This window comes from Nelumbo lutea, chromosome 2, assembly GCF_056320005.1.
Source record: "Nelumbo lutea isolate HS-2025 chromosome 2, American lotus-T2T, whole genome shotgun sequence".
Taxonomy (NCBI): Eukaryota; Viridiplantae; Streptophyta; class Magnoliopsida; order Proteales; family Nelumbonaceae; genus Nelumbo; species Nelumbo lutea.
Window position 1 is genome coordinate 55,036,892 of NC_142685.1, and position 121,896 is coordinate 55,158,787.

Genomic DNA, 121,896 nt, shown 5'->3' on the forward strand with positions numbered 1-121,896 from the left:
AGCACCCCCCTGTCCAGTGTCCACCAAAGAGTGTTCTCTTTGGAAAAATGTTGCCTGCAAAGTCTGAATGTTCAGATCATATCTGCATTTAAGATCATGAACATAAACATGGTTGAATGCATCCATCTTCTGTGACAAGCTCATCATAATGAAGGGGGACCATTAGCAGCAAATGTACAGTTCTCGATTCTTTCACCTCATTTCGTGTTTCCACTTAGTTATGAGCACAAAGTCAAGATAAAAACAGGAGCACATCTTGGCCTAAGATCAAGCTTAAAAGGGTTCTCTCTCTCTCTAAGATAAAGCTTAAAGGGGTATATCTCTCTATCTAAGATCAAGTTTAAAAGGGTCTCTCTTTCTATGATCAAGCTTAAAAGGGTGGGTCTCTCTCTCTAATATCAAGCTTAAAAAGGTCTCTCTCTCTAAGACCAAGCTTAAAAGGATCTCTAGCTCTCTAAGATCAAGCTTAAAAGGTTCTCTCTCTCTATATATATATGATCAAGCTTAAAAGGGTTTCTCTCTATGATCAAGCTTAAAAGGGTTTCTCTCTCTCTCTCTTAAGACCAAGCTTAAAAGGGTCTCTCTCTAAGACCAAGCTTAATTAAAAGGGTCTCTCTCTCCTACACACACCCACACACTTGCGTGCATGCCTTAGTCTTTTCTGTATGATCTTTAAGGGAAGTAAACTGAGACGAAGAAGCTTTTGCTTGTCCAAACTGCTTTCTGATGGGTAGAGTTGTAAGTGATGATAATAATGGGTGTATAAGGAAGCGGGACATATGCTAATAGCAATATAGTAATGCCACACAAATATTATTGAGATGACATAAAAGAATTGCTCTTCCAAATTGGGACGTGGCACATGTATCAGCAAAAGCTTTGAACGTGTCAATGTCGGGGATATGTCACCCAAAAGCGGGTAAGCGCTGGTCACTCGGTCGATCCAGGGGACAAACTCGAGTGGATTGAAAACCTCAAAAGCCCAAAGAGAGAAAGAAGAAAAGTGATCTCTGCACCCCAACCTCCACACTTCAGTTCACCAAACCCAACCCACATTGATGATACGTTTCCTTTTTTCCTTTCTTCTTTGGGTCATGATTTAAACCTTCGGTACGTGTATTATTATTAGAATTATTCTCAACTCACCAACTCACCCTCTCTCAACCAAAAAAGTTTTTGTGTTAGCAGTATGAATCTGTTATGAACACTCAGTGTTCCAAGATTCTGTATGTTTCAATTCACACGTGTAGTTTGGTGTGTAGGGCCCATTGTGCTTTTGGCGCATAATCATCACTAGCCAACACAATATACAAGATGTTACCTAGCAAGCTAATAAGTAGCAATATTGTTTCTGAAGAAGACTCATCTCGTCTACTAATTAATTAACTCAGTTAACTAGATGAATTTATGGGAATTAACATGAGAAAGGAGAAATAAGTAGAGAGAGGTCCGGACTCATGACATGCACTAATGGAATGAATATGTATATTGTGTTGAATTAATGGTTGTAGGTCACCCATGGATAGGAGTATTGTGGATAATGGCCTGGCCGTGACCCTAATAATAAGACTTTAAATTAGAGTGTTCATTGTACGGTTCAAATCACAAAGCTGAATCAAATAAAATCTAATTTGTAGTTTGATTCGATTTTCCTCTCTCTAAAGAAAACTTGGGAGGGTAAGGGTGTTATCTGGGCCTTTTAATTGGGTTAACACTAATAGAACAATGCAAGGCCCAAACCATGTTAGGAACTGTACCGAATTGCAATAAAATGGTTTTATCTGGTTTGATTTCCATATCAAAATTATTTGGTTTGATCTAAAAGTTTCTCAAACCATTACCAATTTGATCTGAGGTATTTTTCAAACCGCACCAAATCAGACCGTGAAAACTCCTACTTAAAATTTGTGAAATATAAGAAAGGAACCACAATTTCTTTAATTTCTCTCTCTCACTCTCAATTTCTTTGATTGGGTTGAACTTGCTGACCAATAGTCCTGAGGATTTGTGTTTGGTTGCATTGCTTGTAATCGTGCATGTGGTCTGGAGTCTGGACACAATCCACTTTATAGGATTTTCTTGTCTTTCCCTTTTTTTCCTTAGTACAGCCTAAGCTCTTCCTTTTTGTCTTGCAACTTGCAAGGTGTCTCTCCATTGTTATATCTTATTGGGAATTGTGGTCATGGAAACTTGGAGGTCTCTAAAGCATGTTTAAAAACATGGTCTTTAAAACGTTATTTGTTCATATTTAGTTTTATTAAGTTTGTTGTTGCGTTACAGGTAAATTTGTTTACAAGATACAATAGAGTCTTGAGCGAGAATATATAACCAACAAAATTGAAGAGTCTTTGAAGAGGCCTTTTGTGAGACAGTAGTAGATCAAACTAAGAGAGACAAGAATGAATTTCCGAAAAGCTTGTGTGTTCATTTGCTTGATTCACACTCATTAAATAATTTCTGAAGTCATGGAACAGAGGAAAGTGTTGATTCAAAAATGCTCCTTAAACAGTCATAATTGCAAATATTGTGATTGTTAAAAAAGTAATTAAGAGTTAATAATTATTAACTTTGAATAGTGTCTTTTAGTCACACCCAATCAAATCGTGGCTATTAAAACACCAATGGTCAGCCTCACATCAAAAGTTAAAGTCGCCTTAAGCGAAAAATGCAGGTGCAAGCAAAGTGTGCCTCTAAAGTGTCTTATTGTGTTGCAAACACACATGCACATGTGTTGCGCGTACAAGCCTCTATACTCTTATCTTATATTTCTAAGGGTTGTAAAAAAGCTATAACTACTATTTAAAAATTCAAAACAAATTCAGTAATTTTCTAATATGGGATAAATTGAATAAAAAAAATAAACTATTTTCCAAAATATGTACATATATATTTTTATATAATTGATCAATCAAACCCCATTAAATTTAATGTCTAATAAGATTAAAATGCAACACATCTTGCCAAATTTGAGGTTTTTATTCAATTACACTAATCATTCTCTAATCGACTGTGTTATCTCCTAAAAGAAAAGCATTAAACAAACCTTACTTAAATCTGTTCGGTGAAAGTGACATTATGGTAATATTAAAGCAAAAGCATATCCCTTATTACTTTTTAACTTTTGAATGGTACTGGATAAAGTATGTTGGTGTCCTATCGCTTGTGAAAAAGAGATATAGAGATGAAAATCTTGCAAAAATCACGTTGAATAAATTTTGGTTTCCATTCGATCAGAAGGCTGCATAGGCTTCTATTTATTTTCCCGGGAGACTGTGAGAGTATATATATCTGAAAAATAAGTAGAAACAAAAGATTGCAAGAATCACGTCGAAGAAATTTCGGTTTCTTTCGCAAGGTTGTCTGGCAATGCATTTAACCCGTTGTTGATTCGGTCGGTCAAACTGTTCGAATGTCGTCCAAGTCAGGATTCTGGGTTCGGTTTAGTCAAGACCTATTAAATAGTTAAATCCGTGACTTGGTTAAGAATTGTTTGACCTTGCCAATTCAACTGTTCTTATTCGACCAGGTGACTGAGTCGTGGGTTGCACACTTAATGAATGTAATATTTTTGGAGGCCATAACTTTACACTCCAATGTTTGATAGAGGTGATTTTTTTTTTATTATTTTAGGTAATTTTTCGAGATCTATGTGTACCAAGAAGCCATAGGTGCCTTGCCTCAGTATTTTCACAATAAAACCCCTTTTTGGTCTCAAATTGCAAATTTTAATATTTTTTATAAATACAAAATAAAAAACTGAATTAAAAAATATAAATTAACTGTAAAATAATACATATAACATATTTAAAACATTATTTATCACTAAGATGTATATATATTTATATGCACACACACACACACACACACACATATATATATATATTGCATACATGCAATGAGATGGCACAATATGAACCATTCGACCCAGCCGATTGAACCGATGACCGGCCCGTGACCTAGTGGCAAAAATGGTTTGACCTCTAGGTCAATTTTTAAAACATTGGTTTCTAGTATCCATCACAATTTGATGGTTAGAATCATCACATTGTATACTATACAAATATGTATAGTGTAAATACATACACAATATTACAAAATATAAGGTTTTGTACTCTATATATTTGAATTTATGTTTCTTCCAAATTGAGCCTAATCCTCTACATGGACAATTAAATGGGTTCGCATCTGCCCCCCAAAAACGTCCCACAAAACCGGAACACGATGCGTCACACGCACATTAATTGAGACGCATGCGGAACCCATTTCACGCCGTGAAATGCACCTCCGTTAATTTCTCTCTTGCCCAAAAGCGTTTCTTTTCCCATACTCGTCCATTCTACTTCGAACTGAAACTCTTGGCGCTGGCTCCCTTTTGTAACCCACTCACTGGAGAGTAACCCGGTCGAGTTCTGTCGGCCGACGCCGACGGCCATACCGATAGGAGGTAAGTACTCTGTAAGTTTTTCTCATTTCTTATATATTTTTTTTGGTTTTTTCTCATTCGTCTTCTAACGTTCACAGATCTGAACCCACCGGAGTGGGAGCTTCTTGACGCCATTTCAAACCCATGACACCCTTGGAATTCGAAAGCCCTCCAAAATTCGAAACTCTCCGGAATTTGAGTTTTGACTTGAGGCACTTGGCCACGGCTGGAATAGCCTGGGAGGCGGAGTGGGAGCTATGCAACAACGATGGCTTCGTTTACAAGAGAAAGAAAAGAAGACAAGATTATATTGCTATTGCTGCACCACCAGTACTAGCTTCCGATCCAGTGGTGGAGCAGAAGGAGAGGACGCTGCTGAACTGAGAGATCAATTGCGACAAATGAATTTGATCATAATTCCCTTTGTAATGATTGTCATGTATTTTCTCATGAAATATTAAAGGTTCTTTGTCAATATTCCGTTTCTCTTTATTAGTATCTACACTGTAATACCATCTCTCTCTCTCTCCCGGAAGAGGCAGTTGGTTTCAGCAATGGTAAAATTTTTCAAGTCTTAGGCTTCATTTGCCTTTCCTTATTTCAAGGACTTACCTCTTTTTGGCGTTGGGGGCATTTTAACCACAAAAATGAGTCCTTAAAACAAGGAATGCCAAATGCAGCCTTAGACCTGGAAGCCATATCTGCAGAGATCATGTAGCAGCAATTGAAAGCAAAGATTTAAAGGAGCATCAGTGCTGATGAGAGTATAAATCTACTGAGTACTTGCTACACAACACTATGACTCCTGCCACTACAGACATACAGATAAATATACATTGCCTTGCTACAATAGTAGAAATACTGCTGGTCTTTGGTTATTACCAAAATCCCTCTTCTAGACATAGCAGCTACCTAAATGCATACATGAGCAATAAACAAGGTGCTTCGAAGATATCATTGCATTTCTTTGGTACTTTTTCTGATAACGCGCTCAAGTTGCAGAGAGTTTTAGAAAATGGTTGATAGGACCAACTGCTGAAAGAACTCAGACCTCTGGCTTCTCTGTTTATAATCCTGCTCCCAAACTTCATTTGACATAGATTGCTCCATGCTGCATCAACACAAATTGTCAGCCATATCCTCTTACAGTCAAAGTGTTGAAACACACCAACAGTTCATAGCATGGCAGTTATGTTTCCTTCCAAACTACTGTTTACCATTATGAAGTTTAATTGTTTACCATTATGAATTTTAATTGCTTATGACCGGAGAGCTTCGAATTTTGGAGGGCTTTTGAATTCCAGAGATGTCAAGGGTTTCAAACGGCGTCAGGGGGCTCCCACTCCGGCAGGTTCAGATCTTTGAATGTTAGAAAACGAATGAGAAAAAAAAAAAGAAATGAGAAAAGCTTACAGAGTACTTACCTCTTGCCGGTATGGCCATCGGTGTCGGCCGGCGGAACACGACCGGATTAATCTCCGGTGAGTGGGTCACGAAAGGTGTCTGGCACCAATAGTTTCAGTTCGAAGTAGAATGGAGGAGTATGGGAGAAGAAATACTTTTGGGCAAGAGAGGAATTAACGGGGGTGCATTTCACGGCGTGGAATGGGTTCCGCACATTTGGTTTTGTGGGACGTTTTTGGGGGGCGAGTATGTGGTGGTGGTGGTGGGGGCAGATGCGCACCCCAATTAGATGGTATTAGGAAGGTGGGGTACCATCACCCATGTGGGCCATGTGTGTGAAACATTGGCATGTTCACTCGTGATAGGTTGCTTAGCCGATTTTGTTGTAGACTACGGGGATTCATTTCTTATAAGTGATTCTCACATTATGGTTAGAGCTGGATCTTTAATTTTGTAGCATACAAGGCTAGGCACATTACGGTTTTCTACCATCTTTCCTAGCACGTAAGAAACATGCACTTGTACATATTGCATCCGTTTGGCATTGATGCCATTGTTCAGAAAATGGTGATATATCAGTGCCACGTTGAAAAAACGGTATTCCAAGAAATGCTTATTTGTTTGAAATTGTTTTTTCATAAAAAATGGTACTCTAAGTAATGCCTTGAAAATCGGGAAAGTGTGGCTTAGAGCAATGTCAAATTTGGTGTTTCTTGGAGTTACAGCTCGTCGCTGCCAATAGAGACATGAAGTGGTAGTGACAAGGACATGATCTGGCACTGGATAATAGGTATCGGTGCTGAAAATGTTTCCTAAAGTATTGGTACCAAACATAAAATGTTGCTGTTGCTTTAGGATACGTCCTATCTAGCAGCAATGTTTCCAAACAAAAAAAAAAAGACGCCATTTTTTCAGAAAATGGTACTTCCAACTCACACATCAGCAGTACCATTTTCTGAGAAAAAGGTGTTGTATCTGCAGCATCAGTGCCAAGTATATACATTATTTTCTAAAAAAACTCCTCAATGTTAAAGGTCAGATGTCAGAAAACTGTAGTGTGCCTAGCGCTGTTTGCTACCTATTGTAGCCATGGATAAATCAAAAGCCACTAAGCCAGGTCCATCTTTTGGTTCTAAAAACTCGATAGTTACTTTTTCTCAAATATTTTTAAAGAAAATAGGCATTCTAAAATGTTTTTGACGAATCAGATGATGTGGGAGATTGGATGAGCAGAAATGGAAAAATATTTTCCTCTTATCAACATCATTGTCAAAAGAAGTCTCAAGGTCTCTTTGGTTCGTAGTTAGAATCAGAATTAGAATTAAAGTTCTTTGGAATTGGAATTGGAATGATCTGTTCTTATTGGTTCAGATATGAATGAAAATGAAAACTAAAATCAGCAAGAATGGAATTTCATTCCAAAAGAAGGGGCAGGGAATGGTCATTACCTCAAATAGGAGAATGCTATTCCAGAATGGAAATGAGATTCCAATTCTACCCAATTAAACAATTGAAACCCATTATAATTCCGGTTCTAGACCCTTATTCCTGCAAACCAAACGGGGCCTCAGTTCCTCTCCCCACCCTGAACTCATGAAAACAAAAAGTACAAGCCCAGAACACAACTATTTGTGCAAAGTAACTTCACTTTTGAACAAACTGTTCGATCTCATCCATGTGAATGAAGGAAATGGGTTTATGTAATGGCTAACTGAAGGGTGGCTCAGTTAGTACGTTAGCTGATTTTCGATCCTGTGGTGCTGCGCTATTCAACAGCCCCTTCGAGGATTTGGGAAATATCACCAAATACCAAAAAAAAAAAAAGGTTTATGTAATGAAGCTATCAATAAACATATCAATATTAAACATTTCGGCTCCTCTCGGTCATTTCATTCGGTGGTAAGTTATTTACCTGCATAAATGCTTGTATAAAAAAGGCCAAAAGTTTTTTCATTCTAATCCACCCCTTCCGGTAAGGGTTAACATTCAGTTTTATTTGATTAAAAACGAATCGAATAAATCAAAATTTTAAAAACTGAAATAAAAAAAAATGAAAACTAAACTAAAACCGTATTATAAGAAAACCGAATAATTGAAACCAAATTTTTTTATTTAATTTTCGGTTATTTTGGTTAAAAACAGAATTTAATTTTTAATATATAAAATATTATATATTAAATGATATATTGTATATTATATATTATATATTATATAATGAATTTTAGCTAATTCGGTATTTTTGGTTAATCGAATTCCTAACTCTGAAAACCGAAACCAAAAACTGAAATTCCTAAAAGCCGAACTAACCAAGCCAAATTATCCAAAAACCGAAAAAACCAAAACCAAAATTTTTGATTTGGTATTTCAGTTTTAACTGAATAATGCTCACCCCTACCTCCCAGACCCCAGGTAACTATGATCAAACGTTTTAAATTGATAAAAAATATATAATGTCACATCATATATAAGAATCACTTCAACTAGAAAAATGCATGTATTGGGAATTGCTAATTTTATAATTAAAGGTAGAAAGAACAATGGTACCAAATACAACCTAAGTCCTAAACTGTGCAAAATTGTGTAACATTGTGATGAGCAGCTAGCACATACCTTCTAAAGTTCGGTTTAATGTATGCTACTGTTCTCATCAGTGTCTATCAGAAAATTTGGAATTAAAAACTGCATTTTCATCTTTTTATTTTACTTGAATGATAGATTTTGCATTTCTAATCCTCACCTAATTATCAAATACATTCATCAGCTTCTATCAACTGAGGCTCTCCAACCTAACCAAGCTCCAATTTATTAATATACTCATACCCTTTAAGTACCTAGTTTTGCCAGTGGGGTCGATTGCTCAAGTTCTAATAGAAATAACCAATTGGTAAAGCACAAAAAGAAAGAAAAAAAATGTGGAAATCAGGGTTTAAAAGGTTGCAAGCAGATTGGACAAAAACAGGCATGTCGAGGCTCCTTCAAAAATCAACACAAGTTGGCCAATTTGAATGTAATTGGATGGATTTTTGAAAGAACTTTCCAACAAATTAAAACCAATGTTGTCAAGATTCAAGTGGCCAAATGTCAAGGCATATATCCATTTGAAAACATCCAATAAGGCTGGTTGGATTTATTACTCAAGTTACATGGGACAAATGTTCAATTAGTAGTCTTGCTTGAGATCAGTAAGCTATTTGAGAGAGAGAGAGAGAGAGAGAGAGAGAGAGTTCAAACATGTTAAACACTAAGTCACAATTCATTAATTATCAAGATCAATTTGATCCTCCTCCATTATTGAATCACTGGTTGCATCCTCCATGTGCCTTGCACTTGGAGGACCAGACAACCTATTTTGTTTTTGAATCAAAGTAGTTGTTAATTGAAGCTACCCACACTGTTTGCTATAGAAATAAAAGATCGATAAATGGAATATACTCACAAGAACATGAAAAGTTGAAAGCATCAAGTTGTGATAGCCTTCAATACCATCAAAGTATCATTTCTCTGTACAATTGATACCTTTAGATACCTGTTTATATACATTGAGCATGTAAGAGGAATGAATGTTGATCATGGAGCTATGTGTTCGTCGCTTTACAGTTGGACTCATTCAGTGAATTTCACTGGTGGCAATTATGAAGCATTCCACGTATATTAGCTACCTACTCTTATAATTAATTAGATGCCCTCATTGTGGTGTTGCTATATGTTAAAACAATGGAAAACCTAATTTTAAATAAGCAAATTAAGGGAACGATAAAGAGGAATAGCCTGTAGGCTCAATTTAATCCCGATCTGTCATAAAGCCCGAAAACATAGGGCTAGGGTCTCATATTTAACTACATGTTCTGGTTCAACCCTGGGTTGGTTTGGGTTAAATTGGGTCATGGGTCAACCTGTTGACCTGATTGTCAGGTCTGGTTAAAATCATCCTCTGGTCAATGTCATGCTTCTTCAACTCAATATAATCCCCAAACTCAATATGAAGTTGAATGGGCTTTAGGCCCTGTTTGTGTTTCGTTTGTAAAAGAAAAAAAGGAGAAACATAAAGTTGAATTGAATATCATTAGTGTTGCGACCTATTATGACCTCTTGTTGTACGTGGTGTAGGATGCTACTGTAACGTTTAGAAGGATAAGAAAATAAATGTAAGAAGGAAGAGCAATTTATCGGCTGAAGCGTTTGTTTGGAACATTGTTTTTAATTAGAATTTTGCTTCTGCTGGGTGAAATTTGGTGCAATACAAGTAAATTAACTTGAATTACACCAAACTCGCAACTCAGTAATACAAAATGCAAAGAATATATAATGGAGAGAGAGAGAGAGAGAGAGAGAGAGAGAGAGATTCATGTCGGTTTTCAGTGGGACATCGGAGAAGCTCTAAAACCACCAATTGTTCTATAAAGGAGAAAGCTCAGAGAAGAGTCCAGATTTTCTATTCTGCTTACACTGATTGCACTTCTTGCACTAAGCAATCAGTGTTGGCAAAGTGCTACATTATATGAAGACCGAAGACCTGTCACATTGTGATTGCTTAGTGTAGGATAAAAATGTTGGAAATCTAGAGCCGACGTAGGAATAGACTTGATGCATCTATCATTGGTAAAGGACAAAGCAATAAGTCATTCAATTTAGCCACTACAACACTATCATAAACCTATTTGATGTTATTGCGTTTAATTGGACTGTGGGAAACACAATCTCTTAGGTTATGTTTGGTTTAAAAGAAGAAAAGAAAAAAGGAAATTCGAATCTGCTGATCACAATACATTGTTGGTCATGCTCATTCAGCCATATATTATAAATATTGATGACCACAATACAACCAATATTATTTCACATATACAGTTGGGTGAATATGAATAGAAATATGGGGGCACCATTTCCCTTGTTTTCTTTCAAACCAAACACAGTCTTAGTAAACAACTTTGAGGCTGAAAATTCTCTTATTCACAGACTCACTCTCTCTCTCTCTCTCTTTCCAAAATCAGCCACAACCATCTCTGCTTGCATCTGTAGCTATTCTCCATGATCACTCCACAGTAGGATCAACCCCATGGAACTCCAGGCCCTGAGCCTCTGACCAACAGGGCCTCCTCACATGTGAGTCCAGATCTGCCACTAACAGTTAAACAACCCTAGACACAATCTGAACTGTTTCCACCCATCCAGTCCCTACTCACCAGTACTGACCCGATAATTGTATTACCTAAAAAACAAATGAGTTCAATGGATTATAGCAAAGAAGAATGAATGTAGCTTAACCCCGCCCGTACCAGACAAGAGCCTAGGATACTGGCTATATAATGAATGCCCTGCCCCAGCAAATATATCCAATGAATCCCTAACTTCAAAAATCTAAAATTCTCTGTTTTCTGCCTTAGCTAGAGCTAGGGCTGGATTATTATTTGGTTTCTAGGACAACATCAAGATCCACTTTTCTGGTGCATGATGGCATCCTGATAGCTAGAGCAGCTATCTAGGTTGGGATGACTTAGGTTGCCCTTTTATGCTTAAAAGGGTTGCATCACTGGAGGACTCTCACAACCCATGACTAAATACCATTCTACTGTAATCTTTTGTCTTCGCTTGTAGGGGCTACCATCACCTTATCGGTGGTGGCTGAAACCTCTAGAAATTGAAGTTTGAAAAATGAGGGAATTCGACAATATGGGAGCCTTTGGCATAATATCAACTTAGGTATCATCTCAAATCAATTTGAATAATATAAACTTATTGACTTTATGCAGATATTGCTATATGTTGAATTGTGATTTAAATTGATGTATATAGTAGATTTCAAAGAATCATCGCGGTAAAGATCGAATACTAAATCATTTGATCAAATAGGTCTTAAAAAATCTCAAAGAATCTTTCAACTTAAAAACTTCAGCTGTTTGGTAAGGTTTTTGAACTAGGCTTTTATTCTCTAACAGTATATTTTCTGCTCTTTCTCACTTGTGGGCAAATGCTAGAGGCTGAACTACGTTTAATCCCTAATTTCTCTTGAGTAACTCCATTTTTGTGTTTGTGTTTCTTCTATTTCTCTATTGTTTGCCACTACAGTATAAATATGGAATTACTTGAGAAATCTCCCCTCAAATTTATCATCTCTCTTATCTTCTGCCAAACCAAACAGCTAGCCTTCTTTGGATTGAATTCTAATATTGGCAAATGAACACCATTGACAGCCCAAAATGATCCCAACTACATATATTTGCTCAGAAGATTAAACTCTATCTAGTGTTAAAAAAGCTACTCGAGAATTTAGAAAAGAAACTAGAGAAAAAAAAAAGATGAATGAAACTTATACAGAGCTCCTCAATTGTAGCCTGAGTGAGCAAATAATCAATCTGGGTTCAGATGAAAGAGGACAATAATAATGTAAACGTCCCCTTGGTTTTGGTGGTTTCCCAAAGGGGGAAAGAGATAGGAGGAGGGGAGAGGGTCATTTCATCATCTGATTGTGGGTGTGTGTGTTAAGTAACTGTTAAATGAATGACAATAGCAGAGGCAGGCAGCAACTTGGACGTTGGACATGAAGAAAGAAGAGTGGTAGTGGCGTTGGAATGATATAATACAAGTTAGATAGAGGAAAGGAAGAGACAAAGACCCCACTCGGCCACTCGCAGTCAAGATTGTACGCAATCAATCAGATGTGTGAGAGAGAGAGAGAGAGAGAGAGAGAGAGGGGGGGGGGGGACCGGAAAGGGGAAGAGTCCGGGCCAAAATCCAAATGGAAGAAAGCGATGCCGCTGGGATGCAACCAAAAACGGGCCACGTCAGCGCATGTGAACGTCCTTGTGTCCGTACCCGGTACCCCCCCCCCCCCCCCGGCATCAGGCATCAGATCTCTCTCTCTGAGAAATAGAGGAGGAAGGAAGCTAGGTTGTACCTTTCCACCACAGTGCACACGTGTACATGAGCAGCAGAAACACATTGGGAGGTGGAGCAAGTCAAATCGTACCGCTGCGACAAACCACACAGTCGCACACGTGTGTATCAGACCTCGTGTCTCGGAGTGGACTACGAGATAGAGAGCGAGAGAACGAGACTCATTGTGTACCGTGCAAATCACTTTCACTCCACGCTACAAGCCTACAACCCCAATAACCTAATGATACATCACCAAACAGCCTCGGTTTGAATCTGCTACCCAAACAACGCTCCCAACTCCACCCCAACATGTCACTATAGTCCCAAATATCTCATTTATGATTAGAGGTTTGTGTTAGGGGTGATCATCAGAAATTAAAAAACTGAAAAATTATACCAATGTAATCAAACCGAAAAATCTGATTTCAATTTCGTGTTTTATATTTTCTATATATATTTCATGCCTATTATATATATTTTTCATATGTATTAAACATATATGGGAATATCTCAGGCGTATTTAACATACATTATAAATTCAAAAAAAAAAAAACAAAACAAAACAAAAAAGACTGTTGGTAGTAGATCTGAAGTCAAACACGGTGCATGTCTGACTCGTTTGGTTAGACGTTGAAAGTTGAATCCCAACCGTTGGATACTTAACCCAAGGATATACGCCTGGGATTGCAACAGCGCACTGCATTCTGGACAGCGGAGGCCCGATCCAACCAGAACTGAACCAGGCGTTTCAGCCCAAGGTGATGGTCCACAGGCCCAAATTAATATCCTGACAGACATTGACAGAGCAAGTGAGCAACTCACTGGACTAGTACCCAGCTGGATTGGAATAAGTGGCGAAAGAATATCACCTACCCACTCAACAATTTGCATGTGGTTATGGTTGTTACTTGTTTTGATTGTCGGTCGTCCTGCTCTGCTCTGAAGTCTGAAGTCTGATCCATACAGCAACATGGGCTGGGCCAGACCCATATCCAGGCCTGAAGCCTCCCGCTACTTTTTATAGTATTTGTTTCTTCATCGCTGGTCCAGCTCCAAGCCTCCAAGCAGAGTGAACACGCTTCGGGAGCCCCCATTCCATTGTACTCTTCATAATGCAATCGCCGCGGATCTCCAAGGGGCCCCATCCCATGAGAATGAGTGGGGGATACCTCGGTGGATTTGTTTACATAGGATACTTCATACTTGTTCGGTGGCCGGTGTGGGGACCATCTAGCCGAGTCAAATTGGGTCAAGTTCGACTAAAAAACTCGGAGATTGAAATTCAATTCACGTTCGATCGAGTTTTGTGTTTTATACTCTGAATTCTATTCGAGTCAATATTTACATGCTAGTAGAGCTCAATTCGATTCGATTCTTATGGGTTACTTGAATCAATTATAAATAAATTTCTATTAAAATTTATAAATTTAGCTTATAAGACGAATCGATTCGACTCAATAATCTTTGAGCTGAATTAGAGTATTTAGCGAGCCGAATCCAAATAGTTTGGGAGTTAGGCTTGGCTTGCTTACAGCCTTACACCCCTAGGACCGTTGTCCGTTGACGTTGTCGGATCTCCAGATCTGAATTCCGGATCTATCCGATTAGAGTAAGAGGGCACACAGGGATTACAATTCACAAATGTCCAGATCCCAGATCCGATACCCCAAAAGTAAAGAGAAACTCAGTCGAGCGACTGGTTGGGGGCTCGAGGAGGACACCCCCAAGGACACGAAAGAAAGAAAAGAGGAATGGTCGAGAGCACGACTAACATGTCAAAAAGATGAAATAGATTCTGTATTTCTTTTTCTACTACCGTAGACCTTATCTTATTTTATTCTTTCTTATCAAGGTGGAACCAGAATTACAACAGAGCATTATTTCTATATTCTAGAATTCCGATATTTTCCTTCCTATTCTATCTTCTCTTACATTTCACGTTTTTTCTCTTTTCTTCTTCTTCTTCTTCTTCTTCTTCTTCTTCATTTTTCGTCTTTTTCTTCTGTTCTTGCTGCAATTTTCCTTCTACGCTGAACGTTGATTGGATATCGCTTGAGAGTCCTGGTGGTCGGGAAGAAAACCAGTTTGTCTTCGTCGGCCGGATCCCAGCTACAATCAATCGTTTAGCAATTAACAAGTTAATTTGTGAAAACCCAGAAACAGAAAGGCAAAAAAATTTCTTTTTTCTTTTCCTGGTGCATGTATAAATCATACCTGAAGCGGGTGACAAGGTGGTGGAGGAAGACTGAGATCTCGACTCGAGCAAGCTCATACCCAGGACAAAGACGTGGGCCTCCGCCGAATGGCGTAAACAGATTCCCTGTCGCTGTTGCTGCTCCCCCCGTATTACTCTGTTTCAATTATATTTTTTAAGTTACAAAGTCTCTCTCATTGTTTCATTGAAAAAAATAAATGAATGAATTCAACAGAAAGGGAGAGAGGTGGGGACCTGCTGCCATCTCCAGGGATTAAAGGTTCGAGCGTCTTTATAGTGGCTTACGTCCAGATGCACAGCCCGAAATGATGCAAAAACTTTCCAACCCTTTGGTATGGTGTAGCCTGATAATAATTAAATAATATATTTTTAATTAATTTAAAAAGTTAAACAGTTAAATAAATAATAAATTAATGATAATAATAATTAGGCATTAATTAATAAGTAAGAATGTTAGAACAAACTGACCCTTGATATTGACATCCGTCATTGCTCGCCTAAATACACCACTAATGATGTTTGCCACACGTAAGGTCTCGTTAATCACCTAAATAATCAAATTGAAACACGTAAACATAATTAATTAATTAAGCAAATACAAAGTCAATAACTCATTAACCCCACGCCCCACGACGAAGAGCTTACGCATTGAGTGAAGGGCATGGACTTATAATCGTTCCACTGTAGGCTCTCTTCTTCTGAGTTTCGTTCCTTCCGTGCCCTGATCTGGTCGTGCTCCTCCTGCAAAATGCGAATCCCCCGGCACACGTAAGATGATGATGGCATTTGATTTCATTTCACGACCAGATGAAAAAGAGCATGGGAGAGAGAGACAGAGTAGAGGAGACTCTCTGTGATGGTTTTTGAGTAGAATCTTTTTCTTGGATTGAGAAAATTCTCCTTGGAACAAACAAACAAATTCCACGTATGGCGAAATGCTTAAAATACTAAAAAGGGACGAGACCACTTGGGATGAGAAGGGAGCAGGGAGGTCGATTCTCTCCATCCAATCAAAAGCGCAGCAGCGACAGAGAGAATCCTTCCCAAGGCAGCATGGGTCAACTATAACTTCCTTCTTATTTTCTTCAATTGGACAAAACATTTCTTTTTTTTTTTCTTTTTTTTTTTTTGATAAAACGGGATAATAACAGAGATTGGACAAAACACTTCTGCCTCTGCCTCTGCCTCTGCTTCCCTGGTTACCTGCCGGCTGCCGCATCCAGGAAACCCTGTAGGCTGAAGCAGCTCGAGCTGCTAAGAGAATTAATTACTCCGTTTAAAAGATTAAACCAAGTGAGAAATTCTGGTCCGGCTTAACTGGATGGACCACAGCCACAACCTCACTCGACGACAAAACCCCAGGAGAGGGGGAAGAAGAAGGAATATGGAACAGAAACAGAGTCCGCAGGCAGAAAAAACAGAACGCACCATGAGCTGAGCCAAGGCGGCAGGTGTCTCAGTGAGAAACTTCACCGCCAGTGTCATAATGGTGGAGGTGGTCTCGTAACCCGCCACGAGCAGAGCCAGCAGGAAGTCGACGATCTCCTCATCAGAGAACCCGCCTTCCCCACCTTCCAATAGTGCTGCTAGCATGTCTTTCTTCTTGACTTCTCCTCCTTCGCTCTCCCTTCTCCTCTTCCCCACGATCAACCGGAGAGCCTCTGCCACCTTCTTTCGGGCCTGCGAGAAATGGGGTATATGTCAAATTATCACAACAGTCCAAGGAATGGAATTAGAAGAGTGTCGTTCAGAGTTAATAATTACTTTGATAGCTCGGCCATAAGCGCTGAAGAAGAAAGGCAAGGGAACGGAGAAGAAGCCCTCGATGAGGAGAAGGTACTCCTTTCTCAAGCTCTCAGTCCATTCCCCTGGATCAAAGCTCATCAGCTGCTTCACTGCCAAATTGAATGTAATCTGCGAAATACAAATTATTTCAGTTAAAGAAACACTTGCCTTCAAAAGAAAAAGGGAGAAAAAAAGCAACAAAATTGGTCTCGTTGAGGGAAAAAATGATAAAGAAAAACAGCAAGGCAGACAAGACCCATGCACACATCTCTTCTTTTTCCTTTTCGGAAGACATTTCAGGGGGAGCAAGGAAAGTTTCTGCACTGAAAAAGTCGCTCCCTTTTCTTCTTCCTTTTACTAACTTGCGCCGGGATGTACCGGATCAGGAATACAAGCTCGCTTTAGATTTCTAGCTTGCACTAGAATTAGCAGAGACAGAGAACAGAACAATTCGAAAGTTTCTACGGTTTCGTTTCGGTAACATGCGCCGGAATCAGAAGTGACACGAGGAAAATATCGGGACGCAACAAAGATGCAGAGAGAAAGAGACAGAAACAGAGACAGAGAGAGAGGGAGGTGTATATTCTGCTAAGATGAGCCGTTAGCATAAAGCGCACCTTCTTCGCTTCCTCTTGAAGGAAAACATGGCCGGTCCAGGAGTCCAAGTTGAGCCGAACCAGCCGGTCGATGTCGACAAGAAGATTGTCCTTGATGATGGAGGAATTAGCGAAGCTCATGGTGAGGGAATGCATCCGCTTATGGAGGCTTCCTTTCATTAGCAATAGAGAATGCTTCCCGAGGAGGTTGGAGATGGAGGACGGGTAGCTGCACTCGAACAGCTTGCCTTCGTTCTGCAGTATGAACCGATTCGCCTCCGGGTCCGCTGAGAACACGGTCGGCTCGCCGAACACATGAGTCGTGAACAAGTTCCCGTACCGAGTCGCCCGCACGTCGATGAACGGTTCGGGGTTCTCGGTCTTGTAGGCCGCGATGAGTTGCAGGGTCTCGCCGATGAGTGGGAAACCAAGGTTCCCTGGCGGGAGGCCAAGTTTTCGATGTCTGAATCGGAAGTAACGGAGGAGGAGAAAGAGGAGATACAGAGAAGAAGAAGAGATGAGGAAACAGAGTAAGAGAAACTCCATGAAAAGAGAGAGAGAGAGAGAGAGAGAGAGAGAGAGAGACAGAGAGAAGGGGTTCAGAGTCTTCAGACTTCAGTGAGTCGCAGAGTGAAGATTTGAAAGCGCGCACGGGGGGTCTCTGCAAATATGCAGGGAAATCTAAAGAAGACGAGAACGCGTGGAAGGGAAATAAATGTCGGATATATTTTAACTCATTCGTTTTAGTATCTGATAACCCTTTTCGGTATCTGTTTGTGCTCTTCCAACTCAAATGTATGAAAATAAGGATTAAGGATAAGAGAAAGCTTTGATGTTTTCTTTTTTTTTTTCTTCTTTTTCTTTTTCCATTTATTAAAATATCCTTATAGTTTCATAAATTATCGAAACCTACCATATAATTCGTATTTTTTCATTTAATAAACTTTCCATCGGATGAAAATAACAATTTTAATCCTAACATCCATTTGAATAAATTTAATTAAAAGAAAAGAAAAACTTAAAATAAATCACGGGCTCATGTCCTTGAACATTTTGCATTCTGTTTAGAAGACCATGTTACTAATTTTAATTTTAGACGTCAAAACAAACACTTCTTAGTGAAAATTTGATTAATTAAGGTGATGCTTAGAATCAATGTTGTTTTCTAATAAACATTTTCTCAAAAAAAAAAAAGTTTTTCTCAAGTTTTCTATTTAATACCATTATTGTTATTGCGACATGTGTTTTTTCAATTGCTAGCACCATTAAAAAAACAGGAAAACATCAAAAAAGCATGTTTTCTTTTATCACATCTACCCTGATTTTTAAGGCTTTGTGTAAGAAAATGTTTTTCAAAAAATTGACCAACCCTTTTTTAATAAAATAAAAAGTAACTTGCAGGGTTATTTTAGTAAAATAAAATTTATATAATAAATTTAAATAAATCTATCAAAGTATAAGAGTATTCTAGTAAATAAACCTTTTTTCTTTTTTTTTTCTCACTCTATCACTACTAGACCTGGGCCGGGTAGCCCGACGGCCCGGCCCGCACCCCAGTTTGGCTTAGTCATATAATTAGGCCCGCAGGCCTGACCTCGGGCTTAACACAATATGCCCGACTGTGTTTTGGGCCAGGCTCGGGATTTGTCAAAAAAGCCCGGCCCGGCCTGTCTCAGTATTATATATTTTATAAAATATATAATATGTATTTTATATATTATATAAAATATATACATAAATATAATATTTATTAAAATATATATTTATAATTTAATATATATATTATTCTTTTCTTTATAATTTCAATCCATCTCTCTCTATTCAGCTGCTTCAACATTAATAATAATAATAGTATAGGCTAAATTTTGGGCCCGGGCCTAGGCTCGGACTTCGGGCTTTTTATGAGGGCTGGGCTCGGGCCCAAATTGTAGGCCCGATAGTCGGGCCGGGCTTGGGCTCAGGCTTTAAAAAAAAGAAGAAATTCACGTACCGCATAGTACATGACATATGTACCAAACAGAGAAGTTCGATGGACGGTCCAGGTTTGTGTGATCCCACCTCACGTTTGGGTCCCGCTCAAGAAATAATGCCAGCATGACAATTCACAGTAATTTAATTAATCCGATGATTAATCGGGTTGTTTTGGTCATCTGATCAGACGGTTTATGTTGCCATAGATCCTTTATTGGTAGAAGTCAAACCCACTTTGTAGAAGCAAGAAATTCCCCTAGAACTGGTCCAAGGCACTGTGACATAAAGCTGACATCTTAACCAAGGAGTAAGGACTTGAAGCTAAATTTTGAGTTTAATTCTTTAATAAATGGCTCGTTGATTTAGCTGAGCTTTCAGTTGAATTGTTGATTAGCGAATTAAATCCCAGATAAAAGATTCCTTTGCTCATTTTTTGATGGTCAACCTTATAAAATATTCCTGTTCTGCTTAAAATTAACTCTACTCATTTTTGATTTCCATGATCCAAAGAAAAAAGGGAAATAGGAATTGGGGTATGAAGTTCGTTTTCTTGCACCCAGACGGAGTTCTGTTGTTAAAAAACAACCTCCAATGACGTCCTCATTCTTGTTCACGCATGCATCTCCATTGATTCTGTTGTGAAAGCTGATGCAAGGCATTTGCAAATACATAATAAAAATCACTTTCATATGAGTGTGTTTGGCATCATGATTAGTTTTATTTTCTTAAAACAAAACAACTATAACATCTCCTATAGTATTTACGAAAATGTACGAACAGACCCAATGCAGATTTTTGAATTTCATTGCAAAGTTATAAACATTCAAAATGTCAAAAACCTCCAGTCTATTCATCAATGCCCGCCCGTGAATTGACATCAATTCCGACCTTTTACCTACCCCAACTGCATACTTTGGGCCTAAAAATTATGACCCTGGACTGAACCGCCATTCTCCCTAGTATTTATTATTTATGGGAGATGTTCCCAATACAGGGTGGGATGGGACTGAGATCAGTGAGGCACGCTGTGTAAGGAGCAGATCTCAATTCATGCACAAGATGGTTTTAATTGATCGGACTCTCTAACTTGAGGTCTTTGAGTATCATACCACCCATTCTCACATTTGAGTCTTGACTATACCTGTTTATGAGCCGGGTTCGGACTTCATTTTTGTCAAATTTTGAATGAATCCAACCCGAAGCCCGAGACCAATATAGTGTAAAATCAGGCCCAAAGCCCAGCTCATAAACAGATGTAATCTTCACCAATCAAAAGTTCAAAACCTCCCCACAATTTTTGATGAGTTAATTTTCATTCGTTTGTGTACTGTTTGTTAAGTGTAGGGAGGTTTGGACTCTTGGTGAATGCCCACTAAGTTTCCCTTGACAGTTAAAAGCATCAATTTATTATACAAAAGCATAAAATATATTCTTTTAAGTGATTGTTGATGAAATCTTAGACAAAGGCAACTTGCAAAGAAATAAATTTTTAAAAGAATTAAATTCACTCAGTTTTCTTTTTGTTTCTAGAATAAACTGAGGAATCTCTCTCTCTCTATTTCTTTGCATTGTAAACTGACCTTTAGTAGGTGATACAATGCTAATCACCAACCCTTGTACCCTTAACGAAGAGGAAGGGAGGTAGTGACAAAGGTCCAAAGGCATCTCATCCACAACTCCACATGGTCCCCATAAGGGACATTTATCTGTTCAATAATGACTGGACAACCCATGAAAAAGGATAACTCCAAGAACAATTCTTTCCCATAAAAGTTTAAATTATTTCTTTTGTTAATTATTTACCATAGGGAATCCCATGAAAGACTCTCTCTCTCTCCAACCTTTGTCCATTTAAGCTATTTCTAAGCATATCCCGAGTAATCAAACATTCTCGCAATCTCATAGAATGTTCTCTTCTTTTTGGTAAGGGATAAATCTCATAGAATGTTAAATCACAACATTCTTTAACACAAGTCTTGCCTATAGTTTTATTGTATCTGAATATTTTTAATCATAGAAACTTGTCACTACCCTACACACAACATTTGGAGAATGTGCTAGGTAGAATCTTGTTATAGAGGAGGTAGTAGGTTAATAAGTTGCCTTGATATTAATACAACTCTGATGCCATCCTAGTAGTGGTTGGACAAAATTCTCAATGCTTAGATGCCATAAAAAGAAAAAAAAAAGGAAAGAAAAGAGTACTGCAAAAACTGCACTAAAAGTAGAATGTAGTAGATTTTAAACTTAATTAAAACCGGATTAAGGAATTTTGAATCCTAAAACCTAAACTCTAAACCCCTAAATTCTTAAAATCCTAACCTTAAACCCCTAAAATTTAAGTGTAAAATGCATTTAGTTGGACACACGTATACCTGCCCTACTGAAACACTGAAAGATGAATTCATTTTTAATTTCCACCGCTGACATGCCCGTGTTGCATTGGGGATCACAAGGGAATGCTGCAACCGCGGTCACAGCAGATGTGAACTCCTACATTCAGAGACTATTTCAACACTCACCAAACACCACCTAGCTAAGACATAGACAATGCAGATTAAGCCATTAAACAAGTAGTGAATTGCAGAAACAAAAGGCAATCAAGTAAGTAGTTGGGGTGAATTGTACTTTGAAGGCCCATGAGCATCAGATCCTTCTCAGTTGGATCAAATCATATAGCCACCCACCCATGTATTGGGGCACACGTGCCTCATCATGTACATGGCTGGGTCCACCTAAAGGAGCCGACAGTCCTCCATGGATGGGCTAACAGTTTCTGTAGGTAGCTTCAAAACCATATGCCATGTTAAGTGGATTATATCCAAATTAAACGCCATTGGGTTGGGGGACCAATGGTAGTGCCCATTTGCCCTTCAAATGGCCTCCAATTTATAAATCCCCATTCCACTGTGGACTCATAATAAACAAGGTCGAAGCCCATTTAACAAGATAGCAACCCTCAGCACTGAGCCACACAACCACCCCAATTCATGGGCTGCCACTCAGAGTCGGAGAGCTAAAGAAAGAAAAAGGGAGATTTATATTATGTTAAAGAGTACTTAGATATGATGAAAACTGTCCTAACATGAATGCACATGCCGTGCATTTGTAGGGAGATTAAGACGTAACATGTATCTCCATGATCAGATAGCGAAAGTTCAATTATTTAAAAAGCGGAGCCATCCATCTCTCTATACCCTACTTCTATGTCCATGTCCACTGATGTTAATGTTTTGGCTTCCGCCTTCTCCAATTAAATCCAAACAATGCTTGCAAAACGGAATAGAAACTCCGGCCTGTTCATAAGTCGCTTTGGAAAAGATTCAAACAAAGCTTCGGCCTCGATTAGGGCAAATCCGGATCTAAGCTAAAGGTTTTGTCTAATTTGTACACTAACCAATAAGAATTCATCAAAATTCAGTGGGGTGGTTTTGATTGGTCAGGCTAAAAAAAGTAAGGGTGAGTGGTCATGATGCCTAAAGATCTCACTTTTTTGAGCCTGACCAATCAAAGCCACACCACCCCACTGAATGAAGGTGGACGAGTTCTCAGTAGTTAATGTACAACTTAGAACAAAACCTTTAGTTTAGGAGATGAAGACTTGACTTAGACTTGGGGAAGTTGACAGATGGCTTATTCTCAAAGATCTGCTATGTCATCTACCCACATGGCAAATAGGTATATTCAATCTGGTCATCTGGGAGAAGTCTAGCTCAGACTTCTTTCTTATAATATGGATGATAAACTAATTAATAAGGCTCAGTTTGGAAAGAAAGAATACAACCCCAAATATAAGTATGCTGAGTGATAAACCTTATATTTTATATTATTTCGTATGTATTATATTTGTATTCTTTCTAAATTGGGCTTAATACTCAGTTTGGAAAAAAATATAAATGCAAATATGTACAGTCCAAGTACATACAAAATAATACAAAATATAAGGTTATGTACTCTACATATTTGCATTTATAATTTTTCCAAACTGAGCCTAAATTACATCTCAAGACTCTTAACAAAAAACAAAAAAAAAAACAAAAACAAAATAAACATTAATTAGTTGATTATATGGTTTACATGAAGGCCAACATCTAGAGGTCTCTGCTTCCTTTTGTTGTTTCCTGATCAACAAACTGATCATTCCTACCAGAAACAAGAACTTGAACATTCTTAACATAAACTAAGGCTCAATTTGAAAAGATTATAAATTCAACTATGTACAATACAACATATTCAAAATAATACAAAATACAGGGTTTTACAGTCTACATATTTATATTTATACTCTTTCCAAGTTTTTTTTTTTTTTTTTGCTTGAAAACGAAATAAAAGAAAAAGCCAAATTAGATGACTATTCATTGATTGAGAAGCATCCTAATGACACAGATAAATAGTGTATATGTATATATTATTGTTCTCTTTTCAGGTACAGAACAGAATATGGGAATTTGTTTGCACCGACAAAGTACCAAAAATAGAAGATTGTACTACTGCTATGATCTTTTCTTCTTTTTGTCACGGTTGTTAGGTGGCAGCTGTAAGAGGGTGTATCATGTATGTAATGTTCTAGATTTTTAGTTCCACACTGTTAACTGCTACTTTTGTTTCGAGGTGTGGCCAGCTTATTCACCCCCCCTCCCCCTTCCCAAATAATAATATAGTAAAGCTGGGCATTTAGGCATGTTTCTTCCTGTAACTCATAGATTCGCTTAGCTTGATGACAAGCCTTGAGTGAGTAGCTGCATTGTTAACACTGGCGAATGTTTCACTAGGCTTTGTCTCTACTTGGATTGAAGAAATCTGCACCACTGTTGCGTAGGGTTGTTAATTAAAAAAATAAAAACCAAATTGAACTGATGAAACCAAACTGAAAATTTTGATTAATTAAATCGATCAGTTCGATTTTGGTTAATTAATATGATAAATTGGTGATTAACTGAACAGACTGGTTAACTGGTGATATTGGTTCGGTTTGGAAAATAAGTCTACAGTTTGATTAATGAGCACCCCTACATGAGTGTTACATTGATGAATTCATATTATTTTACTGTGACTAGAAATTAGAAAGCTATAATAATTTGTAAATTTTGTATTATTTGTAACTAGTTTTGAAACAGGCCACACCCTCAAAAGAACGTGTGGTGTGTTTTAGAACCAAACAATCCACATATTTTCCGCACTACCAAACACCTCCTAAGTGGCCAATTGATAACGAAAGAAAAGAAAGCAAAATGGACACGCTGCTTTTAAAAGCCCATTCCACATGGCCCAAAGAAACTCCACACATTGAGCCAGCTAACACTCACCACTATTTGCCCTCCAAGTCTCAAAGCTCTTTTGTCGTATGCTGTGTGGATTAAAGGAAAAGGCGAGTAGAATTCTCATGGAAACATCCAAAATACGTATGGACAAAGAAAACTATTGATGGTCTGTGTTCATAGAAATGAATGTTGGGTTGGAGTTAGGCCCAGCCCATTTGCAACCCCAATAACTGCACTCAACCCCTCACAATTTAAAGCCTTCGCTTTCTAGTTACTAATTCACGTTAAAGGAAACCTTTCTATTTATTAAAGGGGGATGCTGCCTTAGTACTACAAACGTGGTACTACAGTGTTCATAAAGAATAAGCAGTGATCCTTGATGCAACGACTAAGACCCATCTAAGAAATTTTGACAGTCCTAAATCCCTGACCCAAATTCTCACCAATTTATTTCTCACAACAGTGTTCATTGATCAGATAAGAGAGTGCCCCCCCCAATAAATTGAACTGTCCATACTAGTAAGGAGAGTACGATGCTAAGGACCTCTACGTGCATAGAGTGAAAGTGATGGTTCTAAGATAAAACTTTTCTTTTCTTTTGTTTCTTTGGCTTTGTTGGGTCCACACGTGAACAGGCTTGAACTTGTGACCACTCACATGGAGAGAATCAGGGGTAGGGTTGCAAAAGGATTCAAACAAATCTAATATAGGTAGAACCAAATTTGATTCGTTCATTTTCGAATTTGGATTGGAAATTATCTATTGGATTCGTATCGGATTCAGATTGTAATTGGATATTATTGGATTGTATAAATAAATGGAACTAAAAGATCAAAACATTATATGTTATTTATGGGGATGAAATAAAAATGACTTTGATGTTGTATTTTTGGATACAAGTATACAACATAAAGTGAATTGAAAATTACTTGTATGAAATTTGAATTTATGACAATTTAGTAAAAACAAATAGACTGGATCTGAACTCGAACCAAGTCTATGGGCTGAAACAGAAATATCCTCCTGGCATGGGCTTGGGTTGAGCAGCCCATGTTGACTACAGATGGTGGAGCTCCTTATCAATTCTTCTAACGAATGTGACCTGTTAGTTCTATGACATAATTTCCTTGGGCTGAAGTAAGATGCAACTGTGTCGATTGGTTTAGTTTCAATCCGCCATAGGCCTAAAGTTTCAATGAGAGAGTACCTAGTTAACCATAACTCTGTGAGTGCCCGTTTGGGAGCCTCCTCAGAGAGCTTCTCCCTAAATGATTGTCTGAAAATCAAAAACATAGCTTTCCGGTGAAACTTCTTTAAATGGCTTCTCCAAAGCAGTTCGGTGAAAGCACCTCAAACACTTCAACCCTCCCAATCGAGCCCTTAGAGCCTGTCTGGGAGGGCTTTCATGTAACGGCTTATGAATTTAAGAGGTCAGTCCCACACGGACAGCCCATAAGCTATGTTTGGTCAAAATCATGCGAAGCCCAAAATAGTGATCTTTCACCCAAAAATATGGGTTTCTGCTGAAACTTCAGGCCCTTGATTCCCTTATAAACGTTGCAAAACGACTTTCCTTTCTTTCTCATTTATCTTGGAAGTTAGAAGTAGGGGTCGATACGAGCCGAGCCGAATATTTGGCTATTTGAGTTTGGCTCATCAAAATAATATTAGGTTCGAGCTTGTGCTTGATTCATTCTTGAGACTTGAGCTCGATTGCAAGCCAAACTTCCTATAAAAATAAAATTTATATATATATATATAAATAAATTTTTATTTTATATACAAAAAAATTATTTATTATCATACACAAAAAATAAAAAAAGTTATATATATGTATGTATGTATGTATGCAGTATATATATATATATATATATATATATATATATATATACATATATATTATATATCAGGCTCGCAAGCTTCACGAGCCAAGTTTCATTGGATTTGAGCTCATCTCGATTAGCATGACCCTATATATCGAGCTTGAGCTCAATTCAAAACTCGGTTTAAATCAAACCAAATCAAATTTTTTTAGAGTAAAGCTCGAATAACTTATGGAAAACTCAATTTATTTCCACTCTTAGTTAGAAGTTTGAACATCCCTTTTTGGTTTCCTTTCATGTTTTATAAATGGATTTTATGACCAATACCTAAAGCCTGATTTGTTTGACAAATAAGAACGGTCTGGGCCACTCCAATAGGAAGACAAAAAATGTCAAAAGAAAAATATCTTATTGAAAACACCAGAAATCAGTTAACCTACGGTTTGGGAGGGATTTTGTATTTCGGGTGCATTGTGTTAATTGAGCTGCGGTGGTTGAGCATGGCGTTATAGACAAGGTATTTAGAGTAGCATCATATTTGAGTAGTGCTTTGGTCATTCAGAAAGACTATGTTAACTTTCCAGATATTTACCTAACACAGCTTCTAATCATGTGGGGCCTAGCTCGAAACTCTAGATGTTGCATTCCGAAAGTCCTCCCAAATAGAGCAATTTTTTAATAAATACCCTCTATTTATTAATGTTTATCATTTTAAATAGAGGGTTATTATTTCTTTCATGGGGGTATTCTGGATTTATCCGGATGTGCCAAAATCAGTCCCCATTAAAACTAGGGGGTATATGCCAATTGTTTTGATTTTCTGAACAAAATAACTGCCACATCAGCGACAATGTAAAAAAAAAAAAAAAAAACATTTTATCCTTGTAAAAGTAGAAAAACTAGTTTATTTCTAAACAACGTTTTCAAAACTGAATCGGACCGAATGGTCGGACCAGAGAAATCGGGAATCGGCCATCTGATCAGTTCTGTTTCACTCTAAAACTGTTTTTGGCCAAAAATCGTTGATTTGGTCAATGAACCACTGACCCAAGTGGTCAAACTGTCGAACCATCAATCTTGATAATGGTGTTTTGCCTTTTCTTGTTGTTTAATTTTTTAATTTTTTTTGTTAGAGTGGGCTGTCTATTTGGTCTGAATAATCGGACCATTCAACCCAAGAACCGGACATAGAACGATTTCTTGTCTGGTCCTATTTAAAAGAGTTCACATTTGCTCCCCGTAAGGGGGCGCCCTACAATGTCCCACAGCACATCCTCACCATGTATTGGGAACATCTTCCAATGATGATATCATCATTTGGGATACTATCATGGAAAGATATTTCCGATACACAGGGAATATGCTATGGGACGTTGTGGGGCGCCCCCTCTGTGGGGAGCAGATCTGAACCTTGTTTCTGAATGACTCAAAGGGTATTTGTCCACATATGATTTTGTGTTCAAATGAAAAGTAACTGCCATATCAGCGACAGTGTCAAAAACATTTTATAATTGTAAAAGTAGAAAAACTAGTTTACTTCTGAATGACTCATAGGGTATTTGTCCACATATGTGATTCTGTTTTTCAAATAAAAAACAATTGGCATGTCAGCAAAAACGATGTTTTATTTTTCAAATAATAAAATATTGAAAGGTATAGTAACCAAAAATAATCCAACTTCAGGTTCAACCCTTTAGGCTTTCAACCATTAAGGAGCTCTTAGTCACAACTCAGGACCTCCTAGCAAGACCATCTTCATACCATTTTCACAGCCCTTGCATTGGAAATATCTCTTCATGAATAAATAAAATAAAAGCCCTTGCATTGGAAATATCTCTTCATGAATAAATAAAATAAAATACAAAGATATTTCTGATGAACGATTGGAAAAGGTTGTGAGGATACTGAGTCAATTTTCAAGTTTGGAGGCTTAGAGCATTAGATATCAAATCTACCACAGCAACTCTCGTCGCAGATTTACTACTTTCACAGATCATGTCTCAGGGAAATATTTTTTTTAGGGTAACTGTTAATAGATTCAGATGTATAAACATTAAAATCCCTCGTTTCCGAGTCTGGATCCGCTCTTTACAGAGCATTACTCACACCAACCTCACAACACCTCCCAGCCACACATAAGAACATCTCCCTTGCTTTGTATTGTTATTCATTGGGAGATGTTCCCAATGAATAACAATAAGTTTAGGTAAACACAAGCACTTTCTAAAATGGAGCAAATTACTGTCTAATGTTAGGCTATGTTAGGTTATGTTAGGTTGAAGGATTCTTAAGAATGAAGGTGGTATCAAAGCCTGTTTGACCAAGTGTTCTTGTTGCTCTATTATAATTAATTAAATTTCAGAACAAGGTGTGGGTGGTCCTGTGCTTTTCCACATTTTAAACACGATGAACTTTCGTGTGAGCGGCGTTAGAGAATAAAGTCCAGGTTTTCTTTCATTGCCTTTTTCTTTCTGTGTTTTGGGAAGAGGGATATTCATCCTTTAGAGGCAGTTCGTTTCTACAGGCTCATCCATTGATCTTCACTAAGCTTTCCTTTACACCATTACCTTTATAAGCTCCCTTCAAATCTCTTCAATGTTGTTTGTGAGAGTCTGTTTCAGTTTATCCAGAAAATCAAACAATGCTATATTGCCAAACCAAACTCGTATTAATCCGGATGTCTGGATCATATCACCTCAATATTGAATTTGCAATTGGTCGTCAGTTTTGACCTATATAAGCATCCAATTTTCTATTAAATGCTAAACCAACTTACCAAACAGATTCATATATTCAGGCCCTGAATCAACTGTATTGTTAGCGACTTTTCTCCTTAGTGTTGGGCAAACTAAACGTCCACACAGTAAGACCTGACAAGGGATTTGCATTCATAGCTTCATACACTATTAGCAGTGGCTACATAATTGTCAGCAAAGGAACTGAGCCTTCTATGACATAAAAAAGGCAAGATTCAACCAATCTGAGATATGAACAATATATTATATATAAATTTAAAGATCCATGAATCAGAATGTGATGTTGAAGCCTGTTAAAACAATGGCGAACCAGAATTTACGGTTGGGGAGAGAGAATCATATACAACCAGGCCTCTATGTACAAATTCTTTCAAGCAGCTGTCACGGGACACCTCATCTGACATGAGAATCATAGGGAATAAACACAGGCTCTGGAATAATAAGAGGCAACTTATCTATGTACATGAACAACCTCTTCAAGTTCTCCCTGGCAATAGAAGGCAGGTCAAGAACATCTCTGCTGTCAGTGTAGATCCAAAGGTCCCCCGAGTTCACTCGTTTAAGGCTATCCCGACAGAAAGGACATGACTGGGATCGTGCACGCCTGAAACAACCAAGACATAGCACATAATGAGAACCTATCATTATACCTAGAAACAACCCTTTTGAAGTCCACTCCCCAGGACCCCAACACAGGTGTATGAAGACATCTATGGTACCTATCCAACAGAATAACAGTGTGACAACAACTTAGTGATGCAACCAATTCACTTGGACGGAGGTAAGACCCATCCATTTCTTACACCTTTGGCAATCTTACTGAAGAGCAATAAATTGATAAAGTTTATTTATGTATATCTGAGAATTTTTTTTTTTTTTTGTTCTTTCTTCTTGCAACCTAAGAAATAAAGGACCTGAACATTAATGATAAGAGTCAAGACAAATAATGCTGTTTCCTTTTAGTCAAATAAGTTGAAGAACATAAATTAACACAACTACAAAGTAAATATATCACATGAACATTAAAAGATACTTACCAATCACGATAACACTTCATGCATAGTGCATGGTTGCAATTAGGCAAGACAACCTTATTACTCATCTCCATACAAATACCACACTCCTCCTCCCTCTCACGATCAAGTTCAGAGAGCTTCCCCTTGTCCATCTCATCCTTCTTCCTATACTTGGTTTTACAAATTTCTCTCTGTTTCCGGTCTTCTACATCAGTGATTCCTCTATGAAGTTGCAATAAAGAGGGAAATATTACAGCTGCCCATGGACAAACCATTCTTCTGAGTAGATGAACTACTTAGATAGGAAAAATAGAAAACTTATTTTCAGAAAATTAAAAAGAAGAGACAAAGACATAAATACATTAAATTAACAAAAACTACACAAATTGAAGATCAAACATTTGCATCAAAGGTCCACTTACCATAAAATTCTCTAATACTGGCTTTCCTTTCATGAACAGACATAGTGGTCTTGCCATCCTCATAAGCCTGAGAAAGCAAGCCACATAACTCATATGTTAAGGATGGGAAATAAAACCAAACATGTAAACTGATCAGAACCAAGATCAGCACATGCGCACCTGGTAATGGAAAGAAATGTACCTTGTAAATAAGGATTCTAAGCAATCCAAGGGAACCAGCAAGGTGGCAATCAGTCCACTGAACAAGAAACAGAAACAGGCGTGCTGCTGGACTATAAGATAATCTCATTTGAAGACAACCACCATCATATTCCCTTGGATAATCAGAAGCCCTACATTCCACAATAAAATAAATAAATATTCTACAAGTTGAGAAATGAGGATTCCAGTTTGAGAGTGGCCAGTCCCTTCTAAAACGGCAGAGCAACCAATCCACCCTTCCCGAGACCCGAAAAGGCCAGGACTAGAACATGGTAATGACCTTATAAATGAATATGTCATAACTTGTTAAATATCCTCCAGAAGTCATACCATTAGAAAATGGGGAGGATCAAACCCACCCACCAGACAATATTTCGGCTTGGAGGGAGGATTCAAAGGAAGCAAATTTATGGTAAGCAATAGAGAAACTCAATGGATCAAAATCAAACGACTGAGCCAACAATAATTTCATGAGCACAGATATCTTATACCTAACCCACTGAACCCCAAGCTTAATCCGAAAATAGATTTCCCATATTAAAAGAAAGGTAAATTTCTATTCCCGATACACAGTACCCCCGCCTTTTGGCTTTGTTTGGGGAGAGGGAGGAGATGTTCAGAAAACGTAGATACAATTGGATCAAATGCCAATAAACTGACTAGAAAAACCGGATTAATCGCCGGGAAGGACAATAAAAATGAAACAAAAAATAACTTAAAAGTTCAAATAATGCTAGACCCACCTAATAGAACCTAGAAGAAGAAAAGAAAAATGTATCAAATTCAACAAATTATTATGGGCAAAGTACAACAACCCCACCTCTTACTCACAGACACATACATAATACTAAAATTCATTAAATTAGCGGGAAAAGAAAAGAGCAAAAGATCATAGAACAGCCGAAACAAACGGAAAAAAAAAAATCACATGCAATAAGAAAACTAAAAGCGAGAGAGAGAGAGAGAGAGAGGATTATATGTGCAAAGAGACTTACAGAGTATTGGCATGCTGAATATCTGCTTCGAGTGCTTTTAAAGAATCCTTGAACAACTTTCGCATGGCCGCGATTCTCTCTGCAACAAAAATCCCATCCAACAACACAGAGACTCTAATAAACCCTAGAAGTTTCCTCCCTCCTTTCACTCTCTCCCCCCACTCAGCCCTTGTAAACTGTAGATTCTCCGAAGGCCTAGAAATCTTCTCCTTCGTTCATCTCTACCTTCTTCTTCCCAATTCAAATTTTAGTTAAATAGAGGACTCTAAATTCATGACTTTTGCAGAAAATAGAAACTCTGAATCCTCTCTCTCTCTCTCTCTCTCTCTCTCTCTCTCCAGACTTTTGGAAGGTTTCACTGTATTTGTTTGTCCATGACCCCAAATTTCTTCGAGGTGGGGTATTTGCGTGCATCTCTTTGGAAGGTAATTTGAAATTACCAAAATATCCATGCTTTTGCCGGTAAACCTTTAGGCTTCCAATCTTAACGCCCTTGCTCAGTTGCTCCTCAACTGAAATTATATCAACGGTTATGGGCAACGATACAATATATCTGCAGCGGCACTAATCATACGGGGTTTCTAATGATTCGACCATTCTATCTCCCAAAGTGATCCATCAGAAAATTTCCAACCTTTCGATCTACTTTTATCGTCCAGAATGGCGAATATAATAATAAAAAAATGAAGACCCATTAATAAATTATACTAGGGCAGTATCCACCTTCGCATCACTTTTCTTGGAAGACTGATGTTACAGAATCTTCTGCGATTCCTAAATCAACGATTAATAAACGGATAAGTACGGATACATACGATGCAGAATTCTGATTTTCAGTCCCCTACAACTAGCACTCTCCCTTATAAATCACATCCTGTCCGTGAATTTAACATTAATTCACGGTCAAGATGCATTTCCTTCTACATTAGAATTAGAAAATTCTGATCCGGGCTGATTGGTCATTCTCCCATTAATAAATTAATGACTGATCAGGATTGATCAGATCCCACTTGAGGAACGTCCGATGACTAAAAATAATCTAACGGTGCTGACTTTTCGTACAAGTACAAGGAGCATGTTTCATTGGTGGGGCAGCTCGGATCAACTATGTCCCGTTCTATCCCATATCCCACGTCAATAATATGCATCTTTCACATTTACTGACTTGAGTCATTATCATGGTTCCACAGCCCAATCTTTGAAAACATATTTTGTCACCGATTTGGCGTCTATTTTTGCGCGGTCTGTAGGCTATTTAGAAGCCAGGCCCAGTAAATCATGTCGTGGTTTTTTTACATTTGGTTTATAAGAAATTTAACCACCAAAAAAACATTGCACCAAAAAGACATGCGAAATCGTTTTAGGTTATTTTTGAAAAGTTTTAAATAATTTTTTTGGTTTTTTTAATTAGTTTTCACGTGGAAAGATTCGCCTAAACCACATCATTTTCAAAATGTAAAGATCTTTGATATGAAAGCTCATTAGTCTTTTGATTGTCAGAATTTCCCGATGATATTTCAAAAAAGACTTATAAATGGCTTTGCACAAATCAGTCTGAGCTGGGCAACTAGGTTTTGCCTCTTGAAAATCTCAACACGAGAGCCTGAAGCCCAAGGATGAGAGAAATTGAAACTAACGGTATTTTTTGCCTATTTTTCCTTAAAAATTACAAAATGTCAATCTCTACCAACTATTCTCTCTTATGTTTTTTTCTTTCAAATTACAAGAATCTCATTATCTCTCCTACCAACTATCTCCCTCTCTCTCTCTCTCTTTCCAATTGAGGGAGACCTCAGCTCGGCATTTCGGCTATTAGGGGACCTATCATCGAGTTCGAGCCAAGACGAGCTCGAACTTCTGAGCTCAAGCTCAAGTCTCTAATTCAAATCGAGCTCAAACTAGACAACACCTCAACTACTGAGGGAGACCTCAGCTCGACACCTCGATCATTGAGGGAAACCTCAGCTTGGCACCTTGTCAACTAAGGGAGACCTTAGCTCGACACCTTGCCTGCTAAGGAAACCTTAGCTCGACATTTCAACAACTGAGGGAGACCTCGGTTTGGCACCTTGACAATTGAGGGAGATCTCGGCTGCTTGAGAGACCTACAATCAAATGTAACCAAGCTTGAACTTCTGAGCTTTTGACTCAAGCCTTATAGTTTATGAGCAAGCCCCTACAACACAAGACCCCCTCCACTAGTTATATATTATTTATATATATAATTATTATACATTTACAATAATAATTTATTTAAAAGCCTAAGCTTGGCCTTAAAAATAACGAGCCTAATACTTACAACCCAAACCCAAGACTGGACAAATCACTGGGCTGCATTTGTCATTTCTTATTTCAAGGACTTTTTTATTTTATCAGCCTAAATGGGTTAAATTGTACCTACCAAATTCATGCTCGCACCAATCACAACACACTAGTGTTACATTGACATATGAATGGAACACTAGCATGCAAGGTTTTTAAAATCGGATCGGATAGAGAACCATTTTAGGTCAGGTTCCCAGGTCAAACGATTCGACCGTTCAGTCTGAATGAACATCCTGATTTGACAGAAATAATAAAAAATAAAAATAAAAAACAAAAACAAAAATGGCCAAAAATGTTCTCAGGTAGAATGGTTTGATGATCCAACTACAATTTATTGACCAAATCAACCATTTTTAACCAAAATACGATTTTATAATTAAACGGAACTGATCACCTGACTAGTTTCCAGTTTTTCTAGTCCGACCACCCGGTCCCGTCCAATTTTGAAAACATTGCTAACATGTTCATTCCTGATTGGTCACATAACAACTTAACAAGAGATGCACAGAAGCAAGCAGATCCCAAGTATTAATGCACACTATAAGGAGTCCAATTAGATTCAGCCAAGTAACCAATCACAAATGAATACACCAGTGTTCCATACCCAAGGGACCTACATGCCATTGTAGGCCCGTGTGTAATTGTGTACAGAACACACCAGTGTTTCACTCGTGATTGGCTACCTGGTTAGGTTCTAAAACCTGTTCTCTGATATTTGTCAGTGTTAGGATGTGCTCACCACAAAATGAGGGCAACAAGATATTATATCCACACGTCAAGAACATCTCCCTGAAGGACAAGATATAACCCCAATCAATGTGCGGCTGTAAGGTCTTATGGCCAGCCTTTTGCAGTCACTCAGTCAGTCCATTGGACACTTGGTCACAATCAAAGTAAAAACTTGAAATCACTATGACACACCTATCCAAGACTCTAAAGTCTAAACGGGATTTGATGGTAAGTCTCAGCAACAACCAACAAGATTTACCAATTACCATACATCACTCGGGACAATATTTTTTTGGATCAATTATTCATGTGGTAAAATAAGGTTGGATTTTTTTTTTAGCTTAAGATATTAAATCGATTTAATATAATTAATGATTCATCATCATCAATTCCTTATCCCAACTATATGGGGTGGGCATGAATCTCTCGATCTCTAATTGGATTGTGTTATTGACTGAAAAGAGAACTCAAAAGTTAGTTCATATAGTCACATGTGAAATCCTATTATTTATAAAAAATGAAATCCAAATTCCCTTCCAGATGAGCAAATTTAGTTATAAATGGAACTTGAATCAGCCTCCTAAACCAAATAAAAAGTCACTAAATTTTACTAAGACTGTATGATGAGTCCGAAACAAAACATACGTACATATAGTGTCATTAAATGGTACATGTATTAAAGCAAAGTCCTCACACAAGAAGTTTTTTTTTTCATTAAACTTAAAAAACTAAAAAATAAAAACAAAAAAAGGTGGATAATTAAATTTTAATTAAAAAAAAAGCATATAAGTTGACTTTGATTTCATTCTAGTTCTGCGTTTAGAAACTGATGGAGCGCAATCTGGCCGGTCTTAGCTGTCAACGAATTGGCCTCTAAGCTAGAGTGTCGGGGAGCCTGAAACGGGAAAGAAGAGAGTTCTGGGGGGAACCCAGTGTGATAACTCCAAAGCTCAAGTCAGTAATCTCTCAAAGGCAAAGTGTAGACGAGATAGCGCAAAGTTCACATACCTTGTTTATTGGGGGCAAAGGGTTCTTATAATCACTCCGCGCACTCGCTCCGAGGCCCTTGTCAGGTCGGGTATGATTACCCTTGCGTCTGTCAATTCGGTCGTCGTCCTTTCTGCTGGGACAGAACCGCCACTACCTAACCGTCTCTCTAACTAGAGATGGCGGTGTCAGGTGGCGGTGGCAGGTGGCCGTTTTAGAGTGCGGCCGTCAAGCGTCAGATCCCAAGTCAGTTGGGTGCGGCGCCCTCGGGTACGGACTTCCTCAGTGTCAGGCATGGTACGACTTGTTTGGTTTTGGTGCCCAGAAGGTGATGCGGAGTGGTGAACGAGGCAAAGTCTTGAGTTCGGAGGTATGTATGGGGCGGGCCAGTTCGGCGAGGTGTATCCCGAACTGTTACAAGGTTGGCCAGTTCGGCGAGGTATATCCCGAACTGAAAGTAGGCCAGTTCGGCATGTATCCCGAACTGTTTACAAGGTTGGCCAGTTCGGCGAGGTGTATCCCGAACTGTTACAAGGTTGGCCAGTTCGGCGAGGTGTATTCCGAACTGTTACAAGGTCGGCCAGTTTGGCGAGGTATATCCCGAACTGAAGGTAGGCCAGCTCGGATTACTTTCTGGTTTGGGGAAGGGTGAGTTCGGGCCCCTAGTAGGGAGTTCGGTCCGCTGGCGTCCCCTTGGTGTTTCGCGCTTTAGGCTTGCTTTTGTGCCGAGCTGTTGTTTTTGCCGCGCGTCGCATAACTGTGAGGTCGGGCCAAATCTTCCTTCATCAATTGCCCCCCACTCCTCATGCCAAGGGTCTTGCCCTGGTGCGGGGAGTTTTGCGAGGTGGTAGGTGGATTTGTCCTGTCCTTTGCGCGAGTTGCTTTTGTGAGGGTTCTTCGGTTTCCGAGAAGGCGGGAAACTGACGGTGCGTTTTGAATTTCAAAAATTCGCACCGCTGGGACGTGACAGCGGGTCATTCAAACTTGAAAAAGGCGTGCCACTGCTGAACGTGCGCTGGCATTTGTCAGGGAGACGTGTGGCGCAGTCAATTTCAGAAAGATGTGCGTCAACACGACGTCGGTTTCAAAAAGATGTGCGCTAACGTTTCGCTTTTTACGGAAAGACGTGCGCCAATCACGTCTCAACCTCAAGGGACGTGCGGTCAACGCAAATGTGGGCCGTCGAATCGTCTTTGATCTGCACAGTCGGTTCTTGGTTACTGTAGCTATAAATAGTGGGGGACCCCAGTCGATTTGTCACTTCTGCAGTTTGCCTATTGAGCTCGCATCCAACTTTTCAATCCGCGTCCAAGTTTTTTCAGCTCGCGTCTAGGCTGGTTACATAGCCTCCAAGGTTTTTTGGCTTGTTCCCGTCTCCGGAGCCTTCAAAACTTTCTTCTGGTGAGTACTTTCCTGAATCCACCTCTTTTCCTCAATGTCTAGCTTTGATAGCTCAGACGACTCTTCAAGTAGGACTGACGTAGGTTCTACAAACCGAGCCGTATCCCCCGACTGCCTCAGTGATCCTAAGGTGGAACTTGAGGACTATGAACCAGTAGGCCGAGCCGCTTCGGGTGGTTTGGCGTCTACCTCTTGCCGAGGTCAGATGCTAGACAGGTTTGGTCCCTCGACCATGACGCCTGAGGGGCTTCAATCTATACTTGTGTCTTACAATCTACCTGGGGGGTATACATATTTTATTCCTTCTGGTAGCTTTCCTTGGGAACATGATCCTGATGAGATCGTGATTTTTCGAGAGCAGCTCGCTGCGGGGTTGCGACTTCCTTTCCACCCCGTTCTCGTCGAAGTCATAAACCACTTCGGTGTCACCATTGGCCAACTTCATCCGAACTCTATTCGGAACCTGGTGGGGACAGTCTCCCTTTTTTGCGAGCAAAATTTCCCTTTAGACTTAGAGATATTCTCCTCCATCTTGATGCTCAAGAGACAGGCGGGTTCTCTTCCTGGGGGAAGACGAGCGTATTACATTTCTCCTTGCCCGGGCTTTAAGCTTCTGCATGATCTTCCTAATAAAGTCCCGGCGTGGAAGCGGGACTACTTCGGTGTGCAAAGTGCACAAGGATGGCCCTTTCAGACCAGGTGGGGTGAGGCCGCTCCTGATTCAGGTGTTACTCTCGACAAAGAAATGGTGAAGGGCCTCCGGCAATGGGCACGACTAGGTTTGAAGTGCCATTACTACTTAACGGAGGCCAAACTTATTGCGGCCAGCCTGAGTTCGGGTAGGTTTCTAGTTCTGCGGTTTCTTGTTGCTTTGTTCCTTTATTTTTTTTTATGTCGAACTCGTTTCTGCCGGTGTGATGGACGCGGAGAGAACTCATGGGGGGCGTCTGTTCCAAGGTATGAAGAGGAGGAAGCAGGTCGCCAAGCGAACTCGTACCGAGCTGCCTCCGGAAGAGGAGCCTCAAGTTCCAGACAACACGTCGGAGGATCTGCCCAGGAGCCCGAGGTGACTCCACCGATGCATGAAGTTGTCGGGGCGCCTTACGCTGAAACCACTTATACGGGCGCTCCTGCATACTCAAATGCTCCTGCTCACTCTAGGTCCGCTCATACGCGGACTGGGCCCTCGGGTTCAGGAGCTCAAGGGGAGTTTAGGAGCGTGTTGACGCAGAACTACGCTCTTCAGAAGAGTAGGGAGGCTACTTTCCCTGAGGAGATCGTGGCGTGGATCGATCTTCCTTTGAACCAGGTCGTCTGCCGTGCCGTAACTCATGCTATGGTGGTAAGTCAGATTTCGTCTGCCTTTTTCATTTTCTATCGCTTTTGCTGTCATTGCTCACTTGTTTCTTTTGGTAGGTGAATTCTTCAATTCATGCCTTAGCAGCCCAAGTGGAGAGGAGCACGCGACAGGCGCGAGCTGTTGAGGTTGCCACTCATGCTGCTGAAGAGGCTTTCCGTGCTGCAGAGGCGAATACCCGAGCTGCTGAGGCGGCCGCTTATGCTGCCGAAGAGGCTGCTCGCGTTGCAATGGCCAGGCAGGCGAGGTCTCAACGTGATGCCGAGGCCATGGGGGTCGTTGTCAAGCACATGGCAGACTTGAAGTTGGATTTGCAGCATCAAGTCGAATATCTTTAGGAGGACATCAAGGAGAAAACGCATATTTTTTCCCAAGGCATTGAAGATGCCAAGAAGAAGGCCTTTGAAGACTACATTGCCTCTCCGCGTTTTGACGATCTGATGGTGGATTCTTACAGAAGGGGGTTCAAACTGAGCCGGTGGATGATCCGGAACACGTACCCCGACCTTGATGTTAGTGCCATATCCACTTCGCGTATAACTCAGGAGATGGCTAATGCTACCGATGGCGAGCTGGACTCTGAAGGAGAGGCAGGGCCTTCATGTGTTGTTGAAGTGCTTTCTGATGGCAAAGAAGTAGCTCCGGGCATGTAAATTTTTTCTTTTTGTAAGTGCCTTCTGATGGCCATTGTATTGTTTCTTGCAATGGAATAGATGAATCTTTTTGCCCACGTGTTGATAATATGCCACTTGTCCGGGTTATTATACTTCCGCGACCTGTTTTGCCGCGAGTCTTTTGCAGTGAACTGATTTTTTGTTGAGCTGGTAATATGCCTAACTTTTCTTTGCTTGTTTACGCTGATGTTCCTCTTGGCTCTGCATCGTGGCCCATAGGACCTGATTTCGTCCACATCGTTTGGCGGTTTATAGGAAGTATCGCCTTAAGTTCACGATGTTCCACGCTCGAGGTACTTGTTTGCCTTCCAAGGTTTCGAGCTCGTATGCACCCCCGAGCGCTCTCTTTACTTTATAGGGCCCTTACCAGTTTGGTTCAAGTTTGCCCACGCTGGGTTCGAGCACCATAATCTTACGAAGGACCAGGTCGCCGACCGGAAGCTTTGTTGCTTTACTCTGGCATTGTAGTAGCGAGCTACCTGCTGCTGGTAGACCGTTGTCCGGATATGCGCGAGGTCCCTTACCTCGTCCAGTAGGTCAAGGTTGGTACGTAACTCATCTCTGTTTGTCCGATCGTCGTACATTTCTAGTCGCAATGTTGGTACTTCGATTTCCGCCGGGATCACTGCTTTAGTGTCGTAGGTGAGGTTGAAGGGGGTTTCTCCCGTCACGGTTTTTTCTGTAATTCGGTGAGCCCACAAGACACTTGGTAGCTCTTCGGCCCACAGTCCCTTAGTTCAATCCAGACGTGCTTTCAGTCCGCGCAGGATGGCTCTGTTCATTACTTCCGTCTGGCCATTTGCCTGCGGGTGCGCGACTGATGTGAAGTTTTGCCGAATCCCCATGTTCTGGCACTACTCTTGGAACTTGATATCCTCGAACTGTTTGCTGTTGTCAGAAATTAGTACCCGAGGTAACCCGAAACGACATACTATGTTCTTCCAAAAGAAGTTATATATGTTCCGGGCCATAACAATTGCTAGAGGTTCGGCTTCTATCCACTTCGTGACGTAATCTACTGCAACAACTAGGAATTTTCTTCCACCTGTTGCTGGCGGGAATGGCCCCTGGAGGTCGATGCCCCATTGTGCAAAGGGCCACGGGCTGGCGAGGTATTTGAGATCGGAAGCAGGTTGATGGTGGATGTTGGCGTGCTTCTGACACTTGTCGCATTTTCTAACGAGCTCGACAGCTTCTGCCTTCATCGTTGGCCAGTAGTATCCTTGTCGAAGTGCTTTTTGGGCGAGTGCCCTGCCTCCCAAGTGTCCACTGCACAGGCCTTCATGAGTGTCGCGGAGTACGGACTCGGCTTTGGTAGGTCGCACGCAATGCAAGTAGGGGAGCGTGTAGGACCATCGGTATAACCGCTCGTCTATTATGACGTATTTGGCTGTCTGGCGCTGCACCCTCTTGGCCGCATTGCATTTTGCAGGGAGGGTTCCATCTATCAAGAAGCTCACGAATGGGTCGATCCAGCTCGGCTCTGCTTCCAGGACGGGAGCGACCTCCTCTGCCCCCCTGAGAATACTAGGCCAAGGTAAATCCTCTATGTACACGGTTCTCACGTTGTTGTGACTTGTGCTGGCTAACCGTGACAGAGTGTCGGCCTCAGTGTTCTCTAACCTCGGGATTTGTCTGATGAAGTGTGACTCGAAGTTGAGCAGGGCCTCTTTTACTTTTTTCAAATATGCGATCATGGAGAGCTCGCGTGCTTCATACTCGCCCGTAACTTGATTGACTATGAGCTGGGAATTGCTGCAGATGACCAAGTGCTTTGCCTTTAACTTTCGTGCTAAGTTCAGCCCGGCTATCAGTGCTTCGTACTCTGCCTCGTTGTTCGATGCCGCAAACTCAAAGCGTAGTGCGTATTCTAATTTTGTGCCGCCCAGGCCGCATAAGACTATTCCAGCCTTGCTGCCTTGCTGGTTCGAGGAACCATCCACGTGAAGGATCCAGGGCTCCTCATCCCAGTTCGCGTTTCGCCTGACCAGGAGAGATGCCACATTGGTTGCTACTTCACGGGGTTCAGACTCTATTGGCTCGGGAGCTCTGGGTTCGCCCGAACTAGGGACCTCGGGCTCAACCTGTAGGGCTTCGTGGCTGAAAGTGCACTCGGTGATAAAATCTGCCAGAGCTTGGGCCTTAATTGCGGTCCGTGGTTTGTATTGGAGATCGTACTCGTTGAGTTCAATGGCCCATTTCGTCAGCCTACCGGAGACCTCGGGCTTCAACAAAACTTGTCTTAGGGGTTTGTCGGTTAAGACAACGGTGGTGTGAGCTTGGAAGTACGGGTGAGTTTCCGAGCTGATACCACTAGTGCGTAGGCAATTTTTTCTATCTGCGGGTTCCTTGTTTCTGCTCCCTGCAAAATTTTACTAACATAATAGACGGGCTGCTGGACCCGATCTACTTGCTTTACTAATACCGAACTGACCACTTCGTCGCTCGCCGAGAGGTACAGTTCTAGGACTTCGCCCTCCTCGGGTCAGGCTAAGGTTGGTACGGTGGCGAGGTAAGTCTTTAGCTCGTCGAACACGAGCTGGCAATCTCGGGTCCATTCGAACCCTTTGCCTTTGATTGCCTTGAAGAAAGGCCGGCAGCGGTCTGCCGACTTGGACATGAAGCGGCTCAGAGCGGCTATGCGGTCGTTTAGCCTTTGAACTTCTTTTACTTTCCAAGGTGGTCTCATATCAAGGATGGCCTTTATTTTGTCCGGGTTGGCCTCAATGCCGCGCCGGTTGACAATGTACCCTAGGAACTTACCCGAGGTGACACCGAATACACACTTGTTTGGGTTTAGTCTCATGTTATACTAATGCAGAATTTGGAAGACAGAATCCAAGTCTCTTATTAGTTCTCGCGAAAACTGTGTTTTGACGACCATGTCGTCTACATAACTATCGATTTTCGTGCCGATTAAAGGCCGAAAAAGTTTATTTACAAGTCTTTGAAAGGTCACACCAGCATTCTTTAGCCCGAAGGGCATGACCTTATAACAGTACAGGCCGAACTCGGTAATGAAGCTGGTTTTTTCTTGGTCGGACTGGTCCATTTTAATCTGGTTGTAGCATGAGTAGGCGTCCAGGAAGCTTAGCAGCTCGTGTCCCGAGGTCGCATCCACGAGGCGGTCAATTCGGGATAGGGGGAAGCAGTCTTTTGGGCAAGCTCGATTCAGATCAGTGTAGTCGATGCACATGCGCCACTTGCCGTTGGCTTTTTTCACCAGCACTGGGTTGGCTACTCAGCTCGGGTAATGAACTTCCCTTATGAAGTCCGCTGCGAGGAGCTTTTCGACTTCTCCGTCGACCGCCCTCCAGCGCTCCGGGGCTAAGTTGCGTTTCTTCTATCTAATGGGTCTGACTACAGGGTCAATGTTAAGCTTGTGAGTTATGAGGCCAGGGTCAATACCGGGCATATCTGCCGCGGACCATGCAAAAATATCTAAATTTTGGAGTACGAAACTCACCAGTTTCTAGGTCAAATGGTTTGACCTTCTGGTTTAAATGAATGACCCATTTTGACTTAAAATAAATAACATAAATAAAAACAGTCATAAACCGTTGCTCGGGTCAACGGTTCAACCCCCTGAAGCAACAGGTCACTGATCAAACCAATAATCTTTTGCCAAAAAGCGGTTTTATGGTAAAACAAAGTCAATTACCTTACCGGTTCTGAGATTTTTCAGTCCGGCCATCTGGTGCAGTCTGATTTTCAAAACCATGCCCAAGGCAGCGAATTGTTTTAAGATGGACAGAGATAGCGAATACATATCCTATCCAGAAGATCCTCTCTCTGATGGGTAGCCTGAATCGGCCATATTACCTATCCATGTGGTATAAATGGTTGGGATCGTGTAGGGAATCTCCCTAATTGACCCAATAACAAAAGTAATCAAACAACCCTCTTCACAATGTTCTCTATATTCGTTGATTTCAAGGTTGGAACTTGGAAAACAATTTGGTATAGAACAACATGGCTTAAGGGATCGTTTTAATGAATAATAATAAACTTTACAATAACCAAATACAATATTCAAAATGAAGAGCAAGAGGCCCAAGATCTACAGAGTTTACTTGATTTTGATGTGTATAATTATTCAATGAACATGTTAGGTTGTTGTACCTTTCTCTAAAAGTTTGATGGATCTATTGGTAATGTTGATTGGTTTAGGTATTGGTGGGAACACAGTCAATATGTGTTCTTGTACTTCAGTCCATCTCTCTTTCTCTACTATCTATAAGATTACAAATGAAATATATATATATATATATATGGATGACGGGGGTAATAAGATATTTAATTGGGCAATGTTTTTAAAACTGATCCGGAATTGAACTGCTTTTATTATTGGTTTTCAGTTTAGCAGTTCAACAATTTTAAATAAAAATAAAAATGGCCAAAAATCGGGTGAAATGGGCTGACAGTTCAAACATCCGAGTCAGTGTGGATCACTGGTAAGAGATATTTAATTGGGCAATATTTTTAAAACTGATCCGGAATTGAACTGCTTTGATTATTGGTTTTCAGTTTAGCAGTTCAACAATTTTAAATAAAAATTGGCCAAAAATCGGGTGAAATGGGCTGACAGTTCAAACATCCAAGTCAGTGGGTCACTGGCCAAGATTGACAGTTCAAATATACAATCTGTCGAATCATCGGCTAGCAGGGATAACAGACCAACTTGAGGTGAATTTAAATCAGCCCATTGCATCCCCCCTCCCTCCCCCAACACCACCACAACGTACTACAGCACATACCTGCCGTGTATCGGAAACATCTTCCTGTATCATTATTTCTGAGATTATCATGGGGAGATATTTTTAACACACAGCGGGGATATTGTGAGGGGCTGATTTGGTCTCACTTGAGGTAGGCTAGAGCTATAAGCACGTGGCTAGTTGAAAGGGTTGTCTATCTAATGATTCATGAAGAGTTGTCTGGTAGGGACAGAAGCTGAAGAAAAGGGATAGATTTGTCTGAGCACCTTTCACAGCAGAGTTATGGTATGAATCACAGAAGCAGTGAAAGAAAAAGTTGAAGAATGAAAGGAAGAAAAGACTCAAGGGTACCTTTCACAGCTAACAAGTCATAATTAACCATCTAAGATGATAACTCTCTTTGTCTATTTTAAACTTGAGGTTATGATGGTTGATGTTTTCCTAATGGATAAGGCTGGACAGACACCAATAACACCCCATCCATTCAATTCTAGGAACTAGGATGCCGTGTTTGTCTTTCAGTCTTTCTCCCTCAAGTAACTTTATTTTATGTTGGATTTCTTGTTTTATTTTACTATTTTTTTGACTTTTAGGTGTTACAACAAATACTTTAGAGTTCAAAGTTACTCTAAAATTATTGATTAAATTTTTTTGCAGCATTTCTTTCTCGTGATTTTAGATGGGAAGGTTTTTTAAGAATCCGGATTAGGGGCTGTTTAATCAATAACCAGCGGAGGGGCCTGTTTTACAGGGATTAGAATGGAACCGTCGGCCCGTTGATTTATTGATTCGGTCAATGATCTATTGATTCGAGTGGTTGAATCATTAACTCGTTCATCCACTCAATGATTTTTTATCATTTTTGTTTTTATTTTTTTAATTGAAAATAATTTAGGCAATTGATTCCATTTTATCCTAATCTCGATCCCTGACAAAAAATCGTTGAATCGATCAACGATCCATTAATCCAGGCAATCGAACCATTGATCTGTTCAATAGTTTTTTGTCGTTCTTTTATTTTTTTAATTTTTTTTTTGTTAGAGCGGGTCATCTGTTTGAACCAAAAAGTCAAACTATCGACCCAAAAACCAGTGGCCAGAATGGTTCTGTTTTCAGGTCGTATGAGTCGCACGCTCGAATGGCATAACACGTATGGTACTACTTAATGGACATCACACACAATTTTTTGTTTGTAATTTTTTTTGTTAGAATGGGTCATCCATTTTTTTGTTTTTTATATTTAGGAACTGTCCAAGCAGCCAGTTCTGTTTTACCCCAATCCCGATCCCTGGCCAAAAACCGTTGAATCGGTCAATGACCCATTGACCAGAGTAGTCGAACCATTAACCTGTTGACCCGTTCAATTTTTTTGGTTGTTTTTTTATTTTTTTTAATTTTTGTTGTCAGAACAGGCCATCTATTCGAACCAGGCGGTCAAACTGTCAACCTGAAAACCAATAGCCAGAACAGTTCCATTTTCGGGTCATATGAGTCACACGCTTGAATGACAACACGTATCATACTGCTTAGTGGACCTCACACACTTAATTTTTTGCCTGTAATTTTTGTTGTCAGAATGGGTCGTCTGTTCGAACTGGATGATTGAACCGTCGACCCGAAAATTGATGGCCATAACGGTTATGTAATTTTTTGCTTGTAATTTTTTGTTGTCAGAACGGACCGCCCATTCAAAACAAATGGTCAAACTATCAACCCAAAAACCAGTGGCTAGAACGGTTTCATTTTCGAGTCGTATGAGTCACATGCTCGAATGACATAACACGTATGATACTACTTAATGGACCTCACAAACTCAATTTTTTTTCCTATAATTTTTGTTATCAGAACGGACTGTCCATTCGAACCAGATGATCGAACAGGTGGTCAGAACGATTCTATAATTTTTTGCTTGTAATTTTTGTTGTCAGAACGAGCCACCTATTCGAACCGGACCGTCAAACTATTGATTGTCAAAATGTTATTAACAACATTTATCAATAATAGTAAGTAATTATACTATTTAATTAAATAATCATTAATGATAGTTTTAATAATATTATTTAGTTATTTTTAATATAACAGTAAATATTAAATTTATAAATAGTTTTTATTAACAATATTCATTAAATTAATAATTACCAATATTAAATTAAATTAACAGTATTTATCAGTAATAGTCAATATTTATAATATTTTATTAAATAATCAATAACAATACTTTTAATTACATTTTAATTATTTTTAATATAACAATAATTACTAAATTTGTTAATAGTATTTATTAATAAATTTTTTTATAATTTTAATTTAAGTTAAAATTAAAGTAAATATCTATTTATTAACAATTTATAATAATAGTAATTATTAATTATAATCACTAATTATATATTTATTAAATTACCATAATAATTAGTAATTTATTAACATTTTTATAATTTTAAAGTAAATATATTATTATTAACAATATTTATAATAAAAGTAATTATTAATTATAATCACTAATTATATATTTATTAAATTACTATAATAATCAGTAATTATTAAATTACACTAATTAATTACTGTAATAATCAGTAATTACTATTATTTATATGGTAGTAATTACTGGGTTGCTCTCACGTGGGAATCTTGTGAGTAGATTCCATTTCCTACAAGGAGAAAGTAGGGATGGCAATTTTTCCCATCCTTGGCGGGGACCCGACTTCCTCGATTCGATGGAGTTGAGGATGGGGATTGTTTAGGCAGAGTGAGGACGGGGACGAGGATTAATAAGAATCCCCGATCGGGGTCGGGGATAGGGGTTGAGGTCCCCACCCCGCCCCGACCCCAATTATGTTATATATATATATATATATATTATATTATTTATATTATATATATTAAATATGTATTGTTATATTATATATATCAAAACATATTTAAAAAAATTAATTATTTATTTTAAGTAAATTTATTTTTCAAATAAATACTTTTATATATACAAAATTTTGAGGATTCTACAGGGAACCCATCCCCGTTGGGGATCAGGGATGGAGGACAAAATTTATCCTTGATGGGGATCAGGGACGAGGATTATGATCCTCGCCTCGAACCCACCCCGTTGCCATCCCTAGGAGAAAGCACTCCTAAAGATGGAAATGGTTGTGGGTTGGGGTGAGCATTTGGTTTTTTTGGTTTAAAACCGAACTGAAAAAGCCAAAATTTTAAAAACCGATTTAACAATATGATAAACCGAATTGAAACCAAAATATGTAAAAATCGAATAAACCGATCCGATTTTTTTCGGTTATTTCAGATATTCGGTTAAAACCGAAATTATTTAATTTGAGTCTCATTTTACCAAGATAAAAAAAAATGTATAGCAGTTATGTGGTTACTCATTAAGTCAAGCCTTCTCTCAATATGTGTTTTATCCAAAACAGAGAAGAAGAAGAAGAAGAAGAAGAAGAAGAAGAAGAAGAAGAAGAAATTGGAGATGAATGGAGGAAGATGCAAGAGGTCCGGAGCTTGGAGGAAGATGTAGCAGCAGCCGCAGCACTCGCCAATGATGGCAAGCATTCTATCAATTTGTGTTCTATCAAAAAACAGAGAAGAAGAAGAAGAAAAAGAAAGGGTTACCTGTCCAACTGATGTTTGATTGTGAAGACACATTGACTTAAGCCCTTTCCGATGGTACTGTATGAGAAAAGCTGAGATAGAGGCAATCTCTTTTGTAGTAAAATAATTGAAGATGGCTGGGCTTGTGAGGCAGGGCAGCCACTAACCAGCTAGCAACAGTACTCTGCCACGCTGCAATGGCAGTGCTGATCCGATGAAGTAGAGTAGAATTCAAAACAGAGAGGTAGGCACATGCAAGTGAGAGTCTCTGCTTTTTGACCTACTGGGTAGTGGGTTCAAACATTCAGCTGCTATTTTAATGTTTTCTTTCATTCTTTTATGTTAGTCTCTACTTTTTGACCTACTGGATAGTGGGTTCAGGTGCTATTTTAATGTTTTCTTTCACTCTTTTACATTTTTCTTATTTTAGAAACTAGAAGGCGCCATTTTACTTGTCTTTTACTTGTTTTTCACTCTTTCATTCTTTATAAATTATAAAATAAATAATACTAAAAATATATAATTATAATTGTAAATCGTTTTTTTTCAATTAACCTATTTATAAAGTATGATAACTGAAATCGAAACCCGAAATACAAAAAAACCGAACAATAAAACCGAAATCGACCGAATAACCGATTAGACCGAATCGATTAAATTGAAACTGAAATTGTGGTTCAGTTTTTTTTTTTTTTTTTTGACCGAATTATGCTCCCCACTAGTTGTGGGGCATATAATATACACTGATGGCTGATGTGGGCAAGCTATTATTGGTTAAACCAATGTTTTCAATTTGTCGTTGATATGGTTGGTTAAACCGTTTGAATTGTCACCCAATTAAAATTCTGGGTCCGATTTAGTCAAGACTTACCAGATGATCAAAAACCATTAACTTGGTCAAGAACTGTTTGACCTTTGACTCGTTCGATCCAGTGATTGGATCGTGTGTTGCATACTCAATACATACAAAACTTTCGGAGGCCGTAATTTTGCACTCTGATGTCCGATTGAGGTGATTTTTTTATTGGGTAACTTTTCGAGATCTATGCATCCCAATAGGCTGTAGGCACCTTGCCCCGCTATTTTCACAAAAAAAAATCCTTTCTTAGCCTCAAATTGCAAATTTTTTATAAATAAAAAATAAAAAATTGAATTGAAAAACATAAATTAAATATAAAAAATATATATAACAAATCTAAAATATATCTATACATTATTTATTGCTAAAATATATATTTATAAATACAAACACATATATATATATATATATATATATATATATATATATATATATACACAGACCAGACTTTGGGCAGACTTATTCAAATTTTGGCAAAAGTAAAATATGAACCAGTCCCATCAACAGATATCAGAGTCACTGATATATTAAATATTGTCATTTTTTTTGGATAATACAAGGAAATAGATTAGCACCTCCGGGGGAGGCCCCACTAATAGTATCCGAGAAGATAACAAAGCTAAGATCTCATGGGCTTTCAGTTATGAACTCTTCCTCACAAGCCACTCCTATAGCCTTTGCGATGGATGTGAGCGTACGTAATCCTTTCATGCATGCTTGCAATTTATTAGGGCTTTGCACTTGTCCAGTATGGAAGGATGATATTGGAAAAACTTATAACCAATCAGATATCATAAAAGTGTTGATTAATCAGGTGGTATTTAACAAAATTCAAGAAGGGATTGTAATTGGTCAAAAGTCAAAACCCTTCCCGTGCAGCATGCATTTTCGTATTGTATATATCCATTTGGCAGTGAAAGAGTTGCTTCGAAGTTCAGGAAATGTTTGGAGTTGGGACGTATCAAGTTGTAAAGAACCATCAAATGCAGTACAAACGCAGTTGGTAATTGTTATATATTATTCATTATAAATATGTATAATATAAACACATAAAATAATATAAAAATAGAAGGTTTTGAACAAATACATATTTATATTTGTATTCCTTCACAATTGATATGTAAAATCTAAAACCTACGTATCAGTTTAGTAAGAGCACAAACACAAATATATAGAGTGTAAAACCTTGTATATTGTCTTAGTATATATTTGCACTGTACATATTTGTATTTATATTATTTTTCAGCTGATTCTAATTTATATTTAAAAAGAGCACACTTATAAATAGTCATATTTATACTCTTCCAAACTGAGCCTAAGAGACAAAGAAGGGAAATTCTCATTATAAAAAGAAATAACAAATAAAATAAATACCAAGTACAAGGACCTGCAGCCTAAAATTAGAATGTGACCCACAGAATATCAATCTTAAGGATGTGTTTGCCAATATGTACCATTAATCAAACATTCTCCAGAAAAAGTACATGGCAGGAATCTTCTCTTACGTGATTATTATTATTATTTTTTTTGCTCTCTGGTTCTTTTTCCAAGTGTGCGTCAGGTGGAGGTCCCCTTCGTAGATGAAACTTAAACTTAAGGCTGTGTTTGGTTTGAAAAATAAGGTTTCCTTTCCTTTCGTTACCTTTTTCTTTCAAACCAAAGACAGCGCTTTACACCATTTTAAACTACTATTCAAATGGGCCAAGAGAATTTGAGCAACCCATTCTGATGAACAGACGTCTGGACTATGCTTCACCAATTAATAGAAATTATCACTGCAAAATCCTGATCATGGAGGCATTTCTAACTTGTTTCATTTTTTCTTCTTTTACCACTGTACATTGGTGAACAATACAAAAGAATAGTTCATTGATCAACAGACTACAACAAAAATTTCTGTGAAACTGAACTAAATTAATAAGAGCTGTAGGATCTAGAAACATAGGCATCCATCCATTAGGCTACAGACGAGGTCTAATCCGAGCCGTTCAACTCGGTCAGGAAGCAGTTATTTGACACAAATCCACCATGTCAGTGTGACAATATTGTGATTCCCCCTCTTTCCTTCTCTCTCTCCTATCTAACCATTCGGATTCAGTTTCACTACTCACAGCCACTTGCAATCGTGTGTTAGGAATATCTCCATATCTGTATGTTTTTATTTATGGGGACATATTCTCAATGTACAGCAAATGGCGATGAATACAGTATGAGCACCATTTTGTGAGAACTGAACCCGTAGACTTAAATTTAGCTTTTATCAAAATTTGAATAGGTTAATCCCAAAAACCAGAGCCCAAATAAGGTAAAATGTTAACTGGGATTCTCTCTACCTCTCTCTCTGAAATCTGAACCATTCCTCAGACCTTTGGAGTTCCGACCATGTTAAGGATCTGTTTTGTACTATAACTTATTGATACATCATATTCCACGCATTTGGAAACTGTGTCAGCGGGTCTCAAATGTCAGTGGAGGTCGATCTCATATAGCATTCCATAATATATGTGAAAGCAAGATAGAGTAAGGAACACGAAAAAACAAAATTCTTTATCTTATTGCGTAACAGTTAACATTTCTCTAATAAAAACTGTTAAATGATTAATTTGTTTGAAAATGACTTACCAACCTCTTCTTTTCTGACGGATGACAGCAACCAAAGCAATCACTAGTAAATTATGCAAATGGTGGGAAGCAATCTGTTGCTTGAGAGAATGGTCCACGTAACACGGGTTAGAGGCTAGAGTAATATTTGCAACTTAGCATGTGTTTGTTTGCAGCGCTGATCAACCAATATTGTAAAAGTGGTAACCAATAAGAGTACAATTTGGGATGGGCCTGCGTTGGGCTTTTTGTCAAAGTTTGAATGGGCCAACCACATAGAGAAACTGTATGTGATTCTGGTTAATGGTTATTAGCTTCTTTTGCTCTTCTCAGCATTATCGTTAAGCCCAAAGCGGAGTAAAATGCTACCTCTGGCCAACTAACTTAAAAGCGGAGTAAAATGCTAACTCTGGCCAACTCTTCTCGGCATTATTAGCTTCTTTTGCTCTTCCCCATTTGAGGAGTTTTGACGTTGAAGTCCGGAGAACTAGAGGAGACTTATGCTCCTTCTTCCTAATCTTTTATGGTGCTATGCGATGTTGATGTTAAGCATAGAGCGGGAGGATTCTTCAATCATTGAAAATTTACAGCAGTCTAAAAACAAAAACGAGTACTCCGCTTTAATAAGAACTCCAATTACAAGGTGTAAAGGTTTGGGGTTTGGAAAGTTGAGATTAGGGCGATCAGCGGGTCCGGTCTGGATCGGATCTGGGTAGAACCGAAATTGATTTAACAAAAAATATTAAGGAACTGAAACTGAATTACACCTTATAGGGTCTCTAATTGTAAACCTAGAATTGAATCAATTGGTTCTCGGGACAATTGAGTTTGTTCCCACAGACGGCGCCAATTGTTGCCGGTGAAAATGGGCCGAGGGCAATATTGTCAACTTGCTTCTGAGCCGAGGTGTGGCTGAGTAGTGCGAGGCTTGGTATGGCTGAGGGCTGGTAGGTCGGCCTTGTGAGGAGCAAAGGAGAGAGCCGTCAGAGACCCCGGGTTGGTACCCGAGGTGGAGACTCCAACGGTCAAATTAGTTTAGGTGCGGCACAAAGTGGATGAGGCATGAGGAATGAACACTCAGATGATGCCACAAGGGAGATAAAGAGTTCTCAAGTCCAAGTCCTTGATTCTAGGGTCTAGATTCCATATCCTTACCTTGAGAAGGTTGCCCCCTATTTATACTTGAGTTTGCCTAGAGGTAGGTGGGCACGGGTGACCAGGATGCGGTCCGGCCTTGAGGGGCGCGGCCATCTAGGGTTGTTGCATGCGCCTGCGTCATTTGTTCCAAACTGCACGCCAACCTCTACTTTGTGCACGCCCTCATTGGGTCCATCCTGCGCGTCACTGTCTGCCACGTGCATGCATGCCATAGGTCCGGGTCGTGTGTGCCTACATCATTTGCCCCCCACTCTCAAGGCCATGGTGGAGGTCTTAGTTGAGGACCTCGGCTTTGGCCGAAGAGAATGTCACCCTTGCTAGGAGACATTTCGGCTTTGGAGGTTATGGGGATAGCCCATCTCGGGAGCATGGAAACATCATCTCTAGCTTAGGCTTCACTGGAGGTATCCTAGTTCGTGAGCGTATGGATGTCGTCCTTGGATTCAGGGGGCTTTTGTTGTCAGTGGCAATTACTTCATTGGTTTCACTTTTTTAGAGGGTCGTGTAGGGTCGACATGCGCACCTTGTGTGGGTATGAGGCGCATGTACCCCCCAGTCGCGTGCTTCACGAACGAGCTGACAAGTCAATGCATTGGTCAGGCGTCGGCCTTGGCCGGTCATTGTCATGCAAGGTGCGCATGTCGAGTGGTCATGCCGTTGTCATGCACAAGACAAGCTTTGGTGTTAGGTACTATCCGTCCGTGAGATGGATGAAGAAGTATTTATTTGCGTCTTGTACCGAGGGCTGGTCGTTTATGCTGGATTGGGGAAGATCCGGGCCAAGCTCCTAGTGGAGGAGGAAACTTTGGTGTGAGTTGGCCTCAACTCCATCCTACAAAAACGGCCGCGACAACGACGACAACAACAAGGATAATGACAAGAAGCCATTGGCCCCGTCCTACGACAAATACGCACCACTCAACACCACTCAACTCCACCCGAGCGCATATCCTCATGTAGGTAGGGAAGAAGGAGTACATGAAGTGGCCTAGGAAGATGAAGAAAAACCCCAAGAGGGGTAACCCAAGCAAATACTACAAATACCAATGCAACATCAGCCATGAAACCGAGGGCTCTTACGAGTGCTGAGACGAGATCAAGTCTCTCATCCGTCATGGGTATTTGAAAGAATACGTTGAAAGAGACATCACCACCTTGCCCCTACAGCAACCGTAGCGGGCAGGAGTAGTAAGTGTCATCACCAAGGTCTCGACCACAGATGTAACCCTGACTGCGGCCCATAAGAAATGAGAAGCACTCGGCTCTCCGACATTATGCTCACTTGTGCCTCGCATTAGGAACCCCGATGACCTCGCAATGTATGATCAACAATGAAAACTAGTTTTGTGGAAATTTTTGTAATGAAGCAAGCAAGTTTCTCTCACCTCGTATCAAGTCCTTAGTGTATACATTCTCGTCTCGATTGAGTAGCCGAACGTAGCATACAACCTTCACCAAGTTTACACGCTTGGGTCGGACGCCAATCCAAAGCGCACGATCCTCAGAGGTCATACACCTAGTCACCAGGTTCTCCTCATATTGGACGCCGGCCCAAGGCATACGACCTGTAGAAGGTTACATGCATGTTCACCTTTTTTAGCAAAGGATCCAAGGGACCTCGGCTGCAGTTAACGCACCGGCAGTTGATATTGGCCTTGGCCTTGGAAGACATCCTAGCAAGCGAGTTTTTATCCAGGCTAAAGAGTCAGCATCGACCCTCTGCATAATACGAGTCACAGTAGAACAAACACACTAAAGAAAGCGATGCCACATCGCCAAGACAAGGGCACCCCATAACACCAAGAGAGCTAATGCATCCACTTCCCTTTCCTTCTCGCTAAGGAAAGGGGTCCTGTGTCCTCGGTGGTGAAGCTCGGCCTCGGCCTAGTTCACTTGAGTTCTTGAATGAGTGACTTAGTGAGCGATAGATTTTTGCAACTTGTGACCTCTCGAAAGGGGGCATCGACCCCTACACGCATAAAAAGAAAAAAGAATGCAAGCACAAAAAGGCACAAGGTATGCAAAAATTATACTTCAAGTTGGCCTTCGAATCTTGGCGTTCTCCTTTGCTGGCACAGACCGCCCCGCTGACAAGGTGACCCTTTGGCGGGTACACCTCCTCGGCTTGGAGCCTCATCACCTCAGACACCTGGAGCCTTTCATCCACTGCCTTTAGCGCGTCTTTCGGTCCTTACCAGCTCCTTCTTGGTCGTGGTCTCGGCCTCAAGAGCCTTCCTCAGCCCCTATTCCTCACGCATGACCAAAACGATCGACCCCCAATCGCTCTCTGCTTTGGCTGACACAACAGAAGAAAGGCAAGAACAAAGAACTCTAAGTAATAGAACAAGTAGTCACCTCAACCATCCTTATGGGCAATATGACCAAAGTGCCCTCCTAGCCGAGGTGGCCTCTCATCCGGTGCCTCCCCACCTTGGTGCCCATTTCCCAAATCGGTCCTCACCCGACATCTTCTTCAACGGCTTGGACTTCTTGAAGTACAACCCTCCTACCGAGTACCGAGGTGAATGGAGTTGAAGCTAGCTCACACAAAAGTTTCCTCCACTAGAAGCTCAGTCTGGATCTTCCCCAATTTGGCATAAACAACCAACCCTTGTTATGGGACGCGAAGAAATACTTCTTCATCCATTTCATGCATGGACAGTACCTGACACCGAAGCTTGTCTCCTTCATGGCCACGACATGACAACCCGATGTGCATACTTTGCATGATGGTGACTGGCCAAGGCCGATGCTTGACCAATACACAAACTCATCAGCTCGTCCGTGAAGCACGCGACTGAGGGGCACATGCGCCTTGTAACCGCACAAGACACGATACTGAGCTCTCTGAAGTTGAGTCTAACGCCTTTGCTTCTCAGCCCTCCACAACCCTCTCAAAAAACGAAATTAGCGAATTAATTGCCACTAAGACAATGGAATCCCCTTGAGACAACGTCCACATGCTCACGAACCAAGCTACCTCCGATGAAGCCTAAGCTAGAGCCGATGTCTCCACGCTCCCGAGATGGGCTATCCCTAGCACCTCCAAAGCCGAAGCGGAGGTCATTGTCAAAGAAAGCCACTCAGCGCCTCCCAACAAGGGTGACACTCTCTTTGACCGAAGCTGAGGTCCTCAACTAAGACCTCCACCACGGCCTCGAGAGTAGGGGGAAAATGATGTAGGCGCACATGATCCGGATCTATGGCATGTATGCACGCGAAAGACGGCGGTGCGTAGGACGGACCCAATGAGGGTGCGCATAGAGCAGAGGTCGGCCTACAGTCCCAAACCAATGATGTAGGCGCACGAGATGACCCTAGATGGCCGCGTCCCTATAGGTGACCTCAAGTATAAATGGGGGGCAACCTTCTCAAGGTAAGGATCTAGGATCTAGACCCTAGAATCAAGGACTTGGACTTGAGAACTCTTAATCTCCCTTGTGGCCTCGTTTGAGTGTTCATTCCTTAGCCTTGTTCACTTTGTGTCACACCCGAACTAACTTGACCGTCAGAGTCTCCGCCTTGGGTACCAACCCAAGGTCTCTGATGTCTCTCTCCTTTGCTCCTCGCAGGACTGGCCTACCAGCCCTCGGTCATACCAAGCCTCAGACTACTCAGCCACACCTCGACTTAGAAGCAAGTTAACAATGTTGCCCTCGGTTCATTTCCATCAGCAACAATAATAATCAAAATAATATATATATATATATATATATATATATATATATATATATATATATATGTATGTATGTATGTATGTATGTATGTATATATAGGTAGTTATAACCTATTTTGAACCAATAATAATCAAAACAATAGATTAAGAACTAAAACCAACCTAATCGGTTCAGGTCCATTGGGTGAAACCAAACCCATTGATAGCCCTAATTTAGATCCAAATCTTGTGGTTTCCTATTTCATGTCAAGCAGCTCTATTGAACTTCACTTTCTTGCCATTAGGAGTGTCAATGGACCAGTTTTGGGTTAATCCCATCCAAACCAAAATCAATTTGGACGAATTAGATGGACCAATAAGACATATTGAACTAAACCAATTCAGACTTAATGGCCTGAAAGTATTTATTGGATAGGATTGGACTTGGTCCACTCGTAATGGATTTGGGTTGAATTGAAACCAATATCTGGTCAATTAATAAAAGATAAGAATACAGGTTTTGAACAATTAAACAGCCCAAACATTGAGTTGGACTAATCCAAAATGGTCCAAAGTCTTCATGATGGATTGGACCTGATCCATGGATTCATATTGCACCAGATTGGATTGGATAAAATCTAATCCAATTGACCTGAAGATGGATTCATATTGCACCAGATTGGATTGGATAAAATCTAGTCCAATTGGCATGCGCCTTATTAGCTACCCTCTCATTCATCTCCATTCCATTGGCCGGATTACTACTATTGCATTAGCTGCCTTCTTCTATTGCTCTATCAGAACCCTCATAGCGGTTTCTTCCTTCTTAATTAGAAAAGAAGCAGACCCCCGGTCAATTAGAAAGTCGATAAATTCCAAGCTTGTTTGTTTGATGATAAATTCTTTTTTTGAAATAGTTTAAGAATATATGGGGTACCGTCTTGCTTGTTTGTTGGTTCATCGAACACTTTGAAGAGCATGCTTTGAAAATTAAACAACAGTAAAGGGCACTTTTGACCATTAAAGAAAATTCATCAATCCCATAATATTTCACTAATAGGCAACCTCGTTGTGTCAAGTGGGGCCCTTGACAGGATAATATATATATATATATATAAGGTATATTTAAGTAATTTATCCTCTAAAAAATGTCTTATTATCTTGCATTTAAAAAATTTTTTAGCACCTTACATAAAAATTTCAATTAATTAATTATATTAAAGACATCAAGTGCTCTATTTATTTTTCATTGATTGATATTTCACAAAGTATATTTGTCCATAAGGACTTTAACAAGGTTAAAGATGTTACTATGATGTATCACTTTATCATTGGTTAATTCAATTATGTTGCAGTCCATAGGATGGATAATAGATTTGGCCTATAATGGGATATTAAATAAAGTATAATTAAATTAAACTTAATGGGATCAAATTCGAATAAGAATTCAGATATAATTGGATTCTTTGCAACCTAATATTTTGTCATTAAATTAAACTTTCTTTTTTTTTTTTAACAAATGCATTAACAACAAAACCAACATGAATGGCACTAATTAGGGGTGGTCCAAGTTATTCATGAGCCATTCAATTGGCTCAGTCAAAATTAATAAATTTTTAACAAAGCTTGAACCCAATATATAGGCTTGTCAAGCTTAAATAGTATGAAACTCAACTCATGAGCCTAATCAAGGTTATATTTAATATTTTTAAAATTTTATATAATAAAAAAATGATATATATATATAATAAATAATTTTTTGCATGTATCAATTTTTATATGAATCATATTCATTATTGAGTTTGAATTGAACCGAACTAGAATATATAAACTTTTGAGACGAGTCACATTTGAACTAGTATTTCTAATTTGAGCTAAACTCGAACATAAACATTATATTTTTGTATAAAACTGAATTCAAATAGTTAAATATTTGGCTTGACTCATACTAAAATGCATTGACTTGTTTTTTAATAAATGCATTAAGGATAAAAGCCAACATGAAGATGAATAGCAGTAATCAGTCTCTATTAAGCTCATGTGACACCATAACTGTAACATGACCATAGTGGAGATCAAGTGACCGCAGCTCAATTGAGAGTCCAGATCTCCTGCTGACAAAATACATTCCAACCCTCTATGACGACTCTCACGGTTCCAGTCTCATGTTAAGATGCGTGGTATCGGATGATGTCGGTAAATTGTCGGAACGTCTTTGATGGCAGGAGATCTTAACTCGCTCAATTGGATTTTCAAGAGACCTGAATCTGCCACGAGGATTGAGGGGAGTTGGGATCTCTATCAACGAAATACCCGTTCCAGCATCGACACCACACATTTCATACCTGATGGGTCCCAGCTTTAAGGGTTTATGGGTTTGGACCGGGCTACGTTCTGTAGTCCAGGAAATAAAAAAAGGACGGATGGTAAGGGGAGTCGGTGGCAGTTAACAAGCCACGTAAATCTCGCGCCATGTTCTATGTGTCAAGATGAAATATCTAAAATAACCCTTATGTATCCTGTATTATATTTGTTCCCTTGTCTATTAATAAGGGTAGTCACTGTAATCCATGATTTATTCTTTACACCCGCTATAAGTTCGTCGTTATGTCTCCCGCGAAAATTCAATTCAGCTACTTTCTCATTTTATCCCACACTCACGCCTTTCAGATTCAGAGTCTGTTTAATCTTCTTTTATCTTCTTCCTCAAATCCTCTCAAGTTTTTAAGAAATGCCCCTGCAAACAGGGAGGACGAGGTTTCCTAGAGTAGTTATAGAGTGGGATACGGATACAGAAAAAAGTTCATCCGAAGAGGAAGAAACGGGAGTGGTGGACGAAGAAGATGTTACTGACAACGAGAATGGCGGAAAAGTAGAAGAGAACAGCTTGGATGCTTTGCATTCGAAGAATAAAGGAAAAGCCCCGATAACTATCAGTCTCAAGAAAGTCTGCAAAGTACGTCGTTTTCGTTTACTCTCTAGGGTTTGAAATTGTTGTTTTTTTCCTTTACTTCTTTTCATTGTTTACCTTTTGTGATCTCTGTTACACTTTTCTTTAGCCTCGATATTTGTTGTTTTGATTCAGGTGTGTAAGAAAGCGGGACATGAAGCAGGATTCAAGGGCGCCACTTATATCGATTGCCCAATGAAACCCTGTTTCCTATGCAAAATGCCTGGTAAGATTTCGACAAACTAGTGCAGTCATTCTGTTTCTCTTATTATGTCCGCGAAAAGGGCTACCTTTTTTTTTTTTTTTCCATTTCTAGTTATTAACAATTTGCCATGGCGTTTATCTGTCCAAGCTACAAACATCTTCTTCTTCTAACAGTATTTGTTTTTCTGGTTGTGTCTTTTATCTTTTGGGAATTGAAGGGCACACTACAATTACTTGCCCACATCGAGTAGCCATGGAGCATGGAGTCATTCCGGCACCCCGAAGGAATACCAGTTGCCCTTTGGATTACATCTTCGAACGACAGCTTAGAACCAATGTTCCTATGGTATGCCACTTATTGAATGCTGCATTGTTATGTGGCCCTGAGAGGACTGGACTTGCTGATGATGCTAAGATGTCGTATGTTGGATAATGTTTATTTAGAAACGGCTTACTTTTGATTCTGATCCCGGTTATCTGGGGTCCTGAGAGGACTGGACTTTTTTTTTTTTTTGTGTGTGTGGCCTTGAGAGGACTGGACTTGATACAGAACTAGCCTCCTGCATTTTGTTGCATGAAGTGTCTGGTCTCAGACTTGAACTTGTGTTACTTATCACACTTGTCAGACTGAGATTTTACCATCTCACAAAGCAGTGCTCCCTTTTGTGCTTCTTCTGCTAATGTTTACTGCCCTGATGGCTCATAGCACTCGGGGCTGTATGGCATTGACAACAGGTTCCCTGCATGTACAAGGTTCTTGTAGAAATTGATTTTGGCATGAATTCTTTTCCTTTTCTTTTGGTCATTGGAATACCTCTAAAATTTATTTTGGAAATGATGACAAATCTCATATTCATTGCTGTTTGTGTAATAGATCAAGCCACCATTTGTGATCCCAGATCAACTGGACTGTGCAGTCATTAGATATCATAGTAGACGTATAACTTGCTTGGAATTCCATCCAAACAACAATAACATTCTCTTATCAGGAGATAAGGTGGGCATTGCATACTTTAGCTGCATGGTGATATTCATTTTGTTCTTAAAGACTTGATCATTGACATTTGTCAGTTTTTTCTTTTTAATTGGAAAGAAAGGACAACTTGGAGTTTGGCATTATAGCAAAGTCTATGAAAAGACAGTGTATGGAAATATACACTCTTGTATACTTAACAATATTAGGTGAGCATATATTATGTAATTAGGATTATGCTAATTCTTCCTCTTTCCTAATTCAATGGTTATATTTGTATTTTCTTTTCCTTTATAACAAATCTGTTCCCCCAACTTCTGTTGGCCATGCAGGTTCAACCCAACAAATGATGAAACTGTATATGGAGCATCTTCAGATGGTACTGTGAGTAGCACTGACTTGGAGACTGGAATATCATTTTCTTTGATGGACCTGAACCCTGATGGATGGCAGGTAATAATTTATTTTCTTCATTTGTTTTCCTTAATTTCCTACTTTCTTTGTAGCCATAGTCATGTATTCAAGGTTGACATTTCAGTTCACTCTTGATGAGGTCAAAGTTTAGCTTTTCTTTGATTGAGTATTTAATGACATCTCCCAACAAACTTACAAAGCATTTTCTGTTGTTCTTGAAATTTAGAATTTTCTGAGCCCTCGAAACCACTCAGAAACTGATTGAAACTTGGAAACTTTTTAGGGTAGCTGACCTACGTTTTCAACTTTACAGAACTTATGCATTTAAAGCTATTTTGAAATTCTTGAGCAGATGCACGAGTTCTATGAGCACCCAATCATTTATGTGACATGTTGTACAGTTATCAAGTTTAGGTGTATAATTATTTTGTTGTAGCTTGATCTTGTTTTCTGAATTATTTCTAACTGGAAAGATATTCTAAGGTTTTTAAATTTGGAACTCGCTGAATTCTTGCAAGGGAATTTATGAACTGTTATCTTTGTTGGATTGAATGTTGCATCTAATCTCTCAAATGGGCAGAATGTCTATATTGGGAAAATTTCAGATTCTATCACTCCATCAATCCTTGAAGGACACTTATTGTTTTCTTTTTTTTTTTTTCAACTTGCTTGTTTGATATAAATGGGCATTTAATATACACAATGAATTCCATCTTTTTCTATATGATGTTCCAAGGTGACAGATAAATTTTAACGCATTTGTTTTGGTATAGGCATATAATGCTGTATTTGGTAGTAATCAATTCTTTTTCTAAAGTACTTTCACCTATATGTCCTAGAATCTTTTTTCCCTCATCTCGATGAGTCAGGTTTCCTGATGTGGATTGGATTCCAACTCCTTTATCAATATCCATGTATTACTTTTCAATTGTCAAAAAAAAAAAAAAAATCCATGTAGTACTTCAATCCTTGCAAATCTCGATCATATTGTTTGATTTCTATGCTTGCAAATTTGACAAATTAGAATGTTTGAATGCTATATGAAACTCTTTTCTTTACATCCCCTAACCATCTTGGTTGAACCTTTTGGCCAATTGGGCATTTTCTATTCTCAAAATTTAGAGTTTTCTGAGTCTCAACAACCATTTAGAAATTGCTTGGAATATTTTAGAATAGCTGACCTATGTTAAAGTTATTTTGAAATTGCGAAGGGGAGAGAGGAGTGAGATGTCTAAAATTATTGGTGCAATGCTTTGAGAGGATATCCAATTTCAGAGTGCATTTGGGAAAAAGTTGCTTGGCAGGACTGGACATGGATAAGGATGTGGCAAGGAGATGTGCATATATATTGGTTTTTTCTTCTTTTAGTGGCTGATTAAGTATTTGGGCCTACTGCTAGGGGTAATTCTAAGATTCTGACCTTTTGGAACCCAATGTTGGACAGATTTTCTAAAATCTTGACAGCGTGGAAAAAACTACATTTCCTTAGGGGGTAAAATCATTCTGATTAAATCCATTTTTGTCAATCTACCCATGTACTACTCTTAATGTTTAGGGTTCTATCTATCGTGGCCAAGAGACTTGAAAAGATCGTGAGAAACTTTCTATGAGAACTTGGAGAGATAGAAGGATCACTTGATTAATTGGAAGGTAGTCACTAGAAACAGGATGGTGGCTTAGATTTGGGTAGGTACTACTTGGGAATTCTTCTCTTTAGGGTAAGTGGCTGTGGAGGTTCTCTATTTGGCTCAAACAAACTAATGCACGTGGTCATCAAAAGTATTCATGGTGCTAATTTACATGGCTGGGATGCGAATTTGAATGCAATAATTACTTTGTTTTCACATTAGAAATCCATTATCGCATTACTACCCACTTGCCTACATTTCATCAGATTTGATGTCCTATCATGTAGCAAAACCTGATTTTGGAAAGACTTGTGGAGTAAATTCCGTGTTTTATACCCTCTTTCCATTCATTAAGATGGCTTAATCTTTGATTGTGGCATTGTGCCTCTCACATATTGGGCTAACATGGGACTTGGGACTAAGAAGGAGGCTTTGGGGTTTTGGAACATTGTAAACCGTGGCTTTATTTGTATTTCTATAGGGTGTCTTCATTGATCACACCAAGTCTGGTTTTACAACTTGGACCCTCAAGTCCTCTGGATCCTTCACTTTTGCATCTTTTTTCAATGGCCTTTCTTTGGACCCTTAGCACAGTGCAATTTGTGCTGTTAATGCTATTTAGAGAGTACCAGTGCCACCTTAAGGGTAGGGATTTTTGTTGGGAGGTGTTTCATAATAAAATTAACATTTTTGAGATTCTAAATGGGGAGAAGACCTTACTTGGTCCTTTCTCCACATGTTTGTCTATTGTGCAAGGCTAACGGTGAAAACTCTTTCCACTTGTTAATCTCTTGCAATTTTGTATCTGCCATCTAAAAACACTTATTTTCTTTGTTTAGTTGCAGGTGGTCTCCTCAAGATGATTTGAAAAGTCTTTTTTGGAGTTTTTTTCTTCTTCCCTACAAAGAAGAGAGGCAAAATTCCTTGGAGATGTATAGGAGTGGTTGTGCTGTTGTGTGTTTGGAAGGAAAAGATATGCATGGCTGTTCAGGGACAAGGAAAGGGGTATTGAGGAGATAATAGATGATATTACAGTTAGGGTAGCACATTGGATGGGGACATCTAACCTATTTGCTCTTTTTTCTTTTAATGATCAGCAGAAATTGGAAGCTGGTGGTTGATTCTGCTCTGATCAACCACATAATTGCTGAATGGTGCCCTTCACCCCTACTCTACTTTAAGCTGAACTTTGATGGTTGCAGTAAAGGCAAACCTGGTGTTTTCAGGGACAGTTGGAATTGGGGACTCACAAAGAGCAGAACTAGCTGCAACTCTGTTAGGTCTAAGAAGGGCAAGATCAACGGTAGAAATATCATTATAAGCAGGATTCAAAGGTTGTCATTGGTGGTTATATCATAATCTGGAGGGCATGCGGCACTACAGACACATGGTGAGGGAGATCAGGGAGCTGATTAAGGAGCTAGGAACTAGTTTCAAGTGGGTACCCCTATCAGCTAATAGCTTGGCAGATAGCTGTTAAAGCAAGGGGCAGAGAGAAAATACTTGTTTTGGGATCTGTTATCTGGCAATCGAGGGGGGGGGGTTGTAATCTACTAAAATGGGGGTGGGTAGCTGAGACTATCTACACTGACCATATGAATACTATGTATATAATTTGATATTTTTAATAATAAAATTTTTACAGTTACTGAAACAAAAACTTCTGAATTACTTCTAATTGGAATTATATTTTAAAGACTTTCAAACTTACAATTTGTTGAATGCTTGATTGGGAATTTATGAACTGTTATTTTTGGTGGAACCAATGCTGCATTGACTCTCCTAAAGTCCTAAATGGACAATGCATCTGTATTGGACATTACTTGTTTCAGATTCTGTCATTCTGTTATGAACTTTAGGACACTTCTACACATTGTTTTCTTTGTTTTTTCAGCTTGCTTGTTTGATACATTATGGCTTCCATCTTTTCAGATTTTCCTATATTATGTTCTAAGGTGGCAAAGAATTTTTTATACATTCATTTTACATGGGTACATAATGTTATAATTTGTATTACAAGTACTTTTTCCTACATGCCCTGTAATCTTCTTTTCCATTATCTTGATGAGTCAGATTTCCCGATGTGAAACTCCTTTATCCATATCAATGCGAAATTACAATCCTTACAAGTCTAGATCATATTGTTTGGTTTCTAGTGATAGAAAAACATGACAAATTAAAACATTTGAATACTATGCAAAGTTCTTCTCTTTGCATTAGTCAACTTGGTTGATCCTTTTAGTTAGTTGGACAATGGGCAGTTCTGTGGTAGAAATTTTTAGGTAGCAGGACTTGATACTAGGCTTTCTAATATAGAAAAGAGAAAAAAAAAACAAAAAACAAAAAAAAAGTCCATGTTTATTGTATGGACTGCTTACATGATTGTTTTGTATCTGAATGACAGCATTTTTCTTTGCCTTAGGGTCCAAGTAGTTGGAGGATGCTCTACGGCATGGAAATTAACCAAGAGAAAGGGCTTGTGCTTGTGGCTGACAACTTTGGATATCTTTATTTGTAAGTGTTCTATTTTATTGTTTTGTTCCTCTATGTGTGTGTGTATGTGTGCACATACACATGTGTTGTGTGCTTGTGCATTTGTATCTATGTGTGTGCATGTATCCAGGACACTTAACTATAAAAAAGTTGGATTTGTCCTTGATTTTTTTTTACTTATTTATTTTACATGTGGTTGCCTTATTGTTTCACTTGGTAGACTTATCTGGTGCTTGTCTTTTGCTTTGGCTTCTTGTTATTTTCCTCTTTCTATCTGTGTTGAAAATCTAAGTTTTAAACTGCTGTTCAACTTGGAATAATGAATGGGTATATCTTAAGGGGCTATGATATAATTTAATACATGGTTTGTCATTCATCCTTCATCTGCTCAATAACGATGTCTAACGTTGAGAATACCTAGTTAATATCTATTATAACTTAGGCGATTGATGCAGGATAATAAGGGAAAGAAATTCAATCTAATTCAATTTACACATTTGGTTGACTAGGTTTAAGGATATATTGGTTGGGTTTGTATATGGTTAAATTCAAGGTTGATAAAGTTGGTTAATGAATCATGATGGTGTTTTCTACACATTGATTGGCATTGGGTTTCTGTTAAATGGGATTGCGAACCCTATATTTGGCATGGGTTATGTATAAGATTTGCTAAGCACTGTTTGATAGGGAAAGATTAAGGTTTAATTTGTTGATAGTTTGTGGGCTGTTGTTAGGCTTTTAGGGTAGACATATGGCATGAAATGTTATTTAATGGATGGAAATGAGTGAACTAGAATAAAAATGTGTAGGGTTGTAGAGTCGTATAATGTTTCAAGTTATAAGACTTGAGGAAGGTTTCGCTGGAGCCAATGGGATATCGTGAGAACCAAGATGAAGGTTTTATTTTTAAGGTTGTTGTGGGTGTAAAAGGAAGGTGCTCCCAAGAGGCCTGATGTTATGCCACAATGGGGCTTTTGGCCTGCTTCTCTAATGGAATGTTCTTATTAGCTCTAATTCATTGAGAAGAGATGAGGCTTCTACTTTATTTGGATAGAGTTGTTCTAGTAGTGAACCACAACATGGAGGTCTTAACAGAGCCAAGCTCTCTTAGCTCTCCCATAGAAGTTCAAACATAGAACAAAACAAATAAAATTTAATTACAATTGGGCCCTAAAAAAACTTATTGACCCCTTGTTTTGCTAAATCACCCCATTGATATTGGGGGTAAAAAACAATTGATTTATTTAAGAGAATGTGTGTGTTGGGATTGGGTGGGTTTTTGGGGATTGTAGCTTTAAGAGATTGTTGCATGAAAGAGATATAGGCTTTGATTCCATTAAGGCATGTATATATGTTTTTGGCAGGAATTGCAATCATACAGAGTCCATTGCAGATACTGAAGTTCATTTTTTTGTCGGTGTAAGACAATGGATTCATATAAGTGCATTAAGTTGGTTGACCCAATAAGAATCTGATAGGCCCCAAGTAATGGCAGGAAGAGGAAAGGTCAACAATCAGCTAAGGGCGGGGGGGAATAATTGAACAATTAATCACATGAGGGCAATTATAGCTGGAGGGAATAAGGAGAGTTTTGGGGCATTTATAGCTATGTCAGTTATGAATAAGAAGAGTTTTTGGGCATTTATAACTAGGTCAGCTGGGCATTTATAGAGAGAGTCAGTTATGCTATCAGTAGAGTATAAGAAGGGGCTTTGGGGGATGGGGGTGGTATGTTTTTTCTTTGAGTGAAGAATATTGTGAGTGTTTGAGAGAACCGGCGGTCTCTCAAAGAACCGACCAACTGTTAATGTTTTCTGCTGAATGAATACTAGTTTCTTTTGTTGATGTTCAAGTGTGTGAACTCTGCTGTGAGTCTGAAAACTGTGTGTGAAGTTTCTGGGCCATATCAGAATCTGGGCTAGACCGGACTAGTGTTTTAAAAGGCATGGGAGGAGTACGCCTGGAGGTGCTTCCAAAACGCCCCGAGGCATATGCCAGAGGCATTAACACCTCTGAGGCGTACGCCTCATGTGCTTTTTTCATGAGGCGTGCTAGAGGCATATGCCTCATGCGCCTCATGCACATCTTATATAAAAATGAGCCCCTTCTCACAATAGAAAAAGGAAAACAAGGGAATATGTCGAGGGTGGAAAAATTGCATGTAACCATTTTATACTAATGGAATTACAAGTGGGATGGAAAGAGACTCATCCACTGCTTTTCTCATCTACGATTTCTTTGTAGTTCAGTAATAAAGATTTATCGTTGCTTCTCCACTTCCACAGAAGAAACTCTTAACTGTGTTCTGCCGCCTAACTAGGGGCACCCATGGAGGTAACAGTCGAGGGATAGAGCAACCCCATAGAAGATGAAGGGGAGGATGGGCGAGGAGAGTAACTTCAGGCCGGCGGTGAAATGGAGATTGGAGCTAAGCATTGAAGCAAAAAATTTCCTATTTGAGCAAGGAAGAACAAAGGGTAAGATGTATCTGAAAATCAGAGAAGGCAGTAGGGCGACAATCTTTCTACCAGAGGAAGCATGCTTCTAGTTGAAAGGATTTGTTGATGGAACAGTTATCACCATAAGGGAAGAAGGTTGGAGAAACCCTGTGAATTGCTGGGAAAAAAGATATGAAACAGTACTAAAAAGGAATGGAGAGGGTGTTTTATCATGGTAACAGAGCATTTTGGAGTCAACAAAAAGCAAGTGATTTGCATACCGGAAGGACAGAAAGGGCAAGGTTGGGCTTCCTTTGTCTATAATATTCAGGCGTTTCTCTAAGGTGCAGAAGAACCTGATAGAAGCCCAGAGGAAATTAACAGTGCTCCGGAATCTGGCAAGGAGCAAACTCCTGAAATCCTGGTTGCTACCTCAGTTGAACACCGGAGAGTAGCACTTGAAGATGGGAGAGGGAAGTGGAGCACAAAATGGTTTTGATGGCAGAAAGGGCAGTAAGGGACTGGTCGAAAGTATTAGATTTAGTGGCAGTTAAACTGGGTCTAGAAGGTGATGCAGTACTATTTCCTTTTGCTGAAAAGAAAGCCATTCTAGATATTGGTGGTAAGAAACCGAATTTCAGCACTGCACAAACAGAAGAAGGATTGATATAGGTCCAGAACTGGGTTCCAATCTGCAATGAAGTTGAGGTTGAAGACAGTAGTTTCTTGATCAAACTTTTAGGGCTACCCTTCAACCTCTGGAATGAGCCAACCCTAGGAAAAGTTGTCAGAGCTCTGGTTGGTGTTTTGTTGGAGGCAAACATGAAGAACCTGCGTGCTGTAGAACTCAAGGTTGCAGGGGTTAAACCAGATAATTTGCCTTGCTCCTTCGAAATGCTTTCCGAAGGAGCATGGTACAAAGTGTGACTAGCCTCAGAAGCTGAGGCGCCTCTCTGGGGAAGACGAACAGAGGTAGGGGGCGGAGATGATATCGCAGGATGGAGGACACATGGTTTCCAGTGACTGGTGGAGAAGACTGATTTGCATGGGAGAGTGAAAGAGGAAGGGGAACAGTCACAGGGGAGCTCCAAGTCTCGAAGCCTTCCAATTAAGGCTATTAATTCAAAATTTTTTGAAACTGGGAAGAGTATTGGTGATATCCCCTCCTATGTTGATGTGGCAAGAAGGGGAAAGACTCTGGCGGGTCCTATTAGAATTGCTTTTTCTGAACCAGCTGTAAGAAAGAGTGAGCCGGTTGGAAGTCTGGGTGAGCCGAAAGGTGAACCGTCTAGCTTCTCTAGAGGCCCACGTGCCAATTTAAGTGGTCACGTGGGGCGGGTAAGGGAATGGAAGGCGATAGACGAGAATTTTTGTCTATCATCTTCTAAAACGAGTTCGGCCGAACAGGAGAAGCTACGGAGAAATCGAACAGAAGGGAGAAACAGAGCTCTAAGCTGGGTTAGTCAATTGGCCGGCGACGAGCAAAAAAGCCATGATATCGATCGCCCAAACCTGCGCTACATCAAGAATAAATTAGAAGAAAAGGGAAGAAGACCAGGGATGGATTAGTTGCAATTCTGAAAATGATAATGATGAGAACTCAGAAGAGATTGAGAATCTGGGTAGCTCGGAAGAAGAAGGACCCTACAAAGACCAAAATAGAGGGATCCTAAATCTGGAACACCTGTTCCTTGGGGATTCGGTGGGAGAACAACGGAAGGAAGTGGAGGCTCGGGTGTATGACACAAATACTGATAACAGAGCAGCCCAAAGCCCAAAACGGGGTGAGCCCCTTCCAACTTCTAGTGCTCTGCAAGAGTCAGTGAAGGTGGTAGTTCCGGTTAACTCAGATCTGAACAAGGGTACTTCATAGAGGTAAAGATCTGGATACAGGAAGAGGTCTTTGTGTTAACCAGTGGACGGGGAATAGATCCCTCCAAACCGAGGAAACAAAGAGCTCCAAATTTTCAAAACTGGAAGTGACAACCAATTTTCCTAACTTGCATGTCTCTCACAACCCTCAGTCAATCTCTGGTAGTTCCATCAACTCATTCAATTCAGTTTTTGTTATCGATGTGTATTGTGTCCTTTGTTCCAGATTCCCCTCTCAACCATGAGTCGGAGACACATGGATAGATAGCCACAGTAGACCACAAGGGGAGACGGAAGGGGAGGAATTGATGGGGATAACATGCAGGGAGGAAAAAATTTGGGGGATCATTGAGAGCCTAATGGGAGAAGTGGAGAGGAAGAAACTACAGAGGGAGATTATAGAGGAGGCTGAAAGGGTCAGTGGTGGAGAAAATGAGGAAAGGATTGAGAAGACTCTTAGGAGTGAGGGGAGTGAAACAAGACAGAAAGAGGAGACCAGTAGGGAAGAGTCACTTGCAGAATTTGTGGGTAAGCTAGGGTGTAAACTGAAGAATCCAAATGATTTAAAAGCTTATCTCCAAAAAAAGAGGACAGTAAGATCAAGAAAAGAAAGTTGAGTGAAGTTGAGAGATTAAGAAGAGACACTGAGGGGGATAAGAAGTTTGAGGTGAGAGGGGATAGAAGGAAAGGGTTGAAATAGAAGTTGGAGGGGTTAGGGCTGATTTTCAAAATTAAAATGAGAATCCTAAGTTGGAATGTGAGGGGGTTGGGTAGTGCCAGGAAGAGAGCAACAGTCAAAGAGGTGATTAAGAAGTGGGCGGCTGCTCCCTCGTGGGGATCCTCAGGTGGGGTTATAAGTTATAACATTGTGGAGGGAAGAGTTACTAATAGGAGTGGAGGAACTAATAGGTGATCATTTTGTTTCTCTGAAGTTCAGACAGGTGGAAGATGGGTTTGAATGGGTACTAACAAATGTATATGGCCCCAATGACTATAGGCAGAGGAAGAAATTATGGGAAGAATTGAGTGATATTAGGGGCCTCTGGGAAGGGCCGTGGTGTGTGGGAGGGGACTTTAATGTAATGCGGTTCACAGAGGAAACCAACAACCCCAGGCAGAGAGTGACAACAAGTATGAGGAAATTCAACCAATTAGTGGATACATTTGAGTTGAAGAACTTCCACTCCTAAATAATAACTTCACCTGGTCCAACCTTCAATCAAGGCCAATATGCTCTAAGCTGGACAGATTTTTGTTCTCAATAGATTGGGAGGAACATTGGGATAATCTAACATCTAGAGCACTTTCAAGGCTTACTTCAGATCAGTGGCCTATAGTGTTATGTAAGGAGGAACTGAGAGGTGATGGACCTACTCCATTCAGGTTTGAGAATATGTGGTTAACCCATCCGGGGTTCATTGAGAAACTCAGAGAGTGGTGGGAGTAGTTTAATCCGACAGTAGACTGGGAGGGAATGAAATTCCACAAGAAACTTCAGTTCCTAAAATCACAAATAAAGGAGTGGAATAAGTTGGAGTTCGGAAGAATAGAGGAAAGAAAACAAGTATTGCTAGAGCAGATTGAGGAATTGGATATGAAGGAAGAAAGGGGATCCTTTGGAGAGGAAGACAAGAAGTTGAGATGGGATCTGAGGAGGCAGATGGAGGATATTCTGGTTAAAGAGGAAATAAGTTGGAGGCAGAAATCCAGGTGTAAGTGGCTAAAGGGGGGAGATAGAAGCACTAGATTCTTCCATTTAGCGGCAAATGGTAGGAGGAAAAAGAATTTCATATCAAAACTGGAAGTAGAAGGATCTGTCTTATCTCACATGGTAGAAATTGCTAAGGCCTTAGTAAATCATTTCAAATCTACCTTTAGAAGACCTTTAAATAAGGTGTGTTTTGAGGGTTTGGAATAGCCAACTTTGAGCGCAGAGAATAGAGAGTGGTTAGAAAAGAGTTTTGATCTAGAGGAGATAAAGGAAGCAGTATTCTCAATGGATAGGACAAACGCTCCGGGCCCAAACGGCTTCACAATGGCTTTTTATCAGGATTGCTGGGAGGTTGTGGAGAAGGATCTTGGGTCATTCTTTGATGAGTTTCACAAAAGGGGAATAATTAATCCGGGGTTGAACACAACTTTCATTGCTTTAGTCCCAAAAAAGAAAGAGGCTTCACAACCAAGGGATTTTAGACCTATCAGTTTGGTGAATAGCTTGTATAAAATAATTGCAAAATTCTTGTCTCTCAGGATAAAGAAGATCCTTCCCCTCATTATTGCACCCAACCAGGGTGCTTTCGTGGAGGGAAGACAGATCACGGATCAAATCCTCATTACTAATGAGAGCTTGGAGAGCTTTAGGAAATCTAAGAAGAAGGGAGTGGTCTGCAAATTGGATTTGGAGAAGGCTTATGATTTAGTTGATTGGTCTTTCTTATTGGAGGTGTTGAGAGGTTTTGGTTTTGGAGACAAGTGGTGTAAATGGATATGGGGCTGTGTTAGGACATGTAACTATTCTATCTTGGTGAATGGAGTTGTGGTTGACTTCTTTCTTGCCTTGAGAGGTATAAGACAAGGAGACCCACTCTCCCCTTTCCTGTTCACCTTGATTGTTGATGTACTAGGGAGATTAATCCATGGAGCTGACTTGAGGAATTTAATAAAAGGTTGGCATGTAGAAAGGGAGGAGGTTCCATTGACACATCTGCAGTTTGCAGATGACACAATCTTGTTCTGTGAAGGTGGGGACATAGATTGGATCCGGAATTTGAAATTGGCAATACAACTTTTTGAGCAGATGTCTAACCTCAAGGTGAACTTTGATATGAGTTGTGTAGTGGGAGTGAATATGGAGGAGAGGGAATTAAGTGAATATGAAGGTGTGCTAGGGTGTGCAATGTCGCATTGGCCTTTGAAGTACTTGAGCCTCCCCCTAGGAGATAATCCTAAGAATGAAAGCTTCTGGAACCCGATAGTGGAGAGATTTGAGAAGAGGCTTGCATCCTGGAGGAAAAATTATTTCTCCTTAGGGGGGAGAATCGCCTTGATTAGATCTACCCTAGCTAACCTTCCTGTCTACTTTTTGTCAGTGTTTAAGATCCCCACTAAGGTTTCCAACCTTTTGGAAAAATTAATGAGGAACTTTCTTTGGGAGCCTAGAGAGGAAAAGAGAGATCATAGGAGGGAGGTGGTAACCGGAGGTAAAAAGCTAGGAGGCCTTGGGATTGGTAATATTAAGAAAAGGAACATGGCCTTGTTGGGGAAATGGTTGTGGAGATTTACAATGGAAAAAGATAAGTTGTGGGCTAAGATTGTGGTTAGCATACATGGGTTGGAAGACAACAATTGGGATCCTAGAATCGCTACAAGGGCTACAGTTGCTTCTCCTTGGAAATCCATTCATGATTTGCTTCTAGCCTTCTCCCTTTGGGCCAGGTATGGTCTTAACTCTAGTAATCGAATAAAATTTTGGGAAACAGACTTGGGTAGGGGATTCACCTCTGAAGGACCAGTTCCCCTCCTTGTATGCTTTGTCAGACTTGAAAAATGAACATATTTCTTCTTTCTTAGGTCTTTCAGATTCCACCTCTGGTTTTGGTTGGAACCTAGGTTTGAGAAGGGAAATTAGGGATACAGACTTGGACAACATCTTATCTTTGTTATCCATCCTTGAGAATGTCTTCCTGGATCCTAATAAGGAGGACACTAGATTCTGGACTCCTTCCACCTCAGGTACTTTCCAGTTAAAGAGATCTGGAGCAGGCCCATTCCTCCTCGGGTTGGTAGTTTTTGTTGGGAAATTTCTTGGAAAGATTTAACACAATTGATTTACTTCAAAAAAAGAGACCCAATTCTTGCTTACTACCTAATTGGTGTACTCTTTGTAAAGCTGATGGGGAAACTGGTTACCACCTTATGGTTTCTTGTAAGGTGGCTAAAACTGTATGGGAGTGGGCTCTTTCGCTCTTTGGGTGTTCTTGGAATCCTCCCAAGAGCGTCCAGAGGCTGTTCTCTCCTACATTTTTCAGTTGGCCTAAGAAGAGAGGGAAGATTATGTGGAGGAGCATTAGGGCAGTTGTATGTTAGTCCCTTTGGGAAGAAAGAAATTTACAATTTTTCTCAGACATGGACAGATCCTTGGCAAACCTATTAGATCTACTTTTAAGGGCTGTCCATTGGCTAAAATCTTTGGAGCAGTTTTCAAACTTTCCTGTAGTTGACTTATTAAGAAATTGGAAAGAGATAGCTACTTTTGCTATGTGTAAGAGGTCTCCTAGTCCCTCATGGTCCCCTCTTTTCCCTGGATTTATAAAACTGAATTTTGATGGTAGTAGTTTGGGGAATCTAGGACCTTCTGCGATTGGGGGAGTGTTCAGGAATGAGGAGGGGGTTATTATTTGCTTTGTTCTCAGGCCCCATTGGGGAAGGAGACTCTTAGGGCTGAGATCCTTGCAGCTCTAGAAGGAATTTGTTATGCAAGAGAGAAGAATGGAAGAAGAGAGAAAAGAGAGAGAAGAAGAGAGAACTGATAGCAAAAAGATACTGTTGGCGGCGCAACTTTTTTAATATATATACTAGGGCGACAACAACTAAAATAAAAAAGGAGTAAAAGTACAATAGTACCCCTACAATACTATACATAGGAAAAAATAACAACTATTAACACTCCCCCTCAAGTTGGGGCATAGATGTCAATCATGCCCAACTTGTCACATAAATCATGATGTCATGAGTGGTGTAGTCCTTTTGTAAAGATGTCTGCAAGTTGATCCTCAGAGTTGATATAGGGAGTACACACTTCCCTTGTGATAGCCTTCTCTCTGATAAAATGCTTGTTGACTTCGATGTGTTTAGTTCTATCATGCAGCATAGGGTTAGCATCAATGTTTATGGCTGCTTTGTTATCACAAAATAGGGTTAGTTCTGTCCACTGGAAAACCCAACTCACTCAACAAATTCTTTACCTACATAATTTCAGCCACTCCATAAGCCATTGCTTGATATTCAACTTCAGCACTGGATCTAGCTACCACACTTTTCTTTTTGCTTCTCCAGGTAACTAGATTTCCTCCAATGAAGGTATAATAGCCACTAGTTGACTTTCTGTCATTTAGGGATCCTACCCAATCTGCATTAGTATACACTTCAACTTTCAAATGTTCGTGCCTTTGAAACAACAAGCCAGCACCTGGAAACCTTTTAAGGTATCGGAGGATTCTTTCTACTGCTTCAAGATGAGTGGTCATAGGGGCATGCATGAAGTGGCTAAGGACACCAACTGCATAAGCAATGTCTGGGCGGGTCATAGCAAGATATAACAATCTCCCTATAAGTCTCTGAAACTGTTTAACATCCTTGATAGGTTCACCTTGGCTATCACCTAATTTATGGTTAGGATCAATAGGGGAATCAACTGGCTTCACTCCCATTTTTCCTATATCTTGGAGTAAATCGAGGACATACTTTCTTTGGGAAATGAAGATACCCCTTTTTGAGCGGGCGACTTTAATTCCTAGGAAGTATCTTAGAGGACCTAGATCCTTTACTTCAAACTGTGTGGCAAGAAAACTCTTCAACTTTTGGATTTCATCCTTCCAGTCGCCAGTGATAATTATATCATCAACATATACTATCGAAGCAGCAATTTTACCTTCTCCTCTTTTCACAAACAATGCGTGATCAGATTGACATTACTTGTATCCTTTTTGCTGAACCACTGCACAGAATCTGCTGAACCAGGCTCTCGGTGATTGTTTCAGCCCGTATAAAGACTTCTTCAACCTACACACCTTTTGTTCATTGCCTTGAGCCTGAAAACCAGGGGGTTGTATCATGTAAACTTCCTCTTCAAGGTCACTATTCAAGAATGCATTCTTGATATCAAGCTGACGTAGATCCCAGTCAAGATTAGCAGCAAGAGAGAATAGAACTCTAATGGAGTTCATCTTGGCAACAGGTGCAAAAGTCTCTTCATAATCAACTCCGTACACTTGTGTAAACCCCTTTGCCACTAAACGAGCTTTATACCTCTTCACCGTGCCATCAGCCCTATGTTTGACTGTGAACACCTATTTACATCCAACTGGATCCTTTCCCTTAGGAAGATCTACAAGTTCCCATGTGCCATTTTTATGAAGGGCATTAATTTATTCCTTCATAGCATCTGTCCATTCAGGTACTGAAAGAGCTTCTGCCACATTCTTAGGGATAGGGACACTGTCAATGGATGTGAGAAATGCTCGAAAAGAGGGTGAAATGTTTTCATAGGAAACAAAGTGGGAAATGTGGTGTTCAGTGGTGCACGATCTAACACCTTTCCTGTGAGCAATAGGAAGGTCAAGGTCATTAGCAACAGAGGTATCAATTGCAATGGAATCAGGGACATCAATGGGAACCAAGATACCTAAGTGAGTATGATCCGCCCCCGAAGAGTTTAATGGCATTGGAGGTACAACTTTTGGATTCTCCACAGCTCTTGAATTTGGTTGGCCTTTGTGACGATGGAAGAAGACACGAAAAGGAGGAGGATCAGGAAGAGGAGGGAGCTGAACCTGTTTCTCCTCATTCCTACTCTCCCCCTGAGGAGAAATAGGGAAAAAAGGCTCACTCTCAAAGAAAGACATCCATGGAAACATAGGATTTCTGAGAAACAGGATCGAAGCAATGGTATCCCTTCTGAGTGAAGGAGTACCCCAGGAATATGCAAGGAATAGCACGAGGATCCAATTTTCCACGAGTGGGTGACAAATTTTGGACAAAGCAACGATAACCAAACACGAGGAGGAATGGGAAGAAGGGGGGGCCTTAGAAAAGAGAAGCTAATGTGGGGCTTTGCACTCTAACCAATGAGGGCATACGATTGATGAGGTAGGTAGCACAAAGGACAACCTCAAGCCAAAAGCGTTTTGGGACATTCATATGGAGTAGTAAACCCCGGGCCACTTCAAGGAGGTGTCGGTTCTTTCTTTCAGTAACACCATTTTGTTGTGGCGTTCGGGCACAAGAGCTACGGTGAAGTGGACCACGTGACGCAAAAAATTCCGTGAGATCACTATGAAAATACTCTTTGTCATTATCTGACTGAAAATTTTGAATTTCAGTTTGAAATTGGGTGAAGACCATCCGCTGAAAATCTTGGATAATTTTTGGTACTTCATCCCTAGTCCGCATGGGATATACCCATGTATATCTAGAATAATCATCGAGAATGGTAATAAAATACTTGTAGCCACTCTCAGATGGTAAAGTAATAGGGCCCCACACATCAGAATAAACAATGTGAAAAGGAAATTCAGATTTATTATTTTTTGAAAGAAAATGAGTTCTACATTGCTTACTCAATTGACAAGTTTGACTAGAGACCCGAAACGGACACTGACTTAAACAATTCTGGAAACATCACTTTCAAAGACTCAAAAGAAAATGACCAAGACGACAATGCCATAAATAAACTTGACTCTTACAGGACCGACTCTTAGACTCTATGACTTGAAGACCAGCCTTATTCTCTAGCATGTAAAGTCCATCAACCATACATCCTCTACCAATCGTCCTCCCCGAGGCCAGATCCTGGGTCACACAGTAAGAAGGGAAAAAGGTCACTGAGCAGTTTAAGGAATTAGTAATACTACTAACAGAGAACAAATTAATGGAAAATTTCGGAACATGTAAAACATCAGAGAGGGTAAGGCCGAGAGGGAGAGAAATGGTTCCTTGACTAGCTATGGTAGTGTATGATCCATCAGCTAGTCTCACCTTGTCTCTTCTAGAAAGGTGATAGGTTTGAAAGTAAGAGGATGTACCAGTCATGTGTTTTGACGCACTGGAATCAATGATCCAGGGAGTATCAGGGTTATGAGAAGTAACAGTTACCTGATGTAGACGCAAATGAAGTTGAGGGAGGAGCATCCATCTGACGAATTGTTCTACTATAGAGCTCTATATGGTTACGGAAGGAATTTATAATATCTTCCCTTGGGTTAGATCCAGATGAATGTGTCTAAGTCACAGTATGAATGGGGGGATGATTTTCCTGAGTAGCCATGTTTGCCATAGTGTGTTTTCTTGTACCTTGTTGTCCTGACTTTTTATTCATATATGAACCTTGCTTCTTATTCAGATCTTGAGCCCATTTCAGCTTCCCATGAAGATCCCAACATGTGTCTTGGGTGTGTCAGGGTTTCTGGCAATGAGTACACCACAATTTGTCCTTGTCATCCATCTTTTTCTGAAGATCCCCCTTCTTAGAAGTATTTCCCCCACCGGTAGTAACACTCCCTTTCGCTGCCAACACAATTGCTTCTCCTCTAGAACTGTTCATCAAATTCCTTCTGCTTTCTTCTGATTGTACAAGAGCATAAACTTCCTGAACTGGTGGAAGATCCTTGCTACCTAGGATCTGGACTCTGATAGATTCATATGTAGGGTTCAAACCATGTAAGAAAGCAAACACTTTTTGCTGGGAGATGAGTTTTTTGTACAGTTTTGCATCTTCATCACACTTTCAATCCACACTCTAATAATGATCTAACTCCTCCCAGACAGAGGTCAAGTCTGAGTAGTATACAGATAGACACCTCTCCCCCTGTTTACAAGTAGTCAATTCTGCCTATAGCTAGTAGATTTTTGCATAGTGTCGTAGTTCCGAATATGATGATTTTGCTTGTTCCCAGATCTCATTTGCCGTTTCAGCCTACATGAAATTCCTTCTTATTTGAAGTTGCATAGAAACTAAAAGCCAAGACATGACCATGCTGTTTTCCTGGTTCCATCTGTCATATTCAACACTCCCAGAACGTGGTTCTTTGAGTCTCCCATTAATATAACCTATCTTTCTCCTTGCAGTGATGTACAGCTTGATCCCTCTTGACCACTCTAAATAATTTAAACCATCAAGAGAAATAACGGCCATGGGAAATGATAGGTCCACACCCCCACTCATTCCATTCAGTATTGAGGAAACACCGGATGTAGCAGAATCTTCACCACTCATGATATCGGATTCAAAAACAACTCTTAAATGGGGTACACAGCCTTAAAGAAATTCAACACTGAGGGGGAACAAATTTTTTTTTCTTCAGAAACAGACCTCCTTTTGAAAAAACACAGGTGCTGTTACAGCACTAACAGGTCACTTTGTGACCTTCAGTTCACCATAAAAGCTGCTGTTGTAGCACACAAGAGGTACTGATCACTTTCTGACCCACAGTTCACCATAAAAGCTGCTGTTGTAGCACACAAAAAGGTCCTCAGGACCTACAGTTTCACAGGGATCAGTCGACCCCACAAAAAAGGAAAGAAAGAGGTGCTGATCACCTCACATCCAATCGGCAGACCTAGTACAGGTTCTGCCCTGGCACACAACCAGAAAGAAAGGTAAGAGAGAGAGAAAAGTTACTTCAGTGTGTGAGATCTTCAATCAGCCGAACAGCAGATGAGGGCGGCAGATCTGGAAATCTGGTGCGAAGAAGAAAAAAAAACTGTTCACTCAACTTCTCCTTTCCGATCTGATAGTCCCGCTCTGATACCATGTTATGCAGGAGAGAAGAATGGAAGAAGAGAGGAGAGAGAGAAAAGAAGAGAGAAGAGAGAACTGAGATAAAAAAGATACTGCTGGCGGCACAACTTTTTTAATATATATACTAGGGCGACAACAACTAAAATAAAAAGGAGTAAAAGTACAATAGTACCCCTGTGGTACTATACATAGGAAAAAATAACAGTTGTTAACAGAATTCAAAATGCAAGGGAACTAAATATCAGACGTTTGGTCTTGGAAGGTGACTCGAAGGTGGTGATTAGCTGGCTGAAGGAAGAGGACAGTGGCTTGTGGAGATATAACAATGAAAAGAAAGAATTCTGTTGGTTGGGCAGAGACATTGAGATACAGTAAAGCTGGGTGAAGAGGTCTGCCAACTCATTTGTAGATGGGTTGGCCAAGCAGGGGGTAAATAGGGAGGCTATCTTCTGGGCTAATTTTTGACTTTCTGTCTTTATTTTCCATTGTTGGGGAGTTAAGTCTTTTTACGTCCCCTGTTGTATCTAAATCTTCACAAATATTCACATCATTAATAAAGTTTTACAGTTATTGATAAAAAAAGACAAAAAATAAAAGAAAAAAGAAAAAAAGTAAAGGAAAAGAAAAAGAAAGAGAAGAAAAAGAGAGAGAAAATGATAGAAAAGAAAAGGAAAGGGAAGGGGAGAAAAGATAAGGGGAAAGAAAGTGGTTTGCCTCCTGCCCCTTCGGTTGGGGGGCTTCGCCCCCCAAACCCCCTGCCCCCCCTTTCAACTAATCTTATGCATCTTTATTCTTCTTAATATAAAATATTTTTATTAAAAATAAAGAAAAAATGAGATCCCCCCTTCCTCTTCATCCTCCTCCCCTTCCTCCTTCCTTCTAACCCCCCTCCTTTTAAGGAGGCTTGCGCCTCTTGCATTCTGAACTATGCCTCACGCCTCTAGGTAGTGGAACGCCTTGCGTCACGCCTCCACATTTTAAAACATTGGACTGGACCTATTCAGGCTGATTATCCACTTGAAAAAAATAATTTACAAACAATTCAAGAGCTAGAACTTTCTAGAATGATAGCATTTAAGAACATTCCAAAATAGCAATTAAACGATGTGCATTAATTTAAGTATAAGGGAAAAATAGGCAATATAAATATATATATATATATATATATAAGAAGATTCTAAAAAATGGTTGAAAATATTATAAATAGGACCCCATACCTGTATGGGAACCCATTATGGAGAGAAAGAAACCCATATTCTCTCTCTCTCTCTCTCTCTCTCTCTCTCTCCTTTGAATCACTGACTTCTCTCCTTGGGAGCGCCATTCTTGTCCTGACCTTCGGAGTCAAACTACCATCATTGCCTTAATTAAGCCTATTGGCTTACAATGGGTAACTAAGGTATTTAATTGCACTGTATGAAATAATACACACACACACACAAATATATCATACATGATACATCCCATTATATAGGCCAAAGAACTCCACCTATCTCATTTTTTTTTAAGCTTTTCATCTGAGCCCAAAGGAATTGGTACCTATCCACCCCTTGCTTGGCCAATACATCAGCCAAACTATTTGCCGACTTTTGAACCCATTGAATTGTTACCTTTAATTCCCTTGCTAGCCATCCAATTTCCTTAATAGTTTGTGTATGTTGCCAAATTGCTTGGGTATTTCTTTCTGTCCATCTAAAGCCACTTTTGAGTCCCCCTCCATCACTATTATGATGATATTCATTGATTTTGTCAATCTCAAGCCTTGTAGAACTACTACTACTAACTTAGCTCCTGTGAATCTCCAATGCCAACCGGGCTTGAGTACATTGTTGAAATCGTTTCATTTCCATCTCTAAACACACTACCCACTTCAAAAGTCTTAGGTTGCCAATGTTATTGCCATCAAAATTGAGCCTTTTAAATTTGCTGCCACCTGCTAGGTGGTTCCCTCTGTCCTTTGAGACATAGCTCTATTGGTTAATGAACTGGTCACCATTTGTCATCCTCTGAAGATATAATCCATTGAGAATGAGAGAAATATTTCTACTTATCTATGTTTTTTATTCAATGCACCACTTTCATTGTTATTCAGTCAATAATTGCTTCCTTAGTGTGATTATGCCCGTTGAATATCCTTGCATTCCTTTTTTTCCCAAGTGGTCCAAATGATGATTACCCTACAATGCCATATAAACCTCTCCCTTTTCCTTGGCCACTTGAATGTAGTCAGCTTAACATACTACCATATTTGATGACGTCCACTTGCAACCAAAGAGAGAGAAAAACCACTCCAAATGTCAAGTAAAAAATGAACAGGAGATTGACAAATGGTAAGAAGTCTCTCCATTTTACATATTTTTTATGCCAATGAAAATAAAGGTTTGGAAAAAGTTCCGTTTCAAGTGGTGATTGCTCTCCCAAACAGTAACTTGGTGGACAAATAATTAAATGAAAAGATAAAGGAAAGTAGAATAGCTCTATCTAAATTGAGAATGTATAGGAGATCTGCACCATCCTAGATTCACATGCACTGTCAAAGAGATATAACACCTATAGAATGATGAACAGAATCCAAGAGCTTTAGACTCTCATTCTATATGTAGAATGATAGGGGAAATAAAACTATAGATGCACGGCTAGAAACTTTACTCTGCATACTCTTTCAAACTTCGATGAAGACAATAGGAAGTTACCCATTGCTTTTAGATAGTATTACCTGTGTATTTGGCTCAGGTGTTAGATGTCTAGATGCTACCAGGTATCATGCTTGCCTATGCTTGGGGTGGGGTAAGGGTCTGCTATTGGAGCAGGAAACAGAACTTGCTAGAACAAAAAGAGAAAGAATGGGTTACTTGGAGATTCAGTGACAAGAGATGATGGAAAATGGTGAGATGTGAACTATGGAGACCATCTTGTCTAAGTAAAATCCTACATAGAGATCTTTTTCTCAAAAGCAAATTTTGAAGATACTCAACTCAACCTTAATCCCAACGATTTGTGGTTGGCTACACGAATCCTATCCTATCATTGTGCTCTATCATAACAAAGACAGTTTTTAAGATGCTGATAAAAAAGATGATTTCTGAAGATTGACTATATGAAAGTAGAACCTTGCTGATCAAAAAAAAAAAAAAAACCCTTAAGGTGTGCTTATGTAATGGTCCTAAAGGTTAAATAGCTTGACCTGATGCTTTCCAACACTCTTAAGGCTTTTGGTGTATCAGTTGTTGCCATTTCATATCAAGTTCAAAAGTTAAAAAAAAAGTTAGTATTCAGCTTTATGGTTAACATGTCTTAGGATTTCTTGTTTAGTGGTGCCAATTTAGCTGCCAGTACTCTTCACTTGTATCATGTTGATGTTATTGGCAAAATGTCATGGATTGTTTTGCTATTACAAATGCTGTCAGCAAGGTATTCATAAAAAAAAATGCTGTCAGCAAGGTTCAAAATATCAAAATGTATTTGTGTCTATCATATGATACATATCACTTTTCAGGGTAACTGATATGCTCATCAGTAAAGGTTAATTGACTTTATTTGTTTTAAATGCTGTTTCATGACAAGACAAGTCCACTGACAAAATGTCAGACCAAAAACATAAAGAGGTAGATGAGTTTCAATTGAATGAAAGTCTTGGTACACAAATTTTGCATGTCAAGAGTATTGATATTTTGAACCATGGCTGTCAGTGAGGTTAACATCATTTGATTCCAGACTGTTTGATTCCCTAGATGTAAACCTACATAGAGTGGTTGGGAGGGGTTGCTATCTCCCAATTATTGTTTTTGTTTCTGTTTTGTTTTCCTTCCTAATGGTTATTTTATCTCTTCTTCCTTTTCTTAAAGGGGAGAGGATGCAGAAGCTAGTAGACTTGGGAGAGGAAAGCTAAAATAGTAAATATGAAATTAAGGCTACACTCTTATTTGGGGACTGAATATTAATCCTTTTGGAGAAGATTGATCCATGATTTTTCTTTCACTTGTGTAAAGTCTATTGAGCTATATGGCCAAATATTAGGTTGATTCTTCCCATATGACATTTTAGGGTGGATATGCGCTCAAACAACAAAGTTGGGGAGACAATTTTGATTCATAAAAAAGGTAGCAAAGTTGTTGGGCTTCACTGCAATCCTGTTCAGCCGGAGCTTCTTCTAAGTTGTGGAAACGATCACTTTGTGAGTTTTCCTTTGGGTTTTGCTTTTCCTTTTTATCTTTGTTATCACCTTCTTTTTCGTTTTGATTGATTGGCCATTGATGTTCTATTTATTTGGCCTTCTAAATATCGTATTATTTCCCTTATTGTATTTTCTATTGAGAGTTGCTCTTGTATCAGCAAAACTTTTACTTGTGCAAATTGTAGCTGTCAAAGAGTCAAAGAGGACATCATTGAATGTTATATTATGCATCAATTTGTTATTTGAAAATGTTCTTATTCTGCACACTGAGGCTTGAACACTTTTTTCCATGAGTTTACAGAAATTGTTTTCTTTTGTAAGGTTTTACTATATGGATGTATAAGTACTTCACAGTGAACTTCCTCCCAGGCTCGTATATGGGATATACGTAGATTAGAAGCTGGAGCTTCCCTTTATGATCTTCCTCATGGCCGTGTTGTCAATTCTGCATATTTCTCTCCACGATCTGGAACCAAAATCCTCACTACAGCCCAGGACAATCGCCTTCGAGTATGGGATTCAATCTTTGGCGTGATGCACTCCCCAAGTAGAGAGATTGTACATAGCCATGATTTCAACAGACATTTAACCCCTTTTCGGGCTGAATGGGACCCAAAGGTGATTGTGCATGTATTTGGAGTTTCTACTATGTAAAAAATTCTGTCCTAAAGCTTCTAAAATGAATGTATTTACAGGACCCGTCAGAGTCCCTTGCGGTAATTGGCCGTTACATCAGTGAGAATTATAATGGAGCTGCCTTGCATCCTATTGATTTCATAGACACGAGTACAGGCCGGCTGATTGCTGAAGTGATGGAACCGAATATCACAACTATCAGTCCTGTTAACAAGTTACATCCACGAGATGATGTCATGGCATCTGGGAGTTCAAGGTTCTGATTCTATACCATAGTCGTGTAAATTTGTGCTTATGTTCCTGTTTTTTCTGAGTTTTTCTTTTTTTTTTTTGCTTATCAAAAGAAATTATTTAATGATTGAAATAGTGAAATACAAAGAAGAAAGGACCCCTAAATTTAAGTGGCTAAACTATAAAAGAGACAAAAAATGGGACCCACATAAATGAGAATGCCCCTTCCAAAAACAAAAGGAGATACACCTTGCTTTTCTCAGCCCCACTCTTAGCAAAGAATTATCTGATCATGGCTCATGGGATCCATCTGAATCATCTGCTTATCATGGAAAACCCAAGCTTTACTGATTCTAATTTGGTGCCACATAGACCAGGGGCTTTTAGTATCACTAATCATCCCCCCAATAAAGAATTTAATGAATTCTATTTTCATTGTACCCAAAAGTATATTCTTGTTTTTGCTTCATGCTAGTTCTTGTAACTTGATTCATAATCAGATATTGCCACTATGATTCCAGCAGTCCAGTTATGAAACGGGAGGAAAGAAATCATTGAAAATAGAATAGTTACAAAATCCCAATGAAACGGAACCTCTGATATGATATCTGAAAATGAGTATGAAACCTCCTTCCTTTTTTTTTTCCTTTTCTTGATTTCCCCTGATAAGTATTTTTAATTGTTTTTATCGATAAAAAAATTGTTGTTTTTCCCTGATAAGAGAGCTTAAAAGCCAATGAAGGTCTTTACAGTGTACCATCTTAATGCCAGTTAAATACAAAATTTAGCTAGCCCATTCAAATCTCTCAAACCCCAAGTCCTAAAAGGCTAGTGATATTGGCAAGTTTATGACCAAAAGACCTTCTTCAAGCCTTCAAATATTCTTTGGTTTCTTTTCTCCAAATCATCCAATAAATGACAAATGATGGACCAACGTATGGAGCTCTTACTTCCCTTTGAGATTGGGGACCAAGAGAAAAGGCTTCCCAAACTGAGGGATGACAATACTATTTGGCCTGGAAAAAGGGAGAAAAAAAAAGATCCCAAAGGCTTTTCCAAACTGATGTGCCAATTTGCATGGCTCAATGATTTTAATATGAAAACCTTGTAATAGAAGATGAGCCACAAAAGGCTTTTGCATATTTGGTGACCTCAAATGCAATTAGGTTAGTGGAATAAACAGCTTTTTTTTTTAATCATTTTCTTTTTGTTTTAGCCAAATAAGAAGGCCTTCCAATTTCTGGAAAAGGAGAAGCAATGCATATATAGAAGTGCAGAAATTGAAAAATACAAGTTCTCTAGAACATTTTGAGGAGTTCATGAGGAGTAAGAGTAAGAGGAAGGAGGGAACTAGCTCTTAAAATGAAATTCCCACAGAATTCTAAGAGTACTGGGCAATAAAGAGGTAGAAAGAGAAAGGAAAGGGGCTTGCAAAATGGGAATCTCATAGTAGGATTATGAAAAACTCATTTTCATCAACAATGAATTAGAAAATCTGAGGATACAGGATAAATCGCATGCCTTTAGTTTCTTTTTTTTTTTACTGGAATTCAGGGATATAATATAGCAATGCGGATCATAGAATCATTGGATAGTGATATAACTTTCACAAAACCTAGTTTACTCAAGAAAGCGCGACTCAGCCTCAAAGCAAGTGAGAAGGCACCTGAGAAAGAGCAAGGCTTGAGGTCTTGAGAAGATTAGGGAGTCATTTGCAAACTGAAGGAAGGTAATAGGATCACAGTCTCAAAATTTTGAAGCCTTCAAGGTATCCACCTGAAACTGTTTTACCTATCTACCTGCTTGGGTTCGACTATGATATCGGAAAATTTTTTGACCAATCAACTGGGATCATAAACGTTGTTGCCAATCAGGTGTTATTTATCAAAATTCACGGGTGGGTTTTGATTGGTGTAAACTCTTCCTATATCATGTCTTTCCCGCAGCATAGATTTTCCCATGCCTGCTTAAGGCCTTCACCATAATAATAAAGAGGAAGGGGGAGATTGGGTCACCTTGCTGGAGACCCCTCTTAGCGGCAAAGAAGCTTCTCAGTTTTCCATTCACCAAGATTGCTAATTTTGCAGCTGCAAGATAGCACTGGATCAATTTACGTCACTGCATACCGAAACCAATCTTTTGAAGCAGGTAGTCACCAAAACTCCACCGGACATGGTCATACCTCTTCTCCATGTCTGGCTTACAAATCACTCCTGGCTTCTCAGCTTCGAGCCTTGAATCTATGCATTCATTTTCTACCAATGCGCCACCCAGGATCTATCTTCCATACACAAAAACACCTTGTGAAGGGGAAATGGTTGGGCTTAGTACACATCTTAGCCCATTTGCTAACACTTTAGAGATGAACTTGTGAATACTTCTAATTAAACTGATGGCTCTAGTCTTTGATGTCTGCTGCTCTCCTTTTCTTGGGAATCAAAGATATGAAAGTGGTCTTAGATGCATCATTCAAAGTGGCATTTGCATAGAATAGAGCTAGCAGGTCATGCTAATGAAAAGCCAGCACTTTTTATAGAATTCAATGGGGAACCTACTGACCCGTTGGCCTTGTCACCCACTAAGTTATTTATAGCTTGCAAGATTTCATTTCCTGCAAAGAGGTTTTCCGAAGTGTCACTGTCTTGAGCTGAAACTTGTGAAAAATTTAGGCCATCTAGCTTTGGTCTTTCCACTTCCTTGGCCAAAAATAAGTCCTCACAAAATTTAACTATTGCTTCTCCATTTTGCATTTGTTATCTTATGGAAATAGACACTGTTATTGTGACCTTCCTGTATCCTCTGAACACTTGACCTCTGTCTCCGAGCTCTCTCTTCCATGCGGGACAACTGGCAAATCTCTTCTCTAGCAAGGTCTCTCTGACTGATCTCCTTATATGATAAGGGGCTTCTTCTTCTTTTGAATCTAGAGCCTTTAACGTATCTAGCCATTGCTGCTTTCTGGATTGGATACAACCCAATCCGATGAAGTAGACTTGAGGAGACATCAACAAATAATATCAATCTAGTATTTCTAAATCATCCCCTGGTGGCTCTATGGAGAGGAAAATCTCGAGGAACAAGAAAAAATCTTAGGAGTCCTGAGCCATTTAGTACAGAAAAAAAAATGTCAAAGCATTTGAAGATATGTTGGTACTACTTTATTGATGAATAATCAGAGTTCTGAGGGGATTGCACTCTTATTTCTCTTAGGCTCCATAGATTCAATCTACAAGGGATGGAACAATTTTCAGACTAAATATTTTAGCTATTATAACCACCTCTTTTACACTGAATACTTCGTTTTCTTCTCTTTTTAGTTTGCTTTGATGTGAATGACTGCAAGACAAAGTTTGAAAATATAGTGTCCTTTATATATCCTAACAAAGCAAACATTAAATAAAAACTCATTTTGTGTGTCTATGCTTTTTCTTTTTTTTTTATTAGTTTACTTGTTTATTTTTTCTTACTTTGTTACTATTTTAGGTCAATTTTCATTTGGAAGAACAAGAAATCTGAGCTCCTTGAAGGGAAAGATGAAAAGAAGATTGTTCATTGTGGAAAAGCTGGGAAGAAAAGCAATAAAAAATTTGGGGGTGAGAGTGATGATGACTCTGATGCTGATACATTCAGCTCCAAGGGTAAGAACTCTAAATCTAAGAGATCTGAGTCAAAATCATCTCACACTTGTCTGACCAAAGTAAAACGCTAAGATGTTGAAAAGTTCTAAAATCCAAACCATATGAATCATATAGGAAGATTCTATTTTGGTTGGAAGTTCTTGCCAAACTTGTACAGGCTACTAACATGCTCTACTCGTTTGGATTTTCTTCTTTGGTACATTCCTGTCCCTATCAGCTGTTTAATTTTGTATAGCTCTTTTTGAATTACTTCTGTTGTATTACTTATATTAAATGCAGTTTGTTTTTTTGGTAAAGCTATTAAATGTAGCTTGGACATTGGGAATTACAACCTTGTTTAATTTTACTAATATTCTCAACGGTAGTAGCTTTTAAAGTTTTTCAGTAGCACATTCAGTCCTTGTCACAAACGCAACCTTGAGAACGTGAAACTGACGCAAGTATCCATCCAAAATAAAACCTGAAACTGAAGTTAAAGCCTTGGAGCAGCTTATGAATTGGGAGGGCGCTACAATAGTTCTCCTGCATGGAGAAGCTATGCGGCAGCCTATGAACTTGAAGTAGGTTCATTAATTAGTGCCCGTTTGGGAGGGCTTTTGCACAGCGGCTTCTTGTGTTTTGAGATGGGCCCCACATGGAAAACGCAGAAGCCAAGTTTGGTGAAAATCAGAATGCAGGTATACCCTTTCTGAACGTTATTTTCTCGACTGTGGAATGAAGCTACTGCTTTTATGCAGCGGTTCAATTGAAACTCAGAAACCCTCCCAAACAAGATTGGATTCAGTGCTCACAAGGTCGTGCTCATACTGTTCTCACAGCCTTTAACAGATGTGCATTGGAAATATCTCCATATTTGTATGCTTTTCTTCATGGGGAGATATTCCCAATGCAAGGCTGCAAGGGACTGCAAAAGGTTGAGCATGGTCTTGTGAAGACCAAATCTGATTTCCTCCCAAACAGGCTCTTAGTCTCATTTGAGACAGGAGGGCTCAAGCTTTGGTTGAGTTGCTTTATCTGAACTATTTTGAAGAAGCCACTAAAAGAAAGCTTCATGCAAGTGGCTGAAAAATAGTTAATTTGGGCTCTCCCAATTTTAAATCAATAACATTGCTTATAGGTATGGTCACTTCAAACTTCAAACTATGGATATTCTTGATATTGAAAAATTCAGCATCCAGCATTTAAAATTATGAGCTTGGATCTCTGAAAAAAGAAAAAAAGGAATCCTATTTCTTCCTCACAGAATCCTCCTCACCCATTTCACATCCCATTGCAGCCGCACGGGGGAAATATATCTCCCATGAATGAAAACATATTTGTATGGGAGATGTTCCAATTCAACTAATTTATACCATGTTTTATTGAAGAGGTTGACAAATATAGGTTTTCACATTAGTTTGGTTTTAGGCCAAGGTCTATGCTCAAGATTGGTCTAGGTTGACACTAAACCCCACCCAATCCAATTAATTTATACCCATGTTTTATTAAAGAGGGTCAAAAAAGTCGACTATGGAAGAGAGGTGGGGGGAGATAATTAAGAATGATTTTATTAGAGAAGATTAATGAAAGATTTTGATAAAGAAAATTAAGACAAGGGGGCTTTTTATGAGGAGACATGTGAGGGCCAAACGATTTTCAAAGAGGGGTTTTATGAGAGAGTTAATAATGATTTTATTAGAATAATTATACATTTTAATAGAGAAAATTAAAACATAAGAGGGTTTTTATGAGGAGATATGTTTGTACATTTATCTTAATTAGACTTTATAGGAGACTAAGATATATAGTTATATTTTGGTATAAATTCTTTATTTTTAATATTTTATGAGGAGAAAAAGTAGACTTTTGAGGTCTATGGTGACTGGTAATAGACCCTTGGCCTCCACTGCGGCACCATCTTGCTGCCTAAGAAATACACTTTAGCAAAGTTTACAAGGGAGCGATAAAAGAATGGTCTTACCTCTTACTTACTCATCGATGCTCCCTAGTCATGGAGCTGTGCAATTTGGTTTACTTATTTTATTTTATGGTAAAATAGTTAAATTAGTTTGGAGGTATTTGAGTTAATTGGTAATTCATCCAAGGTTCAAAATATCGATCCCTCCAATACGTCGGTAGGAGTGTATCGGGTGAATCGATACAACATTTTGTGCTTGTTTTTTTATATTTTTTCCACAACCACTTCACGGGGGCTGGTTTAGGGTTCCTCCACCCCCTGAACCGGTCAGACCCCCAATACACCCACAGTTGGGGCGTACCGGAAGGGTCCCGGAATGATACGTATCGGCCGATGCGGGTTGATACATATCGATACTTTGAACCTTGAATTCATCTAAGGGTAAATTCAGTATTTTAAATCGTTTTTTATTAGGTTTCTAATCTCAATCTAGCAGAAGGGGTGTAGTAGATGCTACGGTGTCAAAAAGCTTGGGGGAATTGAATGGGGAAGTTTTAGCAACTATCAAAAATTTCAAGGGATTTCCTCCTAATGGTCCTCACACTTATCTCATGGCACGTTGCAGTTGCACATTGAGAACATCTCCCATATTTATAAGTTTTAATTCATGAGAAGATGTTTCCAATGCACCGGTGCTATGAGGACCATTCTATAAGGAGGAAATCAGGCCTTAATTTCGAGGCCATTGTTCAATATGCAATTACACCTACACTTTTTCTCCACTTTTCTTGCACTTGCATTCATACTGTGTCAAATGTTCCCTTACATTTGCATAAATACCTATTCAATGAAACTACAGATGTGGTAAAGCACTTAGAGGAGAAAAGGTAAAGCTAACAAAAAAGTTTAAGGCTCGGGAAGAATACAATAAAATGCAAAACTTGTCTAAACCTTATATTTACACAATATATATTTGTATTTGCACCCTTCCAAGCCTAAGAGATCTCATTGCAAAACTTTTAAGGCTCAAGTTTGACAAGGGAAGGTAAACGGGGAATGTCAAGTGTTACGGGAGGCTATCACTTGTTTGTTTTTTCGAATGGTCTTTTGGGCTTTGGCAAATTCAAAAGACCAAAAATCAATATTTTTTCATTTGGTAATCAAAAAAAAGATGGAAAGTTAAGAAGACAGGTGCAAGAAAAGATACAAAATGGCTGAAAACACCGAATTTCAATAAGCTTGAAATGTAAGTTTTGTCGTCTTTCTACGTGCCAATAGCTTCTAAATGCATTTTTGAAAGCCCAATAGACCAGGTTGCTTACCACATTGGTCTTTATCTTCAGAGACCTCGAGTTGAGTACGTCTTTTGGCAATCTGGGTTGCTGGAATCTCTTCCCAAAAAGACTTACCGACCTGCACCTTGTTGTTAGAGAATAAAAGTGTTTTGAGCGATGACTTCACCAGACAGCTTTTTAACTTAAAATGATTAAGCTTTTAGGTCGGATGGTTTCTTGTGATTGTGTCTAGGCCGGTACTTCTCCACACTGAAAGGCTTTCACGTCACCTAACGAACGGCTTAGTTTAAACAGCTTCTTGGTATCGGTAAAAGAAAACGAGCTCTTTTTCACTTCTTTTTAATGCAAAATGACGAGTTAATCACGTAACAGGTTGTAACTCTGGTTTATAAATAGAAGGTGTCAGCCTTCGTTTAATTGCATTAAATCACAAAGAGTTCGTTCTCTGTCAATTCAAGAGGACTCCCTAACCTCTCTCTGGTTTTCGGGAGAGAGAAAGATACATCTTCCAACGGTGATTATTTCATGGCGGTGTCCAATCGATGTGAGTATTTCGATATCGAAATCGACAGTAGAAGCGCGTCCTTCTCGTGGCAGTCTGATTCGCTTGTACAAGATGAAGAAGAACTTCTCTGGGCTGCAATCGAGAAGTTGCCGTCTCGGAAAAGAATGAACTTCGCAATCTTGAAGAACGCTTCTTCGGGTACTGATGGAGGAGAAGCGAAGCCGGAGACTATCGATGTCAGGAAACTCAACCGTTTCGGTCGTGAGCTCGTCGTCAAGAATGCTTTCGCGACGGACGAGCAAGATAACTATAAGCTCTTATCCGCAGTTAAAGAACGTCTTGAAAGGTACCGTCATCCAGAGAGAACATCTCTGTTAATTTTCTCGTGAATCTCATACTCTTTTATCAATCATCTCTACTGATCTTTGACGACTTCTCTGTTTTCATTTCTCTGGTTTCTCTGATGTTTCTATCAACCATCTTATACTCTTTTTGCAATTTTTAAATTCCTTTTATTTGAGTTGTGATACTCTGGCGAATCTGTGTGTGTATGAGAGAGAAAGAACCGCTCCAAACTGCTGCTCTAAATCAAGACTTACTAAAAGTCTAATAATTCTGGACTGACATGATTCTAGAAAACAGAGTCGGTTTGGAGGTCCCGAAGGTAGAAGTCAGATTCGAGAACCTGCATATCTCGGCCCATGTACAAACCGGCACAAGAGCATTGCCCACATTGGTGAACTATACCCGTGACGCAGTCGAGGTATGAGATGCGATATTCTTTGATTATCATTCTTTGCTTTTTTTTGGTAAGAATAAGATTATCATTCTTATTATAAAAATCTCTGATTATCGTTTTTTTTTTTTTTTTTTGTTGAAATTCTATGATGATCATTCGTAATTGTAAACTAGTGCAGCAATTGCTGAATAGTTTGAGGATATTTCGTCCCAAAAGGCACACGCTCAACATCTTAGCTAACATCAGTGGTTGTGTGAAGCCCGGAAGGTATAAACCATAAATTATTAATTAGAGGTTTTTGAGTTTCAGTTAGGGTTACACTTTCGGCTTCCAATTCACGGCGGATAGAGTGGGTAGGAATGTAGTATTTCCTCTCTGCAGTATGCCTCTATTTTTTTCTTTTTTTGGTTTTTTCATGAATAAAATCCGCGTAAATTAGACACATGCATTTATTATAAATTATGTCACATTGATGTTCAATGATGGGCTGGGCTCATGTGAACAGCACGCATATATTGGGAGCATCTCCCGTGCATATTTGTATGTTGTCATTGATGAGGAGATGTTGGCAAATGCAGGGCTACAAGTGGGTTTACGAACCATTATGAGGAGGAATTAGTATTTGGCTCATCTTCCTTTCCAACATTAGAGAGAGAGAGAGAGCATTTAGCAATGTCCCAAAAAAGGCATTTGTTTTTTCAATGTCCACTGCTCATCTCCCTTCATTGAGAGAGAGAGAGAAAGCATTTAACAATGCTCCTAAATGCGTTTCATTTTTCAAACAATGCTCCAAAATGCATTTCGTTTTTCAATGCCCAATGCAAATCTCCCTCTTCCCTCATTGAGAGAGAGAGAATTTAAAAAATGTCTCAAGGCATTTACTTTTTCAAAGTGAGAGAGTGACAGATTATTTAAAATCATATCCCCTCTTCCATCGTTAACCTATTTAAGTGTGTTTAAGGTGGGATTTGGGATTTAATTCCGACATTGAGAATCTCCTTACGACCATTTAAATTTCATTTAAAAATAATAAAATTATTTAAATATTATACAATCCATTTATTTTATTAAATTATTAAAATCCATTTGAAAATAATTACAATTAATGAACTAAAAATAATTAATAAAAAAGCAAGGTTTAAAATATTGCAACCTATTCGTTCGTATTGGCCGATACGTATCATTTCGACAAGAACCCGATACGTGGAACATGTATAAATCTTTCGTTCCATTTCTTTTCACATGTATCGGCCAATACGAGTTCGTATTGGGTTGTTTCGGATCTGTATCGGTCGATATAGGCCCGAAACAATCTTATACAATTGATATGTATCATTAATCCATATTTAATACCAAACTTCTCATTAATGTCATTTATTTAAGTCTAATTGCTCTTTTATTAATTAGCCAGTTACTCCAAGGCAAATTTAAATTTAAATTTGAATTTTAGTGCCTAATTCAAATTCTCTTATTAATTCCTTTAATTAATGATTCCCTATCATTAATTTTGTTTTGTTAGTGTAAAAACTTCAAATTTTAGCTATAACAAGAGTCAAACCTTGGTCACTTGATTTTAAGTTTTAACAACCACAAGTTCGCAAATGAGCAATACATACTTGTTTGCTATGATTATATGTATTTTTAATTTTAAGTAAAGTTTCACTTTTCTTAATGAGTGACAAGTTTTTATTAATAAATTCTAGAATTAATTATTAAAATTTATATACTATTAACTATTAAATTAACAACTTAATTACTAAATACTAAGTACTAAGTAATAAATCATAAAAAACAATCAATATTATTTAATTAATACAATAAAAATGTTATTTATAAAATAATAAATAACAAAAAATAATGACTAAAGCTAACTTTGTAAATAGTAAAAAATTAACAATAAAAATCATAAATAACAAAAAATAATAAATTTGAAATTTGAAATACACTATTGTTGGCTTACATTAATTTATGATATCTTCAATTATTTTTCTTAGGGCAAAGGTTTTCATTTCCTTTTAATCCCTTTGGTCATCATATTGGAAATCGAGTTTTTTCATGCATTGCATAGGACCCCTACTAGTACCGTATTCTAAAATGCAGTTATCCGCATGACCACATCAAGTTCCTCATATTGCTTTCTGACCCCTTTAGAATTTTATGTTTTTTTGTTTCCTGAATTTTTAAAATATCAAATTAAATATGGGGCTATTTACTTATTTAAGTTCACCCACAGCCATTTCAGTTCTTACACATGGTATGACTTGCACTATGGTTAGCATGGTTGGCGTTACCAGGTTTCAAATATACAGATATGGCAATTTGAACTGGCCACGTTCACCCTCCCCATATCAAATTAAGGCATAGTTTGGGTCCCATGTTTCATTAAATGCTTTCTAATAAAAAAGTTCATTAATGTTGTAAAATGGACAGGAAATATGTAACAACTAGTCATGTTTGTTTTGGTAAAAGGCTATTCACGTTGATGGAAGAACCTTTTATTTAATTTTTTCCATTCCGAATGCCCAGTCTTCCAAGATAAACTCGAAGACGATACGATCCAATGGATAATCTGATCTTTTGTTTTAACTCAAGGTCCACAGTAGATTAGTTGAACTTATAGCTGTTTTATGGGTTGTGGGTTCAACTATCTTGTAGTTAGATTTTGTAGAAAGGTAGAACCAATCTTGGCAAGGTAGGTTTTGCTTCCAGCTGGTTTTTCCTTGGAACCAAACCGAACCACCAACTCATGCTCACCCCTAGTTTAGACCCCAGTTTTCTTCATGTAGTTTTTTAACTTTATAGGCTACCTTTTGACAAAACTTCATGGTTTTTAAGTTAATTTAGGCACTGCTTCACCAATATATCATCTTTTAATTGTTTCCTTAGAACGATTTGACATACAATTTCATATTATGTTGCTATTTTCTCGATTGTTATACTTTTTCTTAGTTTCCTAGTGTGATTTCTCTTAAACTGTTTTGTTTTGAACAATTCCATCCACTCATAGGATACAATTATTTTCTGGGATTTTATCCATGAGAAATGGATTGATAATTTGGTTACAACTGAGTTAGAACGTTGGGACATTGGATGGGTAACTTTACGCTAAAGTGTTTGGAAACTTGAAAGATGATAATGAAGTGTTCAGCATTTTTCCTTAAACGGAAACTTTATTGGGTTGCAATTTGCATTTTCATTTATAGAGGTTAACCCAAAGGTGGCCGATTACTATTTATTGGGTTTTTGCCATTTGCATTTTCATTTATGAGAGGTTAACCCAAAGGTGGCCCCCAGTACTATTTATTGGGTTGCAATTTTCATTTTCATTATGAGAGGTTAACCCAAAGGTGGCCGATTACTATGTATTGGGCTTGCCATTTGCATTTTCATTTATGAGAGGTTAACCCAAAGGTGGCCCCATTACTATCTATTGGGTTGCATTGCATTTTCATTTATGAGAGGTTAACCCAAAGGTGGCCGATTTCTATTTGGAATTGGAAGACAAGAAAGTGAAGTATATCTGAGCTTTTATGCCCAAATAAGTAAATGTAGAGAAATACATGGATATTGCATGCCTTGTTTAGGTGACGGTTTTTTATGTCGTGGGCTTGTTCAGTCCTCAATCAAGCCCATTTGGTTTTGGATGAATCATGTTAGTTATAAAAGGTATATAAATTAGACATATTTATTGGGGCTGAGGAATATGATATATGCTTACCTTTGATGAACTAGCTCAGCCCGCTGATGTAAAATGAAAACAACATGCAAAGGTATAAAAATTGGCATGAAGCCAATAAAATGGAATTATCAATTATTCAGGATTTTGTCTTAGAGAGTTTAAGGCTAGGAACTTATTAAAGTCTATAAAAACCCCAAGGGTGATTGAAGTAATTTATTGGTTCTGCTAGAACATTAGTTGTGAACCTGTTTAATTAGTTTTTCCCTACTACTTTTAAACTTATTAAATGGATTATTTTTTATGTTTAAACCTTATGGAATATTTGTAGTTAGTGATAGTGATTAAATTAGTGGGAGTTATATAGGCTGCACGTTGATTGAATTCTCATTGTACATTTGACAAGTTTAGTGATTTCTCGATTTGTTTGGTTTTTTTATATCCTTGGATACATTTGGTCAGTAGAAGTGATTGGATTTGTTTATTGTTTGTGGTTTTGCATTTATATTTGTTACTATACAATTGAAGATGAATCTTTGGTTGGTTTATATGCCAATTTTATTCTCAAAAGGGAAGATGTACTGTGTACTAATTTGGTTCCCAAGGGAAAGTTGCATTGTGTACCAATTTGGTTCCTAAAGGGAAAGTTGTGTTATGTGTAAATTCGGTTCCCAAAGGGGAAATTATGTTTTGCTTATGGAACATGTTTAGTTCTCAATGGGGTGGGATTCTATAATTTGGAGAATTGGTCCATAGAGTTTCTTAGACCTCTAGTGGGTGTTGGTTGCTCACAGGGAAATCTATTGGTCAATAAGAGCTCTTAAATGGACAGGGTATTCAAAGTAATGTTTTAAAACACGGAGGTGTGATGTGAGGCGCTCCAGTACCTAGAGGCGTGAGGTGTAGTTCAAAACACAAGAGATGTAAACCTTTCGAACACAAGGAGGCTTACGCCTCCTTAAGAGGAAGGGGGTTAGGAGGAGGATGAAGAGAAAAGAGGGATCTCACTTTTTTTTTTATTTTTAATAAAAATATTTTATATTAAGAAGAATAAAGATACATAACATTAATTGAAAGGGGGGGTCTTGTTGAGTGACCATTGTTGGAGGACTATATTCAGTTTACTTTTGGTTATGGAATCTGATCAAATGACATAATTCACACACTATTTACACTTAGGCTATGTTTGGATTGAAGGAAAAGGTAGGGAAATGGACCAAGCCCTTCCTTTCCTTACTTTTTCCTTTAAACCAAACACAACCTTAGGGAAGACAATTTCCCGAATGCCTTTATATGGAAATGGACCAGTATTTCAAAAGAGAGTGTGTTCCTCTATGTCAGGTATGTGTGGTATTACTGGAACTAAGTTTGGTTTGCTCTTCATGAAGCAGATATTTGGACTGGGTGATCAATATAAATGAATGTGGTTTTCAAATAGGATGGCTACTTGATAAAATTTTTGTCAACTCGGATTTTCTTTCCTTCAAATGCTTTTCAAAATTAAAGGAAATGGGTACATATTCCAAGATATCAGCTCTGAAATTGATTAAGTATTACGAAAAGTGTCATATATAGAATGAAATTATGTATGTATGTATTAAAGGAAATCCACCAAACTAGAGAGCTTCTCCTTCATATACAGGGCATTCTACATTTTTTTAAGAAATAGAATCTAAGAAGTGGGCATTCTCCACTCTTGCATATAAGCTTTCTTACTTAAACGTGTTTATCCACTCTTGGAAAAAGTGAGAATAGTGATAACTTTAGATACATGGCAATCCATAAAAAAAGTATCCATTTCAAGTTAATTGTAGGTTACCTATAAATCCACACCATTTGTTGGACCCATATTAATATTTGTAATTCAATTTCTTAATTCAAATAAAACATTATAAAGACTTTTAAAATTATAAGTTAAATCTGCATTAATCATTTAAGTTAAATAAGAAATTCAAATTAAATTTGGACAAATAGTGAATCTCAAAAAAAATATTATCACAAAAAAATGATACTTAGATATAACCATCTTGTACTTAGTACGAGGGTCATTCTCTAGTATACATTTATATTAAAGGAAAAGCTTCAAACTAAAGAACGTGTCCCTCAAACACATGGGACTCTATCTTTTAAAGAAATAGTGTCTAATATATGGGTACTTCCCATTTTCAAGCAGAAGCTTTTTTCCCTAAATATGTATCTACCCACTCTTATAAAAAGTGAGAATAGTTGGCTCTATTCTTAGAAAAAGAGTTAATTTTAGAGACATGGCTATTCATAGAAAAAAAAAGTATTCATTCAAAAGGATGTGGGGTCATATTAATCTTTGTAATTTAATTTTCTAATTTAAATAAAAGAGTCACTATAAGGATTTTTAAATTACAAACTAAACATGATTTAATTATTAAAATTAAATAAAAATTCAAATTAAATATAATTATCGGAATAATACTGAATCTAAAATAAAGTAATACTATTACAAAAAAAAAAAAAACATAAACACTCAACCATTGTCCCTTCCAGCCAATCTAACGTAGCAGTTGTTTTCATTTATGAAAACAAAACCACTTCAACTCCATTTGGGAAGAGTGCAAATGCTGGTTCGATGCATATATGCACTCTGGTTCAGTTTTGCTAGTGTTTGACAAAAACGCATTTGTGTCTTCAAAATGAAATTTCAAGATATGTTTGCATTCAAAATGAGAGCAAAATTTGAATACGAAAATGGACACATACTTTTTCACTCAAAGTGATTAATGTTAAAAAGGTATTTTCCAGTCTCAAGATTTATATTTACACCCATTACAACTAAGAAAGTAAATTGGTATGTGATTAATGTTAAAAGGGTATTTTCCAGTCTCAAGATTTATATTTACACCCATTGCAACTAAGAAAGTAAATTTATCAATGCAAAACTAAACCAATTTTGTTTTTGTATGGACCAGAATGCACTTTATATATTTGTATTTGCATTCTATTTACACTCTTCTCAAATGGAGCCTTACATTTATTGTTCTCTTTTGTAAGGATGACATTGCTTTTGGGCTCTCCTGGTTCGGGAAAATCTACCTTGCTTCGAGCTCTCGCTGGGAAGTTCGAACATGGCTTAACGGTTAGTGCATTTTCCCATCTTTAATATTTGCATGCATAATTTGCATTCATGGGAATCAACATGGTTTTCAAAGCTGGACCGGACCAGATGGCCGGACTGGAAAAACTGGGAACCGGTCAAGTAACTGGTTTCGTTTTTCCCCAAAAATGGGATTTTTCAAAAAACCGTTGATTTTGGTCAGCAAACCGCTGACCTGGGTGGTTAACCGTTTGAATGGTTTTGCCCGTTTTTTCGACTCGAACCGTTCGACTTGGTAACTGGACGCCTGACCGATTCAGTCTCTGAGTCGATTTTAAAAACCATGAGAATCAACATTGGTTGCATTTTCAAACCCTGACTGAACTTTTCTTACTTTATGGGCTACACAACAGGGCAGCCCATCCCCCAACCAATCAGTTGGCACCTTGCAAACGTGGCTAAACTTGTTCACATGTTAGTTTGGTTTCATGGCTTTGATTGCTGTACACTTTCTTTTCCCTCCTGATACCAGTTCCATTCTCTTACCCACATGTACTCACATGACATCACAGCCACATTTGGGGAATATTTCCTCTACTTGTATGTTATCATGCATGGGATATGTTCCTGATGTACGGTTATAGTGTCATGGATAGGTGTGGGTAAGGTTCTTGTGGGTAAGAGATCCAGATTGTAATGAGACTATACATCTGGGGAGTCAGGGACAACCCATCCCAATACCCTTAACCCCTCCTTGGTGGGCTCGAATCTGCTACTCACAAGTTGTTCCCACATCTCTACCCACAGAACATTACAGTTGTTGATTAGTAATATTTCTCCCTTTTCATTCATACGAGATGTTATCAATACATTGTGATGGTGTTCCGTGGGTATAGATGTGGAAACATTTTGTGATAACGGGATTTGATCCCTAAATCTTCAATGCAACTAGCAAGAGAATTTACCAATTGAACCACCATCAATTGGTTGATCGTGATACTTGGTGGACCGTTCAACCATACCTATTTTGCGGGGTATATTTTGGCTGATGTATCCGTTTGTGTTTTTGTTTTCAAAAACAGAATACCATTACCTAACACCCCCTCCAAGTGGGTCCACTCTAACGGTTCAGGACTTGATGGACTGAGCCACCATCATTTGCTAAGTTTCATTTGAGCGTGTAACTGAGTAGGTAGTCAGTTATATCAGCACTGATGAATTGGAAATTGGAATGCCATATCAAACCGAGTGTTAATTTACACAGAATTGCGGTCATACCGGAAAGACAAGGTACCGGAAGAGCCTTTTGATGACCAATCAAAACACCCTCACACAAGATAGAGTAGATAAAGATCAATGGTTTTTTTAACTTTTCTCCATTCATAAAGATATTAGTTGATCTTTCATCTTCATTTGCGTTTCCCTGAAAAGTTCAGGAGATAGATATTTGTATACATGCAAGAGTATTCTATAAGTTTTTATTGACTCATCAGGTCTTCCTCTCCCCTACCCAACCCTCCCCCCTCAGAAAAGCGGCAACATTACATACAACGGACATATGCTTAATGAATTTTGCGTACAAAGAACTTCTGCCTACATAAGCCAAACGGATAACCATATTGCAGAGCTAACTGTCCGGGAAACTTTAGATTTTGCTGCGAGATGTCAAGGTGCAAGCGAAGGCTTCGCAGGTTTGCTTATTACTTTCCATCACATATTATTATGTTGAAAGATAATACACTTTCTAGAAGTTCTAGTGAATTTGGTTGCAAAAGAGAATATGGAGTGAGTTCAACGTAAGGAAGTCTTACCTTGGATTTGTGTTCTCAAATCCCAACTTTCTTTCCATACTTTTTGTTGCTAGATATGATGATTTATTGAAAAGAGCTACTGTGGTTTTCTTATAAGAATATTTGTAGACATGTTACTTAGGAAGCTAATATGTGATTGGTTAAAACTCGCTACTAATGATCATGAGTACTTTAACGAGTTGTGTCAGAAGTATGATTTTCAGTGCTAAGTCTTACTGGTTGTTTCATCACTAAAAACTGTAGGATACTTGGAAGATTTGGTCAGACTGGAGAAGGAAAAGAATATACGTCCAAGTCCAGAAATTGATGCATTTATGAAGGTTCCTATCTAATCCTTCCTCTTGAAGCTCTTATCTATTCCTTTTTTAATCATTCTCAAATTTTCTGAAATTTAATTGAAAATAGGCATCATCTGTTGGGGGAAAGAAGCATAGTCTTTCAACGGATTACATCTTGAAAGTCCTTGGTCTGGATATATGTGCAGAAACACTAGTCGGTAATGACATGCTCAGAGGTGTCTCAGGTGGTCAAAGAAAGAGAGTTACTACTGGTAAAAAATTATCATCTATCATACATCATTCTACTGAAAGCCAATAAATTCTGCTTGACCGTCAACTACAGAACCAATGACCTGAAAGTCATGCTCAATTCCACACAACCTTTCTTTTTTTGTTCAAGAATATTTATGTTAAATTATTATTCTTATGTTGTCATCTAATTTCAGGAGAAATGGTTGTTGGACCAAGGAAAACCCTGTTTATGGATGAAATATCTACTGGACTTGATAGTTCTACAACATACCAAATTGTAAAATGCATACGTAATTTTGTTCACCAAATGGAGGGTACTGTTTTGATGACCCTCCTTCAGCCAGCTCCCGAGACGTTTGATTTGTTTGATGACTTAATACTATTATCTGAAGGACAGATAGTTTATCAAGGTCCTCGAGCACAAGCATTAGATTTCTTTCAATCATTAGGCTTTAATTTGCCACCTCGTAAGGGGGTTGCTGATTTTCTTCAAGAGGTACTTTTTTTTTTCTTCAAGAGTACTTTTTTTTTTCTTCAAGAGGTATTATTCTTTATGGTCAATATTTTAGCCTGTTTCTATGATCTAAGGCCTCTCTGCCCGAATGGATCTATCTTATATCCAGGTTACCTCCAGAAAGGATCAAGCACAGTATTGGGCCGATCCTTCGAAACCATATGTGTTTCTCTCTGTTTCAAAAATTGCAGATGCATTCGGAAACTCTGAGTTTGGAAGGTCTGTGGAGTCCAATCTTTCAGTTCCATATGATAAAAGGAAGAGTCATCCTTCAGCTCTTGCCAAGACAAAGTATGCTGTACCAAAGTGGGAACTCTTTAAGACATGCTTCACACGGGAACTTCTGTTGATTAGCAGGCACCGGTTCCTGTATATATTCAGAACATGCCAAGTATGCTGTACTTTCCCAAGGAATTGCTATCACCCATTTTCCTTTTTTTTTTTATCAATACGTAATCAAATAAATGCATTAATAAAAGAAGGAAAATAAGGATAAAAGGGGTCATGAGTGGAAAGACCTAGACAAGCACCGGTTCCTGAGCAAGGACGATAATCCTTTCTGTTCTTTAGTAACTATTTCATCTTTTCGTATTAAATGCTTGCATATCAATAACATTTAGCATATCAAGGAAAAAAATGCACTTTTAGGCCACTTCTTGTCAGGGTGTTTATAACAGCATTTACGTATTTTCACAGGTTGCATTTGTTGGATTTGTTACATGTACAATTTTTCTACGAACAAGATTACATCCTACAGATGAAACAAATGGGAACCTTTACCTTTCTTGTTTGTATTTTGGTCTGGTGCATTTGCTATCCAATGGATTTTCGGAGTTACCAATTATGATATCCCGATTGCCAGTTTTCTTTAAGCAAAGAGATAATTTCTTCCATCCTGCTTGGGCTTGGTCCATTCCTAGTTGGATATTGCGTATACCCTACTCAATCCTGGAAGCTGTTGTGTGGTCTTGTGTTGTATATTATACTGTTGGTTTTGCTCCTAGTGTTGGAAGGTAACTTTTTTTTTTGCCAAGTTTAACATTCTTGTTGCTGCATTTTGTTTTGAAAGTTTTGGTACTTATCAACTCTCAATTGTTATTAGGTTTTTCGGCTTCATGCTCACTTTCTTTTCAGTACATCAAATGGCACTCGGCCTCTTTGGCATGATGGCTGCTATTTCACGGGATATCATCATTGCTAATACATTTGGAAGTGCTTCCCTACTACTTGTATTCTTATTGGGAGGATTTCTCCTTCCAAAAGGTTGGTTTAATTAATTTGATTTCATAAGTTGAACAACAATTTACTGAAGCTTTCCTTAATGATTGAGTGCTTTATATTCCAGCAATGATTAAGCCATGGTGGATTTGGGCTTTCTGGTTGTCACCATTATCATATGGGCAGCGTGCAATTTCAGTCAATGAATTTTCAGCTACAAGATGGATGGAAGTATGCTCTTTAGGACTTATACACTAGCAATTTGGTTAGATCTTTGTGCTTTATATATTTGGCATATCTCCCAAGTACTTAATCATTTGGACAACTGTTGAATAAGACTTACAAGTGCCGTTAACATTCTTACTTGGCAGCGATCTACATATGGAAACACTACAGTTGGATATAATGTTCTCCATTCACATGCTCTACCCAGTGCTAATTACTGGTATTGGCTTGGTATTGGGGTTATGTTGGCTTATGCAGTGGCCTTCAATAGTTTGGTGACCCTTTCCTTGGCTTACCTTAACTGTAAGTCTGCAAGGACTTCATGTTTTATGGAGCTATAGTTTAATTGTCACTTTTTCTTCCAGTAATGGTATGTGGTTCTTTATTACAGCTCTGAGAAAAGCCCAGGCTGTGTTTGCATTGGATTGCAGAGAAGATGATTCAAATAATGATCATGGTCAGTGTACATTCTTTAAAACTTTCACCAATATATTCCAAATTTAGGCCTCGTTTGGTTTGCGGGGATAGGGATCTAGAATGGGGAAGAGAATGGATTATTTTGATTCCAACTTTTTGGTTGGACAGAATCGGAATCTCACTCCCATTCCTGGTGGAATGGCATTCCCCCATTTGAGGGAATGGCCATTCCCTCCCCCTCCCTTGGTAATGAAATCCCATTCCATCTGATTCTAATTCCCATCCCCATTCATGTTTGAACCAAACAAACTGTGGGAATAGACCATTCCGATTCTGATTCAAATTCTATCTGTAAACCAAAAGGACCCTTACTTCAGTGCATCTATTTTCTCATTGGATTTTTTCATACACATGTGATTTGCCAATACGTGTCTAGTTTATCATTCTTACATTAACAACAACCTGGTTTTTGCAGCGAGAAGTCCGATATCTGATTCAGAGTCCTTATCTTCTGAAAGTAGAACTCCAAGGAGGGGAATGACCCTTCCATTTCAACCACTATCAATGACATTTCATAATGTTAATTACTTTGTCAACATGCCTAAGGTAATTTTGTGTAGTAGCTTTATTTTCTTTTTTTTTCTAGTGCACATTTTAGTAATTTTTTTTTTCTTTTTTTTTTCTTAGGAAATGAGTTCAAAAGGGATCCCAGAAAAGAAGTTGCAACTATTGTCAAATGTCAGTGGAGTATTCTCCCCTAGTGTTCTTACTGCATTAGTTGGTACAAGTGGAGCAGGGAAAACCACATTGATGGATGTGCTTGCAGGCAGAAAAACTGGTGGATATATAGAGGGGGATATTAGGATATCAGGGTACCCAAAAGAGAAAAGTACTTTTTCCAGAATTGCAGGATATGTTGAACAGAATGATATTCATTCTCCACGAGTTACAATTGAGGAATCCCTTTTGTTTTCTTCATCTCTTCGCCTTCCAAAAGATGTCAGCAGAGAAAGCAGGCGTGTTAGTGTCTAAGAAGAGTAAACATCTAAATTATATGCTTCTTTCAGTTTTTTTTTCTTAATTTAATCCATTATTATCTATTGTAGGTGTTTGTTGAAGAAGTTATGACATTAGTAGAGCTTGATACTCTAAGGCATGCTTTGGTTGGTTTGCCTGGGACCAGTGGCCTATCAACTGAACAAAGAAAACGCCTAACAATAGCAGTGGAGCTTGTTGCAAATCCTTCCATTATTTTCATGGATGAACCTACATCTGGATTAGATGCACGAGCAGCGGCTATTGTGATGCGTACTGTTCGTAATACTGTTGATACTGGAAGAACAGTAGTTTGCACAATACATCAACCTAGTATTGATATATTCGAAGCATTTGATGAGGTGGTTGAGAAGTTTTCTTTGTTTTTCATCCAAAGTACTCCTTCAAACCATAACTTACATATAATTCTTGTGATTGTGGTGCAGCTACTTCTTATGAAACGTGGGGGTCAAGTTATATATGGAGGGAAGCTTGGAGAACACTCACAAATTATGATAAACTACTTTCAGGTACCATTGAGTTGATTGATATAGTCACTTGTGTGCCATTTACCTTCTCAATTCAAACATTGTGGAGAACAGTTATGAATTTCACTTCAAATTGAAGAAATAAAAATAAATTGTCCCATTTAGAGTTGCAGTTATGCAAAGAACTTGCATAAATTTACTATCTTGGGTTCTCTTCTCCAACTTCTGGTAACAAAGACTCTTACTTATCAAAGAACTTGGATAAAATGCAGTTGTTTATTCATCTAAATTTATGTGTTCGTGATAAACACTACCCAACTCAGCTCAACAAAGCCCAGCCCCAAGTTACAAACTATATCAGGTCGGTTAGACAAATGTGATTTTGCCATTCCACTCTATTATATGATCATATCTTTTGAACCAAAAACATGTAAGCCAGATTTGGCACTCAATACATTTGTGCTAAATTTGTATTTGAATATGAGAAAGTATTAGTTAATTCACCCTTAGTTTAGGATTTCCTTTCAACCAAGGATTCAAGTTTCCATGAAATCTTATAAATATTGAGATTTCGTTCTATTTTCAGGAGTGGCCATAACGAAATATATGGAGCATAACAAAAAATGATATAAAATAGGAGTCTAATTGGTTATTTGAACTATATATCTATATATATACTATTTATTTATTTATATTTATTAGTTTTTCTTGAAATTCTAAGCAGACTTTGAAAATTTTCTGAAATTTCGGTTTTGAGCCAGGTTGATGTAAAACCAAATTTAGTGTAAACCTTTGGTTTTTGATGTACGAAAGCATCTCTTGGGCTTTTCAGTTCCATTTATTAGGTGAACTCCAATATGGATCTCTTTGATAACAGCTGAATTGGTTGAACTGAGTGCTCATTGCTTTGTCTTTTAGTGGACACCATTAAGTGCTGGGCAAAACTCCTTAATGGCTGAAACATCCATTTAGGAGCTTGCCCCCTCAATGACTTATTCCATAAAAGACAGTTTTAAGCTATTCAGTTCAGCTGATTCAACTGTTATCAAACTGCACCAGTGCACCTAAGAAAAATGTGATGGCACTTCTGTTAATCCATGGAGAACTCCTGCATTAAGATCCTCACTTCCCTCGATTGAAGTGGGTTCTCCAAACGCAGTCAGATGGAGTAAAGGTTTTGGAAGTGATCCACATAAATTGTCTAAATGCTAAATGAACTTAGACTACTATTGGATTGTTGTTCACCTATTTTGTGGGTGAGTCCACTACCCCAAACGTTTCTCTTGTGAAGGAATTTCTTTTATACTTTGTTTTCTCTGATATGTTATCACATAAAAATCTTATGACTGATGGTTTCATTTTCCCTTGCCATCTAATCCTCATAGTAGTCGTTATTGCACCGCCAAATTTTTGTAAATAAATTCATTTTCATGTAAGTAAGAAATATTTTTGTTTTTTCAAATTTCAAGTAGTTGTATTATTTTTTTATCAAGCTTCAATATAGTATTAAACAATTGATTAATAGAAAACAAATTTTTTGATAAGTTTCTGTAAGCTTGGCTTCTTTTAAACGTATATTTCTCTCGCTTCTTACTATCCTATGGATGTAGTGATAAAAATCATTATTTATAATTTTGAGGGGGCAACTTATTCAGTTGCTTTGTCCAAGGAAGAGTGATTCAGCCTCATATTTCATTTCTTTGCACAGGGACTTCATGGAGTCCCTCCCATTCCCGATGGTTATAATCCTGCAACTTGGATCCTTGAGATCACTACACCAGCGGCTGAGCAAAGAATTGGGCAAGACTTTGCAAACATATACAGGAATTCTAATCAATACAGGTAACAGTGGTCAATATTGTTTGATTTGTTTTCTTTTTTTTTTTTTTTGAAAATGGTTGTTAAATGGTTCCTCATTTATTTGCTTATTCTTATATTGTATGATACTTGCATTAACATTATGATTTGAACTTTTTACTTAGGGAAGTGGAAGCATTAATTGAGCATTTGAGTATTCCAGCCATTGACTCTGAGCCCTTGAAGTTTTCTTCTACATATTCACAAGATAGCATAACACAGTTTCGGATTTGCTTTTGGAAACAATTTCTTGTATATTGGAGAAGTCCCCAATACAATGTTGTGCGGTTATTCTTCACTATAATGTGTGCGTTCATAATCGGTTCAGTGTTTTGGAATATTGGTTCAAAAAGGTGATTCCTTTCTTCCTTTTCATTTATCTTTGATGGATAATTTTTTTAATCATTCTTATCGTGTTATGAGATGCATTGTTTAGAAAACACGCGGATTGGCCAGTTGGACCAGTTAAACCATGAACGGCCCCTAGCTAGTTTGGTCATACCCTAAAAACTGTTGTAAATGAAAAATCGGATGACCGGCTAGTTTAACCAAGAATGTGGTGAACCAGGCTTGGTTTTATGAAACCACCCACCTAGGTCACAACATTAATAATAACTTCAAAATGGTAATGACAAGATTTGAGCCCAAGACTTGAAACCTGGTCATTTATTTTAAAAACTTAAAAATTAGCCATCTATCAACTGCGTGATTATATGCCTTGTTAACCATTCAACCTGGTCATTGATGAGATGTTAACTGTTTCTTGCTCTTTGGCGTAATTCTTGTATTGGATTAGCATGATTATAATTAAGGATAATTATTTATATACCCTGTACTTTTAGGAAACTACTTAAATATGCCTTGTAGTTTGAAAAACTACTTATATAGCCTTGTTAACCATTTAACCATTATAATTAAGAGAAGAAGTTGAAGTCCAAAAATGCCTTTATCCTCTACCCACAATACTCTGGATACCATTCCTTAATATTTGAATACCTTGGGTGATCTTTCTAGCACTAGGAGTCGCCATTTCAAGCATCAAACTCAAGAAAATTTCTCCCATCATATTTTTATAAAAATACATGAGAGAGGAAACTGTTTTGTTTCTTAAAATTTCTCCATGCTAGTTTAGTTATAAGTTTATAACTGAGTTCAAATTAGAAGAGTCTTTGATGCCAAGACCACTGTGAACCTTCTCCAGTGCAATTTGAGAGCAAATAAACTGAGAAACCTATGAACCGCAGTTTTGCAGCCCAAAGTCATCCAAATCAACAAGCTCTAGGGTTTCGGTTTTGAAGAAGATGAATGGTGTTTTCATTATATATATATATATATATATATATATATATACGGCTCTAAACATTTTATAAATGAAGGGCCCGTTGATGTCATGTGGGGCCACACGCATAATTAGTTTTTCAAACTAAAGGATATATTTAAGTAGTTTGGTAAAGGAATATGGTATGTATAAGTAATTATCCCTTATAATTATAAAGAAGGAATAGTACTGTGGCATATATAGGAAAGATAAGAGAGTATCCATATAGGTTTACGTTAAAGGCCAGAAGTACTGTGGCATATCCTTTTTTTGGGCTGTCAGTGGACTTTGAACGTCTTGAAACCCAATCCAACATCTTTTTCAATTATTTTGGATTCAGATGACCCATTTACATATTTGGATCAGATTTGGATTTTATAATCTGCATCCAATTAATAATTGGATTTTGGATGCAGATTTAACCTATTCGTTTCCATTAAAATCCAGGTTCAATTATTTTATACTATATATTCAATATATAAATTATATTATATATTTATAAATAAATAAGTAAAAATATACAAAAAAGAAATTATAGCTTATAACTTTAGGAACTAGGAAGAGAGAAGAAACAAAATGATATGCTGTCTAGATTGCAAATATAACATTAGGACATGATCTATGGACTATTTTCTGGTTGAGTTTAGAAAAGGGAGAACAGGATATTCACCTTTAAAAGCATAAGAGGTGGGCAAATGATTGGCCAGAATAGTATAATTGGCCATGTAGAGAGAATTGCATAAACATGGCTTCCTTCTTTTTCTTGGTTCTTTGGAATGTAGAGTTAAAAAAGGCCATCAGTGTTATTAACCAGAACTTTATAAATATTTTGCAGGGGCACAACACAAGACTTATTTGTGGTGATGGGAGCTCTTTATGCCTCCTGCTTGTTTCTTGGAGTAAAAAATGCTTCTTCAGTACAACCGGTAGTTTCTATTGAGAGAACAGTTTTTTATAGAGAAAAAGCAGCTGGAATGTACTCACCATTACCTTATGCAGCAGCACAGGTAGGAGTGTTAAGATTGGATGAAGTTTTGTTTTCTTTTTTCTTCCCTAAGTTTGGAATAATTTGTGATTTGTATATATGTATATTTATATGTTTCATCAACAGGGTCTTGTAGAATTACCTTACATTGCCATGCAGACAATATTATTTGGTGTTACAACATACTTCATGATCAATTTTGAAAGGACAATAGGTAATACTTGATACCCTTATGCCATATGGAATCCAAAGCTTGCCCGTTCATCTCTTTACAAATCCTTCTTATGTTCCTTTCACATCATATTATTTTCAAGGATTGTATTAAATTTTGACTCAAGAGGCCAAATAATTTTGAAGATAAATCATGAATGAATGACAAATAATTGTTTCCCCGAGTTCCAAAACATTCCTCCATGGAAGACTTCATAGAATTGTTTTGCAAAACTCTTGAAGGATCATTATTTTATCCATTGGAGATGTTATGGTTCCACTTAATTCTTCTCCTTCCTTTTTTATGTGTTTCAAGATTTTTTTTTTTTTTTAACTTCACTCGCTACTCCAAAAGTAAAAATCTTGCACTTGGTGGGTTTATTTGGTATTGTGATCAACTTATGTGTGAAGAAATATGTAGGGTTTATTTGGTATGCACATGCATGTGCACACACACTTGAGGAAAAGATAAAAAATCCGTTCTAATGTTGAGTTTTGAGAGAGATGGGTTTAGACACATCTTTCTTTTGTGAAAATAGAAATGCAGTGAGAAGTCTTCTTGCTGCAACTAAGTAATGGTGTCAAAATTTTAAAACACAAAATTTGCATCTTCAAGTAAGTTGAAACACATTCATATCCACGCACACTTGAGGAAAAGATCACAGATCTGTTTTAATGTTGAGTTTGAGAGAGATAGGTTTACACATCTTTCCTTTAGGGGCATAGCAGTGCAGTGATAACTGTTCTTGCTGAAGTAATGGTGTCAAATTTTAAAACACAAAATATGCATCATCAAGTAACTTGCCTTGAATTTACCAAATTTGTTGGCCCAGGCTTCACTATTACATTTTCCTCCCTATTTACACTTAAAATCTACAATCAATTTGCACTGGTTACTTTAATGACTTGTAAAGTGCAACCTAAGTACAAGTGATATTCTTGGGAAAATCTATGATGCGAGAAAGACATGGTATTGGAAGAGTTTTGACCAATCAAAACCCACCCATGAATTTTCATAAATAACACCTGATTGGCTACCACGTTTATGATACCAGTTGATTGGTCAAAAATTTTTCAGACATCATATCTTTCTGATATCATAGTCGAACCCAATATTCTTTCCTTTAAATAATGGAGGATAATAGGTAACTAACTATCAAGTCATTTGATTCTTTAGCCCTTTAGATGTCTAAGATCATGAAAACATCTTTTTGTTTTTCCATTTGTCCTGTTTTATAGTTTTCCAATAAGCAACCTAGAGGAAAAGAATAAGAGAGATTTCTATAGAATCCACCCAAATTTAACATAAATCCTTTCCAATCTTTCACCTGTCAAGTCACTGCCTCAAACTTTCTTAGTCATATTTTGGTTAGACTTGTAATGTGGTGATTTATATGTAATGGTTCAACAAGCATGTGTCATGTTTTGCAGGAAAATTTCTCTTTTACCTTCTGTTCATGTTCCTCACGTTCACCTATTTTACATTCTATGGGATAATGGCAGTTGGCCTGACACCTTCTCAGCAATTTGCTGCTGTTGTTTCTTCTGCATTTTTCTCTCTATGGAATCTTCTCTCAGGTTTTCTCATCCCAAAACCAGTGAGTATCCATTTTTTATTGGTGCAACTGAGTCAATCCCCAAGCTTTATCTGTTGGCACTGCATTTCATCTATGGGGAAATAAATAATTGGAAGAATTTTATAACTTCTCATTCATGTGCTTTATGCATTTTCAGAATATTCCAGGATGGTGGATCTGGTTTTACTACATTTGTCCTGTGGCTTGGACTCTTCGGGGTATCATAACTTCTCAGCTCGGTGATGTGGAGACCCATATTGTTGGATCTGGGTTTGAGGGGTCTGTGAAGGATTATCTGGAGGTTAGTCTAGGCTACAGTTCTGGGATGATTGGTGTTTCTGTAGTAGTGCTCTTTGGATTCTGTATATTCTTCTTTCTTGTCTATGCACTCTCGGTCAAATTCCTCAACTTCCAGAGAAGATGATGATTACAGAGTTAGGGAAAACTAGTGCCAAATAATGTAGAAAGGGATCCAAATTTAGCAATATCAAAATTGAGATTGTCATATGGTACAAGGAGAACAGATTGCAATCAGAGGAAACCTAACAGGAGGTTCTTCATTCAGATTGCCAGTGGCATGATCTACTCTACCAATACCAAAGTTAGCTGAGGAAGGCAACCTTCTAGACAATGTTCGAAGTCACTATAAAGTATTACAATTGTAGTTTTGCTCAGAATCTGAACAATCAGCATTTTATCCAAAACTGAATTATAAATGAAGCATTAAATTGGAACTGTTTTCAGATAGAACTAACAACATAAAAGCAATATAGTTATTTCAAGATAGAGAAGAAAGAAAGATAAAGATCAATGTACCCTGTTTTTATGTACTTGTGGTGTGAAGTTGGTTGCAACTTGCAAACCAAACATTTAGCCAAAATAACAAAAGATCGAGCATTTAACCAAATCATTGGTAAACCACTATTTTGGACGTACTCCAGACACAAAGGGCATAGGAGGCCCTACATCATCCCTAAATCTGGATTTCCCAAAATGACAGATCAAGATTGATCACAAAAAAAAAAAAAAGAAAAAATATATATTCTTTAATGATTCTAATCAGTCAACCAAGAGCCTCTAGGGATAACTCTATAGGAAGATTTTCAGGATTGAATGGGTGCTGAATCATCATATTAATGGACATTCATGGAAACTTCAGATTTTGAGTCTTCCAATGATCCTAGTTATCAAAACCCAAAATTCAGTGGTTAGGTAAGGTTATAATTTTGCAATTGGACTAATCCAATCGGGATGAAATGTGAGGCACTTCATAATTAATCCATTAAGGTACTTAACTTTCAACAATGAAGGGCATCATGCTGCTCTTGTGGCAATGGTTAAGATATTAAAATTTTTGTTCTAGCATGGCTTTTAAGGCTGAACCACTGAAGATATAATGTTTGAACCCGTTTCTCTCTAGGGTGAAAGGAAATGAGGTCGCAGAGTGCATTTAATGCTTGAGGTGGGTCTCATGCAGCATTCCATATATGTGAATGCACAATAGAGTAAGGTACACGATAAAAGAAACTATGTATATTTAACACTTCTATAATAAATATCATTATCACCACCTTTGGATGATTAACAAAGACCAAAACAATCACTACTGCTCCATTTGGTTTGAAAGAAAATGTAGGGAAAGGTAGGGAAACATGTACAAGGATTTCTGCAGGTTTATGCTAATGGTGGGAAGCAACATGTTGCAGTGTTGCTTAGGAGAATGTTCCACGTAACACGGGTTAGAGGCAAGAGTAATATTTGCAACTTAGGCCGTCTTTGTTTGCAGTGCAGATCTGAACCAGATACAAATTTTGCACCCGGTTCAGCTTTGCATTAGGAGTGATCATTTCAGCCTGGCCTGCACAAGCCCAACCTGGAAATTCCTGGCTTGGGCCTAGTCAGGATCAGCCTGGGCCTGGCCCAACCTGATGATATATTTAAATATATGTATTTGTATATAATGTATACATATGTATATATGTTATTTTATGTTATATTATATATTCTATATATAAATACTATAATATAACACTAAAATAAATTTATATGCATATTATATTCATACAAGAAGACAAAAGGAGGGCAATGTGGGTTGGTGCTCTGGAATTCCCCTGCATGCGTGGAGTGAAGTATCCTTCAAAGTGATGGGGGATGCCTATAGTAAATTCTTGATTGTTGATGAAAGGAATAGCAACTGAGAGAAAATCGACGTTGCGAGAATTTTTGTGGAGGTCAATGAGGTCTCTGCCATTCCAAGTTGTTTAGTTCTGGCTTTACAAGTGAGAAATACGACCTAAGAATTATTGCCGAGGGAGAGGATAATACCTTTTTCAGAGCATGTGCCAAAAGGAAAGGAATTTTGAAAAGCCTGAAACAGGGCTGGAGCTTCAGGATGGTTCCTCTGTTGAAGAGGAGAAGTCAAAGAATCACTTGAATGAGGAAGACGATGGAGGGGAAGATACAAGGGGCATAGGGGTAATTTTGGGTGGGGCAGGGACTTTAATAGAGAGGCACGTGGTTGGAGTTGGCAAGGATAATATGAATAGGTGCAGGTTGGAGGGTGGGAGTTTAAGAGCAGATTTCAAGGAGATATACAAAGGGCCACAAGGCTCATTTGAGATGTTGGATGTTGAGAGTGGGGACCAGACCTTGAAATCGAGACTTAAGAGGTTTCGCAATAGTTTTAGGAGCAACAAAATAAAGGTAAGAAAAAGATTTGGCACCAAGGTTTTGCAATTCAAGGGGAGAAAGAGAAAGAGCAATTTCCATAGGCTTTGACCCAACAAGGCGGAGGATTAGGTTTGGATCATCACTAATTATGACAACTTTGGAAGAAACTGTGAGCCTGAAAAACAAGGAGAGTCGAACTGATGAGAATAAGCTTCATCATCTTGCATGCGGTGAAGCTATATTCGTTACAAAGGAGAAAGATGCTAGGAGATCGGAGGAACAGATAAAGATTAACCGGCCTTCAAGTAGGTCTATTTGTTTTCGCTCTTTTGTGGTGGAAATTCTTGTTGATCTGCCCCAAGTGGGGCGTTTGGTATCATCTAATAGAGATTCCACTAGGGTTGAGGGAGATAGGGGAGGAAAGGAGGCTGGGTAGAGAAGGGAGAGGAGGGGGTAAGGGGGGACAAAGGTTCTCAGAAGAGGTACAGAGAAGGGGGGATTTGAAGGAGGGGAAGCTAGGCAGTTGTAAACAAGCAATCAGCCTGAAGAAGCGAGCAAAAGAGACAAGAGTCGAGCAATCACACATACGAGAGTCTGCTTCAAAGTCTTTAAAGAAAGTAAGAGAGTTGAGCAAGTTCTAGCTTATCCACATGTCAAAAGTTCTTTTCATGTTTGAAAGATGGTTTGGTTGGTCCTAGTCCTACCAACAAATTCAAGAAAGTTTATAAGAAAAAAGGCTCAAAAGATAAAGCTTTAAAGATGAAAGTTGTTGAGATCAAGGGAGCCAAGTGCCAAGATTCACAAGGGGTTCAATTGCAATAGACGTCAACTACTAAAGAAGGTTTGGAGTTGAGGCCAGAGGCTGAGGATGAGGAAAGGATTAATCGAGAAAGTGAAAATGGCTCAATTGCGACTTTGTTAGTTAGCACGGGAAAAAATGGGGGGAAATTGGAGATTGATTGTTTGGTTGATAGGGATGTCCAATGATTTAAAAGGCACACCTAGGCACACAGGTTAGGCGCATTTCAAGGTAAGTGCCTCATCCAGGTCTAGGCGCAGCCCTTTCAAAAGGCACACGCTTGGTGCTCCATGTGCCTCAACCCAGGTGCACGTTTTTTTTTGCTTCGAGAACCCCCTATGTGGTAGTGTTGTTCATTCACTCATCCTAATAAAATGACTTCTTGAAAAGCAATAAAAACCATAAAATCATTATTTTTTTGTGTGAGAACTAAGAATTTAAGGCCTAACGTGGACTTGTTTGGGCTTGCCTCGAGGGGTGTGGTACAAAGGCAGCTCGTAGAATTAGGAATGTAATAAGTTTTACATCACATTAGCCACTTGAAGTAATGCAATTGAGAAAAAAAGAGATTGTGGGTTTTATATGCTTGAAAATGTTTTATATATTTGATTTTATTTTTAAATTTTCATTTGAATATGCTTTACATATTATATTTATGTATTTTAATATTAGATAATAGGTTTTTTAAACATTTATTTTTAAATTAAAGTTTATATTTTTATTAATATTATGTTTAATAATTTTTTTATTTTTTGCATTTTCTTGCATTTTTTTGGCTTTTTTTTCTTTTTTATTTTTTGTGCCTTGCGCCTCAAGCGCAAATTGACCCCTGCGCCTTGCGCTTTTAAAACACTGAGGATGTTAGGGTAGGCAAGAGCTTAGGTTTGTTTTATTGGGGAGGAGAGGAGTTTGCCAAAAAGGTTTTCGAAGCTTTTGAAAAAAGCAAGAGGGAAGAAAGCTCGAAGAAGATCGTAGTTGGGGGACGTGTGGAATGAGGAAGGAGTTGAAGGAGATGGACAAGATGAAATGCTCAAAGAAGAACTTTAAGCTTTTTCTGTCTCGAGGTAGCTTTCAATTGCTTCCCTCTAACTAGGGGTGGATTTGAGCCGAGCCAAGCCGAATAGCTAGCTATTCGAGCTTGGCCCGCAAAGAAAGTATGATTCTCGAGCTCAAGCTCGGTTCAACTAGAGGCTTGAGCTCGAATTTGGCTCGAGTGAAAAGCTCGTAAGCTCGAGCTCGACTATGAGCCAAATGTTTTATAAAAATAAAATTTATATATAAAAAAGTATTTTTATTTGATATTTAAAAATTAAGAATTATAATAATTAGTTATTATTATTATATATAAAAATAAAAATATTTTATATATAACATTTTTATTATATATACATGTAGAAGCTCGATTAGGCTTGCGAGCCTTACAAGCCAAGCTTTATTAGGCTCGAAGCTCAGTTTAAACCGAGCCAAGCCGGGAATAGCTCATGAAAAGCTCGGCTCGTGGCCACCCCTACCTCTAATTTGTGATCTTAATTTTTTTTTATTTTTTGTTAGTGAAGGGTGGGTGTTTATCTTAACACCTTTTTTTGTTGTTTGTACCCATCATTTTTCTTTCAATAAATTTTTTCTTTTTACCTTTCAAAAAATGCCATTTAATATAAAATATTATATATATATATATATATATATATAATATTTTATATATAAAAGACAGGCCTAGAATCAAGCCTAGCCTGGCCTAGGCTTATGTTTCAAGCCCAAAACCCAAGTTGGGCCAGGCCCGGACCTAGGCTATAGCCCTTATCATAAGTGCAAAGCCTGGCCGTTCTAAACAAATAACCCTCCTCCACTTCTATTCTCTTTCATATAAGGTGGGGATACACATTATTTTACCACCTATTTTACTTCTCACATACAAATAAGACAGAGTCAAATATGAAGCAAAAGCAAACCAGAATTTACACTCAGCCTATTTGCACTCTCCATGCATTTACACCTGTGCAAATGAATATTACATTGCAAGCAAATTGCATTTACACCTATTTTACATGAAACCTTATACCACTTTGGAGGATTGCTATTGTAAGTAAGATAAAAGAAATGGTGCTTAAATAACTTCTTCTCATATTGTCTTAAAAGAACCAACATATCAAGTAAAAAGGCCAATATGTATATCATTTTTATTAGAACTGGTTCAAACATAAATAGAAGACAAAAGAAAATAATAAAAAACACTAAATTATCATTTCTACCTTACATCAAAGCTCTCCCATCTAATAGGAACATACAATTGAAAGAATTTCACCGATACATAATATTATATTTATAAAGTAACATAAATTACCTCATGATTAACCATACATATATTTATCCTTTATGTACTTGCATTTGTTTCTTATTCATGTCATTTGTAACTTGAACATAGCAACAGTCTGCTGAAAGAGGAAATGCCAAGCTAGAGAACCATCAACCATGCCATGCCTTGCCTAGCAAAAGATCCTGCTTGAACCAAAAGAGAAATTTAGAGAAGGGGAAATGTAAATTTGAAAACATGAACACTGGGAATGAAATGAAATTATTTAATTGATAGGTCCAGACCTAGTCTTTCCCTAAGTCAAATGAATTTATCAATCACGTCCCCCATAGCGTCTTTGCCTTTGTTGAAATGAATGTAGAACATCTACAAACTCCGTTTCTCCAAAATCAGGCCATAGTGATTGAACAAAGAATAGTTCTGTGTAAGCTAGTTGCCACAACAAGAAGTTGCTCACTCTAAGCTCACCACTAGTACGGATAAGTAGATCTGGGTGGGGAAATTCTGTACATCTTGTTTCTAGTTCCTGCTCAATCACATCTGCAGTGATGTCATCTGGTGTAATCAGACCTTCTTGCACTTTGTGAGCAATGTTTTTGCATGCTTGTACAATGTCGTAGTGCCCACTATAACTAACTGCAACAATCAGATGGAGCCGTGTGTTGTTTCTTGTGATCTCCTCAGCTTCAGCTATAAGCTTCTGTAGGGACTTTGGTAACTTTGATGAATCACCAATTACAGATATCTGGATTTCCTCCCTGCCACAACTCACAAGGCAACCATGTTTCAGTGTCATGGTCATACATGTCACATTAAAGGAAATCAAGAAGTAAAGACCAGATTTTCTCTGAAGGGAACAACAACAGGAAAAGAAGCATACATGCAACTTCCTCCAAAGAAGCAACAACTTTATCTTGATGAGCCCACCAAGGAAATGGGGTTTATAGCTGTTTATATAGACTAACAGACAAATGTATTGCATGGTATTTAAACAAACCTATTACTTAGAAGCCTGACTGCTTAAACACATGAAGTGCCAGCCTAGAAAATAAATAGAAAGAAAGGCATGCTACAATGACAGAACCCTCATAATAGCAGCAATGAGTTGCCCTCCTAAGCTGCGACCTGCCCAAGTAAAGAATGAGACCCACTATCAGATAGGCCTCACACTAAACAATACTCATACAAGGACTCAGCACAAAGCCACAAACAAATGATCTAATTAGAAAATTAGACTCTATCTAATGGTGGATGAGCTACTTTTAAACATCCAAAAAAAGAATTTACAAACATGGCTGAAAGTTATCTAACGTTTTTTATCCTCTAAGCAGGTGATCTTTCAGGTGAGACCAATTTGATGGTTGGCCTAGATTCTCTATAGATGGGACACAGAGTGGTTGAAGAGAAGGTACTTCAATGCAGTAATAATAAGGGCACCCTCATTCCATCATTAACTGATACATTCTCAATAAAGTGGTCATAACATGCTTAACATGTTGGATTTGTGTGATCTTCATCTTGTTGGATGGTAACTTAAAAGAAAAATGTCCATCCAATAACTAAAATCATGCAAAATGAATAAGTTTTGACCCATCAAAAGCATGTCAGAATAAAAAAGAAAGGTGAACCTAAGACACCTAAAATTATTAAATATTATAGCAATTCCTATTCTAACACAAGAACTAAGGTTGTGTTTGCAAGTTTTAAGTCTAACATCTGGATAATTAAATCTGACTGGGATAAGAGCCGCCTTTTTCTTCTTTTTTGAAGAGTCTAACTTTGAAGTCTATTTAGACTATCATTTAGATTTGTTGATAAGAGTGGCTATTCAGTCTTTTTTCTTTGAACATGGATACAAGGGGGTACTTTTTTCATGATAAAAGTTTTAAAAGTTTAACAGAGTAGGGGAAACACTTTCGGTAATAAGTATACAACTAATAAGTGATAAGTGGTAATTCAGTCACTCATGTCTTGTTGGATGGTAACTGAAAAGAAATGTCCATCCAATAACTAAAATCATGCAAAATGAACGAGTTTGGACCATCAAAAGTAGGTCACAAGAAAAAAAAAAAAAAAAAAAAAAGATGAACCAAAGACACCACCTAAACAACTAATAAGTGATAAGTGGTAATTCAATCATTCATGTCTGGTTGGATGGTAACTAAAAAGAAAAATGTCCATCCAATAACTAAAATCATGCAAAATGAATGACTTTTGACCCATCAAAAGCAGGTCACAAGAAAGGAAAAAAAAGATGAACCTAAGACACCTAAAATTATTAAATATTATAGCAATTCCTATTCTAACACAAGAACTAAGGTTGTGTTTGGAAGTTTAAAGTCTAACACCTCTGGATAATTAAATCTAATTGGGATAAGAGCTTACTTTTATGTTTGAAGAATCTAGCTTTGAAGTCTGATTAGACTATTGTTTAGATTTGTTGATCAGAGTGGCTATTCAGTTTCTTTTCTTAGAACATGGGTATGAGGGGTACTTTTCATGATTAATGTTTTAAAAGGTTAACAAAGTGGAGGAAACACTTAAGTACACAACTAATAAATGATAAGTGGTAATTCAAACACTTACCAATTAGAGTAAACTTTCAGATATGAGTGAACCTATCAAAGTAATAAGCAATGAAGTGAAAGGGGGATAACCACTTATGTGATTATCTTTCAGATGTAAGTGGCAATATTTCATACTACCAAAAGCAACCTAAGACTTTGATCATTTTTTCCCTACATCTTGTTGTATAATGGTTCCCAAACTGACGAGCATGAGAAAAAAGGTTTGAGTCTGAGAGTGGCCACTTTGTGCAAAGAAAAAAAAAAAGATGCCAAAGGTTGGGTCTGTATACAGTCCACCCCTCCCAAGACCCCAAATAGCTAGTACCAACAGTGGGTAATTGCCTTTGTTTATCATCATCATCTAGGCCTTATCCCAACTAATTACCTTCTTCATAATCATGTTTAAAAATTCCAAGTGATGCCAAAAGAGAAGTTCATCCCAAAGGGCTGGTTAATTCTTGTAACCATCTCAAAGTTAAGTCAATGACATATTAGGAGATAGACTTTTAATTGGATCAATGGCAGATAATACCATTTTATCAAATCATATAAAATTAAAAACTGATTGTTCTCTATCTAATTTATCGACAATATAAATTAGTTATGAGGTTCGTATAAAATGACAAACCCACTCAATGTAGGAAGCGGTGGAGTTCATCTGGGATGTTTAGTTTCACAGAATTAAACCCATATGCTACTTTAATTGTTTCTACTTTGGATCAACAATCTCACAGATTTTTGGGTAAACCATAACTTTGAGTTATCGAACCAAATACTAAGAAGAAAATGAAGAAAATGGTATATTGGAACCAATTTTTTGATTCATTTACCTAGTTGTGCAAATCCCTCAATATCCTTTTCATTTAAATTGCCTTTATAACAACTACCTCACAATGTTTCAGAAAAGAAAGTGAAAAGGACCAAGATACAGATTCATGCCCCTAACTATTCCAATCTTATAGTAAATATTGATGCAAATTAATTTCACTTGCTTTCAGGCCAACCATCTATGGATGTGTTCCACAATTGTTGTGATTTCACTGGACAGAAGTTTGCATCTTATGGATATGTTGCAGGCTCTAATTGTGGAGAAGGGATCAATAAGGCAGTTTAGAGATGGAGCTGATATCTTTAAGGCAGTCAGTGTTTCTTTCTCGGACCTTAATTTGGCAAGAAACACCTTTTTAGCAATTGCGGCTCTTAAGGACGCTTTGACCTGTTGGATTGGCATCCTAGGCCTCTTCTGGATTATATTTTGTCATTACAAGCATCAATTTTGGACTTATCTTTTGTTAACCATGATGCATCCTGTAATACTAACCATGTTGTTCAATGTTCAGCTCAGGAAGCTATGCCTTTTCTTGTAGAAACTGGTTGGTTTGATACTCCTCTCCGGCCTCAGGAGGTTCTTCTAAAGGACCTTCTATTAGTAATACTAATGCTTGGTTATATACTTATATTTGCCCCAAAAAGAAAGAAAAAGTGAGTTATATTTATATAACCTAATTTAGAAAAAAACATGCATCTCTTGGAATCTACTTATTCCCCTAACCATCAAATTCCGTAGTGCATATCAACCAAGAAGACATATTGGAAGGTACCTGACGAAATTCTTCAGGTCTTCCTTTATTCCCCTCTCAAACAGACCCATCAAAAAGTCAACCTCCACCTGAAATTCAACCGAATCAACCAAGAGAATATTAAAAAATAAAATGCTATCCAACACCGGAAATAGTACTTCTCTATGTTATTCTTTTGGAAGGGGGGAAAAAGAAAAGAAAAGGAACTAGACCCTACTGACTTTGGGCCGTATCCAATTTTCATATGAGAACGCGAAAACGGTGAGAACCCTTATTCCCCATTTGCAACATAGCTCAATAAGCTCTCTTAGAGCCCGAACGCCAGCTTTGTGACCCGAAGACAACGGCAACCCCCTCCGCTTTGCCCACCTCGCGTTACCATCCATTACCACAGCAACATGCCTCGGCAACGACTCTCGCCGGAGACCAGAGGGCAAAAGCCCTTCTTCCGCAGGAACTCCGGCATCAGTAAGTCTTACATTGGAACCTTCCTGTTCATAGTTCAAATCTGCTGTAGCACCGAGAGCACGATATTTAGGAAGAAACATAGAAAGGAAGGGCCGCGAGTCATTTCTGCATCTGTGAGATCGATGGAGGATCAATGAAGATGGTTTTGATTTGTAAGGCCAAAGACTGTTGTCAATAGGTGAAAGCAGGAATTGCAGAGACAGCATTGTGAGGATTAGGGTTCGGCCTGAGGGAGGGAGAACGAAGATTAATATAGAAATTGTATGTGGTTCTGGTTATAGGTTTCTTCTTCTCTTCTTTGCATTATCATCAAATTTTGCCGCGGATTTTTCAAATGACAACGTACAGTTACACTATCGTGAATATAAATACTTGCTACTTCTGCATTACTCACCGAAATCGGTTTTGGTGCACACAAAACTGTGCTTACAGCCTTAGACGGTTCTAACAACAGCCTTTTTCGCCGGCCAAACGACTACATGAGACCCACGTCTTAAAAAGTGGTCCAGTGCTCCCTCTTCAATCACACCAATGAGATTTTGTCACGTCATTTAAGATAAGATCCACGAGTGACATGGCGACTTTTTTTTTTTTGCTAATTGCAGGACATCCATTTAATGAGTACTTAGAAAATTTTGTTGACACCTGTTATTTAAAATATCCTAAGTCTAGATTTGGGACTTGGCTGCACATAATGTCTTAGCTAACTCAGGTCATTCACATGAGCCCACCAAAACAAAACAGTACAGCCAAAGTTTTTCCCTTTTTGACATAGTTTAAGTGTTCATTAAATATGCTTTTAGGAGGCTGTGTCAACCATATCCCTATCAAGTAATTACAGCATTGTAAACACGTTAATAATTAGGACGTGGAAATTTTTTTTTACAGTGATTATTTTGGGGAATGATGATTCAGTCCAACATTAGAATTTATAAGTCCAACGTACAGTTGGGATAGATGTCCGCTCGGAATTGATGTCAATTTACAAGCGGTCATTGGTGTATTGGGTGGGATAGAATGAGAGTAATTGACATTTTGAAATGTTGTATGTGATTCTTTTTTTTTAAACTGGTATGTTGAATCATCTCATTGCATCTTTCAAAAGACCAAGTCTTTGGCTTAGACAAAGAACAAGTCTTTTTTAGTAATCGAATGAGCCGCACAATT

The 121,896-nt window shown here is 38.4% G+C and overlaps 5 protein-coding genes and 2 long non-coding RNA genes across 12 annotated transcripts; 3 read left to right on the plus strand and 4 right to left on the minus strand.

The window, feature by feature from the left end:
- The first annotated feature begins 4,234 nt into the window (after window positions 1-4,234).
- LOC148870815 (uncharacterized) lies at window positions 4,235-4,898 on the plus strand. The gene is made up of 2 exons (XR_016106759.1): window positions 4,235-4,444; window positions 4,522-4,898. It is a non-coding gene; the product is annotated as an uncharacterized LOC148870815 (long non-coding RNA).
- A 249-nt stretch (window positions 4,899-5,147) lies between these two features.
- Window positions 5,148-6,091, minus strand: LOC148870816 (uncharacterized). The gene is made up of 3 exons (XR_016106758.1): window positions 5,848-6,091; window positions 5,664-5,782; window positions 5,148-5,534 (listed from the first exon to the last, which is right to left on the minus strand). It is a non-coding gene; the product is annotated as an uncharacterized LOC148870816 (long non-coding RNA).
- Window positions 6,092-14,500: 8,409 nt separating this feature from the next.
- On the minus strand, window positions 14,501-18,204 carry LOC148870817 (3beta,22alpha-dihydroxysteroid 3-dehydrogenase-like). Its single transcript, XM_088969237.1, has 8 exons — window positions 17,318-18,204; window positions 16,680-16,829; window positions 16,344-16,595; window positions 15,561-15,656; window positions 15,384-15,462; window positions 15,150-15,259; window positions 14,915-15,051; window positions 14,501-14,809 (listed from the first exon to the last, which is right to left on the minus strand). The coding sequence occupies exons 1-8, from the start codon at window positions 17,840-17,842 to the stop codon at window positions 14,683-14,685; spliced, it is 1,476 nt and encodes a 491-aa protein (XP_088825363.1). The 5' UTR covers window positions 17,843-18,204; the 3' UTR covers window positions 14,501-14,682.
- An 11,117-nt stretch (window positions 18,205-29,321) lies between these two features.
- Window positions 29,322-32,266, minus strand: LOC148870818 (E3 ubiquitin-protein ligase AIRP2-like). Of its 3 annotated transcripts, none has more exons than XM_088971315.1 (5): window positions 31,742-32,266; window positions 30,727-30,877; window positions 30,546-30,612; window positions 30,145-30,379; window positions 29,322-29,711 (listed from the first exon to the last, which is right to left on the minus strand). In XM_088971315.1, the coding sequence occupies exons 1-5, from the start codon at window positions 31,804-31,806 to the stop codon at window positions 29,501-29,503; spliced, it is 729 nt and encodes a 242-aa protein (XP_088827441.1). In that variant the 5' UTR covers window positions 31,807-32,266; the 3' UTR covers window positions 29,322-29,500. The 3 variants fall into 3 exon arrangements, with proteins under 3 accessions (XP_088827441.1, XP_088827440.1, XP_088827439.1); XM_088971314.1 differs by having other exon boundaries at window positions 30,145-30,415; window positions 31,742-32,124; XM_088971313.1 differs by having other exon boundaries at window positions 30,145-30,418; window positions 31,742-32,124.
- Window positions 32,267-58,403: 26,137 nt separating this feature from the next.
- DDB2 (damaged DNA binding 2) lies at window positions 58,404-87,329 on the plus strand. The gene is made up of 11 exons (XM_088969815.1): window positions 58,404-58,758; window positions 58,888-58,978; window positions 59,175-59,302; window positions 59,831-59,953; window positions 60,050-60,138; window positions 60,262-60,382; window positions 64,394-64,485; window positions 82,336-82,465; window positions 82,835-83,083; window positions 83,161-83,357; window positions 86,816-87,329. Exons 1-11 carry the CDS (start codon window positions 58,534-58,536, stop codon window positions 87,039-87,041), a joined length of 1,671 nt encoding a protein of 556 aa, XP_088825941.1. The 5' UTR covers window positions 58,404-58,533; the 3' UTR covers window positions 87,042-87,329.
- Window positions 87,330-90,577: 3,248 nt separating this feature from the next.
- Window positions 90,578-111,077, plus strand: LOC148870820 (ABC transporter G family member 31-like). Of its 3 annotated transcripts, none has more exons than XM_088969812.1 (24): window positions 90,578-91,013; window positions 91,310-91,430; window positions 91,585-91,673; window positions 98,107-98,191; window positions 99,678-99,840; window positions 100,204-100,280; window positions 100,366-100,510; window positions 100,685-100,986; window positions 101,114-101,395; window positions 101,701-102,017; window positions 102,107-102,267; window positions 102,350-102,453; window positions 102,594-102,750; window positions 102,839-102,904; window positions 103,340-103,470; window positions 103,552-103,884; window positions 103,971-104,261; window positions 104,346-104,429; window positions 106,096-106,229; window positions 106,370-106,597; window positions 108,398-108,569; window positions 108,674-108,761; window positions 110,189-110,355; window positions 110,492-111,077. In XM_088969812.1, exons 1-24 carry the CDS (start codon window positions 90,688-90,690, stop codon window positions 110,756-110,758), a joined length of 4,290 nt encoding a protein of 1,429 aa, XP_088825938.1. In that variant the 5' UTR covers window positions 90,578-90,687; the 3' UTR covers window positions 110,759-111,077. The 3 variants fall into 3 exon arrangements, with proteins under 3 accessions (XP_088825938.1, XP_088825939.1, XP_088825940.1); XM_088969813.1 differs by having other exon boundaries at window positions 90,582-91,013; window positions 91,303-91,430; XM_088969814.1 differs by having other exon boundaries at window positions 90,582-91,013; window positions 91,303-91,430; window positions 110,261-110,355.
- A 4,872-nt stretch (window positions 111,078-115,949) lies between these two features.
- On the minus strand, window positions 115,950-121,198 carry CPT4 (Undecaprenyl pyrophosphate synthetase family protein). Of its 2 annotated transcripts, XM_088969817.1 has the most exons (5): window positions 120,483-121,191; window positions 120,283-120,350; window positions 116,583-116,872; window positions 116,399-116,480; window positions 115,950-116,299 (listed from the first exon to the last, which is right to left on the minus strand). In XM_088969817.1, exons 1-4 carry the CDS (start codon window positions 120,933-120,935, stop codon window positions 116,428-116,430), a joined length of 864 nt encoding a protein of 287 aa, XP_088825943.1. In that variant the 5' UTR covers window positions 120,936-121,191; the 3' UTR covers window positions 115,950-116,299; window positions 116,399-116,427. The 2 variants fall into 2 exon arrangements, with proteins under 2 accessions (XP_088825943.1, XP_088825942.1); XM_088969816.1 differs by having other exon boundaries at window positions 116,399-116,872; window positions 120,483-121,198.
- Window positions 121,199-121,896: the final 698 nt, after the last annotated feature.

Coding starts and splice junctions, on each gene's coding strand:
- LOC148870820 (XM_088969812.1), top strand. CDS start 90,688: ATGGCGGTGTCCAATCGATGTGAGTATTTCGATATCGAAATCGACAGT. Junction 102,018..102,106: donor TTTGCTCCTAGTGTTGGAAG/GTAACTTTTTTT, acceptor AATTGTTATTAG/GTTTTTCGGCTTCATGCTCA. Junction 102,454..102,593: donor CAGCTACAAGATGGATGGAA/GTATGCTCTTTA, acceptor CTTACTTGGCAG/CGATCTACATATGGAAACAC.
- LOC148870817 (XM_088969237.1), bottom strand. CDS start 17,842: ATGGAGTTTCTCTTACTCTGTTTCCTCATCTCTTCTTCTTCTCTGTAT. Junction 15,260..15,383: donor GACGGATGTCAATATCAAGG/GTCAGTTTGTTC, acceptor AATTATTATCAG/GCTACACCATACCAAAGGGT. Junction 14,810..14,914: donor CACCTTGTCACCCGCTTCAG/GTATGATTTATA, acceptor GATTGATTGTAG/CTGGGATCCGGCCGACGAAG.
- CPT4 (XM_088969816.1), bottom strand. CDS start 120,935: ATGCTGTCTCTGCAATTCCTGCTTTCACCTATTGACAACAGTCTTTGG. Junction 120,351..120,482: donor AAAATTGGATACGGCCCAAA/GTCAGTAGGGTC, acceptor GTTGAATTTCAG/GTGGAGGTTGACTTTTTGAT. Junction 116,873..120,282: donor GACCTGAAGAATTTCGTCAG/GTACCTTCCAAT, acceptor GAGTTGTGGCAG/GGAGGAAATCCAGATATCTG.
- LOC148870818 (XM_088971313.1), bottom strand. CDS start 31,806: ATGCGAAAGTTGTTCAAGGATTCTTTAAAAGCACTCGAAGCAGATATT. Junction 30,419..30,545: donor CAGTATTAGAGAATTTTATG/GTAAGTGGACCT, acceptor TTCCTATCTAAG/TAGTTCATCTACTCAGAAGA. Junction 29,712..30,144: donor ATGAAGTGTTATCGTGATTG/GTAAGTATCTTT, acceptor TGGTTGTTTCAG/GCGTGCACGATCCCAGTCAT.
- DDB2 (XM_088969815.1), top strand. CDS start 58,534: ATGCCCCTGCAAACAGGGAGGACGAGGTTTCCTAGAGTAGTTATAGAG. Junction 59,954..60,049: donor TTCTCTTATCAGGAGATAAG/GTGGGCATTGCA, acceptor TTAATTGGAAAG/AAAGGACAACTTGGAGTTTG. Junction 60,383..64,393: donor TGAACCCTGATGGATGGCAG/GTAATAATTTAT, acceptor TCTTTGCCTTAG/GGTCCAAGTAGTTGGAGGAT.